Source organism: Callorhinchus milii, unplaced genomic scaffold, assembly GCF_018977255.1.
Source record: "Callorhinchus milii isolate IMCB2004 unplaced genomic scaffold, IMCB_Cmil_1.0 Scaffold12, whole genome shotgun sequence".
In the NCBI taxonomy this organism is placed as follows: Eukaryota; Metazoa; Chordata; class Chondrichthyes; order Chimaeriformes; family Callorhinchidae; genus Callorhinchus; species Callorhinchus milii.
Window position 1 is genome coordinate 15,907,307 of NW_024704753.1, and position 144,179 is coordinate 16,051,485.

General features: G+C 43.7%; 5 protein-coding genes across 8 annotated transcripts; 3 read left to right on the forward strand and 2 right to left on the reverse strand.

The window, feature by feature from the left end:
• Positions 1 to 693: 693 nt before the first annotated feature.
• Positions 694 to 19,465, forward strand: LOC103176802 (netrin-4-like). Its single transcript, XM_007890564.2, has 9 exons — positions 694 to 1,230; positions 5,598 to 5,873; positions 9,410 to 9,536; positions 11,408 to 11,596; positions 15,842 to 16,055; positions 16,378 to 16,511; positions 17,705 to 17,773; positions 18,403 to 18,573; positions 19,056 to 19,465. The coding sequence occupies exons 1-9, from the start codon at positions 694 to 696 to the stop codon at positions 19,190 to 19,192; spliced, it is 1,854 nt and encodes a 617-aa protein (XP_007888755.1). The 3' UTR covers positions 19,193 to 19,465.
• A 7,229-nt stretch (positions 19,466 to 26,694) lies between these two features.
• LOC103176686 (mitochondrial intermembrane space import and assembly protein 40-A) lies at positions 26,695 to 35,557 on the reverse strand. Its single transcript, XM_007890375.2, has 3 exons — positions 35,478 to 35,557; positions 34,178 to 34,276; positions 26,695 to 27,354 (listed from the first exon to the last, which is right to left on the reverse strand). Exons 1-3 carry the CDS (start codon positions 35,497 to 35,499, stop codon positions 27,065 to 27,067), a joined length of 411 nt encoding a protein of 136 aa, XP_007888566.1. The 5' UTR covers positions 35,500 to 35,557; the 3' UTR covers positions 26,695 to 27,064.
• Positions 35,558 to 37,652: 2,095 nt separating this feature from the next.
• On the forward strand, positions 37,653 to 45,973 carry tmem43 (transmembrane protein 43). 2 transcript variants are annotated; one of them, NM_001293002.1, is given in 12 exon segments: positions 37,653 to 37,734; positions 38,266 to 38,415; positions 39,165 to 39,299; positions 39,542 to 39,636; positions 40,067 to 40,116; positions 40,370 to 40,439; positions 41,019 to 41,089; positions 41,369 to 41,490; positions 42,524 to 42,598; positions 42,979 to 43,080; positions 44,276 to 44,393; positions 45,263 to 45,956. In NM_001293002.1, coding segments are annotated over 11 exon segments (1,095 nt in total). In that variant the 5' UTR covers positions 37,653 to 37,734; positions 38,266 to 38,358; the 3' UTR covers positions 45,463 to 45,956.
• Positions 45,974 to 46,182: 209 nt separating this feature from the next.
• Positions 46,183 to 59,405, reverse strand: xpc (xeroderma pigmentosum, complementation group C). 3 transcript variants are annotated; one of them, XM_042339816.1, is made up of 16 exons: positions 59,150 to 59,405; positions 57,494 to 57,713; positions 56,413 to 56,525; positions 54,659 to 54,779; positions 54,207 to 54,291; positions 53,780 to 53,937; positions 53,291 to 53,408; positions 52,987 to 53,076; positions 51,696 to 52,574; positions 50,885 to 51,045; positions 50,089 to 50,170; positions 49,506 to 49,640; positions 48,697 to 48,866; positions 48,517 to 48,610; positions 48,315 to 48,404; positions 46,183 to 48,076 (listed from the first exon to the last, which is right to left on the reverse strand). In XM_042339816.1, the coding sequence occupies exons 1-16, from the start codon at positions 59,289 to 59,291 to the stop codon at positions 47,867 to 47,869; spliced, it is 2,868 nt and encodes a 955-aa protein (XP_042195750.1). In that variant the 5' UTR covers positions 59,292 to 59,405; the 3' UTR covers positions 46,183 to 47,866. The 3 variants fall into 3 exon arrangements, with proteins under 3 accessions (XP_042195750.1, XP_042195752.1, XP_007888569.2); XM_042339818.1 differs by having other exon boundaries at positions 54,659 to 54,758; positions 57,494 to 57,716; XM_007890378.2 differs by having other exon boundaries at positions 57,494 to 57,716.
• Positions 59,406 to 59,950: 545 nt separating this feature from the next.
• Positions 59,951 to 65,141, forward strand: lsm3 (LSM3 homolog, U6 small nuclear RNA and mRNA degradation associated). The gene is given in 4 exon segments (NM_001292993.1): positions 59,951 to 60,005; positions 62,592 to 62,702; positions 63,790 to 63,885; positions 64,791 to 65,141. Coding segments are annotated over 4 exon segments (309 nt in total). The 5' UTR covers positions 59,951 to 59,984; the 3' UTR covers positions 64,872 to 65,141.
• Positions 65,142 to 144,179: the final 79,038 nt, after the last annotated feature.

Below are 144,179 nucleotides of genomic sequence, written 5' to 3' on the forward strand. Positions count from 1 at the left end.
ATTTGAGCATCATTAACCTTGACACTTTTCCCTTAGTTGTTCTCATATTCGATCTACTTATATGGTGGTCACTTTACTTTTAGATCATCCACTTCTCTGATCCATTACCTAGAACCAAGTCACGTGCTACCTGCTTCGTTGCTGTGCTGCTGAACTGCTGATTATGAAACAGTTCTGAATCCATCGTGAATCCAACATTGTCCCAATCGCAGTCTACCTTTGGATAACTTAAGCCTACCGTTATTATACGATTTGAAGGAGAATGACATTGAGTCACTGATTATTTTATGGTTAGCGCCTTGGGACGTCCTCCCGGACGTGGAAGGCACTACATAAATGCAGTATGTTTGCTGTTGTATTTGCTGTTAGAGATTAGGAGAGTTAAGTGTTTCATATTGCCTGAAAGGGTTGCGGAAACAGATTCAATAACTTTCAGAAGGGAATTCGATAGTTACTTGAAAAGGAACACATTTGCAGGGGTTTGGGGGAAAGAATGGGGGAAGTGGGACTCATTGAGTAGCTCTTCCAAAGATGGGCCAAATGGCCTCCTTCTGTGCTGTAATATTCTATGATCCTACATTACTGTTCTGGCCAGACACGAGGCTTTGTAAGATTCTCTTCCTACGCGGAAGGGAAGTCTTTATTGAAAGCGCTGATGTCTTGTACGTTTGACTGTCGTTGCTTGCAGACGGGATGAAGTTGCAGACCTCTCGCTGCGACGGACGGTCGTGCAATCCCCCGGTGGGGAACCTGGCAAGCGGAAGGACTGTGCGAACGCTGACCACGTGCGGGCACAACAGCACCGAGCTCTTCTGCTCCTACCTGTACGACGAGGGTCTCGACGAGCCCGCCGGCCCCTGCGGGCGCATCAAGTGCTCCAAGTGTAACTCCCAGCGGCCGGAATACAGTCACCTTCCCTCCGACATGACGGACGACTTCTTCCTGCACAGGAGCAGCTGGTGGCAGTCGGCGCAAGGCGCGCACAAAGAGGAGATCAGCCTGGCCTTGGAGACGGAGTTCTACCTGACTCACGCCATCCTGGTCTTCAAGACACCGCGGCCCGCGGCTATGCTGCTGGAGAGGTCGCAGGACTTTGGCCGGACCTGGAGGCCGTACAAATACTTTGCAGCAAACTGCACCGAGATGTTTGGGTTGCCGGACGACGTGGGGGAAGAGGGTTCGCTCTGTACGTCCCGCTACTCCGATCCTCTGCCTTGTTCCAAGGGGGAGGTAAGCACCTTAACCATTGCTGCCTTTCCTCCCCAGTGCAATCGCGTGGCTCCAAGTTCTCATGATTGTAGGCATATTAGCATAGTCTTTGAGACGTGATAATGCGCTATATAAATGCAAGGATTATTATTATTATTATTATTATTATTATATTGATACAGCCGCCCTATCACGTCGTTGAGACGTCTCATTGCGCTTCACAGAATGTACTGTCAAGTGAATTGACTGCGTATTTTGCGGGCGAAACTTTTTAAAGCTTAAACATTTTTAAGATCACGGTCTCACACGAGGACTTGGGCTAAGCAGCTGGCGCAGAAGAAGCCTGGGATCCGGCATTGGAACTGGACCCTCCAGAGCATCAAGGTGGCTGGCACCTCACAAGATGCCCTGAAAAAAAAGTCAGCCCACCGCACCGAAGACAGGTATTGTTGCAATAGCCGATGAGGAAATTCTGAGGCTTGGAATGACGGCTGGTGGAGAAGACGTTACCCGGGTCCATGACCACACGTGTCAGCCATGATGGGGCAGAATTTGGGAAAGTCTAAAATCCGGTCTTATTTTGGAAGTTGTCTTTTTTCTTTAGTTGTTAAGGAGGACTGTGAGTGACACGGCAAACACTGTCTCTTATATAGCGCCCTCCACGCAGTGTAACTAACGTCTCAGAGATCCTGCGAGTGACACAGCAAGTGGTGTCTCTGCGATTAATCTCTGTGAGCGACACAGTCTCTGTGACCGATTCTTCTTCAGCAGGGAAGCTTTCTCTAAAAGTCCTGAAGCTGAGCTTCTGACACTCAATCCTGTACTTTAAACAAGTTGAGTCAACAACATCAACCGCAATAAATTGCTGCATAAGTATACATTCACGGCGGGAGGACATCCCAATCCGCTGGGCAATGAAGGGTTCGCCCCTGAGCTGGGGGTTTGGAGTCATGGAGTGGAGGGTGAGGGGCTTGGGTAGATGACCGAAGGCACGGTCAAAGAGAAAGGATTTGAGATGGGTTTTGGAGGGGGCAAGATGGATGGAGTTGCAGAGTGGCTGAAATCGATAAAATTTCAACTTGTTAGTGATGCAGTATTCCGATGGGGGACATGTTAAATTCCCAAACAACCAGCACCCTCCCATCCCCTCCATGTTCAACAGCAACCAAGGATATAATATTGGCAGCAATTCAACAAAAACACATCGAGTAGATGTTGGGACTAAGGATAAAGAAACTTATTGAAGGTTGAAGGAGCCAATCACCACATCAGAGTTACAGTCCGAGCCAAGTATTTCTGTAGAGTTATTTTATATTTCCTGAGGGAGAACTGATGTCAGTCTCACGCAAACTTGTTTTGCTTCGGATCATTCCACAGAAGGGGAAAATAATCCCCATCAGATGGTCACTGAGCCGAAAATACCAGGGACTGGGAAAGTAAATATTTAGTGTTTGTTTTTTATTAATTGAGGAATGAGGAGGGGAGGGGGTGAGAGAAAAAGTGCAATGGAAGTGACGGTGGCTGACCCCCTCCATGGGCAGTTCAGGTGGACATAAGAACATAAAAATTTCCCAGGCGAACGAAGACCAAGATCCATCTAGTTCACCTTTCACCATCCTGGCGGTCGCTTGTCATGTCGTGTCCCAGATATTATTTTCCAGCAGAAATCTATCTACTTTGTTAAAGAAGTGATTCCGCTGCCTGGACCTGCTCAGGAGCCGATTCTGTTGCGATCCGGGTTTGAACAGCAATCCTCGATCATTTAAGCACCAGAAACATCCCACAAACAGAAATGAAGTGAAGGACAATCGATATGTTTTCTTTAGTGAATTTGGATGAGGTGACGAAAATGTGAGACTCAACTGAAGCGCTTTGAGACCTCTCGAAGACGTGTTAAGGCGCTATATCAAATGCAAGGATTATTATTATTACTACTATACTATCGGTCAGGACACCGGGAAAACCTGGCTCTTCCTTAAAATAGCGTTTTTTTGGACTTCTGATCCAAAGGATGATTCTTACAACTACAGCAACAACAACTCACACAGGGTAGCGTCCCAGAGCACTTGACAGTGGTGGAGCACTTACTCACTTACAGTGGTGGAGCACAGAACTGGTTCACTGTCCTGCTCATGTCCTGCAGTTGAGCCTCAACCCACAATCTTCTGAGATAGAGGCCAGAGTCCAGCTGCCTGAGCCAGACTGACACTCGTCATATACACAAGCGATGCCTTGATTGGGGTCCAGTGGTACGTTGACCAAGTCACGTGGGCGCAGTGAGGGGAGCTGCGCACACCATCCCAGCGTAGCGTGGAAAAACAAACAAGTCTCTGCTCGGTCGGTAATTAACTGTTACCGTCCTTATTTGAGGAAACCTATTTGCAATTACGTGACACAGTGCCGTGGATTGGGTTGAAAGGTGGTACCTCGTGTGCGCACACCGCTGGCTGTTTGGTTTGACCTCCCACTTCCGCACCCCTCTTCCCACTTCACACCCCGGGCACCACATTGCAAGTGGTGACGAATATCTTTGCCGTAGCCCTTTGGCTGAGGATGATGCCCCTTCAAGGAGCTCGCGTGTGAGTCAGTGACTTGGAGTGCCTGCCAAGGCGATGCAGGAGGCTGGGAAACGCTGGCGGTGGAGGACGGGCGCAATTTGATGGAATCCGCTGTGTCAGAAGAAGTTATTATGTTAGGCATTTGGCAGTGCATGTCGGACACTAGCGTGTTTCAGAACTCCGAATTCCATCTTACCGTCGGGAGATAGGAGGAAAAATACGAGCAGGCTGTGAACTCAAAGCACTTTTCCAGCAGAAAGAGAAGAATTTGTTAGTTACTGTGCTGTCTCCTCCACCCATGTATGTTGTGAAATAACTGGAAGCTCTTTGAGCACAAAAATTACTTACAGACATTACAGTTCGCATCATTATTTTCTCCTCTAATATTTGTTCAGAACAGGCCGAAGCCATGAGTAATATGGAGACGTCCTGTTGCCTATGTCGACCAGATTTACAGAGGTGTTTGTACAAAATGGACCTATCTCTTGAAGCTGCTGTTTAGAAGAATTTTAATTTTTTTTTAATAAATTTGTAGTTGAGTTACAGATCAGCCAATGATCTAATAGAATGGCAGGACAGGCCCGCGGGGCTGAATGGCCTATTCCTGTTCCTATGTTCCTATATAAGAATATTCTGATTATTCAATGTCTAAAAGGGTTGTAACTGAACTGGAAGTGCTTTATGGCCAGTGTAGATGGAGCTTTACTCTGTCTCTAACCCGAGCTGTTGCTGACTTTGGCTTCTCTGTTGGTTGCCTGAGAGTTGTGGTCTGAGATACCAGAAAGGAAGACAAAAAGTAGGGAAATAAATTCACGGGCGAAATACGACATTACCCTCAGAGCAAAGTAATAAAGATGTCGCCTTCACGTGGGAGCAAAAACGGCATTCATTGAGTAGCAAAGGGGTTAAACAGGGGAGAGCAAGTTGGCAGAGACACAGACCCAAGTTGGCCTGGTGCCTGAGCTCTTCATACCCTGATTATTACACAATGTAAACAGCAATTAGCTGTAATGTAACTTGCAAGCCCCTGTCTTGGATTTATACTGGTCCCTAAGTGGAGTTATTTACAGTGTCATGCTAGATCCACCTTGAGTGACAATGTACTTGGCAGGAGCTGACTGGCGGTTGCCCAGGTGAAGATTGGATACTACCGGAGATTAGAAACAGCCTCGGCTACACTTGTACCTTCATTCTTGCTCCTAAACCCCTTCCCTAACTCATTGTCTCTCTTGAAAGGCACCTGAATCTTCGGTAAATTGAACAATCTGAGGTACAGACTCTTGGATGTCAGCTGCTGCCTAGATGCTCATTCAAGTAGCCATGGGTCCCAATTGTCTAGATCCAGAGAATGACATCAACTGTTGGCGAGCGGTGGGTGCATCATAGCCAAAGCAAGTTCCGGTCTGCATTCAACATCCACTCGCTCCCCAGTAGCGATCACAGAGTAGCAGTCATAGGCACAGGGGCCCCTCAAGCCTATTCCGCCATTCTACCAGATCATGGCTGATCTGTACCTGAACTTAATTTACCCTCCTTTGCTTCATATTCCTTGATACTCTTACCTCACAAAAATGTATCGACCTCAATCTTGAAAACCTGAATAATTGATCCACTATCGGGAGAGCGATCTGGGAGTATCCTTAGCCCAGTCATGCTGAGGCCACCCTCAGTGCTGCCTTAGCTGTTATCATCTTGCTCAGTAACGAGCAGGATGGAGGGTTTTTCTTGTGTGTATACGTACGTGTACAAACCCAACATACCGACAGCGATAAATAGTGAGATTGCCTAACACCAGTCAAAACATATGTTAATTAATTGTTCTGATTCCAGGTTGTGTTCCGCTCTCTGACTGCAGCCAACAAGATTGAAGACCCTTACAGTGCGGAAGCACAAGACGTCTTGAAACTGACCAACCTGCGACTCCACTTGCTGAAGCGACAGGACTGTCCTTGTGAGGGTGCCGGGATGGTCGAGAAACCTCAGCGGTTTGCCCACTTTGCAATCTATGACTTGATTATTCGCGGGAGCTGCTTCTGCAACGGTCACGCTGAGCAGTGTGTGCCACTGGCCGATCACAAAGCATCCGGCAGGAATTCTGAACATGTGGTGAGTGACGCCTCATCTCAAATTCAAGCATTATGTGGGTGAGTGACACACGGCGTTTGATGCAGGAGTGTTAACACATAATGTGTTTTATGGGAGCATAGCACCTCTCTGTCAATGCAGTACTCCCAGCACTGCAATGGACTGTCAGCATGGACTAACTGTGAGCTCAAAGTTACAACTTAAACCCACAATCTTCTGACCCAGAGGCATGAGAGTGAGCGACTGAGTCAGCCTGACACACACACACACACACATACACACACAAAACTTCCTCTGATCACTGAACAAAAAAAAGCATTTTTGCTCAACTCTACTAACAGGAAACCCCATGACATCTGTCCAATGAGATGCTTTCTGATGGGAAATCCAATTCTAAAAAGGTAGTCCAAAAAAATCAGCCTAAAATAGCCTGAAATGTTTGTTTGGACAGGGTACAGAACATAATTATAATATAGCTTATAAATCGTCTGAGACAGAGGAATCCATTGGGATGATGAGTGGAATCCCAGTGTTTCAATCTCAGGCCGGAGCAAAAGCTCACGTTGTTTCTTTTCCGACTATTGCCTATATTTGGTACGTGCTCCTCCGTGCTCAGCTAAAGGGAATGTTTCAGGCTTCGGAAAGGGGTTGTGACTCCCGGTTTCATTTTGAAACAAATTGATGGACCTTTTTAGCAAAACCTCGTGTTTGCAGAACATTCCCAAATAGGAAGCGGAGCAAAAGAACGAGGAAAAATGCCATGGAGCTGAGAAGGATGGGATCTTTGGTAATGGATTGCGCAAGCCAGAAAATAGTAAGCCATTCCCACTCCACTCTCTGTTCGGGTTCACGTAAGAGGAATGATCACTTAAGTGAGGCTCCACAGTGAGGGCTCCGTCCTTGGTACTAAACTCAATGCCCGAAAGAAAGGAGAGAGAAAACTAACGGTGACGTGCCCTCTGAAACGTACTTGACTTCGCGGAAAGCAGTAAACATTACCCAGCTAAATCATAGAGGGAGGTTGCCAACGTTTTTTTTGGGATCAAAATTTATGTGAATATCAAACTAAAAACTGCCGGGTCCTTGGACTAAAGTCAATCTAACTAATTACTCAATGCTTCAAACACGACAGAGCAAATTAAAAGGGAAAATAAATTGCACTAAATTAGCACATGCTCCTGATTGTCATAACAGGAGCTTTCTCTACAATTACTGACATGTATCAGATTTTGGTATGTGGGAATCGCTTGTCCATATGCTCGCTATTCATTATAGCTTTGCCTCTTGGGGCTGAGTACCTGTCTACACCCCATTTGAGCCCCACTTGATAGATTTCCTCAGGGCTACTTCAACCCCAAGGGATCTCTTACCTACTAGACGCCGTTGTCATGCTACGCGTTTTTATTGACCTTGAAAGAATGATGGACCGAGTGGACCTGGCAGGATTTGAACTCATAACCTGTGCTCCCAATTCCAACACAGAACTGCTGAGTCGTGTGCTGTTAAGGGTGGGGGGTGAGGTGGGGGGGGTTGCGGGGGCTAGGCTGAAATCAACCGTAACAGCTTTTGTCCTGTTCCCAAACTTGTGAATAGAACTCATTATTGACGTGGCTCAGTTTATTATAAGAAGAAGAATCCTTGCATTTGATACAGCACCTCATCAAGTCGTTGAGACCTCTCAAAGCCCTTCGCAGGATACACTATAAAGTGAAGTTGACTGTGCGGGAACGCACCTCGACACAGCGTCACTTACCTGACGTTCCACCAGGAGGGCTTTACTCTTGGTACCTAACTCAACAACAACAGCAACAACTTTCATTTGTATCGGGCCCCTTCACGTGGGGTCCTGGAGGGCTTTGCAGAAGAAACAGAGGGGCGAGGAGCAACTATCTTCCTGTTCGGATCTTGCCCCAAAAGTCTTGGCGAACTGCTTGAAAGCCAATCCATCATTTGATATTTTCAATTCGCGACTTTTATTAAAGGAATAATGAAAGGCCTGACGGAAAAAGTTCCCACAATTGTTCGCAAGAGATACGCCTCCAAAAGCACACGGGCTGATTGTGTTTGAATCGAGGCTTGGTCGATCATGCTTGTCTCGCCCCAAGGTTACAGGCGGCAAGTCGATTGCTGAGACGAGCTGCCTGTGCTGATTAATTGTCTGCATCCATCGGAAAGTATGGAACAAGAAAAGGCCGTTCAGTCCCACAAGCTCCCCTCTTCCACCACACCGTGGTCCCAGCCTCCCTCCAGTCTCCTTGTTCCCGACGGAGGGTATTCCCTGCAAGGAAACGTACCTGGAGAAGAAACTCCGAACTGTGCCCTCGAGCCCCTAGAAAAGTCAAGAAAAAATGCCCGCAGCATCTCCCTTGGAGATGTGCACCTGGGGATCTTCGCTCTGTTTCTAACTCGTGCTGTAGCTGTACGTCTCTGGCCGGGAACAGAGAGCACGGGTTTGTGCTCATCTCTCCCATGTCTTGCTGCTCCATCCTCTGTTGACTTGCCAATTGACAACCACTTATTTCTAAATAGCTCGGGTGATTTAAGTGCGCTCTCACGATTACACTGGCACACCGCTCCCTTCTCAGACAATAAAACATTGGCAAAACATTTCAGATTTGTGCAGAGATGCCAGTTTAACCTCGGGGAGATGGGGAGGGGTGATGTCTTGGACTGTTGGAGGCATCACTTGAACCCCTCGATTGGAGTAGACACACTCAACGAAGAGAGCTAGCTTGTCTAGTCGTTGCTTGGGGGGTAATCCTTGTTGCTCTCCTCTGCACCACCTGTGGGACACAGGCAGCACCCACCCCCACCCCCCCTCACACCACCACACACCAGAACCGTACGCAAAGCACCGATAACAACAACAGCTTGCATTTTATATACCCAGAGCAGGCAAAAAAACAAAGCAGCTCCAAGTCAGTAGCCAGGGTTATAATTAAAGCCAATTCCCCAGAGGAACACGGAACTGCCAGGCTGTTAACCGGGAAAGTCTGTCAAATAGTTTTATTCGTAAAAAAAAAATGAGAACCTTATGTGAAAAGTCTCACGACCCAACAGGAGGTTGCACGGTGAGGCGTGTGACGGGGAATTGTTTTAAGGTTTCGGGTCATTTTTGCCACCGAACTTCTTAGTTATTTCATCTTTTATTTTTGTTGACGTGTTGAGTGCGATGTTTCTTGGTGCAGACGACACACTCACCATATTATTTGGCTGATTTCTAAGTGCCCTCCACACTGTCCACCCAGGACTCGACACTTAGATTAACTACAGCACAACTTAAGAGTCAGAGTAAAGCTCCCTCTATGCTGTCCGTCAAATACTGCCGGGTCTAAAAAAAAATTCATACGCAGGGTTTCGCCCACAAATATACAGTCAATTCACTTTACAGTCTATTCTGTGAAGCGCTTTGAGACGTCGAGAAGACGTGAAAAGTGCTATATCAAATGCAAGGCTTATTATTTATTATTATACATAAGAAGGAACAATTTAACGGTGAGTTGATTTCCTCAGGTCCAGTTGTCACCGTGATGTAAAGGTTTGATTCCGTTGTCTAGGTCCACGGTAAGTGCGTCTGCGAGCACAACACAGCTGGGCACCACTGTGAAAAATGCGCTCCTTTCCACGATGATCAACCATGGCTACCAGGGAATGGAAAGACAGGCGCCCCGAATGAATGCAAAAGTAAGCAATTTTTGTCTTGTTATTGAAGCGCGATATTATGAAAGTTAACTTGCCAAACCCAGTGTCTAAACCCACGCAACCATTAACCTGGGAGTGTTCGCCGGGCAGTGCAGAGAGAGCTTTTTCTGTCTTTAACCTGTGCTATCGTCGACCTGGGAGCTCTGCATGGACAGTGAGAGACAGAGAGAGAGCTTTACTCTGTCTCTAACCTGCAACTGCTGTTGATCTAGGAGTGCTGGATGGACAGTGTGTAGAAAGAGAGAGTCAGAGAGAGAGAGAGAGAGCTTTACTCTGTCTCTAATCTGTGTTGTCATTGCCCTGGGAGTGCAGTGGAAGCTCTACTTTGTGTCTGAGCCGTGGCTGTGCCTGACCTAGATATCGCCGTCCGTGTACAAAGCGGGTAAAGAACTGCTCCACGGCACCGACTTCCCTGAAACGAAATGTAAAAAAAAGGAGCCTGAATACCCCACGCGCGCATTTATTGCAGTTTCCGACTTGATCTATCACTTTACTGAAAACCCGAGCAATTTCACGTTTTAGATGATACGGGGAGTGAGAAAGGATTACTGAGTGTGTGTGCGCTGTGCTGTCTGAGCTCCTCCTCTGTTGCCTGCCCCAGTTGCCAACTGTTAATCCCACTTAATCTCCTAAACCTCTGAAACATTCCAGCTATAACTGTACGCCCAGAGAGTCGGTTGCAGAACGGAACAGAACAGAACAGAGAGAGAGAGAGAGAGAAAGCAGTTACTGGAGTCACATTTAAGAGAGTGTTTCTGACACAAAACAATATCCCGAACTCTTGTTACACGTGCTTTTCCAGCAAAATCAAGGTTTCTCCCGCCCCCCCACCCCCCTCGCCTTCCTCGCCCTCCCTGCACACATCTGTAACGCGTTAAGTTGTACACTGGGAGACAGAAATTGGGGACACTCATTCTCTCGGTGGCTTCTCTAACCCTCCAGATTGTTGTCGCTTCTCAAACGTGAAAGATCCCCAAAAGCAACCATTGCGGAAAGAAATTTAAGACGGAAAACAAACCTCGATTCCCAACAAAATTATCATTATTATTAAAAACACTTCCGAGTCAAGTGTATGTTTTTTTGTCGATCTAGCCGAATGTTTCCTAATAGCAAAAAAAACCGCGCTCTATTGCTCTGTAGAGTAAAGGACGCTGTTGCTGGCCTCAGTCTACATTTGCTGGGCTAGGAAGGGAAAGGATCGTGTTAAAGCAGTTTCCTGGTCTCTGTCCTGCAATCGCTGCTGGAAAGTGCTTGTGTTTGGGTGTCAGGTCAGGTCAGGATCAGGCATTGTCTCGGGGGACGTGATAAGGCGCTATATCAAATGCAAGGATTATCATTATAATTATTATTATTATCATCTCACATTGACCACCATTATGGACACTCTTCGTCTGGTCTCCAACACAGAGACTAGAGGATCTGCACCTCGGCATGAGTCAGAAACTTCATACAATAATAATAACCCTCGCTTTTGATACAGCGCCTTATCACGTCTTCGGAGATGTCTCAAAGCGCTTCACAGGATACACTGTATAGTGAATTGACTGCATATTTGTGGGCGAAACGCGGCAGCCAATTGCGCACAGCAGTGTCCCCACAACCAGTGGTGGAATTAGTAACCAAATTATTATTATTATATTTTTCAGGGGGTGGGGTGGAGAAACGTGCGGTATGTGAGTGTGTGTGTGAGTGAGTGTGTGTGTGTGAGTGTGTGAGTGTGTGTGTGTTAGTGTGAGAGTGTGTGAGTGTGTGGGGAGGGGGGGGGGTAGTGTTAGGGAGAGAACACTAACTTTGCAAACGAAGGACTGAGATAATGAGGCTCTCTGTTCTTTCCCCTCCCTCCCCTCCAAAAGAGTGCCATTGCCACGGACATGCAGACAGCTGTCACTTTGATCTCAGCACCTGGCTGGCGTCCAACAAGCGCAGTGGAGGGGTCTGCGACGGTTGCCGGCACAACACGGAGGGACGTCGGTGTCAACGCTGCAAGCCCGGCTTCCACCGCGACAGCAGAAAAGCCTCCTCATCGGCACACGTCTGCAAACGTAATTACCAGTCCCTCCAGTCTGGTTTGCTGAAACTGTCAGCAGCTCAGCAGTCGCTGGGGACTAATTTACCAACAACAACTTGCATTTACACAGCGCCCCTCGCGCAGGGTAGAGTGCCAGAGCGCTTGACAGTGGCGGAGCACGTCACTAAGCCGGGGGGGAAGGGGCGAGGTGACCATAGACCTGAAGATGGGCAAGGCGAACGGATAGTGGGAGAGCGTTCCAGACTTTCGCGGCGTAGTGGCTGAAAGCGCGGCCCCCGATGTTGGAACGGAAGGCACGGGGGGGAAGTGCCAGTCGAGCGGAGGCAGCGGGTAGTGGGTTGTGGGGTGGGGTAAGCAGGTCCGAGTGGTAGGGAGGTACCGGGGCACGAAGAGATTTGAAGATGAGTGAGAGGATCTTGAAATCGATCTTTAATTTACAACATTTTTTTCTAACAGATTTCTTAATAGGAAATGTGCACAGAGTGAATTTCTAAACCACGTGGCACGTTTGATGGTTTAGAAATTGGGTAATGGCACACTGCTTAGCGTGGGCAATGCCAGCACAGATTGGCTGCCGCATTTGTCCTCGTTCCTGTCGAGACACTTCAATGCAGCATTTATTTTTGTAGGTGTTATAAAGCGGTTCGAATATTACAGAGGTCAACTCAAGCTACCGCTGTGTAATAGGGTATTACTGTGTCGGTGATTTCAAACCCTGATGTATGAACTATGATTGAGCAGCGATCAGACAGGCTCGGGCTTTTCAGTCTTGAGAGAAGACGGCTCAAAGGGGACCACAACAACAACAACTTGCATTTATGGAGCGTTCTTCACGCCGGTTAGAGCCCTGGAGTGCTTCACGGTGGCGGAGTCTGACCTCGTGGAGACGCAAAAATGTTTTCAATTGAAAAAGGAAAACCCAAATCAGTACATCAGGATGCAACAAGAGAGTAGAACTAGGGGCCATAGATTCAGAGTTGTAAAGGGTAATTTCAGGACAGACGCCAAAAGTTTTTCTTTACTCAGAGAGTAATCGGGAACTGGAAGAGGTTGCCAGGGGAAGGTGGTTGAGGCCAGGACGCTTGCGATTTTGTGATGAGATGGAAGCAAAGCAAAAAAGTCAGCCCAGAGAGACGGGCGATTTTCTCGTTGAGTTGACCGCAACCCCAGTGAGGATTGTATCTTCTACAATTTTGCAAACCGATTTCCTTGTTAAAAATGAGTTAAAGTTTCCTCACTCCACACACCTCAGTTTGTTTACCCAGCAGTAAGTAGGAACCCGGTTGTTAGTCGATCGGCTGATTGCTTTTCCAGGAATAATAATCCCGTCAAATAAATAAATGAATAAATAAATGAATTAAAGATAAGAATTTGGTCACTCAATGCCCGACTGTTCGTGGGACTCTGCTGTGCTCAATTGGTGCCGTGTTTCGCCCGCAAAATATACAGTCAATTCACTTGACAGTGTATCCTGTGAAGCGCTTTGAGACGTCTCGAAGACGTGATCAGATCAGATGCAAGGATTATTATTGAAGTGGTCCACTTTTGCTGGAACTAAACTCCCGTCGGCACGTATTTAATTTTAAATTCTAAAGGGATTTTCCTCTTTAAAAGCAGCGTGGCTGTGTTCTGTTACGTGCTTCACAGATGGGTATGGAGGCTGCTGGAGTTGTGATGGACAGGTCTGAACACTCTCAGGGCAGGTTGACTGGCGTGGCTGCAGGGCACGGATTGAGGTGTCAGCGTGAATGGGCTGATTTGCAACATGCGCAGAGTCAGGGGCTGGGAATAGACTGGCTGATGAATTAGCCGATTAATCTGCCGTCCAGTGATTATCGGATTAATTGAATGTTTTCATACAAAAAAGCTTGGCACTGGAACACCTGTTTTAACAAGCGGGAGTTCTCATGGCGGAATAGGAACTGCGTGCTGGGATAACTGTACAGCGTAGGTTAGGAACTGTGTGCGTTGGGAACAACAACAACTTGCATTTATACCGCGCCCCTCACACGAGGTAGGGTCCCAGAGTGCTTGACGGTGGCCGAGCACGACACCGAGGCCAGGGGAAACAGGAAGGTCTTCAGGCGATCGGGAGCCAGTGGAGCCTGGCAAGAACTGGTGTGACAGGGGGCACGGAGGTTAGTGTAGGTGAGTACGTGGGCAGCAGAGCTTTGGAGTGACGACTTATCAGGAGTTTGACTGCATTTGTTAAGTCTGGAGCATGGTGACTGCTGGGGAGAAGCCTGAGACGAGAGTAGCCTGGGAGCTGGAAATTTAACCTTCAACCAAATGTGGAGGCTTTAAACTCTCCTACTGGAAATGTGAAACAGCAGTTGGTCAATAAATTGTTGGATAAAATCCAACATCCCAATAAACCCTAATAGATCGGCACTTAGGTTTAGAAACATGAGTGAAATGTTTAGCTGATTTCTGCTGGGGCAGGTATTAGGGCTATAACAGGCCCCATAGCCTTGGGTCAGGTCAGGAGAAAAAAAAATCAGCCAGTATTCTAGGGTGGGAGCGAGGGGTATTTTGGCAAATCTGCTGAAACCTAATGTGCTCTTGTTTGGGAGGAAAATGTCTGTGATAGTAACACACTAATGCAGGGCTGAATGATGTTTGCATCGCATCCTCCATTGAGACTTCAGACCCCAAAGATGCCTCAGCCCCAATCCGAGAAGAATTCCCTGTTACATTTCCTATTGTAATAGGAATATTACTCCCTGCCTCCCTTCCCTCCCCTCACGCTGACCATTTCCCCCCAATGCTCGGGTCCTGACCCAACTGTCCAGCGCCTTGGGACGTCCTCCCGACGTGAAAGGCGCTCTATAAATGAAATCTTGTTGTTGCTGTTGTTGTATTGCAGTTTCCTGAGCGCTCAGAGACGCTACTCTGCGTGAAGAACGCTATATAAATGCAAGTTGTCATCAGTGTAATTGTAATTGTGGTTGAAGAGATTGCCTTTGACAGCATCGAAAGTGATTGAGGGAGAAGAGCTCTACAGCTTGCCCTGTAGGATGGTGCTTCACGATGATGAAAGAGTTAACAGTCATTGTGTATTTTGGAATCGTCTGTGATTCCAGATCTGGTATATCTAAGCTCCTGCTTTTGATTGTATCAGCCCTGCGTGAGGAGCAATGATTTGTGCATTCCAGATTGATATAAAGGGCCTGAGGCTACTCGATGCTGATAGATTACAGAATGCCGAATGGCCTCACGATACAGCTGTGCGACACGTTCCGTCTACGAGAGTCTTACAGGGAAACGCTTTGTGAAGTACTGAGCTTGCGTTCCGAACCAAATGACCAAGACGAAAAAACTGCGCTTGTCAGTAATTACCGTGAAGCCCTTCGAGACGTTTCGTTGTATAAAGTGCTCTAAAATTCCTTGCTGTTTTTATTTCCATTGCCCCCGTGGCAGATCAGAGTATTGAACTCTACTTAAAGCCACTTACCATTTCAGAATAGTTTATATGGGTATGTTGGCGGATGAGTTTCATTAGGATACCTGCTTCCTGTTTAAGAGTCAACCCCGTTTGCCTTCTCTCCCGTTTTATCTCGAAAAAAAGAAGTTCTCTCTCCAAACACAAGAATTTCCTTGTAGTTCATATAATTTAAGTTGCCTTTTATGAATCAAATGTTCCTACTTCTCTACAATGGGCTCCCTTGCGCTGACGTTGAAAAAGGAACTGGATAAATACTTGAATGAAGAAGTAAAAGAGTGTGGGAAAAGAGAGGAATAGAGATTACTGTACTTGTTCATGGTAAGGAACTCGTATAGCACAGACATATTTGAGTTCCTCTCTACTGGAGTTTCTATAACGGCAACACGTGGACATGGCTAAAAATTGGAAGAAAGTAAGAAAACATTCCAGGCTTCCTTGAGAGATGGTGGAAGCAGAAAGTGTTGATTCTTTCGAAAGCAAATTAGATGGATCTATGCTAGGAAGTTGTATTGTGGGATACAATATATAGTTTGGGACATAACATGTGCAAGCGAGTGCCAGGACGGTGGAAGACAAACTGGATGGACCTTTTGTCTAGCAATTCTTACGTTCTTACGTTCATGTGTGTGACCTGCTCCCAGCTCAGAGAGGATTCACAATGGAGCATATGAAGCGCTTCGCAGGATATACTGTAGAGTGGGTTGACCGTATCTTGTGGGCGAAATGCGGCAGCCAATATAACGCACAGCACAGCGATTAATTAGTTGTTCGGTGACTCCTCTCTGACATGCTTTGCTGCCTGTCTCCCTGCAGCTTGCTCATGCCACCTCCTCGGCTCCACCAACGCCACCTTTAACCGAAACTGGAAGTGCAGCCCGAGGAGCGGGTACTGTTACTGCAAACGTGGTGTGGCCGGCCCTCACTGCGACAGGTGCCTGACCGGATACTGGGGTTTCGGAGATGAGGGGTGTCAGCCGTGCGACTGCTCCAGAGCCTGCAACCAGCAGACGGGCGAATGTCTAGACAGGTGAGGCCAACGAGAACCTCGTAATCTTTAGCCGATTCATCGGGACGGGGCAGTGTTCTCAACGATAACAAGAAAGGTGACCCAGGCAAAATGTTACAACACCAACTCGCATTTCTATAATGATAATAATAATAATAATAATGATAATCCTATTAGAATTATTTGAGCATTTTTCTACCAAATTAAACGGAAATTTAGACGGGAGTTTTATACATTTTTTTTTCTTTTGTTATGAAAAGTAATCGCGACATGTTCAGACGACAACTTGTCGACGTTCGAACGTTACGGCTGTTTTACTTGCGTCTTTACTCTTATTCCACAGCTCTGACAATGAGCAATTCTTCAGTATTCCCATGGGCAGTCGGATCCCCGAGCTCGTTCCCATTCTGGCTAACGAGAGCGGGGAAGACTGGAGCTGGGAGGACGGACAGGGATTCTCAGCTCTACGGCATTCCGGTAAGTCACCAGCAGAGAACGAAGAAGGAACGTTAACATAGTGAAGAAAACGCCCTCAAGTTCAGAAGTAAAGTGTCCTTGTATTTGGTACAGTGCACTTCATGTCGGGAGGACGTCTCAAAGTGCTTCACAGCATCTACTGTAAAGTGCAGTGACTGTGTAATTTGTAAGCGAACTCGGCAGGCAATTTGTGCACAGCAATGACAAACCCACAAGTAGCCATGAAATGAATGACTAACTTTATCTGGTGGGTAATTGGGCAGGTCACCGGGAGAAACTCCCTTCTCTTTTCGAACAGCGCCGTGGGATTCTTAAAATCCACCTGAACAGGCAGACGGGACCTCGGTTTAAGGTTTCATCCGAAGGTCGACATCTGTGGCATCTCAGTGTAACCCCCAACCCTGGATTGGAGCATCAGCCTAGACTATGAGTTCAAAAGTCCCGACACAGGACTTGAACCCACAGCCCTCTGACTTAAGCGCTGAGAGTGCTACCAGTTGGTAGCCATTGACTCCCTGTTTCATGAAGACTTGCCAGCAACAATTAGCTGATTAAATCAGCAACTGATCTCTTAAGGGGAGAAAAAGTTTTCCCCAGGAGTTGTCTTGGTTTGATCCATTGATATTTTGATATTACTGGTAGTGACGGGGTTGAGGGGTGGGGGGGGGGGGAGAAAAGGAGAGATGCAAGACAGCAGAGTCCAAACCTATCTCCCAATGTACACATACTCTTTCCAGCAGGAGTTAATAGATCGAGACAGAGGTGGAAACTGACCATTTTTTCCAGCCTCATCACGTTGAAGTCCTCAACTCAGCTGAGAATCTCAGCTAGCCCACAGAGCTGGTATCTGCTGGCTCCCTCTCGAGCTGGATAGAATGAGCCCAAACACAACTTATTATTAAGTAGAAAGGGCATCTCTAGTACAGACAGATGTTAATGAGAGGTGATATTATATGACTCATCCTCTCGATCCATTGCACCTCGACCCTGAACATGGTGCAAGACATCAATGGGAGCTGGGCAAGGCAAGAACGTTAAATTCCACCTGAACAGCTCGAGGGCAGCCACACATACCACAGTAATGTTAGCATTCATCGGTTGTCTGCTCTGGTATGATATTAACTGAACATTCTTTCCTCTCCTCTGACTTGTTGACCCCGCTTCGCCCTCACTCTCTGCTTCTGTCACGCTAGAGAAGTGCGTCTGCAGGGAGAAGGTGCTGGGAGATGCCGCCCACTTCTGTCAGATGAAGTATGCGTACGGTAAGTAGGAGAGAGAACTTGCATTGTTACAGCGCCTTATCACGACAGAATATCTCGAGCCCGTTTCACAGGTAATTACTGATGAGAGGGCTTTGGATTTGAACGTGATAGCCATTTACGTCAGCAATGACTTAGGTAGGTGGCCAATTAGTCTCTAGGGCTGGTGGCCAGAACACCAAAAGAAACTCCCTTCTCTTTTCAAGTAATGTCAGGGGAGCTTTAATGTCCACCAGACAGGACCTCAGTTTAACATCTCATGCAAAAGATGACAAGTGCTTCCCCCATTACTGCGCTGGAATGTCAGCCCGGACTGTGATCTCAACAAGAGATTTCTACCTGATAACTCTTGGCTTCATTTGCTAATCCATTGCACCAAACCCCATGGCACCCATCTCAAGATCTTCCTCTTCGACCGTGCCTTTGGTCACCCTCCTGCCCCTACCCTCACCGCCTTCCACCCCTCCTGATCCCAACCACCAGCTCGGGTGCAGATCCCTGACTGTCCAGCGCCTTTGGACGTCCTCCTGATGTCCAAGGCGCTATGCAAATGTAATTTGTTGTTGTTGTATTGTTCCCTTACTCAACTCGTGTGTTCTGCGTGTAAATGTTCCTTTTCCTTTGAGCGACAGTCATCAAAGCCAGAATCCTCTCGGCTCACGACAAAGGAACTCACGCAGAAGTCAACGTTAAAGTCAAAAAGGTCATGAAGATGAGGAAAGTGAAGATCACCCGTGGGAACAGGAGCATCTATCCTGAGTCCTGGACAAACCGCGGATGCACTTGTCCCATCCTTAACCCTGGTGAGTAACAGAGATGCCTGGCATTTACTGTGGGAGTTTGTGTCAGGACTGGGTTTATTTACATGAGCCACAAGGGATGGTGTTTAATGTCTCATCTAACGCAATGGTCCTCTCACTCTACCGGCCAGGCTCATGTAACTTAGAACAGGCTGGGGTCGCACTTTAGACCTTGCGCACATAATGTAATAATATTCCTTGCATTTGATACAGCGCCTTATCAAGTCGTTGAGACGTCTCAAAGCGCTACACAAATGAGTAATCACAGACAGTATTGTAAAGTAAATTGACTGTGTGTTTCGTGAGCGAAAAAATACACAGAGGTCACACAAGCGACAAAAGCTTTGCAAACCAAGCCATTGGGGGAAACCGAGAACCATCCCGTTTTGAGGAATAGAAGTTTGGTCCTTAAAATGCAAACATTGGACTTACATCAGTCATTATTATTCTCTTTTCTCCTCCCTCCCCCCCCCACCACCTGACAGGCACAGATTACCTGATTGCTGGCCACGAGGACAGCAGGACTGGCAAGCTCCTCGTCAACATGAACAGCTTCGTCAAGCCGTGGAAAGCGGCCACAGCCAAACAGGTCTCAGACGCTCTGCAGGCAGGCTGCAAATGATCCCGGTGGGAAGATCACCCAATAGCCTCCACACGAAACACACTGCAGTGTTAAACTCTCGGTGCCCTGTCTCTACCATCGCACTGGCACAGGACCTCAACCCAATACAGATGGGTCACTGAAGAACTTTTAAGAGTCAAGGAAACCATCTCATAGCTAACTATCCAGCGCTCGGAGATCATACTTCAATCCCATCACCACTGGGACTGTCCCTCAGACATTTAACGCTTTTCTTTTTTTTTAATAAGTTTATATTTTTGATGATGGAGATTCCAATGCTTTGAGAAAAAAGCGTTTTGTTTGAAGACTTAAACAGGTTAAAAAGATCCTACTTTGTGTGTTAACCAGTTACAACACAATCCTTTGGCGAGTCAGGTTCTGTTTTATCCTGTCCTGGTCAATCTTTAATGCCAGTGCTCTGTCTGTGTCGTTAGATAACAGTATTATATATAATATTGAGCGGTGAAGCTTACAGTTGGAATGGGTTCCAGAAAGACTGATTCAGGTCATGATTTATTTAAGAAACAGCTCGTTGCTGCAATGGGAAGATAAGGGGATGGGTGTTCTGGAAGGATGAGAGGAGATGAGTTGAAGGGCTTAATGTTTTAATCTGAACCGCTCTTGTAATCCTGTGTCTGTCATATTTCATCAGCTTTCTGCTCAGTTTAACTCTTAGAGAGGGAAAAAAAAACTCATGTAAAATAGAGATTTGACAACAACCAAGCATGTTGGAATCAGAAAAAGCAGGAGATAGATACAGGTGTCTGAGTGTCAGTAACAGACAGACGAGATCATTGTTTCGAGTGTGACCTGGGAAAAGGCACACAAATATTAACCTCTTTCTTGCTTTCAGGAGCTGATTCAGTTGATTGTCTCTTAAGAGCTCTCAGTTTTTATTACACTGAAGCAGAAATTTACCCAACAGAATTTTAACTCAAATTGAGATGTGTGCGGAGACTGGGTGATCCAGAGGGTTGGTCGCACTTGATACTCCTTCAGGTTAACGGGAGAGTCTATCCATACCCTTCTCGTTTCTAGACTTACTGGTGTCTCAAAGGGCCCAGTCTAGTGTGCAGACTGTTTTCTAGCTTTACGTACCTATTGCAGCGTGGAGCCACATGACATGGTGTGTTATGTTCCTCATATGAAGAGACATAGTACTTTATGGGAAGGGTGAAATGTCGCCTGCTCTGCGTTCAACCTCTGCTTCTCATCAGGGCTAAGGAAGGGTATGAATCACCTTCTCCCTGGTTTTCAGACTAGACCCAATTATCCCCTGTGGTTTGATGGAATACCATCACACAAAGTTTTATCGTCGGGATATCTCAGTGCGGCCGTTCACCAATATTATTTTTAACAATCTGAAAACAACAAATTGTAAGAACGTTTAACGCAATTTCTTTCAATGCAAAATATGATTCTTCTGGTCAGGGCTGATCGTCACGTCTCCGCTACTTAGACTGTAGGACTCCAGGGAGAAGCAAGAGAGTGGATTAGCTTTATCCCCCAAGTAGATAACTGAAGCCTCTACTCAGCAACTCCCACCTGATGTCACTTAGGTCAGGAGCCAAGCAGAGTATAGCACTGAACCGGAATCCTCCCAATCCGTGGCACTCAGTCCTATTGTAGTCCTAGTCCTCTTATCCTAACGTTCAGGCCAGTCTGCGACTCATTCAATATTTTACTGTTGGTTTCTTGTAGACACAGAAATGATGCAACGCAAACTGACTTCACATAGGACTCCAGGCAACAAGCAAAGGGGGCGATTCTCACCCCCATCAGCTGGGTTATTGCCCTCTGTGATTGATAAACAGAATGACTTAAATTATGACGTTGTTGATGATGTTACTCGGGACCTGTGACCTGGGTGATGCCCCTGTGCTGTTTGTTTGTAATGTAATGGATATTTTGTAACTAAAATGCAGGAATATTCAGCAGTTATTAAAAGCAGTTTTGCAGAGCTTTACTTCTTAACTGGTCTCTGATGAGACTTTATGACTGTTTGTGGGTCACTGCTATGAGCAATCGGCTGGCTGCCATGTTTCACCCACAAACATATACAGTCGATTCACTTTACAGTGTATCACAGAATCGTACAGCACACAAGGAGGCCATTCGGCCCACTGTGGCTGTGCCGGATATTCTGTAAAGCGCTTTGAGACGTCTCAACGACGTGATAAGGCGCTACATCAAATGCAAGGATTATTATTATTCTTACCCAGTTTGATATAACCCCCTACAAACACACAATCTAATATCGTGTACAGTTTAATTAAATGCATAGTCAACACATTTCGCAGTAAATCCCACTGATGTGAGTGATAACTAGGTGGCTCTAGGAACACCGACTGACACAAGACGGTGCTAGAACTGACAGCAAGACTTACTCAGAGGTCAGAGACTTTCATCAGCTGCTTATCCGTGATCTCCAAGTTAATAGATTAAATAAATGCTTGCCTTTTACTTCTGTTCCGATTTCTCCACTCTTAGTCAATCTGCAGCATCTATTCATCGTTGAGGTGTGATATAGATCACCCAGACCCTTATCTTGTTCCTGGGACTTTGTACCTCAATGTAGTATCACAGGAGATTGTCCCCTAAACACTTACTGCTCAATTTGCCTTGATGATAATAAGTTGTTCTTTTGTACCATTTGTTTATATAGAGGTCCTTCCTGTATGTTGGCCTCTTAAGCTTCACTGAGATCAACGCACTTTGTGTTACAGTGAGCGTCTGCTTAAATGTAAGAGATACGTCCCGTCCAGTATCCCATTGTCTTCATATTAATAACTGCACCTTATCACGTCATTGAGATGTTTCAATGCGCTTTGCAGAATTTACTGTAAAATGTGAATTGACCGTATATTTTGTGATTCATGGAGATTTGATCATTCACTTCGTGGATGTTCGTAGGACTTTGCTGGGCACGTATTGCCTGTTTCAGTTGTCTTCAAAATAAACACAGCCACTACACTTCACAGTAAATTCTGTGGGTAAATTACTTTGAGAGTGTGATATGGCGTCATATCAAACCAAGGATTAATATTATACAATACAAAATTACATTTGTATCTAGCGTCTTTCACGTCAGGAGGACGTCCCAATGTGCTGGACAGTCAGCGATTTGTACAATTCGTTTAATGGAATTGTGAAGTTTTCATTTAGACAACCTTCTCGACGTTTTATCAGGGAGCCTTTATTCTTGGTGAGTTTTGAGTTAGATACAAAAAGAATTAACATTATGCTCCAACAATGTGGTTAACCTCAAACCTCAGAATATGTTCTGTTCCATCAATACGACCCGTTCAATTTCCACACCAGCTATTCTCTTGAGCCTGCCAAATTGAGGAAACTGTATATGGGTTTGCCTTTGACGGCCAAGTTCTGTGGTCCAAATCCACAGATGTTGAGTTAAGACTCTTACAGCCAACAGCAAGAAAAGGTCTGGGAAAGATTTCAACAAACCACTCACAGCTGAAATGTTAAGAGTTGCAAGGGATCTCACAAACCAGCGATAGAGCTCTTCGTAGTTGTCAGGTCTACCCAGTGAAAGAGTGGAGGAGAGGTGTAGAGCACGTTGGTTTGGTCTGTTTTCTCCCCTTTCCTCGCACCCCCACCTCCCCACACACCAACCCTACATTTGGAGCACTCGAGCTCAGTGGTTAGAGCACTCGCCTCACAAGCGAGATACCTGGGTTCAATTCCCGGCAGGGCAAAACTTTGGGCAAATTTCCTTACTCCACACGCCTGTTTACCTAGCAGTAAAGAGGAACCCAGTTGTTAGTTGATTGGCAGATCATTTTCCTGGGGGTAATAATTCCTTTGAAAAAAAAGTGGTCACTCAATCCACGACTTGACTCCTATCCTCTTGTTTAAGATGCTTAGTTTACGAAGAGGAATAATGTCTTCAAATCCTTCAAAGATCCCTGGCTTTCAAATCACCGCGTTGCTCTATCTGTTATTATCACCCAACAGTTTGAATATTGAAGAGTCAATGAGGCTGGTTCAGAGTATTCACACGTTTGATTCTGGTGTTATTTGCTGAGCTGCACAAGTCCAGAAATCGATTTATACTTCAGTGCAAGAAAGTATCGCACGTAGAGGATGAGAGTCAGAGAACAAATGAAAGAGGGAAAATTAGAGAGTTAAAAATAAGATTTACTGTATATTAGATATTATGAGTCACACCCAAGGAACATGTTACTGTCTGTACAAAAATCAGATTGGGGTATAAAACAAGACACAACACATTCCGTGCAAGAAAGATACTATACAGGCTGATTCACAGACTGATACGCACATTATGCAAAGTTAACACAAAAAGATGATGATTGAATATACTGGAGTCGTGTTTGTTTACCTTTAGTGACTGTCCCGCTTCATGTCCTGACTTATCCACCCAGGCATTGGATGGGCTTTCAGCCATTCTACCCCCACTCCATTCCAAAGTCCCTCCGATTCCTTCACCTCATCTCAAAACGTACCTCCTTGACTTCGCTTTTGATCATCTTTCCCCTCCCCAACCCCCTTGGCTCCCACACCCGGTTCGGGTGCCCAGCCAGCATTAACCATTTTGAGGTGTCCTCCTGACATGAAAGGCACAATGTAAATATAAATACTGCACTGTATTTGCAGTGCCATCTAACTCTCAACCACTGCTGTTCCTGGCAATCAGATTTCTGACTTGGAGAACATTTGTTCGGGAAGGAGGGATGGTGAACGTCCTGAGAATGTGTCCTCAGCTTGTCAGGATTATGTTTAAATGAAACAACGCTTTCTTTCACTTTCATCTGAACCTTCTGAGTTTTAGTGCTACTCAGGATGCGCAACAAACTTACTGGAATCACTCTCACTGGCCTCTCTTAGTTTTTTTCCCCCTGTGAAGGATTGGAGTTCTGGATAAATGCATCGAAAGATATGAGACAGGGCAATAAACACACGTATATGATTCATAACTCCTAGCTAAGAGTCGCTTTGATTTTCAGCTTGGGGATGAACAGTAAGTAGCTCGAAGTTGAATGAAATTCCCCATTTCTGGCATCATTAAATGTCAGCTTAGTACCCTACAAAAAGTTGCATTGTAAATGACAAGGCTGAGCAACAGAGGGAATCAAGTTGCTCAACGTGCTTTTCACTCAATTGCTTACTGACAGTCCACAGAGTGTTGCTATCACAATGATTTTATCCTGGGTACTTAGAGGTAAGATTATGGCATGTAAACAGACCATTTTTTCCCCACCAGCAGCGATGATGCCAGGTGAAATGTTCCATCACTGAGAAAAGTGGCTCCCTCACTACAGCACATACTCGTTCTGGTTTGGTAATGAAGTTTCTAAACGGATTTTGGTTTATGTCGTGCAGGGCAATAGCTGATTCTGTCATAAGGCAGTAAGATTAAGGCAGTGAAAGTTGATTTGATATCTTTGGAACATGCTGTAGATCATGCGCTTTGCAAATATTTTTATTAACACAATAATCCTTTAATTCGATATAGCGCCTTATTATGCAGTCGAGACATCTCAAAGCGCTTCGCAAGATTTTATTGTGAAGTGCAGTGACTGTATTTTCAAGCAACTGAGGCAGCCAATTTGCCCACTGCAATGTCCCACAAACAGCCATTAAGTGAACGACTGAGTGAATGAATATTCCTAATGGTGACATCACCTGTTTATGGATAGAGATATCACTATGGCTACTGTAATGAACTGTAATGGTCACTAGCGAATGCCTTAAGCTGTTTGCGTGCTTCCCTCACAAGAGCTTTTAATCGCCCTGGGTCATAACATGCAACTATACTAAAAACTTTGCAACCATTTACTTTATCAAACACCTTGACGTACAAGTCATGTCTGAGCATAATCTACCTTGGCCACACAGGTTTATTGCTACCTAGCAGCAAACGTAAATAGAGTGGATGCCAACGAGAGAAGACAAAAAAAAACAGCAACAGACATGTTCGGAGAAGCAGTGATACAAGGATTACTTTGGTACAATTTGTCCTTCCAACATTCCATTTAGGTGGCACACACACTCTGTCCCACAGGTTCAAACCATGTTTGGTACGCAGTAGGGTTTTGGTGCGCAGTAAGGAGTTTCCATTGCACCCGATCTATATTAGTCCCACTTAAAAAGCTACCTCTTCGACTGTGATTAGTCACGTTCCACTTGACCACTTCTCCCTTGTTCATTGTTCGATCCCGTTCTTTCCTAAGAGCTCTGAGTTGTTATTCTCTTTGAAGGGAGCTATTTATATTGAAAGTTGTTGCATGGGACAGCAATGAGCAGCATTGTTCAGGCATCCAATATCCAGAAGGAAATTGGGAATCTTTACATGGGACAAGAAGATTAATTGTGTATCTCTATTTGTCTTGTGAAGGTGAGGGTGTCTTGACAGCAGAATTGCAGGGCTGTGTAGTCTTGAGTGGACCTGAGTGAGTACAATACTTTGGAGAGGGGGAAATGGAGGGCAAATGGATCATTTCACGAGCTGTTCTTGCACAGCTTAGAAAACATGTGAATCAATCAATCAATCAATCCATCAATCAATCAATCATTTTGGTTCATCGGTTATCAGAAAAAGTATCTACAACTGCGGTTGAATTTTTTTTTCCTTTAATTCAATCCTTTTTTTAACTGAGCCACAGTCACATGAACCATAGCAGGTAGTTAGGCGGAGAGAGTGCCGCAGAGAGAGTAAGAGAAACACAAGGGAAAGGGAGGGAGAAAGAGAGAGAGAGTGGCAGAGTGAGAGAATGAGAATGGTGCAGAGAGAGAGCGAGCAGGATCATTGTTCATCAAACGACAGTCAACACACAGCCTGGTCCAAATGTTTCATGTTAGTCGCTGATTCAATTGCACATTTAACAAGAGAAGCCAATACTCTGCCTTGACATAAACCAAGTACAAAATGGTTTAAGACCAAGGCGTGTGTGGTGGCGCAGCAAGTAAAAGCGGGGCTTGGTACAGAGCCAGGCAGCCCAAGAAATTCTCATGATCAATCCCTGGACTGCACCGAATTAACTGTGGGCAGAAAACAGCAGGTATCCAGCTCCCAAATGCCATCTACTGACTCCTGCTGGAAAGTACAACTGTGAGAACATGGAGATCAACTTCGCTGTACCAGCCTCTTACTCCGTGTCTGAATACTCACGTAATCCTCGTCACTCGCGCACACCCTCCCCCAATTTCAGAGTGGCAACCTGCACAAAGTGCGGACTGTACCACAGATCGCTTCATAATCCTTGCATTTGATACCGCGCCATCACGTCATTGAGACGTCTCAAAGAGCTTCACAGGATATATCGTAAAGTGGATTGACTGTATATTCTGTGGGAGAAAATCGGCCGTCAATTGCACACAGCGGTGTCCCATAAACAGTCGTGGGTTGAGTGACCATTTTTTCATGCGTGGAGGGATTATTAATTATTTTCATCCGAGGGAAGGGGAGGAAATAGAAAAATAACATATATAAAAATTAAAAAATATGAACAAATGCACTTCAATGAGGTAAAAAGGTGTTTTAATTTACTAGAATGTACCTTTTCTGCAATTGCCTCGCGATCGCTGTTACACCATTGACAGTTTCCAGCACGTCGAGAGATGGGGAACCTGACTGGATCTGGCAATTACAGTACTGTAGGAACACAGACTAGCCCGCATAGTCTGGGCTCTTGGTAGGCACTGCCGTAGTGCTGTTTATTGACAAATCACAATGACCCCGTCGCTGTGAAGCCAGGATGACGCGTGTATCAGCCAACATGGTCTAAAAGAAGGCCCAAATGCAGTTGATTACAACTTCACCACCTTGTGCTTGGAGATGCCAGGGAAGAGGGAGTGAGAGACAGAGGAGGGGTGATCTCCCTGGATTATATATTAACTGGACACTTGCTCCTGCACCGACGGCGATTCCTCTCCCGACGGAGGTTTGCTCATCTCCCGCTCTTCCTCCCCCTCCTCGTCCTCCTGCGGGTACAGCTCGGGAAACCGCTGCATGCATTCCTGCATTGTTCTAAATTGTTCCAGGCACTCGGCGCCTTTCACCTCCTCCTTGCTGTAATGGAAGCAGGAGAAGGCCGATCTGAACTGTTCCCCGCACGGCCCGCTCGCCATGCCCCCCAGGCACGGGCAGTTCCAGTTGATGTCGCCGTTTGGCAAAATGAGACCTGGAAGATATTCAGAAGTTTCATCTTAAGATATACGACACACAGCCAAGAAAGCAACCCACACCTCATCAAAAGAGACAAGACCTGCTGGTTCGGTGCAGAAGGGCAGCAGTGGATCAAAGTACAACTGGATCTGGAGGCTCAAAGGGTCATTTTACATGGCCAGCTTCAGTGATGGGATGGGTTGACTGGGAGGTACCTCAGAGACCAGTTTGTTGGAGGTTACATTCGGAAGAAATAACTTGTCTTTAATGACGCCTCTTAGGTTGAAATGTCCCAAAGTTCTTGAAAGCAATCATCAAGTGTTCAGTTTTTTTTTGTAGGCAAACGTGGCAACCATTACGCTCACCGCCAAGTCCCAGAAACAGCCATGAAGTGAATGATCAATTAATTTGAAGCAAAACATGAGAAATTCCCTTCTCTTTTCCAATACTGACGTGGATCGTTATTGTCTACCTTTGAGATTAAGTCCCATAAAAGTACATAACAATAATAATAATCCTTGCATTTGATATAGCGCTTTTCACGTCTTCTAGACGTCTCATGTACATAAATGACTTGGAAGTGGGAACTAAAACAAAATTATGCATGTTTGTGGACACCCCCAAACTGGGAGGTGTTTGCAGAAGCTGTGACCAAACGTAGAGAGACGTGGTTTGGGAGTTTAGGCCAGCAAGTGGCGGACGTTTGTGTGACAACTTGCTGAAATCATCAGTCTAAAGAATGGTATCAGAAATAAAACAATTAATGCCACTTGCCCGGCTCAGGTTCCCAGTCACCTGTGTGAAGTGCTTTGGGATGTCCCCCTGATTATCAATGGTGCTATAATTGTTATAATTTATGTATAGCGAGAGGGATAAGATGCAAGTCCCAGAACTTGGTACAAGCTTAGATCAAGCAGGATCTGGTCCCACCTATTCTGGCATCGAGACAACCAAACAGTCCCAATCTATACCTGACCTGGGGTTGAGTTAGCTGGTAATCTTAGCTGTGGGACAAAGGCTGGTGGTCTTCAAATGATCTAAAGCATTCGAGAGGGGAGGGGTGGGGGGAGGGAGAGAGACAAGGAAGAAAAAAANCCCAAGGTGGATTTCCACTCATGATCCTTAACCAGAGAGCCTGTTGGAATCTAGCAATGCGTAGGCAGCGGACAGGAGTATTAATACTCCTCCCCGATAGTCAACAAGAACACATTACACTTGTATAGCGCCCTTCACGTCGGAAAGACGTCCCAGGATGCTGATAGTCACACATCTCGACTCCCACCTTTAAAATGGTTGGTTGGGTGAGGGAGTGGAGTATGGTCAGTACCTGCAGAACTGTAACTCAGCACGAGTTGAGGAGATTGGGGTGGGGGAGTGGGGGGGGGGGGAAGGAAGGTGGGGGAAGAACTGCGATTGTGGTGTAATTGATCTGCCTATGGACAATTGCTGAGCATTGATGAATAGAACTTCTGTTTTCATTAGCGGGACTGTAGTTTGTTAATTATGGGTTGTGCCACCAGACCTCGCCAACGTCTCGCACGCATGTTACAGTTCGATTGGAACGTGCACAGACAGCAGCTTGAACTGGGGCCAAAGAGGACCCCGAAACTTTGAGGAGTGGAAACTAGCTTTGATGTCTGAGGGTGTAGCTGTTGCTGCGAGCTATAGGTCTGCAGCCGAGGCCATCTGGTTCTCTCTCTCTCTCTCTCTCTTTCTCTCTCCCCGCTCTCTCTCTCTCTCTCTTTCTCTCCAGCAGAGCTGGAGACCAGGAAACCAAACAAAGAGTGCGTTGCAGGTGAGTTACGGAGGACAACAACTGCTCAGAATTTGCACAGTTCACATCATTACAGGTTGGGAACAAAGCGTTCATTGGGACCCAGCACGAGACATCAATCAAACACAGCACATTCCAAGCAAATGGAAAAATCTCCAGGGCCGCCCCCTCCTAATGACAGCATGCAGGGTGTAATTTACAGTGACAACCAGGGCTGTACCTTTCTAACAGTATAATACAGCTCCACGTGTGCACAAGGGACAAGTGCTACATTGTAGGAAAACTCGCTGACTTCTCTCCCACAGGTTTATACCTCGTAACTCATCCAGAGTCCTGGAAAACTGGGCTGCTGTTTCTGGGATAAATACAAGCGAGCAAAGTAGCGCCAAAGGAGATAGAAGTTATCATAATGGGAAAATGCAATGTTATCTGACAAAGGCTCCAGTTTGTATGAGCTGCTCTCATAAAGCACACACTACAATGCAGTCCTGTAACTCAGTGGTTAGAGCCCTCGCCTCGCAAGTGAGAGACCTGGGTTCAACTCCCGGCAGAGCGATATGCTGGGCAAGTTTCCTTACTCCACATGCCTCTGTTTATCCAGCAGTGAGTAGGAACCCGGTCGTTAGTCAATTGGCGGATCGCTTTTCCGGGGGTAATAATTCCTTCAAAACAAATAATAGTAATTTGGTCACTCAATCCACACTGCTGTGCACAATTGGTCACTGCGTCTCGCCCACAAAATATACAGTCAATTCACTTTACAGTATATTCTGTGAAGCGCTTTGAGACGTCTCGAAGATGTGATAAAGCGCTATGTCAAATGCAAGGATTATTATTATTATTACTACAGTGTACATCTCAGTGTGGCTCACACTTACCAGGATCCACAGTTCCCACCCAGCACATTGATTTAAAGATCCTCACCCTCACATAGAAACCTTACACGCTTGCTCCCCTTTCTACCTCTGTGACCTTCTCCACGTCAATCTCCTGCCCGTCCCCTTCGCAAACTCAGGTAGCTGCCTGTCTCTCACCCACCATTAGCCAAGCTTCAGCCACTATGTGGAAGGGGGAAAGAAGGGGAAAACAGGGGGAGATCCACAGCCGAGCTCATTCCTGTCCCCAACTAACAACAACTTGCAGTTATATAATCGGCCTTGACTCGGGGTAGCGTCCCGGAGCATTTGACTGTGGCGGAGTCTGACCCCGAGCCAGTGGGAGATCAAAAAGGAATGCCTTTAGGTGGAATTTGAAAGTGGGGAGGGAGGGGGAAAGTCGGAGGGACTGAGTGAGAGAGTTCCACAGCTTCGGGGCGTAGTAAGAACTAACATCCACACATATACTGTTGCCTTCCCATCAGGAGTCTCTGGATAGTAATCAGGAGCAGTGGAAATTTTGACTAATTTCCCCCCTCAGCTCAGCTCTGTGGCCAGTTTGCTTCAAACTAACTTCAAATGTCAAATGAAACATTTCGACATTTCGAAGCAATAAGCTATTCCATGCAATGGAATATTATTGAATCAGCATCAGACACTGTATTCAGGATAAGGGAACATTTCCTGGTTTGCTGCCCAGTGCAGATACTACAATACAACGAGCCCAGATAATGTGAGCAACAAATTAGATACTGCGATTAATCTCCAGCAAAAAAAAGGGTATTAAACTGAACTGAACAGTTTGCACATGAATACAATGGGCAGATAAAATATGGTTAGAGATTGTCCCATCTTTGCATCGTTAATGGAAATTCAGATTCAAACTGAATTGGAAATCAAAAAGAAATTGCAGGAAATGAGGGCTTTGTGCACAATAAAAGCATCAGCTTCGTTTTGCAGCATTCATATTCCCTCGGGTGCGAATTCTCTAGCCTGTAGGTTAATCCAGTTAATCCATTCGCTGACCTGAACACACCTGGATGCCATTCATACCTGGCACCTTCTGTTCAGCATTTCTCTCATACACACCTGGTCATCACCTGTTGCAGAAGTTGTCCTTACTGTATACACACACACACAGCTCTCATTTTCTTTTCTCTCTCCTCTCCACTTCCCCACGCCCCCCACCCGTCTATTTCAGATCTCGATCTAATTCAGCAGTGTAAGCGGACTTGGCATCTGGATGAGCTAATAAGCAGCTACTTTGAGTCAGTAGTGAAAAAAGCAGCACAAGGCAAGATTTGGAACAGCATCAATTCACTCCTCCGACCTGAAATTATAGCCTTTAATAATGGAAGTATAGGTTTCATATCATTCTTCCTCCCCACTGTTGACCAATGTCAAAATAATCATCAGTAATAATCATGGTTTAGGGTCAAAGTAACGAAGCATGAAGAGCGAGGGAAACTCACACACATGCACACAGACCAACAACAACAAACTGCATTTATATGGCGCCGATTCACGTCGGAAAAATGCAGACACAGACCGACACTCGAGACATGCATCCACACAAACAGTGTCCTTCTCAGATTGATATATTTTGTGTCTGTTAATCTGTTGCAGTCTGATCTATGAAGAGTTCATTGACAATCCCTCCCCGTTTCATTAATGACAGATTTAAAAAAATGTATTACTCAAGATAAATAAACTGATAGAACGTGTGGACCATACGTTACTGGTAAATACAGTAGCACTGCACATTACACCAGAGGACAAAGTCAGTCAGTCAGCCAAACAGAGGAGTCAGTCAAGTCAGTCAGTCAAAGGAGATACAGTCAACCAAACAAACAGAGGAGACGGTCAAAAACAACACAACACAATTTGCACTTCGATAAGACAAAGATAGAAAATAAGAGGGAAAAGAAAGGCAAATGTGCTGGAAAAAAACTAGGGGAAACAACTTGATATTTGGGATGCAATTTCATTAGCTACTAAACTAGCTGTTGTTCGAAAGGCATTCATTCTCCTTCCCTGCTAATGGAGCAGGCAAGCACACTCCGGTAATATTTCCGGTCATAAAAAAGTACTTATAAAACAGCACTTTTAGGCATCTGTAACGCAGGCATTCTTACAATCCGTTTTAATGAGGTAATAGTGATGGACAACATAACTCCAACATAAAATCCCAACCATGTGAGGACAATTATGTGGCAATATGTCATAATTAGGTCTCTGAGGGAGCTTTGAAGCCCCTCCAGCCCCGAGTTCTAAATATATTAATAAACAGTAGCCTATCACTCGGCTGTGAGCTATTGGTAAATTTACAAGTTAATCTCCCAAAGATTCTGGCTGTTCAGAAATGCAGTACCTTTCTCAAAGCAATGGCCTGTCCAGCTAGAACCACCCAGCCTGTTGGACTATGGCTTTGCAGAGTTGAGGACATGTCAATATCTTCAAGTCTGAACGATGAGCCACACAGGCTCCTTTAAGTACCATGGAGCTGCCAGGCTTTACCGGGTGTCACTGTGCAGTCAAGAGATTCTATTTACCTCCCAGCATCAGAAGGTGAGTTGGTGATGCTTTTGCACATCATTGGAGGTGGGTCTCGTATATTGTACATTCTCTCTCTCTCTCTCTCTCTCTCTCTCTCTTCTCCCTCCCCTCCTTGGAATCCTTACTATTCCAGCTATATTTACACCAACAGTCGTTGCTGATAGCAGCGGTGAAATATTGAAGAACAGGGCAACCTCACTGCAATACACTTCACTGGAGCACAAGTCTGCTTTATAACACAGGTGTCTAAACACAGCATTATAATGGGGTCTTCTACTTATCTCTTAAATGAACTGCAATGCAGAACTGGTTCCAGAAGTCACAGTGTTCCATCTAGTGGCCGAATTTAATACAATGTTGGTTCAAACTCAGGACCCGAAAGGCTGAATACCTTGAGGTTAGGAGACCCTATAAAAAGCACTCTTTTAACCAATCTAACTTTTCTTTACAAAGACCTTTTTTTGGCAACCAGACATTTACGGAACGGATATCTAAATCAGTTGCAACAGAACTAAGGGAAAACACTGCTTGGAATCACGTAGTCTTAAGTTGACACTCCAATACAGTACTGGACGGGGGGTGACATTGTTGGGAGGTGGCAACCATCAGATGAGACATTAAACCGAGGTCCTGTCTGTCCGTACAGGTGGACGTTAAAGGTCCCCTGGAGCTATTCGAAAAAAGGGAGATTCTCTCTCCCAATGTCCAGGCCAACAATCCTCCAAACAAAATTGGTCATTCACTTCATAGCTGTTTGTGGGATAATGCTGTGCGCAAAGTGGCTGCCACGTTCACCGACAAAACACAGTCACTGCACTTTACAGTATATCCTGTGAATTGCTTTGAGACATCTCTCGACATGATAGGATGCTATATTTATTATCATTATAACTGTATTATTAACTCTGAATTCTGCATTCTCACCACCTGCTGGTCAACTATGCTTCTGTTCTACAAGTATCCATTCACTGAATCGTGGTATTTTGCTTACGAACAGTTTTGAGTATGAGAAGTACAATGGTGAGCACGAGAGCCTCTCCGGATCATTTTAAATTTGTGTAACACCATTAATAAAATCAGCCTGATATCACACCCACAGCATTATGGAGACAATTTACCTGATCCCATGTGCAAGAGTTTCCACAGCTTCCCCAAATAGTTTAAGAAGTTTATAGAAAATACCCCATCCATCCCTTTTACACACACACACACACACACAGCCTGGATGGGATGATCCAACAAGGTCTAAGGTTTGATATCAAACGAAACAACAGAAGCTGTAGGGGAGTACAGCAATGAGCAACTGGATAGCTGGAATTAAGCACCTAAATTTTTGAGGACGGGTGATATTTGTATTACTGCTGTTTGTCACATGCGGAAACCCGTCACCAGGCTTAAGAGTATCCAAACCAGAGAATTCCACACATGTAAGCCGCCTACACGTGGAAATTGCTGTTTACCACCCCACCCCCTTCCCACAGAGTTCTCAGGATTAACAGGTTCCGATTCCCTTATAATGACGACAGAACTTCAAGCCGCCAGGCTGTGCAGACATTCTCTTTTCTTAACACAGAGGGGATTACATCAGGATTCTCGGGCTTCCCCTTTACCTCCCCCTCGAGCCAGAAACCCACCTTGGTCTTCGTAAGGGTCATTGGGATCGTCAGCAATCAGCTCTGCACTGCTCGGGGCTTCATGGTCCTCTTTGGTCACGAAAATGACCTTGTCTTTGCCTGAAACACAAGAACACATTGCTGTCAATACATCAGCTTAGTGGCCCCACGAAACACACAGCCGCGACGCTTGACAGTATATCTTGACTCCCGACGTGAAAGACTCGGTCAGTGTCAGCCTGGCGCAGTGGTAGCATTGTCGCCTCTAGGTCCGAAGGTCGGTGGTGCACCCGCCCCACGTTGGGACATGGAATCACACCGTCTAAGATGACAACTCCAATGCAGTGTGGGGGATTGTTGCATTGTCGGGAGGCGGCGTCCTTCAGGCTGCGACGCTAATCTGAGGGTCTAATTGTTCGGGTGGACGCTCAAGATCCCGCGGCATTAACTCGCGAAAAAAAAAAAGGGGAGATTTCTCCTCGCGTCCTGTCAACAACCCCTTCAACGGTCGCTCACTTTGCGGCTGTCTGTGGGACATAGTTACGTGCGGACAAAACAACAACAACGACAAATTACACCTGCACAGCACCCGTCACGTCCCGAACTGGCCGCCGCCTTTCGCCCACAAAAGCCGACCCCCTTCACAGTCGCTTTGAGACGTCTCGACCGCGTGACGAGGCGGCGTATCGTACGCAGGAGTTATTATTCATTATTATTATAATCATTATTATTATTATGCGGCGCAAGGAATTTGTTTGCTTCCCGTGGAGGGAGGGAGGGAGGGGGGAGAGTGGGGGGGGGTTGGGGGGGGTCACGGCGACCTCTTCAAGGTCGCGCAACCGACATCGGTCCCGTCTCAAGATGATCACCGTCGCGCTCCGCCGACCGTCTCCTCCTCGGCCGGAACCCTCCGACCACAACGTGCGTTGAATCGGTCAGTCATTACACACCGGAGATCCTTTGTCCATCGGGTATTACCTCTCCCCCCCCCTCTCCCCCTCTCCCCCTCTCTCTCTCTCTCTCTCTCTGTGTCCCGGTGGGTGGGTACCTGCTGGAGCTGTGGGGGTGTGGGTGGGGGTTACAGTGACCCAGAGGCCCGGACACGCACTCTCTCCCCGGAGGTGGAGGTGAGCGGGAAGGGAGAGAGAGGGGGAGAGCAGAGCGCGGGAGGCCTTGTTTGGGGCCTCGGTACACGGTGATGCATTGAGCCGGCGAGGGGCGGGCAGGGGCGGGCGGGTCCTCCCTCTCTCCCTCCCCGGGTGGCTGGGGGGGAGGCCCTCCCGAAGCCGCGGCCTCCCCTCAGGCCCCCCCCCCCCGTTACCTTGCTGCCGGCAGTAGGACATGACTCCCCGGCGCTCCGTCACCCCTGACCCCTGACCCCGCGCTGCGCAGTCGCGCACTGCGCCGGTTGGCCACTGACCCCCAACCCCCCCCTCCCACTCCCCCCCCACACTCCCCCACACTCCCCCCACCCCCACACTCCCCCACATCCCCCCACACTCCCCCACCCCCCCCACACTCCCCACCACTCCCCCCCCCCCCCCACTCCCCCCCACATCCCCCCCACATTCCCCTCCCCCCACACTCCCCCCCACACTCCCCCCAATTGGGGGAACCGACAAAAAAGAAGGGCCACGACCGACCCTCGCGTTTCGGGCGGTGGATCGCCCCGTTCGGACGCCCCTCTGGACTCTCCGCCCCCTCTCCTCGCTCCCTCCCTCCCTCCCCTCCCCCCCCCCCGCGACGTGAAAAGGCGCTCTATCAGCGCCATCTTGTTGTTGTTGTTGTCGTCGTGGTGGCCCCCCCCCACCCCCCACCCGTCGTCGTGCCGTTCGCGACGCCTTGAACGCGCCGATGTCTTTTGCTCGCAAAGGTGCGGCCGAGTAAACGAGACCCGCGCGATCACGAACGCGCGGTTCGACAGCCGTTCGCCGGTTTAAGCGTTGGTTGGATGTTATCTTCGTGCGACTTGAATCGCCGTAAACCGCGTTATTAAACGATAAGGAAAGCAAAACGCCCTCTTGGCTCCCGCCCCCGGCTCGGGTGTTCATTCCCTATGTAAAGGCGCAATTTGTCGTAGTCACTGAAGGTTAGCGAACATGTTATGAGTGTAACTGCATATTATTAATCTTACTAGATGTTATGAATCATGTTATTGCGTCTCGCTAAAGATGTTATTGAGCACGTTAGTACATGTTGCTAAAATATTACAAAATATTATTAAATGTTTTTAAAATATTACTAAAAGTTGGCAGGAATGAAGGCTTGGGTGGGGTGGGGGGGGGATCCCAGAGTTGGGGTACTAACCAGGTAAAACTGCACAGCTTGCCATTGAAAGCAGTGTCTGGTTGTGTCCTGGGGTACTGCGTGTTCAATGCTAATTTAATTAATCTTTAAGAATATATATTTGAAATGATTTTGAACCGGATAGTTCCAGTGAGCTCGATTCCCAGGATCCCATGGAACCAGCAAAAGCCGCCCACTGAAGTAGGGATTCTTCCCACTGCCGGCCGGAGCCCTAAACGGACAGGGCGGTTATACCCGGGGAAGCGACGGAAAGCTTGCCAGACAGCGCTTTCGATGGCAAAACTACCTCGCTACGGTTTTAGCCGGTTCAAGCTCCAGCCGCAAAAAACCCAATGTCCATTCAGTGTGGGGTCGTTCCCAAGTCTTGGGACCTTGGAAACCTGCACCTTCGTACTCTCCGGAATTAGTAAAGCTGGGGTACGTGCTTTCGGGTGGGGCGGGCGGGGGGGAGGGGGGGGGTTGCAAAGTGGTGTGCATACATCATTGGAACTGGCCCCCCTCAGGTTGCCTTGGAGACCTCTCATGCAGCATTTGGAGTCCTGTGGCTCAGTGGTTAGAGCACTCGCTTTGCAAGCGAGAGACCTGAGTTCAATTCCAGGCAGAGGGCGAAACCTCGGGCAAGTTTCCTTACTCCACACAGAGCCTAATAATAATCCCTCCAAAACCAAAAACAATAATAAATTGGTCATTTCAATCCACGACTGTTTGTGGGACATTGCTGTGCGCAATTGGCTGCCGCGTTCGCCCACAAATATACAGTCAATTCACTTTACAGTGTGTTCTGTGAAGCGCTTTGGGACGTTCTCCCGACGTGAAAAGCGCTATATCAAATGCAAGGATTATTATTATTATTATTATTATCGCCGCTGCGCGCAATTGGCTGCCGCCTTCGCCCACAAATATACAATCAGTTCACTTTGCAGTGTGTTCCGTGAAGCGCTTCGGGACGTCCTCCCGACGTGAAAAGCGCAATATCAAAAAAATGCGAGGATTATTATTATTATTATTATTATCATTATCATGTGGATGGCTTGGCTGCCCATGGGTCAGAGCCCGAACTACAATTCCCGGCAGGCGTAGCGGCGGCGAGACTACATTTCCCAGAGTGCACCGCCGAAGGGGGCCAGGAAACACGCAGGCGCAGTACCCAGAGCGCCAGTGCGCATGCGTCCAATGTATCCCCATTTCCCCCCCATGAGTTGGACAGGAAGAAGGTGGTGGTGTGGACACTCTCAGCACCAGAGAGAGAGGAGGAGATGGCGAGGCCCACTGTGAGCTCAGGCACTGGGATTCATTGCCATTACAATTTCCTTTCTGTCAGCTGTTGGGAGATGATTATCATTTTTATTGATGGGGGTTTTTTTTTAAAAAAAATTTTTTAAATTTAATTTAGGGGTTTTAATAAAAAATTGGGGGTTAAAAATACATTGGGGTTGGAAAAAAATTGGGGTTCAAAAAAAAATGTTACCCCTCGGATGGTGGGACAGTGGGAGATGTTTCAAGTGGTTTTCACCTCCGCATCTTGATGCAGTAAACGTGTCAGAAGGATGTGATGATTGTTGTTATTATTATTATTATTATTGTTATTGGAAGTAATGCTGTTTTCTGCCTCTGGAGTAATAGGTTTTTTTTTTTAATTTCGCTGTTCCTCAGGACGAATGCGAGACAGCAGAGGGAAAGCCGACCGCTCTCTCGCTCTCTCTGGTTTCCCCTCGTGTGAAATAAGGCTGCAAGGGTTACGGTTTTTCTTTTCGAAAGAAAACTTTCAATTGCAGTGGTCTTTTTTCTTTTAAAAAAAAAAGGAATCGGATAAGAGCGGAAAGGACGAGCACGTAAAGACCACGAGCCACAAGAAGCCTGGGTTCCTGGAGCGTCTCGGGGAGACGTCGGGAGGGATGCTGGGCGGATTACTTCTCTTCCTGTTCTCCTTCTATGTCCTCTTCTCTAATGAGGTAAGTGATGGGAGACCCCGATCCACTGTAATTTCTACCTTTCGTGTGGTCAGCTGTTCATTATCCCACCCCCTCCCCCCCAAAAACAAATCCCCTGCGTTTTTATTACTGTAAATATTTATTGCCGTAAATCGAAAAGCATTCAATCAAGAAAAAAAACTGAAATCGCAGATGGACTTATCGAGACGTACGAATGTTCCAGGAGCCGCTCCTTGACGATGGTCTAGGCTGACACTTCACTGCATTGCTGGTTTGTTAGAGGTGTCGTCCTTGAAAATAAGATTTTTTTTTTTAACCCGAGGTCCCGTCTGTCTATTCAGGTGGGCGTTAAAAATGCCATGACACCATTCGAAAAGAAAGAGAAGGGGATTTCTCCTGATGTGCTGGCAAACAATCCACCATAACATTTTTCACTTCCTGCATTACTCTTTGTCAGACATTACTGTCGCAAATTGGCTGCCATGTTCATCTAAAAAAGTACACAGTCACTAGAATTTATAGAAAAACTCTCTGAAGCGCTTTTAAGATGTTCTGAAGCTATAGCCGCTATATAACAATAATAATCCTTGCATTTGATACAGCGCCTTATCACGTCTTCGAGACGTCTCAAAGCACTTCACAGAATATACTGTAAAGTGAATTGATTGTATATTTTGTGGGTGAACTGCAGCTATTCCACCATATCAAATACAAGGATTATATTGTTATCCCTCTCTAGCCAACTGTAATACTACTTTCCTTGACTGCAGGGCCGAACTCTCAAGACACAGAAATCCCTGGACGAGGGCCTTTCTCTGGTGGTGCCGCTGAATGACTTCTACTCCATTCAACCTCAGCACGAGGGGAAACTAGTGCACTTGTCAGGATATCTTGCAACCCTGCAGGTAGGTGAAGGCGGTGTAATTTTATTTTGTAAACTATTAATTACATTTGGTTACTCACCTTGTGGATATTTGTGGGAAATATAGTCACTGCACTTCACAGTAAATTCCCTTGAAGCACTTTTAAGACTCTTGGATGATGCGATGAAGCTCTAAATCAAAGACAATTATTATTATAGTAATAATTATGATTATTGCATCAGTCTGCTTCCTGGTTGACTGTTCTTGTGCTTTTTGGATTGCAGGCACTTCATGACCCAAACTATGGGATCTCCATCTTTGCAGTCAGACTCCAGCGACGAGCTGAAATGTACCAGTGGGTGGAGTATGAAGACACAAGGTCAGTAATCCTGTAAAAAGAACCTTTTTAGCCAGTATTACTTGTGTCAATTCGATCTCAAATATTAAGTTAGTGTTGCAGAAAATATACTGGGGAAAAGGCAGCAGATTGTCTTCTACCTGCAGTCTGATGGAATGGGCAGGATTCTTTCGTTATTTCTTGAACCCTTCAATTGCCTCTATCGTCAATATTCTATTTTGGTTCCCTTTTGAGTTTGTTGATACCCCATATCCCACAACCCCATGGCAGCCTGTTCCATTCCATAGAATGCTGATCAGTAGAACTAATCTTCAGGACAGGAGAGAATCGAGGATGGAATAAAAACCCTTGACCCAGTGCTTTGCATATTTCGCATATTTGCATCTATAATGGAAGCAAATGTGGATCTTGCGGCATTATACCGGAATTAATTGCAACAAATCTTCTTCAGGGAGTACGAGGAAGATGGTGAAAAGAAGAAAGAAACCAAGTATTCGTACAGTGAGTCCCATCTACTCGTATATTAATATTGTAGTGGTGAAAATTTGCCTAAGAAATCTGGATAGGAGTCTTCCCTTTAATATTTCCTTGATCTACGACTTGTTAATACTGTGGGGAAATGTAAAGAAAATGTATAAAATAGTTTTGCATGTTACCGAGAATCGAGACTTGCATTATTATGATAGCCATGTGCAATAAAGAGACTTGAGTTCCACCCCAACCCCCACTTTCCCCGGTCTTCTGTTACACTTAGGTACAGAGTGGAGATCGGATGTTGTCAACAGCAGGAACTTTGATCGTGAAATTGGCCACCAGAATCCAAGGTGAGAATGGAGCCCATTCACCATAGTGGCCTTGATTTAGAATAGGTGAGTGTAGTTGTGACAGGGTGGGAAGGAAAAGTGAGAGGGAGGCTTGAGGTGAGTGGTTTTTTTTAATCTAAAGGCTTTCTGTATACCTGAAATGTTATCCCAAGTGCTATCCAAGTCAGACCGTTCTGTTACACAGTCACTGTACCACGTGTACAGTAAATTATTTTCTTTCAGTGTTTTGGCAAATATTCCTCCCTCATCCAAATAATAGTACTAATATTTTGCGCACAAAATACACAGTTGCTCCACTTTACAGTATATCCTGTGAAGTGTTTTGAGATTTCTCAATGACGTGATAAGTTGCCATATCAAATGCAAAGATTATTATTAATTATTATTATTATTAAATCCGCACAAAAACAATTGATTAATCTTTCACCTTGCTGCTGGTTATTGTTGCAGATTAGCTGCTGTGTTTGCACCAGTCCATATACTTCAAAGTAACTTGTGTGGAATACTATAAGATGTTTTGATGTGATGAGCTGCTGTGCCAAATGTGGATCCAATGAGAAAGTATTTGTTCTCTTGCAGCTCAATGGGCGTGGAATCGTTCACTGCTGTGGCTCCCGTTGTTAAGGTGCAGGAATTTTCTCTTTCTAGAGGTAAGAATGCAAAACGATGGCGTTGAACTGTTGATGGGTGAGCACAATAAAGTTTTGGGTAATGTTCTGCTTAGGATGTAAGAAATTAGTTTTTTCTAACGATTATAGCTGCTACAATGGTCAACAATGATTTCTTTTTGTGAGTTGTGAGTGTAAAGCAGAGTTACTGATGATTTGCCCATAACATAACTGAGTAAATGGAAGTCCGTGATCCACGCAAAATTATTGCGTAATAATGTTCCAAGATGTCAATTGGTTGTATTTTGTTTTCCTTTTAAGGTCTTACGGACAAGATCATGAATTTTAAGAGGATAAGACTCACTAGGTTTGTGGGGCCTCACATGGATATAATGGTACAAGATGATTACTTTTACCAGAGTAACAATCCCAAGTACCCAGAGGTGAGAAACCTTTGTCAAGTGGTTTATGAGTTGGTGTTGATCTGTGTTCGATTGTGAAAGGGTCATCTCATTTAAAAACTTCAAGGGGAATGAATGACTGACTGGCACAAGGGATTCGCACAAGGTCCCCTCACCTCTAGGAATCCAGTTTGTGCAACTCAGTTTTCAGCAAGTCACTACATTTGGTAGAGTAAAACGATCTGTAGTCTGCTTCCAGCTCCTCTTTGTAGCCTTTCACAATTTGTGTCATTCTCACTCCGGTTCCACAGGGGGAAGAGTTTAAACCTGTCTCATGTTTGGTAACTATAAGCTCCTGTTGAAAGAGCAAACAATATTTCTGTGTTTTATACAGAGCCCTTGATTACAAAAGTAAGGCACTGATAATGAATCCATATGACATAATTTAGGCTGTAGGTAGAATAGTGTGCAGTTTTGGGTGCGAAAGAAGGTTAAGAGAAGGTATGGGGAAAGAGCAGGGAATTAGGATGCATAGCTTCCTGAAGGAGCATAAAATGGCACGATAAAATGGACCAAATGGCCTCCTACAGTGTTTATGGTTCTTATTGTACCACACGTATATTTGACATTTTAAGGATACGTGATTCAGGTAGAGTGTGAGGTGCATCTCACTGTATCTGACAAGCATGTTTGAGACAAAGTCCAAAAAAGCAATCCATTTGTTTACCTAACGGTAAGTAGGAACCCGGTTGATAGTCGATTGGCAGATCGCTTTTCCAGGATAATAATACCGTCAAAAATAAATATATCAAAAAAAATTGTGGTCACTCAATCCACAACTGCTTGTGGGACACTGCTGTGCGCAATTGGCTGCTGCGTTTCACCCACAAAATATACAGTCAATTCACTTCACGGTGTATTCTGTTAAGCGCTTTTGAGACGTCTCGAAGACGTGATCAGGCGCTATATCAAATGCAAGGATTATTATTATTGTGATGGGACACTTGCAAACATAAGGAATGATCTAACATCTAGTAAAGTGTTCTCACCAACAATGTCTCTCCTTGCTTCATAGGTTGGTGACCTTCGAGTTGCTTTCTATTATGCCGGGCTGAGTGGTGAGAGCTCCTTCTTAGGACAACCTGATCTGGTAGGTTCTATTTTCCTTCAAGGTTACCTGTTGTAGGTAATGCCTGCCCCTGAACACTGACCACGGGATTTCATTTTTTTGGCTTCAGGAGGAACAGCCCAATAGCTGGAAGAATGATGTTATTGAAAAAACACATCACCTGCAACCTGGAGCAGTGTCGCATTTATTTAAGCAAAGAATAACCTGGTCATTTTAATGTGTGTACCCATCTTTCTCCCTTGTCTTCATTTGTTTCTTCTCACTGGTAACCTCTATGGCTCTGCACTTACCTGGTCTCACTCTTACCTGTCCCAGTGTCTTCATTGTATCTCCTCTAACAACCTCTCCTTCTGCCCTGTATAGCCATGTCTGCTCAAACCTCTCCTTTTCTTTATCTGCAGGTCACCATTGTGGCTCAACAGGAGGGAGATCGTCTGGTTCCTTACAAGACGCAATCTGGGGACATCCTTGAACTCTTGTACGAGGAACAACTCTCAGCAAAGGTCAGTGTTGGAAATAATTCATTTATTAAAAATAACTGAGAACGTTCTTGTTCATATTTAATGTTAGCTAGCGCTGTTCAGTTTGCCCCAGGTGCACTTTAAATGAAGACATTTCAGCATATGAGGAGGCTTCTATAACTGTCTAATCTCATTTCCCATATAACAATAATAATCCTTGCATTTGATATAGCGCTTTTCACATCTTCTAGACGTCCCACAGAATATACTGTAAAGTGAATTGACTATATTTGTGGGCGAACGCGGCAGCTAATTGCGCACAGCAGTGTCCCACAAACAGCCGTGGATTGAAAATGACCAATTTATTACTGTTTTTGGAGGGATTATTATTAGGCTGTGTGTGGAGTAAGGAAACTTGCCCAAGGTTTCGCCCTCTGCCTGGAATTGAACTCAGGTCTCTCGCTTGCAAAGCGAGTGCTCTAACCACTGAGCTACAGGACTCCGATCTACACACTTCAGTGGGTTATGCAATTCCCTTTTAATTGGTTGTGTTTCAACAGCCACTTGTGCTTCAGTGAGATTCATATTCTACTAAACTTGGTGCAAAAATAAGCAGGGCACTCACTTAGCCCGAAAATACTATTTTTCACAAATATCTGAACATAACATTTTCTTGTTTGGGGTTAAATTCACAGACCGGGAGGCTGTTGCCATGTATTTATTTTCTTCGGAGCTCAGTGTGTTTGCACCGAGTCACACCATCAGGAAGGGTATGGGTTCCATCCACAGATTGTGCTGTTAGTTGGTTTCAGCTGCGCCAGCAGTTAAGGTGCCTGCCAGAGCTAGTCTCAACAGCCTGGGTTTAGGAAGAGGATTATCAGCTGGGGATATTGACTCAGGACAGGATCAGCTTGCGATGGGTCCCATGGTCACATCCTGCTGACATTTTCTGGACTCTCTGCCCAGCTCAATCTGAAGCTGCAAAGAAAGGCCAGTCATTTGAGATTCTGCTGATTTGTGAGGACGGAGTGGGGGAAAGCCAAAAAGTAGTTACCGGTGGCTGCAGGAGAGAAGAAAACAGCCAAAAAAATGTTTCGGAAAATGTACCAACTGCCCGCGAGGGTATCAGAACTTTAAACAGACACGCTCTCTCGTGAGCGGACTATGAAATCACAAGTGCAAAACAAATAAATCAATGCAGACGCAGGAATGATTTCTTTGGAATTTCTAATCGTAGGAAGTGTTTGAAAAAGAGCACGCAGCAAATACTGTGCTGACCTGGAGCCTGCGATTCGGGGGGTGGCTCCTCATGTTTGTGGGCATCAACCTCATGACCAAAATCTTCCACACATTGGGTAAGTTTGGTTGGAAGTTTATTCGCACTATGAACAGACTCAACTCGGTGGCTTGTTGTTTGTTCCTGGTATTGTTCTAACCTGGAAGTAGTACAACTGTTCCTGTGAAGGAGGAATTGGAGGTGTGGAAAGATATCTTCATCCTTTCCTCTCCTGGACGGAGAAGGGTTTGCACACAAGCTGGAGGTTGGAATCAAGAGGGATGGAAGTGACAGGATGGCACGGTCAAAGAGAGTCTTGAGTTGGGCCTCGAAGAAGCCCAAGGGAGGGAGCGAAGCAAAGGGACTCTGGGATGGAATGCCGGAGGTTGGGGGCATAAAGGCTGAAGGCCTGACTGCCGAGAGTGGACAGGTCAGGGGGACATGGAGCAGGCCTGTGCCCACCGAGCAGAGGGAACAGACAGGTTGGTAATATTTTAGTGAGTTGCAGAGGCAGGGAGGAGCAAGACTGAGGAAGGCTTTAAAAATGAGGGGGTGGTGTCAGCTGCATTTCTACAGACTGCTGTTTTAATTTGTTGTGCAAAAGCAAATAAACTTTGCATTCAATAACAAATAGAAATGCGTGGATGCATTGCTCTCAAGCGCCAACCATGCCCCCATTTCATCTATGCCCGTGACTGACCCACACAATGAAACTTAAGATGGACACTTGCTGACTGTGGCAAGTTGATTACAGTAAAGTTACATGGGTTTGTCTTTGACCTTGGCTCCAGATTAATGTTAATGGTGAGGTCCCAGCTGCACTTGTTGTAACGGAGATCTGCAATAGCAATCGAGGCTAGAGTGTGAAGCGGTGGTAATGGAAATTACGTTCGGTGTTTAAATCGATCCTTTGCATTTTTCAATAACCCAACATTTCCTTCTTTACAGTTGACTGGTTTCCAATTGTCCGAGACTTGGTTGATCTTGGCCTGACTGTTTTTGCCGTATGCGTTGCCACGACACTGACCCTTCTGACCATTGCTGCAGGTTGGCTTTTCTATCGGCCGTTCATGGCCGTGCTGATAGCCGCCTTGGCTGCTTTACCCATCTTTCTTGCTAAATCCCAGGATCGACCCAAGATGCTCTAAGTGGATGCTGACATTTTCCAGCTTGTGGCAATCAAATACTATCCCAGTAAATCTGCTCTATTGGTCACGTTTCGTTCAGACACTTCACACGCCGAATGTAAACTAGGAGTTGATTGACCACACTCCACTGTTGCTAAAGCCGTGAGATCGAAGTTATTAATATCTGGTGTTCACACTATTACTTCTGAATCTATGTCAGTGGGACCAGAAGGTGGAGACCTACTCGATTCTGTCATAGGGAGGGCTTCATAAGTGACTCACAGTATCAAATGGAAGGCAAATGTACTCAAGACTAAAACAATTAATAACTGTAAAGAAAGTAATGAAGGAAGGTCTCTGCAACATAAAGATGATTGTAACATACTGCATCTATGGTTTTTGCTTCAACATGTAATGGTGTTATTTTTCCTCATGTAAGATGGTAACACTATCAACGTACTGTATGTGCAAATCATTGACTGCTCACATTGCTGAGAAATAAAAAGCATTTTTGTAAGTTTTTTTAAAAAAATGAAACGCCAATGGAGTGAATCCAAAGTTGAACCTAAGCACAAACATCTGACCGAGGGAACCAATCCACAAAACCCAAAGGTTAACTGATTGTTCAAAGAAGGATGCTAATGTCACGGATTATTATTAGGACTGAGACCGGCAGAATTCCAATATAGCATCTGAAAATGACCAAATATTCATGTGGGAGAAAATTGTACAAATCTGAAATATTTATAATAAAGTATTTATTAATAAAAGTACAAAAATCAAAATGCAGCATAACAGAATTTTAAATCTTACTGCAAACAAATACCTCAACACAGCATGGAGTCCACTGTGATCAAGGGGCAGAAATTGGATGTTTCACTGCTTTAGGTCAGTACAAGCCATTGCCTGTGAATGGAAAAATCCTAATACAATATGCAATATACCTGCATTGTGTCCACCCTATTACACCGCTTTTGTGTTATTGTTCATTCTTTCACGTAACTTAACCAACCACCGGTTTCTGTAGACTTCTCTTGACAAGACATTTACATACTTATCGATACAATGACAATAACAATTACAATGTTAAAAGACTGCTCCTCCCAGCTTGTATGTTTTATACACAAGACACCATGGCGAGTGTTAAGGTCCTCAACAACAAACTAACTCTACACACTGGATTACATCGTTGTTTATTCAGGATTTTGCTGCTGCTTCCTCCAATGTTTATTACTAATTTCACATGGACAAGCAAAGAACCCATGATTTGGCAAAGTTTTACAAAGCACTAGTTCAGTAAAAGACTTACAGGTACATACCTATATCCAGTGTGTAGATTTAAGCAAACCCCGAGATGCTTTCAAGCAGCTGTATTGGAAGGAAAGCTATTGAAAAATTGTGATCAACAACAACTTGTATATGTATTTATATATGTGTACCCTATAACAGGAGAGGGTCCCAGAGTGCACAGGAAGAGTTTAAGCAGATCTAGACTAATTGTTTTCTATTGATCAGTGATATATTCTAGTTATTGTGGTCTTATCCAATGCAAAATATGCTTTGATTTTCATCATAGTCAACAAAAATATTACAACAAACAGGAATATCACCAATTCTTTTAACTGAATTCAGTTGTACAATCTTAAAAATTTATTTCTGCCTGTTATTCATAACAGCTTCTGCTATTATCACTTATTTCATTTAAATTCCACTAGAAAATAATGTTTATCTGATGCTTATCTGTAATGCTGGTGGGAAATGGTAAACACAGTGGTTTGATGGGTTGAACATTATGGTATTCCTGAAAATTCGGAAAAACACACATTGGAATTTTCAATCATTTCAATCGGGTCATTTTAAAATGTATTTAGGATGTTCTATCTCTCCTATATATTTTCCTCCTCCCTCTATTTCTAGGGCTTTCAGGATCAAGCATCATTCTTCAGCTGTGAACGAAGCTGAACTCTTGGCTAATCCGCTCTCATTGATATTCCCTGAGTGACAGTGAAAGAATTTCTGCATAGATAGGTCTAACGAGTCCTGATAGGTTTAATTTCTTCCTCCACTGTCAACGTAGCTCTTTCCTTGCACTATGGACAAGTGATAAAACTCACCCAGGAAGAGAAGCTGAACCCATGGCTAATCTACTCAATGATTTGCAGATTGAATAATGGAGAAACAAATTGAAAGCTGAGGTCTGTGAGTTGGCAGTTCATTGCTCCACCATCAGAACGAAGGGACCACCAGCAAACAAGAGACACCAGCCACAGGAATTTAACCAATTTTGTGTTGAACAACTACAAAGATACTGTAGTCTTTACACTTGAAACACAAGCAGTTCTGCAATCTGCAAATTCTAGTTCACTGAACTTCACTAAATCGCAAAAGAAGGGCCAAACTTGGCAATAAAATGCCCTGAAAGTCATCACTTCTCAAACGGGAATAGGTGTTTTTCCTCCCCCTTTTTCTGCCGTTTGGTCTTTCTGTTCATCTTCTCTGGTTGTTCCTTAGCATTCTGTCGGTTCAAAGGCCACGAATGGCTGGCATCAGTGACGGGTGTTTGGGAAGCAGGACCTTCTTCATCGGAGGAAAAGCCTCTTCCGGTCTCTTGACTCAAACTCGAGGAAGTGTTGTTCTGAAAAATAAAATAAACTGAAATGGTGAATCTGGTGTCTTCTTTTTGGCCTCTTCATCAACACTGGGAAGTTGCTTATCCACCACTCAGTGTCTCACCTACACAAGATGGCTGAATCAAGGAAAATCACTGTCGGAAAACCGGTCACAATCCTACCCCAGAACCACAAAGAAACATACCAGCTAAATAGTTATATCTGGAATAAAGAGTTGGGGGGCAGATTGTTTGCAACTATTACCTCCGTACTGTACCGCTGCTTCAATCTTTCCCTTATGAGCAGTCCTTTCACCAGCAACTTCCAGTTTGTAATGACTCGCTTTTCACGTTTCTAAATAATAAAATAAACACCAAAAGTATTAAGTTTTTTTTAAAAAAAAGATGAAATCGTGGGCATTCTAACAATGCGATGGCCGATTTTTCCCAGTACTGCAATTGCTCACCTCTCGAGCTTTTTTCTCAATTTCGATTTGCTCTGAGTGCCAAGCATCCAACAGAACCTCTTTGTATTCTTCGCACACAACATACCCATCGACTCTGTCGGGAGCAAAGAGCAGGATTAAGTGAGTGGGCTTTTCTGCCATCGAGAACCGAATGTGGTGAAGAATTATGGGCACACATACACAGCGTGTGAACAGCCACTGTGCGTATCAAATCCCGTCACTGCCGGTACACAGTCGATGTTCAGTTTCCTTGCGACTCGGCTGAGATTGGGCACTCGCAAGTGGCTACATCCAATTGGAAGCATGCACGGCTTGAAGAGGTTCACATTCCCAAACTCATTCCGGGGCACCTTATAAAGGAAGAAAATACAATAATAAGTATAAAGGATTTAGTCGTCCGTACATACCAGACACTACTATTCTGGGTATAGTCTGTGGAGAATTGAAACTACAGAACCTCCCCTCAAGAGAATGGATTCATTACTGGATTTACACTCTAACATTAGCCTGGCTCCGTTGGTGCTAATTTCACCTCTGTGTTGGAGGGTTATGGGTTCAAGCCCCACATTGGAACTTTGAATGCATAGTTTAGGCTGACAATCCAGTGCAATAATTATTATTTAACAGAAGGCATCCCCATGGCCACTTGGACTGATATGCCCATAGGAATATTTGTAGATCCAGCCCTGTTCTCTCTTATGTTGCTCTGCACTATTCTTAGAGGATTAAATACACTATTGTTTTCTCCCCACCCTCTCACCATCCAACAAACACCAGGACAGTGACCCACTTCCAAACTTCCCACAGGGCGGTTCTGAAATTAATTGTAGTTTAATTTCCAATAAGTGGCCCAGAGTGACCCAATGTCCTCTCCCTCTCAGCAACACTAAACAGGATCTCTAGTGTGGGAGAAATCGAGAGATTGAAACCTATAACCCCCAGTTGGTATCGCATTGAAATCCCAGCCCTTCTTTGAACAACGACCATACCTTTCCGTCAATGGCGATGGGTGGCTGGTATTCCTCCGTCTGCCAATATCCAAACAGTCCCAGGTCATCTTTATCTTTATTCTCAGCACTAGCCAATCGTACTCGCCTTGCAAAGTTTGAGAGGCTTTTCACCATCTACAAAAAGGAAGTGAACTCTTACTTGCCTGAGCTTGAGCTATAGCAATGGCTATAAAACACTGGCTGCAGCCACTGCAGCTTCACTTGCAACCAATATGGAATGTAGATTGACACACAGACAGTTATTTTGTCTTATCTATACTCAGCTGGGAGGACTCCTGTGGGAGGACTCCTTTAATATATTTTGTCTCCGTCTCTGTCTCCCGCCCTCTCCGTCTCCCACCTCCCTCCCCTTTCCCAGGTGGGTGCATAGTATTCCAGGGCACTGCTGATCTTACGAGTGAGATAACTCAGAACAGATTGGAAATCAATCCCAGAATCTTGATCATTTTCTCCACTACAAGAGCCTTTCTAAACTAATTGTAGGTAGTGGGCACGGATCTACAGCTGGTGCGTATTTGCTTCTCCCAGTAGTGACAGAAATTAAACAACAGGCAGTAAGTACCTTGCATGGCACCTCTCCATTTGTCACAGCACGGGCTTCCTTCAGCCAAGTATTTTTGGAATGGAGTGTATGCACGCAGTCCCTGAAAGGGTAAGATTAATATTAAGTAGGCAAAGGAGACAAACCACTCACACATGTTCAGTGGAAATGAGATTCAGTGTTGTCATTACCAACTGAGCTACGAGAGAAAACTTTACTTTCTCATTTATAATCTCCCTCTAATAACCTCTCAACTCTCCGATTCATGCCAAGATTGCCAATGCCCCTTTATAACCAAACCCTACGACGTCTATGATCCAACCCTCCTTTCTTCGAAGTGCAGCAAGGCTGAGATCAGGAATGATGTGCAAGTGTCCTCAACCAGCTCTGCATAGTCATCGACCCTGCAACCTCTGTGTTCTTGAGCAATTGACCCTGAAAATGCATAAACCTACAGAAGGATCAAACACCTCCAAAACACAAACGTGCAGGAAAACAATACATGCTTGCAGTTCTGCATTATTACCAGCATTCTTGCAGCCACTGTACACCACGTATAGGACAGGAAGTTGAAATTATTCTACAAATTAAAGATGCTATTATACTCTGCACTCAGCATCACCCAGCATCACTTGTATGACCGGTGTCATACAACTCTGCAACAGCACCTATAGAGAGCTGCAAACTGCTATCCCAAAACCTCTTACATTGAAAGCACGTGCAGTATTGAGGTAAGATAAAATCCATTTAATCAGGATTTCCTCATAGGCTTTAAGAGTGTCACAACCTTCCTTTGCTCATATTGTTCGGTCCTCACCTTGAATATACCGCCTCGCTTCTCCAATAACCCAATATCGCTGCTGTGGATGGATGGATGATCTCGTACTTTAACAGATGTCTTTTTAGAACGTAAAGGGGATGATTCTTGTACTCCGCAACAGACGTGGGCAAGGGTTGATCGAGCAGCTTACTTTTAAGCTGGAAAAGAAAAACAAGTTCAATCTAGCTATCCTAAGTTCTGAACTTGCCAATATCAATGTGACTGTACAACATGCTTCTTTTCCTTGCAATCAATGGGAAACGCTTAAATACTGCTCTAATGCTCAAGGGAAAAGAGGCTCTTCTTTACAGTACAAAATTACATTTGTATCGCACCTTTCACCTCGGGAGGATGCCCTATAGCCTCAGTTCTCGAAGTGGAATCAACAGGGTTGTTTAAAAGAAAGATAGACAGGTACTATACTTGGGTAGCCGAGCAATTAAGAGGCATGGCAAAAGGGTGGGGCAACGAGATTAAAGGATCTGTCAAGATCTAATAAACTGATGGAATAGGCTTGGTGACTGAATGGCCTCCTCCTGTTCCTATTTTCTTACGTTCCTATGACATCCTGCACACACACACTTTCCCACTAAAATCATCTGATAATCAGGAAAGTAAACCCCAGCTGACTTTTCCCTCTGTATTTTTGGCACACTGTGACTAACTGTTTCTCCCCTTAACAGGTGAGAGTAGCTAACTCAGCTCAGACCAGTGATCAAACTTGTGAACTCCTGGACTATATCATTCATACGTGATGCATTTACCCATAAAGGGAGCTATCAATCATATGTTCTTAACTGGAACGTACCTCCAAGTCTTCTTCTTTCTCTCGCTCTATACAGTCACTCTTGTACAGTTCCAAAGTTTCATCCCACCAGCCAGGATCAACCCGTTGTTTCCTTGTGTAAGTCATCCAAGCTGGGTCATACCTCTGGGTGACATCCTTCACACAGCAGTCATTGTCAAAGGCGACAATGTACCACAGGGGTTTTGTAACATACTTCACAAAGAGCTCAGGACGATTTACAAAGTTGTGCACACAGTCAACTGAAACCCATTTCTTTTCTTTTTCTACGTACACCTCAATCCACTGGTCTGATCCCTTTGGCAAAGAAGATATTTTATCCTCTACTGTTGCACTTTCACCGTCACAGTCTGTTAACAATTTGCTGAATTTTGACGAGGTTTTAGTTCCTGAATTTCTTCTTTCTTGCATAGTCTCAGAGTTCTCGAGCACTTTCTTGCCTTTCGTTACTCCACCTGCTGCACTCGTTTCCCAAAGTATTTGCTTTTTCTCCTTGCTGCTCTTCGCTTTCGAAGAGTTCCTCTTGCCTCTGAAATTCCCGCTGCTACTTTCGTCTGAGTAGTTGCTGCAATCATCAGAACTTTCAGCTTCAAAATCAGAGTCACTGTTGGTTTCTTCTTCTGTATCTTCCTTGTAGAATACCTTTGAAGCCACCGAACGCCGGCGAGCATTCTTTGGTCTTCGAGATATTTCATTGTCTCCATGTTCAAAGCCTTGTGTCTTTTCCCTCCGCAATATCTCTTGCGACTTTCCCTCATTGTCACATGGTTGGGTCTTCTCCTGTCTGACTTGTGATTTTGTTGTTCCTGTCCCCGCTCTGGACTTGGATCTGTTGGTGGATATACTCTTTTTGGATTCCCTTCTCCTTGAAGGCTTCTTGCTCTGATGATGATGAAATGGAAAGTTTGAACCTGGCAGCAGTACTCAGCAGAATTTCAGGAGTGTAATTCAGAAGTAATGCATTGGCGAGTCAAGTCAGTATTGGTGGATTTTGTGCTTTCAAACATTTGAGCAATTTCATGATTAATGGCATGACAAATAAGTATAGAATTTTACTAAATATATCTTCCATTAAGGGGAAAAAATGGACAAAAAGTCATCTTGTCTCACTTAGTCCGTACTGAACTAATATGAATTGAGAATTTATTTGCGATTTGTTATTTATAAATTGCAAACCTTGCTGATAAACTAAGGCTCCTGCTCATAATATAGCATAAATCAAACACCTTTAGGAAAGAATGGGAGTGAAGAAATTTGCGCAGAAATTACAATTCTTTAAGGTTGACTTCCTTACCTTTTCCAAACTTTCTTTGTAAGGAATGGGTTGAAGAGAGAGAACCAAACGACAAACTAATTTCAAAGATCGTAGAATGATTAAGAAGAGCTGTTATGAATAAACAGAGATTATTTCAGAATGCATCAATATAATAGAATTCATTATGTAACAATATGTAAATAACTAAAATACACATTTAGTTAGACATATGATACCATCAGTTTTCACTATCATTCTGATATATTCCATCTCCTACAGCTAGTGAGATTGATCATTTTGGTTCATTGTCAAATTCTGTAACGAAGAAAGATGAAATACATACATAAACCAATTCTTCTTTATTCCTCGCAGAACCACTAGCCATCCTCTTCTCCAGTGCTGAAGAGAGATTACTCTCATTGTCTTTAGGAGAAGGATCAATCATAAAGGAAGATAGAAACCTGTAAATGGAAAGATATGGTGGTAATGATGAACTGAGCGGTACAGATTTTAGTCAAAGTTATGATCGTTAAAGCAGGTGGCTGGCAAATTGTACTGCCAGATAAGTCACACCCATCAAGTTTGCAGGTAGCACTGTATAGAAAGGAGCAATTCATACTCAATATTTTTGGTAAATATTAAAAGACATCTTCCTGTAGTGGGCCAGAAAGCTGAGAATAAGTGGCTGATCTGAAAGATGAAGAAGCACGACTTTTGAATCCTATTTATGAACATTCGCCCCTGAATCTTTATTCGGGTTAGTAGGAAGATTTCCCTGTCAATCTATGCTGGCAAATGTATCTGCGATTAAGCTAATGAATTATCTTCTTACCACTTCAGCAGGTTTGAAACACACGGAATGTCCAAATAGTGAGCAGTAACATTGGCAAAGTCAGCAGGTACAAGGGACATCCCGAGGGCATGAAGCTCAGACTTGTTGCAGATTTGATTCCTAAAGATACCGTTCGCTAACAGGCAAAGAAGGTGCACCTATATAAGAACGATACAAAATCAGACTTTGATTTTATATGGCATGTTTCACATATATATTTTCTGGGCAAGATCCAATTTGAGAAAACAGACTAAATTAAGAACTATTTAACCATATTGGTTTCCTCAACTGTGTGATGTTACTCTTCAGAGCAATCTCTCGAGTTCTTTTACAAGAATGTCATGCCTAGTGAATGCTGACTGTATGTATGTATCTTTGTATGAATCTACTCTTTCAAAGAGTCAGTCACCGGGTGCTTTGTACACACCTTGTGAGTGTCTGTGCGCACTTGTGTGTTGAAGCGCTTTATCATCCTCCGAAGATACATCTCAAATTCAGCTTTTCTATTCTCGCTGAAAAACAAAAGTGTTCATTCGCAAGGCATTTGATAGCATGATACATTGATAACAAAGAATTTCAGAAAAAATAATAATAAGTTGGTCACTTCAATCCACGGCTGTTTGTGGGACCCTGCTGTGCGCAATTGGCTGCCGTGTATCGCCCACAAAATATAAAGTAAATTCACTTTTCAGTATTTTCTGTGAAGAGCTTTGAAACGTCTTGAAGACTTGATAAGGCGCTATATCAAATGCAAGGAAAATTATTATTTATTATTGTAGAACTCTACAGAAAAATCTCTGTATCCTGGCAATTTAGATTGCTGATTTTATACTTGTGCATTGAAAAATCATATGAATAAAGAACACAAAAACAGCCTACCTTCTCCGTCTTTTCTTAGCCTGCCCTGGAATTTCGATTTCAATCTCCACAGATTTTGTAGGAAGGGATGGCTCTGGGAAGGTCAAGGCTGATGCGTCTTCTGAAATACGATTATGAAGTTCTGTAAGAAATATAAAGAAGGTGTTGCACTGTGGCGTGTTTCATAACTCAGGCTGCACAGTTCAGGAACACTTTTACTCTGATGCAAAAGGTGTTGTTTTGGTATAAAGCTCCTGATTTTACACTTCAAATTATTCTTTTGATATATCTTTCATCCTCTTTTCTGAAGGCATTGCCCCATATTGAATTATGGTTTTGTTTCGCCAACAAAATATACATTCAATTCACTTTACAGTATATTCTGTGAAGCACTTTGAGACGTCTCGAAGACGTGATAAGGCACCAAATCAAATGCAAGGATTATTATGGTACTATGGGTATTAACTGATATAAAATACAAGATAACCCCTTTATTGCACAGCTTCAGGCCCCAAGGCATAAAGAGGCATGATAAAATGGCTGAACCTCAGGCAGACAGATCACCACTGATGCCCATTTTTTTGCGTGTTACGCTATCGTTGCTTCCACCATGCTGGGCTTGCACGCTACACACAAATGCCACTCGCAGCTCTTTGCAAAGAAATTGATATCAGTTGCATTGCCTGTACAAGTGCACATGTGTGGCACGTAAGAAATAATATTAGCGGTAACCTGACAACCAGAATGTCAGCTATTTTATCGCGATGATGGGATTCAGATGGTGCAATTTTGATTTTAGGTAAGATTTTTTTTGGTAAGATTTTTCAGAATCCACAACCCAACTGTGTTATGAGCCAACTCACTTTATAGCAACGCATGTTATAATGGAGTTGTCCTGAATCTCACCCAAATGGTTACTGCTAACATATTAGCTTTGGCAATGCGTTTCAACCATGGATAACATTGCAGCTGAAGATGATCTTAGCGAAACAGACTTTGCAGTATAAAACCTGTACCCCGACCCTTTCATCTTATTTTTTTAACCAAAGGAAGTTAGCGGTTTAGCCACGTGGTCAGGCTAGGGCTGCAGAGTCCCTGAGCTCTTTCCTTGTGACTGCACAAGGCACAGCTGTTGAGCTTGGCGAAAGTGAGACTAAGAGACCAAGGAGGTGCGGGTGTCGAGGGAGAGGGGAATGAAACCCTGCCTGGGCTTGTTAAAATAAAGGCAGTGAGTGTTGACTGTCTGTTAACAAGCTGCTAATTGGTAAACAAAGTTTATCTCTGTTTGGTAACTGTCTGACTCAACAACAACAAAATTATATTTGTAGAGGGCCTTTCACGTTGGGAGGACGTCCCAAGGCACTATACAAGAATCAAGTTGACACTTATCCTGATTCCCCCAAGCATTTTCTTTTTTGCAGAGGTCAATGTTCAGCAATCAGAACTTGGAAACTGTGTCAGAGTCAGGCACTCTCAACTCAGGGACAGCACAGTTAAATGCAAAATAAATCTACATTCTTACTTAAACATTCCCAAGTCAGGACAACATAAGATAAATACAGAACAAAATCTTTCCTAATAAGTGTTCTATTCCAATCTAAGAATGCACCCCAATTACGCCAATGCTATCTATACAAATTTAATTTTGTTGTTGTTGTCACATTTCTATTTCCCACACCAGCTTTATGGAGTGAGATTTTCAATTAGTGTCATATTAAGACTATTTTATATCTTGGATCCAGACCAGCTAGAATTGATTTTAGTTAATAATGTACCTTCCACATCCTCCCATTCAACTTCACTGTCTTCAGTTGTGTCATCTTCCTCCTGTTTCACTTTGGGTTCATCTAAGCCTTTTTCTTCTTTCTTTTTCAATCTCTTTGATGATCTGATGGAAAGAGAACATTTTCAAGAACATAGAGTGACTGAATCAATAAGGTCTTGCACACAGATTTCACACTAATAACTGAGGACAGCAGAGCTGAGTGAGATGCTGGAATATTGCAGATTGTTTTTATAAAGGAAACAGACGACAGACGTGCAGAGATACAGACTACCTTCATGGATGAGATGGGGGAAAACTTATGTTATTCTTGGTTGTATACCCATCTGAATTTCATCCTCTTCGTTCAGCTGGCCCACGCAATCACTGACACTTCCGTGGCACCACCGTTGGATGATCCTTCAGGCACTACGCCGTGAGCCTCTGCAACTCCCCGTCTCAATGCATCTGCCTCTCCCTCTATTTATCTACCTTTAAATCACACATTAAGACTAACCACCTCTAACCATGCCTATGGTCACCTCTGCTTCTCCCTTGCTCTGGCCACCTCGCCACTGTGCAGCGCTCCGAGATACTATCCTATGTGAAGGGCATTACATAAATGCACGTATTGTACACGTGGAGTCCTGTAGCTCAATGGTTACAGCACTCGCCTCACAAGCTCTCGTGAGGACCTGGGTTTGATTCCCGGAGCAAGGCGAAATGTTGGGCAAGTTTTTTTACTCCATGAGCAGTAAGTAGGAACCCGGTTGTTAGTCGATTGGTGGATCTCTTTTCCAGGGGTAATAATTCCTTCAAAAAAAAATAATAAATTGGTCACTCAATCCGACTGCTTGTGGGACATTGCTGTGTGCAATCGGCTGCCGTGTTTCGCCCACAAAATATGCAGTCAATTCACTTTACCGTATATTCTATGAAGCGCTTTGAGATATCTCGAAGAGTGATAATCAAATGCAAAGATTATTATTTTTGTTGTAGTGCAGTCAGAGAGAGGGGGAGAGAGAGAGATAAAACAGTCTTATCACAGGTGAAACTGTAGGAATTATGTGGGGAGCACATTATCAACAAGATACCTTGTGTGAATAGCCAGTCTGAATTTACTATCGTTATTTTCATCTTCTTCCTTGATTGTAACTTTTCTTCCTTTTCCTTTCGGCGCTGGCTGTTTCTTTCTTTGTGTATTATTGACCTGAGGAATTTGACTACAGTCCTGCTGCACTGCTCTTTTATGGACCTTGGACCGTTTCTTCCTCAACAGTGGCTTTTCAGGTTCAAAGTCATCGCTATCAACATCTGCTAATTGCAGAAAAAAAGCACAAGAACATCACATCACTTTAGAGAAAAACACCATTGCTTTGGCACCCATTCATTTTTTATTTTTTTTAAAAAGACACATGAGTATTCTGGTAATTTCAACCTGCCTCTCTCCCCTCTCCTTCTCTAATGGAACTGTATGAGGATTTTGAGAGATAATGTAATGTGCAATATTTTTGTCCAGGTCAACAATTCCCAAATAAAATTGGTCATTCACTCCATGGCTGTTTGCGGGATATTGCTGTGCGTAACCGGCTGCTGCGATTCACTAACAAAACAGTCATTCCACTTTACAGTATAATCCTGTGAAATGCTTTGAGACATCTCAACAACATGATCAGACACGACATCAAATGCAACGATTATTATTATATGTGGTGTAAAATATGTAGTCCAGAACTTTCCCTGGAGTCAGAATAACAGCTTCAAACCACCAGTACAATCTCATATAATGGCTGTAACTCATGTTATTGATAACCAAGTAAAGTCTGGTGCAGGTGTTTCAACAGAAAATGTGTGTACAAAATCCACAGAGGTAGTTTTTAAAATGGGCCAAACATCTGCTCTCGACACACATAAACAAACCCTTTGCTGCACTGTATGCAAATCATGAGCGCTAACAGTCATGTAACATTACGCACCAGCGTCTCCTTTGCTTCTCATTCATAACAATTATCATTAGTAAATGGGTTTCTCCAGTCGTATATTTGAAGCAATACGGAGAGATACGACAATGGAAAAAACATCACTGGCTGTAATTCACTGCCTTCTGATTCTCTTGCGTTGTGCACAGCTTTTCTTTCTACTTAACCTTTCTTGGCTTCCTCTGTGTTATTTGTAGCCACGATTCCTGCTGCATCTCCTAAACATCATTTGGAGGATGTAAACTGAGGAAAATTGCAATCCTTAAAATTCAGCTTAAGGTCCAGCTTCCCCCTCCCACCCCACCCCCCGCACCCCACCCCACCCGGCTCTGGAACTCCACCCCCCCAGTGCCTTCGCCGCTTCCTCCCTTTCCTCCTTCAAGGCCGGTCTCAAAACCTTTCTCTTCGACTGTGCCTTCAGCTCCCCCCTCGACTCTCTACCCCCTCCTCGCTTCCTCCCTCCCTCCCCTCCCCTCACCCTGACCATTTCCCCCCCAACGCTCGGGTCCCGACCCAACTGCCCAGCGCCTTGGGACGTCCTCCCGGCGTGAAAGGCGCTCGATCAATGCAATCTTGTTGTTGTTGTCGCTGTTTTAAACGAGCAACATTTATTTCAGCAAACTCCACCCCCCCCCCCACCCCACCCCGGCAGCTTCGGTTAAGGCCCTCGGGACGAGCCGAGCCGAGCCGAGCGTCGCTCTCAGCTCCGAACCTCTTAAAAACGAAAGGCAAAAAAAAAAAAAGAGAGCGGGTCGCGTCGGCCCCGTCTACCTGAGGCCCGTCGCTTGGCGGAGGTCGCCCCGTCTCCCCGGGAGCTTCTCGCCCGCTTGGCTTTGGCGGGGCCCCCCTTCGACTCGCCAGCCTGCCTCGGGGCCGGGGCCGGAGCCTCGCTTGACCCTTTCCTCTTGACCATGGCGCGGGGCGAAGGGGCCGCGGCGCCGGACGACTCCTCGAGCCGCGTCTCGCGCCCTCTCCGCACGCGCACCCCCTTCCCCCCACACACACAGACAGTTCCCTTTACAGTATATCCCGTGAAGACCTTTGAGACGTCTCGAAGACGCGAGGAGGGAGGGAGGGAGACGCTTAAATCGCGCGCAGGAGAGACCGTTGGCGTTGCATAACGCGCCGCCATATAAATAGGTGTCACCGACCCGCGCGTGCGCAGTAAAACGGCCGACCGGCCGGGTGGTCGGTCCTCCGAGTCGGTCCTCCAGGGCGGCAGAGGGCGCCGCGGGGCCTCGGAGGACCGAAGTCCCGGGCGAATTGCGAGAGCTCCCGCCGAGAGAGAGAGAGAGAGAGAGGGGGAGAGGGAGAGAGACAGACGGAGAGAAAAAAAAACCCCATTCAAAAGAGCGGCGTTCACCGGCGCGAGGGGACGCTCTCTGTCCGCCAACCCCTCCCCCTCTTCTCCTCCTCCTCCTCGTTAGTTAGTTAGTTAGTTAGTTTAGTTAGTGAGCGTGGTCAGTCGGTTCGTGGGCAACCGTTAAGTTGGTGGGCGGGGCTGACGTCGCGCACGCGCGCTGGTCGGAGGGAGGGAGGGAGTGAGTGCGCAGGCGCGGCCAACCGTCCGCTGTGTGGCGCGCGAACGGGTTCGGTCGGCATCAACATGGCGGACGAAGGGGACCAGGTGAGCCGTTTGAGAGGCCCGGGGGACTCGGGGCGGCCCGGGCGGGCGGCGGTAGCAGCAGCAGCAGTTGCTGCTGGCGGTTGTCGTCTCGAGTGTGCGTGAGCCGCCCTGGGCCTACAGGTCAGCGCCCCGGGCCCCGGGCTTCACTGTACAGTTCAGTGACTGTGTGCGTCGTTGTCGTCGTTGTTGTTGGGCAAACGCGGCAGCTTCCCCACAGACTCCCCGCAGACCAGTCCTGAGGTCAACCACCCAAGGTTTAATAATAATAACAATCCTCGCATCTGATACAGCGCTTTTCACGTCGGGAGGACGTCCCGAAGCGCTTCACAGAACACACTGTAAAGTGAATTGACTGTATATTTGTGGGCGAATGTGGCAGCCAATTGCGCACAGTAATGTCCCACAAACAGTCGTGGATTGAAAATGACCAATTTATTATTGTTTTTGGTTTTGGAGGGATTATTATTAGGCTCTGTGTGGAGTAAGGAAACTTGCCCAAGGTTTCGCCCTCTGCCTGGAATTGAACTCAGGTCTCTCACTTGCAAAGCGAGTGCTCTAACCACTGAGCTACAGGACTCCACTTTTATTATTGTTATTGGTATTAATTATCAGTTAATGAATGAATGAATTAATAATGATTCTTGCATTCGATAAAGCGGCTTGTCAGGTCTTTTCGTAGACGCCTCAAAAGCACTTCACGAGATACGGCGTCAAGTGGAGTGACTGTGTGTTTTATCTGGTTTGTTAGACCAGGACACCGGAAGGTACCCCTTAAACCGAAGTAATAGATGGAAAGACCTCAACTCCTCCCTATTCTTCCCCCCCCTCCCCCCATCCTCTCACCTCCCTCTCTCATATCTGTTTTTAAATCCCTCCTTAAAAACCTACAGCTTCTACGTTGCATACGATGGACTTCACGCTCTTCCCCTGTTCGGCAACGAGCCCTCGTCTTTGTAAAAGTGCTCCAAAGTCGTTATCCCACATAAAGTGGTGCTATACGAATGCAAGCAGTCGGTTGTACGTATTAATAGTAGTGTACACAAGGGGTATTGAAAACAAAACTAGTAACCTCCTTAAATCACACTTGTGTTGTTTGTGTTAACAATGTAAGAATGAAGTACAACTAAGTATTTTTTTATTTGGGGTGAGGTTAGGTCTGCTCACCCCCATTAACTGAATTAGACCGAAACATTCCACTCAGCGAATGAGGATTGACACCGCAGACAAGCCCCAATCTCCCCCAAACTCTTCTAGGCCCCAAAGTTGTGTTGTTGAATCTTGCCCCATTCTTCGCTTCTTTCAAAGTCCATCTCAGGACCTTCCTCTTTGATGGTGCCTTTGGTTGTCTTTCTACACTTGGCCCCCCACCCCTTTTGAATCCAACCCCCAGCTACCCGGTGCAAACCCTTGACTGTCCTGCACTTTGGGACGTCCTCCCGAGGTGAAAGGCGCTATATAAATGCATGTTGTTGAATTTGCTTTTTTCTTGTATCGTGGTAGAGATCTGCTACATTTGATCCCCAATTTTACAATTATATATCACTTTTCATGTCAGGAAGATGGTCAAAACTCTTCAGAGAGTCAACTTGGTGTCTGAGCTGGGCATGGAGTTTGGGGAGGGTGGGGGCCGGTGAAGGTGACCTAAAGTGCAGTCGAAAGAAAGGACTTAGCAATTTTAAATGTGAAGAGGGAGGGGTTAGGCTGAGGGACCGAGTTCCAAAGAACGGGGCAGAATAGTTGAAGGAGGATGCGGCGAAAGGGTGAGGCAAGGCTGTAGATTTAGATGTAAGAACAGGGATCTTGAATTTTGTATTTGGTCCTTAAGTTAACTTGTATGCTGAGCCAAGGAAGGTGATTATTCATTGAAGAGAACTTTCACTTAGAGTTTTCTACTGGGTGATGAGGGATTGAAAAATAAAAATACTTTTAATATGTGAATTACATTAATGCAAGTGATTGTACTATGATTTTTGTAACTTGGTGTGCATTTTGATTTCAGTTGTGATATTTTCATATATATTTTTGCATCTTATGGTAATGCTGTTGTATGCAATATATTTGAAGCCTTGACTACAAGACCTTTATTACAGCTGTAATACGGAAATGCAAGGTTATGCCTATCAGGAAACTGAACAAGCTTGGACTCTTTTGAAAAGAGAAGGGTGGGGGGGGTGACCTAATAGAGGTCTTTAAAATGATGGAAGGGTTTGATAGGGTAGACTTAGAGAAGATATTTCCACTTGTGGCGGAGATCAAAACCAGGGACCATAAATATAAAATAGTCTCCAATAAACCAAATAGGGAAGTCAGAAGAAACTTCTTTACCCAGAGTGGTGGGAATGTGGAACTTGGAGTTGAGGCGAATAGCATAGATGCATTTGAGGGGAAGTTATATAAGTACATAGGGATGAAAGAAATAGAAGGTTATGCTGATGGGCTTAGTTGAGGAAGGACAGGAGGAGATTCAGTGGAGCATAAACACTAGCCCGTTTTGTGCTGTATATTCTATGTAAAAATCTTAATACCAGTTTTTGTTGAGCACATTTTTAAGATTTTGCTTCTTTTTACTCTTCCCTGTCTTATTAGCCCCAAACTACTAACACTGTAGAAGAACCTCTTGATCTGATCAGGCTTAGTCTCGATGAACGGATTTATGTGAAAATGAGAAATGATCGAGAGCTTCGAGGGAGACTACATGTGGGTAATTTGTGAAATTATTTTAGTATATTTATGATTTGCACAATCGGGTGAGTGCAATTTTGAAACCAATGAAAAGCTTACATTATTTTAAAATTAATGTGCAAATGTATTCTGTTGATGAATAGACTGCTATACCGCAATTTGATGCTATATACATTACCCCATTTATGACGAGGTGCATGATTTAACCACCTACAAATGCAATTTTTTTTGTGTTTGGGATAAAATGCACACACTCCCTGAAGGGACGGCCTGCTTGTCTATTTCAAAAGAGTAGTGGGCATGTTTTGGCAAGAACCAAAGTTTCCAGACCCCAGAGTGTTCCTTGAAGGTACTGATGGAGTTTAACCAGCTGAAACCTCATCGTCTGCGTTTGATCATATCACACTGGTGAAGTCTCAAAGTGCTTCACGGGATATACTGTAAAGTGATTGACTGCATTTTGTTAGAGAAATGTGACAGCCAATTGTGCACAACCCACAAACAGCCATGGAGTGAGTGATCAAATTTTATTTTGGTGATTGTTGACAAGGACACCGGGAGAGTGAAATTCCCTTTTCTTTCTGAAAGGTGGTATGGGATCTCATCTGTAGGACGGCACCTCCGATAATGCAACCCCCCCCACACACTGCGTTGGAATGTCAGCTGAGACTGATTCCAAGTCCCGATGTGGGGCTTGAACCTACAACCTTCTGACTCGGTGCTATTACTGCACCAAGTACCGGCAAGCTTCCCGCTGCTTGTCCAACCAGGTCCATCCAACCTATTAAATCTTTGGCTTGCAGGGTTACTGAGAGCTGAATGTGAAAACCCCTTTTTTCATCAAGTTCTTTCAATGGACTTGGTATATGAATATATATAATATGTGTGTATAGTTATATTATGCAGTATAATCATAGAGTTCTTGTTGCAAAATTCTACTTCATGGAAAGATACATTTTTATAAGTGCAATTTATTTATTCAGCTCTTAATAGTTTTTAAAACTGTTAATGTTAAAATCATTGCCTTTGATACCAAAATACAAAATTTTAGGATTATTAGAGTTATAAATTTTAAAACTGCAAATTTGTTCATGTAAAACAGGCTTATGATCAGCATTTGAACATGATTTTGGGAGATGTAGAAGAAACAGTAACTACAGTAGAAATTGATGAAGAAACTTATGAAGAGATATATAAAGTAAGTTTCTGTGTGTCTCGTTTTTTCTCTCTTACACATTCAATGAAAAATGTTTTTCTTTCTATTCTCAGTTTTGTTTAATATTGTTATCAAATGTGATAAATGTGTTATTTATTTTGCACTTGCTTTTGCACTCTGCAGTTTGGCTTATGGTGTTTGATGAAAAGTGAAACAAGATTGGGAGTTCATATTTCTTGTATACAGTAAACTGATAACTTGTCACTCCAAGGATAAATGGCTCAGTGATGAGTTATCTGGAGTGGCGAGTCAGACATATGTATAAATACAGCTGGGATATTAACAGCATGATGACTTCGGTAGTGGCAAGTTAAGCCAAGATCGAGTTATCGGGCGTTTACTGTATATTTAAATGTTGTGTATTGATTACACCTTCCTCCAGTATCCAACGCTGCAAGGAGCTAACCTAATGTAATTAGGAAATTTTTCTCAGGTAATTTGCCTTTTACATAATGATGGTTTAAAAGATTGATTACAAATTAAATTAGGCTCGGCAACTCTTTCAACTCAATGTGACTCTTATTTAAGAAAGGCAGGTGCTTGTTTTAATAAGCGGATTATGATTTATTTGACTTTTAAAAGTAAACCACTTAATACCTGGGAAAACTTCAAACAAATGTTGCCCAACTTGTTTGCAATAGCGGAGAATCAATTGGCAGAACACGCAGTGCAGCAATTTTGATATAACATTTGTAAACATGCCCTCTGACTCTTCTTTGGCTTTGATGATATGTGACCGGTCAGTCTCCTGATCCTATTGGAATTTAGATTAACATGTGCTGGAAATGAGATATGTGACCAGCAGCTGGCACCTGTTTGCAAATGATTATCTTAAGAAAATATCAAGTTAATTTTTTTCAATATTCTTCATTTCCTTTTCTCCACAGTCCACCAAGAGAAATATCCCAATGCTGTTTGTTCGAGGTGACGGTGTGGTACTTGTGGCTCCCCCTCTGAGAGTTGTTTAAACCACAAGCTAAACTTTAAGGACTGAACTGCAACTTGCAGTAACATTTTCAGTTACAATATTTTCTGAATGGGAGACCGATCAGCTTTTATAGACAATACTTTAAAAAACAATTGGGATAGGTCCTGATAATCTTTTGTCCTTTTTTATCGTTTATTTTTTTAAGAAGCCGGGCAAGGTTTGTTACTTGTTTAACGGCAGAATTTGAGAAGCAAATGAGGATTTCATTTGACATAATAAAGTCCAGCCCTGAACGGCTATGTATACCCTCATCACTTTTATTGAGTAATTGAATACCCCTTCCATTGTCTGGTTCTTTGTCAGAAACAAAATGAGAGCAAATCTTTATTTGTTTTGTGGTAACATTTAGAACTGATCTTGTGGAGCTGGGGCAAAGATTTCATGGCACATCACTGCAATCAACCTGTACAATTCAATTTAAAATTATACTGATTCCCACATCAATATATGACCAGAAAAACAATGCATGTGCCCAGTAAAGTCTCCAACAACAACAACTTACATTTTTACAATATATAACACCCTTCACGTGCGGCAGCGTCTTGGAACTTGATTACAACAACGCCCTGCTTGCTGAAATCCCCAGCTTCTCTCTGCACAAGCTGCAGACCAGCCATATTCAGAACTGTGCAGCTGTATTCGAAAGTCACGAACAATTTGGGTTGTGCACTACTGTGCAGGGTCCAGGAATGTAATTTTGAACGGAGCGAAAACCAGTAGCATAGATCCCATCCAGCAAGTAAGATAAGTTACACTGCACAGTGACCTTCAACTGAAGTAGTGCCAGAAGTGGGATAAGAGGAGACTGAAAAATTATTCCAATGGTTGACTCAACATCACTGCCTCTGAAATCCACAGAAACAGACAGTGAGGCAGAGAGAGAGATAAACGCCTTACTCCACCAAGTTTTCCATATTGTTTTAAAATCTGCAATGGCAGAAGCCGATTTGCTTGCAGCAGTGTCCCACAGACGACAAGCAGAACTGATTAGGATTCCTGCAGTTTGGGTTTGAGATTTTCATTCAGCAAATTGTAAAGACCCCTGCGTTTATCGGGATATTGGTGTAGTCTGGGGTACTTCCACCCTTACACGTACTCAATAGAGGGCGTCTGACCAGAAGCAAGGTGGGAACTGCTTTGCGCTGGTTTGGGCTGAGGTAAACTTGCTGTGTGATTCCTTGTCCCATTAACAATTCTTTCAGTCTCAAACAGTCTTTCTGTCTATCTTTCTGACAATCTCTCTTTTTCTAACTTCGTGTCTCCATCACACTGAAGTGTTACAATCAAGTGGGTAACATGATATTTCAAAAACATAACTAGTATGTTTAAAATGATGGGAGGACTATGTAACAGTCCTTGGATTTGATGTAGTACCTCATCACATTATCAAAGTGTCTTGTAGCATCTCACAGGAGAGTAATGACTATCTGTAGGAGAATGTGGCAGCTAATTTGTAGCAGAGCAAGGTCCACAAACAGCCATGATGTGAATGACCAATTTTATCTGGTGGATTGTTTGCCAGGACACCAGGAGAAACTTTGTTCTCTTTTCAACAACAGCAAAATTACATTTGTATAGAGTCTTTCATGTCGGGAAGATACGTCACAAGGCGCTGGAAAAAAAGTCAATGATCCTTGCATTTGGTAGAGTGCTTTTCACGTCTTCTAGACGTCTCTAAGGGCTTCACAGAATATACTGTAAAGTGAATTGACTGTATATTTGTGGGCGAAACGAGGCAGCCAATTGCGCACAGCAATGCCCCACAAACAGTCGTGGATTGAAGTGACCAATTTTAATGTTTTTTTCTTGAATTATTATCAGGTGTGGGGAGTAAAGAAACTTGCGCATGGTTTCACCCTGCCAGGAATCAAACCCAGGTCTCTCGCTTGCGAGGCGATTACTCTAACCACTGACTTCCTGGATTTAAATAGTGCCATCTGAGCAGGTAGAGAGGATTTTAGTTTAACATCTCCGAAGTACGCACCACTGACAATGAAGGACTCTCGGTTCTTAGAGAGGTGGGAACGATGCCAGTGAACAGGGAGAGGTTTATGATGTCTGTCAGTAGGGGGGGGGTGCAAGGAGAGGGGTAACGATGGGATCGAGGGAGCAGGGGGTCGGTTGTGAGAGGAAGAAGTCAGCGGAGTTAGAACAGGAGGGTATGAAGTGCACGTTGAAGTCGCCTAGGATGAGGAGGCAATTTGGAGCCGAGAAAGAGGGAAGATAGGAGAGTGGAGATATCCGAGAGGAAGGTGGGGGAGGGCTGGGGATGATAGTCGAGGAGGATTTTGAGGGAAAGATTGGAGGGATGGTAGAGGAGAAGGTGCTCAAATGAGGGGAAGGTTCCGTAAGGGGATAGGCCGAGTGCGGACCGGGAGATGAGGGCACGGTAGTTAGGTCTGGTGGGGTATGGTGGAAGGTATAGCAGGTGGTGGGGAAAGGTGTCATCTTTGGTCACGACAATGACAATCTTTTCGTTGACAATGAGGCCTTGGATGGTGAGCGTTTTGCTGGAGAGGGAGCGGACATTTTGTACGTCGATACGGAGGGGACAGCTGGTGGTGGAGGAATGGGCGGGACAAGTGGGGGGTGGGTGAGAGGGAGGATTGATAGGGAGGATGGGGATGTGGATAACAGGAGACTTTGGCCCCCGGGGTCAGGCACCGATGGGCTTTGTGCTGGAGGTGGGGGATGGGGCAGTCAGGGTGGCTGTGTTGGACAGCCAACGGCATCTGCCACGGTGGTTACGACAGAGGATTCGCAGGTTGGAGCAGCTGGAGCTTGAGGAAGAGTCGAGCAGGGATAGGTGGCGGGGAGGGTGGTGGGAGAGAAGGGATGAGCGGGAGTAGTGGAGGGTCGGGGACGGTTGGGAGCATTTTTTGGGGAGAAGCAGCTCAGGTCTATGGCAGCAGGACAGCATGGTCAATCTGCTGGCGTGGGTCATGGGGAAGTCATCGGGAGGCCAGGCTCGGATTTGTGGAGTCCTGCGGCTCAGTGCTTGGAGCACTCTCCTCGCAAGCGAGAGGACCTGGCCTCGATTCCCAGCAGGGTGAAATGTTGGGCAAATTGCAGCTTTAGGTGATTACATCTATACAGAGTATAAATAAATGCAAATTCTTCCTCTTAACTAAGATTGCGTGAATCTTCCACTTCTCTACCATTAGATGGCACTGTTACGTCGCAATTGCGTAGCGGATAGTAACAATAGTGTCCCCTGTTGGTCAAAATATGTATTGCACAACAATGTGGAATCTAATTTGGGGCAACAGTTTCCTTTTGAGTGAATTTCCTCTCTTTCCTTTGCTGAAAAAGGTTCTCATCTTGAATCACAACTAGTGCTGTTGAGTTCTTCCTCTGTGGGCCCAGCCTTGACCTCTGGCTGTCTCGCTTCCACTGTCAAAACCCTCATCCCCATGAAATTCGTGACCGTATTCCATCCTTGTAGACGAAACTGGCGAAGCAGTCACCCTCTGCCCCCTTACATTTCAAGCACATTTGCCGAATGCGCATAGCTCAAAGCCTCCCTAATGGGGCCATCTCCGAATCTGGCATTAGTATAAAAAGCTTTTTAAGCTTACAGTCCCATTGGCCCGATTTGAACCTTACGTTGTCTTTGTATTGTACGTTGGCCAGCCATAACCATTAGTGGATTTGTTTACCAATGGTTCAATCGTTTCCCCTGCTAAACCAGGTCTGTATAAATCCCAATTATTACTTGGAGTTGACATCTTAGCTCCCCATCTGGTTGATTCAAATCATCCTTCCTGTATAAACTTCATTAAAAAGGAGAACTTTGCAAGCAGGAGGTGTTAACATTCTCATTGATTCTTGACTCTGTTTCTGGATGGAAACCAAATCGGGTTGATTTGGGGTAAATTGTTGGGAATTAAAAGATTTACAAAGGAGGATTGCAAATAGATACAATTGGAATTGTATTTTTATTCCCTTGCAGAATGTTTTTTCCCCCCCCCCCCACAAAATTCCTTTGCCTGCCTTCCCATCATTAGAGCTCCAGACTCGCAAGCAAACGTACCCGGGTTTGGTTCCCGGGCTGGGCGAAACCTTAGGCAAGTTTCCTTACTCGGTAAGAAGGAACCTAGTTAGTCGATTGGCGAATTGCTTTCTGGGAGCAATGATCCCTTCAAAAACAAATAATAATTTGTTTACTCAGTCCACGACTGCTGTGCGCAATTTCGCTGCCGCGTTTTGCCCATAAAATACACGGTCAATTCACTTTACAGTATATTGTGTGAAGCGCTTTGAGATGTCTCCACCATGTGATAAAGCGCTATATCAAATGCAAAGATTATTATTTCATGGACACCCACTTAGTGGCACCAGAGGACAATAAACCCATCTGCACAGATGGTTTGAACTGGCAGGGTCGAGTTGAAGCCAGAAGTACTTAAAATGTTTATTGATTGAGTTGTGTGCTGTTGTGGTTATTAAACCTCCAATGATCATCTGAACAAGATGAACTGCTGAATCTCAACTTTCTCCTTACAATGTCAGGCCGACATAGTTATCATTTTAAACTTCACAAAACTAACAATGGCACTGGGGGCAATTTCAACAAAAATGTTCCCAAAATGGTTCAAATATAAAATAAAAAAATTGGAGGAGCCAAAAGGGACCTGGAAAGGGACATAGTGAAACGTGATGCCGATATTATAATGACATGAGGGCGTTGAAAAGAGAGGTGAACATATTAAACAACTACTTCCTGGAGGTTTTTAACAGGTAGGAAGAAAACTAAAACCCTGCCACTCACATCCAGCAAACAAGTCCTGGACTTCAGTGAGGTTGAAGCTCCAGATAAACTTGAGGGATTGAAAACTAATTAATCCCTCAGACCAGATGAACTGCCCTCCAGGACACTTAGTGAGACAAGGGTGGAGATTTGTCTGGCACTACAAACACTATGAGGGAGTCATTCACCATCAGGATGAGGTTCTAACTAACTGGAAGCAAGCAGAATGTTTTCTCATCTTCAAGAACAGTGAGAGAATTGTATCTGTCAAACACCACCCTATTAACTTGACCTTCCTCAATACCTGGAAAACTAATTGAGTCAATCATCAGATCGAAAATGGAAGATTACTGGCATAAAAATAATAACAGACAACAGGGGTTCAGAAAGGGCTGGATCTTGTCTGACCAGCCTCACGTTCTTTTATAAGGAGGTGACATCTAATTAACTGTGGAAACCACATGACATGTGCACCTGGACTCCCAAAAGTCATTTGACAAAGTAACATATGAAAGACTTTACATATTGATATCAATGTGTATCAAGGGTAAGACATAATAGGATATGTGCATGGATTAATGACTGGCAAATAAAGTTTAATATAGATAATTGCAAGGTACTGTATATGGGAAGTAATAGAAGGCATGACTACAGTACATTATTACACGTTGCCTCTCACTTCCAGAGAACATCCCAAAGCGTATTCAGAGTTATGGAGTCCTGTAGTTTAGGGGTGAGAACACTCGCCTCGCACGCAAGAAGACCTGGGTTCAATTCCTGGCAGGGCAAAACCATGGGTAAATTTCCTTACTCCACGCACACGCCTCTGTTTATCTAACAGTAAGTAGGGACCCAGTTAGTAAATTGGCGGATCACTTTTCCGGGGATAATAATTCCTTCAAAATAAATAAAAACAATTTGGGCGCTCAATCCACGGCTGTTTGTGGGACACTGCCGTGCGCAATTGGCCGTGTTTCGCCCACAAAATATACAGTCCATTCATTTTACAGTATATTAAGTGCAGGGATTATTATTATGAGCTGAGTGGGGGCGGGGAGATGACTGAAAAATGCATTAAAGAGGTACGTTTGGAGATGTGCCTGGATAAAAGGGAGGGAGGGGATGGGATCGACCTTGGCAACTGTGAAACCTGAAGCAGTGAGGGCATTTAATTGACTTGTTATTCATCATGTTAATGCATTGTGAGACAGCAGTAAAAACAAGGCAAACAGGATGCTGGACTCCTTGCCAAATCATATGAGTTCTGATCACTAGAAGTCGTACACGAGCTGAATAGTGCTCTGGTTGGCCTGCACTCAGAGCAATGTTTGCAAGTCTGGTTGCCACAACATAAGAAGGATGCCCAGACAGTACAAAGGATTTTTAGAGATTACAAAGAATACACAGAATGGAAACAAGACATTCAGCCCATCAGTCTGTGACTGTTTATTTTCCACGAGTCTCCACCCAATCCTTTACACCCTCCCATATCCTTCTATTACCCTCTCACTAACGTGAACGTCCAAAACCTCCTTGACTGTCCAGTGCCCTGGCATGCCTTTCCGACGTAAGGGTGCTATACGAGTGTAATTTGTTGTTGTCTAATTTCCTCTTGAGTGCATCTACACTATCTGATTGAACCACGGCTTCAGGCAGCAAGTTCCACAGTCTCACTACCCTCTGCATGAAGTAGTTCCTCCTGAACTCTCTTTTGGATCCCCAAGTCGCTGCTTTATATTTGTGTCCCCTGATCACCGACTTCCTCAACCAGTGGAAACAGCCTGTTTATGTTAATCTTATTTAAACCTTTTTTTATCATTTTAAACAATTCCATTAGGTTCCCTCTTAAGCAATCTAACCTATCTAGTCTATTGCTAATAACAGTAACCTGCCAGCAATCTGGTATCATTCTCATAAAACTATGCTATAGCCTTTCCATCGCTGTTATATCCTTCCAGCGCGGAGACTAGAATTGGACGCAATACTCTAAATGTGGTCTATCCAAGGTTTTGTATAAATTCAAGATCACCTCTTCACTTTTATATTCTAAAGAGAGCAGTGAGGATGATTCCAATATTAGAGAAACAGACTATAACCAATTATTATGCAAACTGGAGCTCACTCTCAAAAATAAATATCTCTAAATTGACTTTATCTTAGAGATTTCAAATAGGATTGAAAAAGTAAATAATACTTACAGATACACCTAGACAGCAGAACGAGCAAGTGCTAATTCAGAGTTTCAAAGGTCAATTTCAGGACAGAACTTCACAGAGTATTTCTTTACACAGAGGATAGTTCACAACTGCAATGTGTTATCAGGAAGCGTCGTTGAGGTCAGGCATGCTGGATGAATAACAGATGGTTGGATGGATACTGAAGAGATCAAATGATCTCAGTCTTAGTCAGTTTGTAGCACTCTCATTTCTGATTAAGATTCTCACATAGTAATCTTGAGCTTTTAGTCTAACCTGACGCACCAATACAGTCTTGGTGGTTAATGCATTGTCAGTTGAAGCATTAAACTGGGGACTCATTTGCCTATCAACATGTAACAGTCACTATATTTTACGGTGGAATCCAGTGAAGTACCCAGAGACATTTGAATGCCATGATCAGGAGCTATATCAAACGTAAGGATTGGTGTTATTGAATAGGTCGAGGGTTTTCTTCTTCCGAATCTCTCGTGATCTTATGAACTCATTGTCATCATTTGACATGTACTGTAGAGGGTGACAACATTGGATGTGCCCTTTCTTTTCTCAGCAAATGTTGAAGTCAAACATTTTTATTAGCATCTGATTTCTTATTACTTAACCTGATTAACAGAAACTGATGGTAATTTCTAGTGAGGAAAAGTGGATAGTTACTGCAATTGTTTGAGAGGAAAGATGATCGATCGACCAGGAGAATGGGTGGTGTCACGGGCTGGGACATTTGCCAATGTCAAATTGCCAATATTGAATTGAGAATTGGAGCCCTAGGAAACTAGGGCAGTTGTCTTGCCAGAACCTCAGTCATCATGACAAGAGTGGACACTGAAAGGTAGCCTGTTAACATTAAAATGAATAACAATCAGTTTAATTTAAGGCTTAACGAGTTGAACCATTTTTTGAGATCAGTTGGATTTGCAGTTGTACCGCTGGGTGAAATGTTATTCCATTAGGAGAGTCTTGAGTGTTTTTTTGCAAATATTTTGTGATTTTTATCGTGTTGCAAAGCTGAATATATAAATAGCAAACCTTTGAAAAACAGTTTGTCAAATACCAATCACCGAATTGTATCGTACGACTCGAATACTTTCAATCCAAGTGGTTGCAATGGAAAACAAGAGGTGTGTCACCCTTTTATTTCAAGTGGAAGCTGTTTAAAGTACGATAACGCCCCTCTCTTCAAGCCCCGCAACTTGACAACTGGTGAAACAAAGTTTTAATTTGTGACTTCGGAATGCAATGCATCACGTGACACAGCTCGGAAGTCTGATGACTTCTTTGAACCGAACAAGTAGGAAGAGAAATACAGTATTTACTGATTTTATTAAGAAGGGATTTGTGGATTTCCAGAATGTTTATCACCCACATAACAGTAGTTGGGGGGCAGGGGCAGTACGGAAATGAGCCTACCATACAGGTCAGGGGCTAATCTGTTCTACTTAGCGCCTATAATAAGTGTTTGGTATGCAATGATGGAAAACTGCACAATGACATCTGTTTCTGGAATAAAGCCTTTAACGTTGAATCAGAAACTGCGCTGATCTCAGTCACCAGGCTTGACCTGAATTTTTTCATATTTTCGTTTGCTTTCTTTGGGCTCATACTAATTAAAATGGGAATAACAACACCGAGCAATAGAAGGATTCCCAGCCCCCTTCCCCCCTCTTCAGTGGTGTCTTAGAACTATTAAGCTACACAACCAGAACAATTTGGAGTTATATAGTGCTCTCCGTGCAGGGCAGCGTGTACTCAGGGCGCTTAATGGTGTCTGACTCCGAGCCGGGATGGTTGTGGCCGTAAGCACGGTCGAAGAGGAAGGCTTTCAAGGCGGGACTTGAAAAAGGGGAGAGAGGGGGCAATCTTGAGGGATTGAGGGAAAGTGTTTCAGAGTTTTGGGGCGTAGTGGCTGAAAGCACGACCTCTGATGGTGAGGGCGGAGGGTGTGAGGGACGAGCAGGAGGCCAGTGCCAACCGAGTGTAGGCACCGGGTGGTGGATTGAGGAGTGAGGAGGTCGGAGAGGTAGGGAAGTGCCAGAGAGTGAAGGGATTTGAACAAAAAGCTACACTAGTGTGAATGCAGAATTCTAACCCACATGACTAAACAACTGTAGCTTATCTTTTCAGGTCCAAAGGCTGTCTCTTCCTCCTCCATGAAGTCTCATTGGTCGTACACAAAATAAATCCCAATATATCGATAGTGATTATCGCTTTGTTTAATGATAACAGTAAAAATCGGCTGTGATTTTGGGATAGGTACATCTCAAATTGAGATTGAGATGGACAGGCAGCACAATGGGATGAGGTTGGCTGCCGATTAGATTCATGCACGTATAGTAGATGGCGATAACAATAATAATATTAATGTAGCTCCTCGTCATGTTGTTGAGACATCTCAAAGCGCTTCACAGAACATATTATTATAAAGTGGATTGACTGGTTATTTCGTGGCCAATACGCGGCAGCCAATTGCGCACAGCGGTGTCCCACAAACAGTTGAGGATTGAGTGACCACATTTTTTTTTGTAGAGATTATTACTCCACCAATCGACTAACAATACGGATCCTACAAACTTCCTGGACAGGTGTTGAGAAGGGAGGATTTTCAGATGTAGCTTTGGAATGTACTTTGATTAATGACCAGCCTCTGGGATTGGGAGTTAACTTGGCACATCTATTTGCTGGAGCACCGTACATGGGGACCTGGATTAAGCAGTTGATGTTGAGTAAAGCCTTGGATCTGCTACTCTATATTATCAAGATAGTTGGCATTTCACAATCTGTCCTGTAAAGGTTCTCCCACCATGCTGAACGCAGATGCCCATCAAATAATTGATGACGAAACTCACTGCAGGGCGCTCCAGCCTGGATCATCAACAGGACTTGGAGCGGAGCAAACCAGGAGCAAGGATTCTTCCCACGCAACTCCTTTTACCGTGCAAACCAAAGCCCTAATGGGGAGGGTGGTCCTAGTTGGATAAGTAGTGGGAAGCTTGCCAGACAGTGTTCTCAATGACAAGCTACAACAACAACAACAACTTGCATAAATATAACACCCTTCATGCCGGATGACGTCTCAGAGTGCTTATGCTGCTGGTGAGACTCTAGCAGTTACCCCAACGCACACTGTGGGGTCCCCGAGTCTTGGCTCTTGCCAACCTAAATCTCATATACTCCGGAATCGGTAAGGCAGGGCGCGTTCCTCTAGGGAGAGAGTGCACATCCCATTCCAGACACAGGGAAATTTCCACGTTTAAGTGACATACATATGGGGAACTCTCAGTCTGGTTTGGGTACTCTTAAGAATGGTGAAGGGTTTCTGCCTGACCGATAGACACCACTGACCCAAACGAAAATACTGAGGAAATTGTGCGTGTATGTTTTTAATATTTCCAACCTATTATTAAAGTATTCTTTTGTAGCTTCATAACCATGCTCAGAAACGGTGTGATTTCCACCCTTCGAACCTGAGATATTGGATACACAGTCAATTCACTCTACAGCAGATTCCGTGAAGCGCTTTGAGATGTCTCGAAGACGAAATAAGGTCAATTATGCAAGGATTATTATTATTATTAGCATCTGAAAGTGAATTGAATTTAAATCCCTTTGTGCCCTGGCATCCCTCTATCTCTCCAACCTGCTCTCTCCCTACACCATGACCCACTGCCTCCGCTCGACTTATGTGATACAATAATCCAGGCATTTTTTCTAAACAAACAGCTGAGATCACAAATGTTGTTTATTAAGATCATGTGCGATTAGCTCATGCACCGTATGAACATTCATGATCACATAGCTGACGCTGGCTGTCACAAAATATACGTATGCAATTAAGTCAAACAAGCGAATGCTTAGACTGTGTTAAGATCAAAAATATAGGCCCAAGATCCTCCCCAAAGTAATAACAAGCCCAGTATTATTTGAGTCAGTATTGCCTCGTTTCAACTCCTGTCCATATAATACTTGAAAAGATAATGACAGCAACTTGCATTCATATAGCACCCCTCTCACTCTGGACAGCATCTCGGAGCGCTTAACAGTGGCGGAGATGCTGAGCCAGGGGAAAGGGGAAGGTGACAGTATGCATGGTCGAAGAGGATGATCTTCAAGGGTGACCTGAAATTGGGGAGGCGAAGGGCTTGAGGGAGAGAGTTCCACAGCTTCGGGGCGCAGTGGCTGAAAGCACGGCCGATGATGGTGGGCCGGAGGCGGCTCGAGGACAAGGAGGAAGCCAGTCGAGTGGGTGGTGGTGTAGGGTGAGAGCAAGTTTGGAGAGATGAGGGGAGGGGGGGTGTCAGGGCGAGAAGGGATTTAAATACAAGCGTGAGGATCTTGAAATCGATCCGCTCTGTGATAGGGAGCCAGTAGAGTTTGACAAGGACTGGGGTAATGGAGGTATGGAGTTTACTGGGGGTAAGAATGAGGATGACAGAGTTTTGAATTAGTTGAATTTTGTGAATAGTAGAGCCGGGGAGATCAGTGAGAACGGCGTTCGAGTCGTCGAGGAGGGAGGTGACGACAATGTGTTGACAACCAAAATTAAAAAGCGTTAAAAAACACAAAGCTAAATTGGGTTATGATTACACTTGTCAATTCTAAAAGAGCTAAAGACTTAAAGATCCCATGACACAATTTGAAAGGAGAAGGGCCAAGAAAAAAAAACAGGTTATTTGGTCATTCAATTTTGTGGCAGTTTGCGGGACTTTGCTCGGATAAATAGATGCTGTATTTGTTTGCAAAGACAGTCTGCACCGGGAAGGAGTGAAGGGCACTGTGGTTGTTCTCATCTCTTCAATGACAACAGCATCTCAGTGGAGTCCTGTAGCTCAGTGGTTAGAGCACTCACCTCGCAAGCGAGAGGACCTGGCTTCGATACCCGGCAGGGTGAAAAGATGGGCAGGTTTCCTTGCTCCGCACGCCTCTGTTTACCGAGCAGTAAGTTGGAACCTGGTTGTTAGTCGATTGGCGGATCACGTTTCCGGGGATAATCATTCGTTCAAAATAAAAATAAAAACTATTTGGTCACTCAATCCACGACTGTTTGTGGGACACTGCTGTGTGCGATTGGCTGCCGGGTTTCGCACACACAAAATATAGTCAATTCGCTTTACCGTATATTCTGTGAAGCGCTTTTGAGATGTCTCAAATAAGTGATAAGGCCCTATATCAAATGAGAGGATTATTATTATTGTTATTATTAATAATGCAGATGAAGTTTGTGATGTGAAAGAATTTGAGCTTCACATCTTTACGCCGGGCGTGTCTATTTGCCAAAGCTGCCCCCTCTGCCCACGCCCCCCACGTACACATGATGACCTGCTGGATTAAGCAGTTGTTGCTGGGGTAAACCCAATACATGGCATTGGACATGGACAGTAAGAATATCAACATGCTGGCGCATAGCAAGCTGGTCTGTTAAGATCCTTTCATGACACTGAAGGCAGATATCCATCAAATAGCTGATGAGAGAACTCTGAGGCTTGGGACAGTAGCTGGAAGACACTGTCTTCCAGGCCTTTAAATGTCTCCCCTTCCCTAAACTCTTACTTTTCCTGACCCTCTGGTAATCTCATTCTCCTTTTCTACTGAAGGACATCGGTGTTCTCACCAGACAGAGCAGAGAACTGGTCTGAATGTTACTGTTTGCTTTTTAGAGGGAAAGCCAAGCAGGAGAGCTTGTCTTGTTGACATTGAACTGTAGGAAGTTTGGAATCATCCAGGACTTGATGTCTGACAGATACCAGTTCAGATTTACATTGATATCGAGGGCAGAGATGGAGTTGGATGCCAACCATGTAGATGTGAAAGTAGATATCATGCCTATGGATGATGTTTCCAAGGGAGCACATACAGATGGTGAACATGAGTGGTCCGAGGATAGAACCATGGAGCAGGGGTTGGGCTTCATGCAGGAGATGAGGGAGGAGAGCGACGAGGGAGCAACAGGGTTAAAGGTGAGCCAATTTTTGTGGTATCCCCTGTCTGTGGTTTACACTATTGCATATGAACGGTACTTATATCGCTGTAGAAATGACATAGTTTCAAACATTAAGAAAATCACCCCAAGACAGATGGAAACTTGAGGCCTTTTCCATGGGTTAGATAGACCTTTCTGCATACAAAAAAAACATGTACAAAGAGCCCACAGGAATTTGGCATGTAAATTCATGCATCCCCCATCTTAATGCACTGTCCAAATAATGTGGCCAATCTAAATGTTATGTTTCCTATCTAGTGCATGGAGTGATGAACTCCCTGTTTTGCGATGGTAGAACAGCAACTCTTTACATTCATTTCACACTACCCCTGCCAGTCCAACCTTTAAATACTCTCTCTCTCTCCCATCTCCTTACTATAAAAAGTAATTTCTGAATTATTGCCAGGGGTAATGTGAAATTAAATATTCAAGACAAACTCTAAAATGTCACTGGCAAACACCCCTAATTAACTGTTCATGGTAGGTTCTACAGTTTGAACCGTGAGTGCGTTTAAATGATAAGAATTTGCTTTAAGGTATTTGCCAAAATGTCACTAACAGCAACACAGAAACGTTCATCTCTCTCCTCCCTCATCTCCTGCATGAAGCCCATCCCCTGCTCCAAGGGCCTGACGAAAGGTCATTGACCTGAACCGTCAACTCTCCATAGATGCTGCCTGACCTGCTGAGCGTTCCCAGCGACTTCTGTTCTTATTCCAGAAACTTTCATGCCTTCCAGTGGTTAGCAGCCAAACCCATAATTGCAGGGAGATATTCCACTCTAGCCAGTGAGATGTCAACAACTACTTGTAACCATTACATCATGTCCAGTGCTTCCAGAATAAATTGAGCTATATTTTATACATTTTGTCTTAAAATAGGGATCAACCGCAACTGTAATCCAGGACTATGCTGGATAGTCTCTCTCCTTTCGACGGAACTGTAACCATTTTGTATTAATCCCCATTTTAAAACGATAATCAACACGATTTAAATGGATTTCAGTTGATCTCTTTTTTTCTGCACACACAACAATCCCTGTGTTCCCAATTGTGGAACAAAGTTGGCAAGCTGCTAGCACACTCGTTTGATGGAATTTTTTAGCAACTGGGGAGCCAGGTGACACAACGACGACAGCAAATTGCATTTGCACAGTGCCGGTCACGTCGGGAGGACGTCCCAAGGGGCAGGACAGTCAGGGATCCCCACCCGAGCTGGTGGTTGGGGTCAGGAGGGGTGGAGGGCGGGGAGGGTAGGGGTAGGAGAGAGGCCGAAGGCGAGGTCGAAGAGGAGGGTCTGGAGACGTGCCCTGAAGGAGGCAAGGGATGGTAGGACGGAATTTCAAATCATAGAATTCTGGAATTATATAGCACGGAAGGAGGCCATTCGGCCCATCCTGTCTGCGTTGGCTCTTTGAAAAGAGCTAGCCAAAGCAATCTCACTCCCCAGCTCTCTCTCCCCAGATCCCTGCAAACTTGTCCTCCCCAAATAATTATTCTTAGTCGAGCTGGGAGTGGGAGCCAAGGGTTAGTTGGGGAGGGGAGGTGAGCGGAGGTGGTAGATGTGAATTCACTTGTCTGTTACAGAAAAATGTGAAAAAAATGCGATGCATTTTACATCCAACGGTTGAAGGTGAATCGTGAATGAATTAAACTGCTGGCCCATTGGACAACACCTTACACACCTCCTGCTCACTGAACTGAACAGTCTGATAGGTCAGTGACAGATTGCTGACATCCAAGTTCCCACCAGTTTTAGGTGGCGCTGCATGTTGATGACATTCCCGAGACATTCCAAACCTTGGGACGAATAACAACCGAAGGGAAAAACACCTCCCTCTCTTGGAATCAAGTTCCTGGAGAAAGAAAAACACCGGTTGCAGTGCCAGCTGTTACACTGAGTTACATAAAGTGAGATGGCACAGAAATAGGCCATTCACCTCCCCTGCTCGGCCCAGCCCACCATCGGCGGTCGGGTCGTCTGCTCCCACCCTTTGAACCCCAGCCCACATTTCCTGCGCCTCGCTCCCACCCTTGCCTCCTTCAAGGCACGACTCCAAGAATCCCTCTTCGACTGCGCCTTCAGGCGCCCTCCTACTCTCCCTGCTCTCCACCTTCCCTGATCTCCCCCCCCGCCCCCCGCCTCCCACCCCTCTATAATCCTTGCATTTGATATAGCAACTTATCACGTCTTTGAGACGTCTCAAAGCGCTTCACAGAATATACTCTAAAGTGAATTGACTGTATATTTTTAAGGTCTCACTTAATTCCTGGAGCCTTGTTAACACTGATCAATATTTTTCAGCACAAAAAGGGCAAAACGTTAAAAAAAACAATCCTTGCATTTGATGTGGCGCTTTTCAAGTTGGGAGGACATCTCAAAGCATTTCACGGGAGGTTGGGGGAAAATATAGCGAATGCGCTTTGTAGTACAGAAATTGTTGGGGGCGGTGGGGGAATATGAATGTCCAGATCTCCTTTCTTTCACTTATAGAAACAGGAGTAGGCCATTCAGCCCCTCGAGCCTGTTCCGCCATTCTATAAGATCTTGGCTGATCTGTACCTCAAGTCCAATTACCCGGCCTTGCCCCATATTCCTTGTAGTCAATCAAATAAAGTGTGCATTTACCTGCACTAACAGTCCCCACCTTAATAGTCAAGTCACTTTACAGTATATCCTATGAAGCGCTTTGAGACGTCTAGAAGACGTGATAAGGCGCTATATCAAATACGTGGATTATTATTATTATATTATATCCCCCAAACAATCTGTTCACCAACAGAGACTTTTATCCTTGAAAGAAATGAATCATCTTCTACTTTGCTTCCTATTGATTTGATATCTTTACTCACAATTATTGTTCCGAATTAATAATCGCCGGTATAAAGGTGTTTTTCATCAATGTGGGAAAATGCTTGTCACTTGGCGAAATGCAAAGGGTCAGCAACCGTGGAACAAAATCCCAAATGCATTCAAATAAATATGGTCCGTATCGCAGTGAAATATGAAGCTTTGGAAATTGTAAGCAGTTTCAGTTTGTTTCATATTTCACTGTGCAATCATCTTATCTATTTAAAGGCATGTGTTGTCATTTTCTATCTCCTTCAATTTCAGGAATAGCCACAAGACCTCAAGCCAAAACTCTGCCAAGTCAATTATTTGAGGCAAGTTGCACTTCAGCAGATGTCTCTTTGGATGCTGTGTTTGGGAGAAATCAGGCTTTATTTACTTAAAATATTTTTAGCGCTGCACATATCTGAGGGTTTTGGTTTCAATCTGATGATAAGGTGGCTCTGGGAACATGAATATCTGAGAGGATGACAGCATTCTCCAGCATCGTGCAAAGACTCATAGTTTTTCTTTATGTTTCTCAAATGTTCAAAGTTTCAGGTCAGTAGCCAAAATGCCATCTTACACTCTCTTTCGCTGCCCGATCTCTGAACCGGGATAATCCTCCTTGGGAGCGAGAGGCAAATAGGAGTCACCTTGGAGCGGAGCTGAATCCAAGGTGATACGCTTGGCAATGGATGTCGGAATCGAGTCAATCCTCTGTTGCTATCTCAGTGGTTTAGTTCCTGAGCCAAGCAAGAATGCAATTACTCCAGGGCGCTGCTGACGACAGACCAGCCAGTCTCGCTCGTCAGCAGGTCTTGGAGGACCCGCAGAGAGCAGGGATTCTGCTTCTTATGAGAGAGATATGTTCGGAGAGTATCATCCGTCCTTACGCTGATCCTGAAGCTGGAATACACCAGCCTTTAAGGGCAGCTTGAGGCAAGTTGGCAGTTCCTGGTGATGGAGTTTGTGGAGTCCTGTAGCTCAGTGGTTAAAGCACTCACCTCGCAAGCGAGAGGACCTGGGTTTGATTCCAGGAAGAGCGAAACGTTGGGCAAGTTTCCTTACTCTACACGCCTCTGTTTACCTAGCAGTAAGTAGGAACCTGGTAGATAGTCAATTAGCGGATCGCTTTTCTGGGGGTAATAATTACTTCAAAAATAATAATAATTTGGCTACTCAATCCACAACTGTTCGTGGGACACTGCTGTGCGCAATTGGCTGCAGCGATTCGCCCACAAAATATACAGTCAATTCACTTTACAGTGTATACTGTGAAGCGGTTTGAGACGTCTCGAAGACGTGATAAGGCGCTGTATCAAATGCAAAGGTTATTATTATTATTAGTGATTCATAAGGTCCTTGTCATTCCCACCACCTTCCCCGGAGTAGCTTTTAGGAACTTGGCAGCTACCCCTTCAACTTCTGCTCAGGTCCAATCAATCTTAGCTGTCTCCTTAGATCCTGGGTGCGTCACAAACATGAAATCCGAGACCTGTGATGAGAGGTTGAGTGGACTGCAGTTATATTCATTAGAGTAGAGGACGTTAAAAGGTAATTTGAATGATTTAGGATTATTAATATATAAAATAATGGTAGGAATTGACAGGTTAGATGGTGGACAACACTTTCCTTTGCTTCAAGATTGACAGGCAGATATCTGGATAGTAGAGATATTAAGAGATATTAAGGGATCTGCCAAGATCTAATAAATTGGTGGTACAAGATTTATGGCTTTCTTGTTTTCCTATGATCCTATGACTTCTGGATCTCTCCCTTGATCTGGACTTTGACCCAAAGTGGAAATACACCGAACACTTGAGACATCCAGGTACACCGGTAGGATATTTGGGGACCCTATACATGAAAAGTTGTAATGTTCACGTTAGATTCCTATGGCCCTTAATATCCTGAGGCTTCCTCTAACTCTCTCTCTCTCTCTCTCTATTGATGAATTTTTCTCCCGGTTCTCACACAGTTTTCCTACAGTTGAGTGCTCCGAGATTCTACCACGTGTGAATATACATGCACAATATAAATGCACGTTTCGTTGTTGTCACTGCTGTTCCGACTCTATCAATCTTCTAGCTCGCTCCTTGCCTCGCACCAACCCTCGACTCAGTCACTAGGTTCCCTCTCCGGGTATCAAGATCGCCGGGTCGAGCTAAGCAGTAGCTTGTGGCCCTTTTCTTAAACAACCTGATCCACAAGATTCCCAGAAAGAGAATCACGCACTGCTGTGAATCGGCATTGCACCTTAATGTGCGGGTGTGTAAAAAAAGAAAAGACAGTCAACCGGTTGCAAGGCAGCCAAGAGGCAACCCGTCTCATCTCAATGTGAGCACTCCTGCTGAATTGCATTTTCTTTGCAACCTAAGCATGGCTTAGAGGGGGGTGGAGCTCCCTGCAGCCTTTTGACTAAAAGCCAAGTGGGGAAACAGACCAATAACACCAAAGTCCTTGTAGAATTCAGCAACACTTTTAACACTGGAAGTGTATTTCAATTGAATCATAAAACGACATGCCCCAACCATTGAACGGCTTAAACGTACCGTAATACTCGCTTACATTTTTTGGTGTATTATTCAGCTGATAAGATCAGCAATCAGCCAGTCCCTGATTTCATTCTTTGCTGAGTAATTTGTCTGATTACAGGTTGTTATATTGAGCTCAGAGAGCAGTTGTTTAAAGTGCTCAAAACAATACTTTTGTAAAGAGTTTACGGTTGTAAAGGGCAGTTTTATTACAGATACCGGGAAATATTCCTCCAAAGGTAATTAATGACTGAACACAGTACCAGGAAGGCTAGGGGAGGACACTGGACTAATTTTTTTTAAAAAAGTTTGATGCTAAGATGAGAGGGTGGGTAATCTGGAAGGATGTGATTAATTGGATCGAAGGACCTTCTTCATCCAAACCTTTCTTGTGATTTGGGGGTGATGGAAGGTCATTAGAAGGACATCTCAAAGCGCTTCATATGAATTACTGAGACCAATTTTTTTATTTGGAGGATTGTTACCCAGGACAACTCCCTTCTCTTTTCAAATAGAGCCATGGGATCTTTAACGTCCACCTGTTGAGATGGCTCAGAGATGAGAGTGCTCCACTGAGCCAAGCTGACACTGGAGAGACTATGAGCTCAATACTCAATTTCGGTTTGTCCACAACTCATAACTCAAAGGAGAGAGAGCACTAAGCTAAGCTGAACTGTGACATGTACCTAGGTCTCTCAATGTAAAAAATAATGATTGATTTCTGTGCTTCCAATAAAGGAGTGATATCTGCATAAAGAGTGAGTCATTTGGAAACATGTGATGTTTTGTTAGCAATGCACAATGTATATGATAAAGAAAATCATTTTAATTGACTCCTGTTTCGCTTAACAACGATATCAAAGAATGGGTATTAGATTTTAGTTCCAATTTTCAGTGGCGTAACACCACCATATTCAATCAAATCTATATATGCTTAGTTGCAAGTTGCAGAGCTGATATCTAGGGGTCAGAAAACTCTATAAAGTCAAGCTAGGCAAGCAATAAATGCAAGGGTATTCATTTTTGAGTAGAGTGTTAAGGTTGTGCTTCCTTCTGAGAGTTGGTATGTAATAAAGCTACAAATTTCCATCTAAGCTCCATGATCAATTGCTCAGAATGAATAAATTCGATATATGCCGGGTCTAACTTACTGCTACGTTTATATATTAAGTAAATCTTCGCTTCACAGTTCTTGTGTGGTTGAGAGTATTATTCTACGGTGTATGCTAAGTTTCCTGTGGTTCTGGCAGCTCAGTGGTACAGAAAATTAGACCACAATCATACAGCACAATGGCAGTGGTAGGATTTAGGCCTAATTCTGCACATGGTTGAATTCACAATTTTAGCCAGATTGACGGGTTGGTGGGGGTGGTGGGGGAGGTGGGGGATGAAGTGGAAGCCTCTCAATGTGGGAATGGGAAATCAGAGCATTTCAATCACTTTTAAATCCCTCCTCAATCTCCCCGTACCCTACCTCTGCAACCTCCTCAAATCCTACAGATTCCTAAACTCAGCCTGCTTCCTGTCCCCTGCCCCATCATTGGTGGCCGGGCTTTCAGCCTCTCTGCCCCCACTCTCTGGGACTCCATCCTGGAGTCCCTCCAACTTACACCTTCCTTCACCTCGTTCACGGACCATCTCAAGACCTCCTTGACCACTCTTTCGATCATCTTTGTCCCTTGGCTCCCACGCCTCAGCTCAGGTGCCAAACCAGGATTGTTATGTGCCTTGGGACGTCCGACACGAGGAATGAATAAATGCAAATTTGTATTGTCGTGGGTTAATCTTGTACTAGTAACTGCACGAAAGCAGTGTGGGAGATGGACGGAAAGGCTATCCGTTTACCCTCTTGACTACAACTCATCAAATTGCTTGGAAGGGCTAGAATAAAATTCCATGTGATACCAAAAGACATTAAGTTAGTCATTTAATGTAATAACAAACAGATTGATCAACATTGATTAATTATTGAAAGCTTTTCCTGCTGAGTCACACTCTTGAATCATAAGCACATCTATCCTTATTCTTTGTGGTTCAACACCCAATGTGAAATTTAGACATACTGTGACGGCTTTTGTATAAGTTGTGAAATTGATGGTTGTATTCTTTTGATAATGGCATTAGCTTTTCCAAATTCACCCAGTCTCAACACTTCTAAATGGATGAAGCTTTCTAATGAGAAAAGAGGTTTTAATTACAGTTGTGAAATAACTCAGGGTTAAGGAATGACTCACTCGTACGCTCACAGTGGGTTCAACTTGACGTGATTACGGTAGGTATTTGTTAGACATTGATTACCATGTCCTTGTCAAGTGTGTTCTTAACCCACCGTTTTTTGTCACAGATCTTGGCCTAACACCAGATCAGCATGCTTTAACACATTCAACTCCAAGATAGCTTGCTACTTGTAGCTCAGTGGTTAGAGCGCTCCCATCACAAGCGAGAGACCTGCGTTTGATTCCTGGCAAAACCTTGGGCAAGTTTCCTTACTCCACACGCCTGATAATAATCCCTCAAGAAAAAAAAAAGATTAGTTGGTCACTCAATCCACAACTGCTCGTGGGACACTCCTGTGTGCAATTGGCTGCCACGTTTCGCCCACAAATATACAGTCCCATTCATTTTACAGTATATTCTGTGAAGCGCTTTGAAACGTCTCGAAGATGTGAAAAGTGCTATCTCAAATGCAAGGGTTGATACTGCTTTAATACATCTAACAAACAATTGTCTCCTATTTGCTGTACTCTACATGGCCCCTCTTTCTAGGGATGTGTTGTGAGAAATAGTTGTTTGTTCTGCTACCATTTATCCAGCTACATTGCAGCCTACAGATGGTATTTTTCTCCATTCTGCTTCAATTTTCCTGTGGCCCCAGCCAGCCCGTTTCACTTTGACAGGAAGAATAAAGAAGTTGACTACACGCTGGATGGTAGGAAGCTGAGAGAGGGGGCGAGGAGCAAAGGGATGTAGGGATTCAGATCCATCTGAACTCTTGCAAATAGTAGCTCAGGTGTACAAAGCCATAAAGAATGCAAATAGGATCCCTGGTTTTACACCCAGAGGAGCAGAGTATAAAAGTAGGGGTCACGTTACATTTGAAGCACTTTGAGACGTCTTGAAGATGTGATAAGGCGCTATATCAAATGGAAGGATTATTATTATTTGTATAAAAACCTGGTTACACCAGATTTGAAACACTGAGTCAACATATTGCAGACAGGATATTGTAGCATTGGAGAGACTCCAGCATAGGTTTACAAGGAGGTTACCAGGAACGGGTGGATACAGATATCAAAAAAAGACTGGACAGGTTACTTTTGTTCTCTCTAGAGTTGAGACAGTTCAGGGGGAACTGATAGAGGTGTAAGATCATGAAAGGATTTGATAAGGTTGATAGGCTATTTCCACTTAAGTCCAGAGAAGTGTGTATTTAAGATAGCCGGTGGTAAATCCAATAGGAAGTTTAGGAGGAACTGCTTCATGCAGACGATGGTGACAATGTGGATTCTCACTGCAAGTAGCTGTGGATGAAGCAGAAAGCATCAATATGTTTAAGCGATACCTTGATGCTCACATGAAGCACAAATGAAGGGGATGGGTAGGGAATCTTAACAATGATGTGGACAAGTTGGGTCGAATGGCCTATTTCCATTTGGTATCATTCTATGTATTCTGTATGACTTTTCCAGTACAGGTGCAATGTTAGGTGGGTGTAAGCGTGCTAAGTTAATACCGATTAAGTATAGCCACAGTGTGAGTACACTGTGTCCATAATAACATACCTACTGAGCACAAGTGCAAAACTGAATGTCCAACATGTAGACAGACAGGGTGTGGGGCTGCTACTGACCTGAGGCGGGTCAGAAAATCCCTGATGATCAACACACGTTCAAAAGCATCTCACGTGGCAACAAGTGGAATAGATGCCCAGCCGTTTCCTTAGGTTCACTCTCCTGAAATGACTTTCTGATTAAAATGAAGACCTGAATTTTGGCGTTGCAACTTCTGACGTCCGTCAAAATTCTATCGTGGTTCGTAAAGCTGATGAATGCTCACTGCTGATGCGTAAAATTCCTCTGTGACTCAGTTAATAACTGAATCTCACTCTCCTCCATTCAAAGCTATTAACGGTTCTAATAAAAGCAGGAGATCATCACAAAGGAACAATTGCTGCTCCAATAATCATTTTTCACAACACATCAATGATGACTGAACATTGGCTTAATGAACTGAAACATGGCTTTGAGTCTTTCCAGAAATCACAGTGCTCACATTCATGTTGTTACTTATAATTGGAGTGTCCAAACTGTGCTGGCCTTTCACTGTTGCTTGGACCAGGGAAGCAGGGTGTTGGTTAGGTTTATAGGGAAATGCATCTCTGATTTGGTATTTATTATAATGTCACTTTGAGGATGGTTGCCACAAAGGATGTTTGGTGTGGAAAATGTGCAGTAGGGATGCTGTTCTATGATTCAGAGCTAGGGGCAGCTTCTAGAGCTTTACTCAGCCAATTTAATATTAATAGTTAATATTTGTTGTAACTGACCTGGGGGGAGACTGTCAGCTATAGATGAGCCTGTCACCTCCCACACTCTAGTTTAGAAGATTGTAGGTTCAAGCCTCGCGATGACATCGCGGCGTAGAACCGGGAAGAGCTGCATTGTTCGAAGAGTTATCTGACCAGAGGTGGGAGAGATGGCATGAGATGTGCAGGATGAGTCAGTCCCCACTGGGGAGGTTCAAATGGATTGGAAACACCGCAAATGATGTTCCCGTATTCAAGAAAGGTGACATAATGTTCTGGGCAAATGCAGAATGAATCAGCCTGAAGTCAATAAAAACCCATTAGCCTGACCTTAATAATTGGAAACAAATATGGAGTCAATTATCAGAAAGGAAATGCAATTCAGAGAAACAGGCCACCACAACTATTATTCAAACTTAACTCATTTTATTACTGGACGGCAATTGTAGCTGCACATCCTATCAAGCTCGAGGAACTGTGTGTAGCAGTAATCCTGAGAGTGGCTTTTGACTCAGCCTCCAGTAGATTTGTGACCCTTTACACAAGATTCATTAACGTTTGTTTAAGTCTTGTGGTCGTCTAACACGGCTCCAGGACACTAGCCGCATTAAGGACTCTGCAAGTTGTTGTTGTTATCATTTTTCTGTGTGTGGTGGGGGGAAATCGGAAAGGAGACTTTAACTGTAACCCGGACCACCTGGTACTGATGAAGGTGCGGAAATGGGCCTTATTGTTCAGCTCTGGCACGTAAAGCAAAGGAAAGATGGAGACTGGGGTGGGGGGAAACGAGAGCGAGTGCAAAAAATGTGGAATTCGTCAAATATTTTGATTTCCTGTTACCAATAGGTCAACGCCGATACAGACAGGACGTCGCCAAGAAAATATCTGACACAGAAACGAAATCCCTAGATTTTTCCGTGTGCTCTGCCAATTTTCAACTAAGGAAAGATGATTTTTTAAAAACTTCTGTGTGCAACAGCTGCATCCATATGACGTTTTCAAGGACACTGTTGTGAATTAGATTTAGCAGCATGTTATCTGATGGATTTTCCATTCTTGGTGCCATGATATAAAGACATTGTATGCCTCCATGTGCCCCCAGTTCTGAATAGTACAAATACCAAATGGTTGCTTCTGTTGTACGTACAAGAAGTTACAACTATCAATTGGGTATCAGCTGTCAGTACTGACTTGGCAACTGGAATAGAAGTTATAAAGAACTTGGCAAAAGATCTGAACGCTCACAGTATATGAAACGTTGGATCATCACATGTTGGTAATAAATAAAGCTTCGGGATTAACATCGCTCTTATTTTCAATAAGATTTTGTACAATTGATCTGTACAATGTGCACTTAGGGAGCTTTTATAATTGATCATAAAATAAGTGGGTGACAACATATATGTTCAGCTTTATTTGCCAATATATAATTTTGAGTATGAGTCCGTTTGTGACATACATCTTTATTTGAGGAAAATGTTCGAGAAGAAGGGATAGTTGAAGACTGTACTAATAACAATACTAATCTTTGCATATTAAATAGCACCTTTCATGTTGTCCACACATTTCAATGGATTTAGTGCAGTGTATAGTGACTGTGCATTTTGTAGGCAAAAACTGTCCCATAAGCAACCATCAAGTAAATGACCAAATTATCTAGTTTCCTGGGAGAACTTCCCTTTTTTGAACTGTGCCAGGGGATCTGTAACGTCCACCTGAACAGGGAGAAGGGACCTTGATTTAACCAGAATGTCTCTCTGATAATGCAGCTCTCCAAAGGTGTGAACAAGGGTTTCAAGGACATTTGGTGAGAGACAGAGATGGAGGAGGCAGAGTCGTTATGGCAAAGAATGAGGTCTTGGTCAGGGACCAAATCTGAGGTAAGGAGAAAGAACTGAGGATTAAACCAAACGCCATGATTGCGCACTGGTTGTGTGAGTTTGAGAGAGAAGCCAGGAAGGTTGAGAAGGTCAGAGAGATAAGTGAGAAAAAACTGGTTGGATGGCTTGTCCATGTCAAGTTTCAAGACATTAATGTTCATCCAGAACTTCATATCTGATGGATAAGCAGACAGGACATCATTAGACCTGAAATCAAGAGTAGAGGTAGTGAAGTAGATTCTGGCATCATCTGCATATATGTGGAACTTGACCCCATGTCTGTGGACAACATTGCCACAGAAGGAGCAAGAAAGGGGAAAATGAGGTGCCTTAAGATACTTGCAGGTGACAGCATGAGGACAAAGAAGGCAGGTTTGGCTTTGATACCTTTGAGGGTTCAAAGAACATTTACTTTCCCTGGGAGATGGAGATTGACGGGGCTTGATGCACAATTGATTTTACAATGCAACCTTTTCTGATTCTCTGTCTTATTAATTATTAATGTAATATTGATCAATGCCTTTACCCAATTAAGCCATCAGAGGAGTCTTGCAATCACGTATTGTTAAATGTTTTGCTTGTTTTGGGCAAATACCTTGAGTCTATGAGAAGCACCAAATGTAGTGTTAGCAATGTAGTCTTTTCATTTGGCTCTATCTTTGGCATAATTATAGACCTCAACACAGATTGTGGAAGACAGTGGATAATATGTGAACTGTTAGGAATTTGGAAGTTAGATAAGCCTTTGTACAGGACACAATGGACCCAATGCTGCCCAGCTAGTAATTGAAGTCCTCTGGGACGCTGTATAAATGCAAGGTGTTGCCTTTGACGGGTAGCAAGTGTGGGTTGGACAGTGACGATGTGTGGATGGATGAAAGTTTTCATGATAATCTTTGGGGATCAGAAAATATTAATGCTGAACATTCCTCCAGGAGATTAAATGGGTGAGCCGAGCCTCAATATGAAAGCAGGTTTGACAAGCTTTATGGAAGAAGCAGCTTGATAGACTCTCATCCCACGCTTTATTTCTGATTGTGGTAACCCATGGAATAGATTTATAGATTAATACGTATTACATTGATGGTAGAAGTCTGTATTTGCTCGCTGGAATGTCATTTGTAAATACAATTCAGCGATGTTGAAAGCTGGTTAGATTCAAAGGGGAAATAACGTTTTACATTGACGCTGTTGTACTGTTTCAACATACAGCGGTTCATTTTTTTCAGAAAATATTTACGTGGGATCAAATCGTTGTAGTTGTTGGTACTTCTCTATCTCTACTCTTGATTTTAGGTACATCGATGAACTGTCTGCTTGTCCATCTGACGTCAAGGTTTGGATGAGTCTCAATTTCTTCTCTAAAGCTCTATGTTTATCCTACACCATCCTCTTGCGACGTGCATCCTAATCTCCCTGTAATGGATGTTGCTCATTCCCACTATAAATTATTTGCCAGGCCAATTACTTATCGTGTGAATTGCACAACACCTCCTCTCTCCTGACCTTACCTTTCTCCTAAAAGATTCACTTAAGCACCACTTCAGTTTGGACTCTTATTCTTCAAACCCTAGCGGTGACCCAAAGCTTAGATTTTGGCCTTTTACCAACGTTTCTCATTAAAGTGTAGGCTAGGAACTGGCAACACTGCCCATATATGGTGACTAAAGGAGGTTAAACTCAAGTCATATGAGCAAGAGTCCAACAATGGAGTACCACCAGTGCCTTTGGACTGCTCATGTTCTACAATGAGAAAAAAATGTTCGATCACCAAAAATATAGATGACACTGTCCAAAGAAAATTCAAAATCATTTACGAAATTGCAACACAGATGCTGGTCCATGTTTCGATATGTTGCTCACACACAAAACCCAGAATCAACCTCATTAACTTAAAAGTATAGTACACAGTTGGGTCTCTCAACCTCACCATTTGATAAGCTTTTCTTACCACAGTAGTACTTAATGGCTTAGCTGAGTTCCAGGTACTGAAAAAGAATCAGCAGTAGTTGTGAGGTTAAAAGTTCATTTTGTGGAATGGGAAGGTTCAATTCGGAAATGAGAGTTTCTTACTGTGAAAGAAAACATTCCATTGTATGCACTTTTACATGATCTGACTGTTGCCTTTTTCTGCTTCAACCCAAAAGGAAACAATTTTTTTAACGCAACTCTTACCGATAACCATGTAATTCCCCCTTGTCCCTGTGGTGTTAATTTCAATAACAACAACTTGCTTTTATATAGCGCCCTTCACACGGGGCAGGGCCCCGCAATGCTCTGATCTGGTGCTTAATGGCTCAAACCAAGAGCCGGTTAAAATTCTTAAACTATTTAAATTTGGATTGACAACAATTCTAGTCTGGACAATGTTCTATATTTTGTTTTTTTTTAGCTATGCAGTGATTGTGGATCCACCATTTTCCACTTCAGCATGGCATTTCTGGTGGAAAGAATATGGGATGAAATTGGACATCACTTGCTTGACTAAAATGATGCACCCTGGATCATGCATTGTGATAATAAATGTTAGGGTTGTACAAGCCAACCGCAGTTCAGAGAGACAGAACAGGAACATGCAATTATTCTTGTTTAATATGATCAACCAACACTCCTGTCTTGTTTATAAACTGAGCTTGATTGTGTGGTTAAAAAACAATCTAAAGGATGGGTTATTAAATTCAAAAAATTGCTCTCCACTGCTTGTTTATTGGATGATTAGGGACACCTGTGTTTTTCTCTCTTTGCATGTTTTAAACAGGATTTGCATGTGATGGGGAATACATGTAGATTTTTATATGGTTTGCACGTAGACCCCGCGCCCCACTGTTGTGGTTGATGTTGTTGGATGTTGATGTTGTTAGCGGTAAATTTAATAAATGATAGGAGAGTTGGAGTTCGAACAAGACAAAGTAGCTCTATGAGGTGAAGGGAACAACCGTGCAAATCAATGCAATCAGCATCTTGGATGAGATGATGAGAGCCAAGCAGAAAAGCCTCAGTCTTGTCAACATCTAACTTCCTTCCGTGGGAAGTTAGAACTCATGCAGGAGAGCATTGCTTCCATCTTCCTGCCCACAGCTTGGACACATGTCCTTAACCATTGAGGGATGGTTCCTTCCACCAGTTGGAGGTGTAACAGCTGCTTAGCTCTTCGCACACCAATCAAGTTACATATCAAGCCCTGCATATATGAGTGTGTGTACCCCTCCCTAATTCTCAGAATACTGGTGCCAATCTGGACTCCCTACATGCCAATATCAGCTGTGATGAACACTCTCAGCACACATTGGGCTTTGAAGTGAGCTCCTGCTTCGTAAGTCGTAGCTCAGTCTGCTTTACCATTGGGGCTGCCTTACACTGAATGTTTTCAACCCCAGCCATAGGAGCATCTTGTTAGACTCTGACCTCAAGTTAATTAGCGTGGAAAATGGACAGAGTTTAACATGTTCAAGTAAGGGACTTCTTCACTTCAAACTGTGCTGATGTCTAGGACATTGGGACATTGACTTCAAACTTGGACATTGAAAGTGGAATGGATAGCTCCAGTGGAGGGTGCTCACACTCACATAGAAATGTTCCAACGAACAGAGAAAACTGAGAAGCATGGTTGGCTCTATTGCATTGCTTTCTGGAATCTGAGTTTGAATCCAAGTTGGAACAGTGGGATGAAAGGCCCCTCTGTCTGCCAACTGTCTTCTGTTAAATGGGTTTGCTCAGTGTCAGCCTAGCTTACCATGAGCATTGGTATACAACATGAAATGGTGATAATGTGCTGGTAATTGGAGTTCAGTTGGCATTTCTATTGGTGACTGACAAATTGAAATGTCACACTGTAGGGAAACTCCTTTGAAGGTTGGAGGAAGGCATCTTGTAGGAGTAGAGCGACTTTTACTATGTTTCCAACATAGTAAATAACATAGGTGATATACCAAACCAGGAATGTTTCTGGAGCAGTATGGAAGGAAAATTTTACCTAACTTATGTTGTGCGTTTCCTGGAAGTGCTTATGTAGAAGGAGCTTTACTCTACATCTAACATCTATTATTTGCCAGGAAAGATAGTTGAGATGAGGACACTGGATTCATTTAAAAAGCAGCTTTAATGCTGTGATGGGAGCTTGGTAAGGCGGGTATTCAGGAGGGATGAGATGAAAGGACTTCTTCATCGAACCAAACCAGGAATACTTTACCAGGAAGTGGAGTATTGACAATGTAAAACACTTTCGGTGCATTTAATCCATCGCACTTAGGAGTGCTTAATGCTAACAGTGGAGCGTCCCTCATTCATAGGCTGTAAGACTTTCAGTCTAAGCAATACCGTCTGGCGTCAAATCTGAGTCACAAATCCTGGAAATGAAAAGTCAAGGTCCAAACTCGCTGAACCAATGCGTTACAAAGGCTTTCAAAACCACGTTTGCCCTTAACTCACCACTTTATACTCAAGTTAGATGGGCCTTGTCCTTCATTTAGTATTTTCACAAAAAATCTGATAATTGTCTTGGGTAAATTATATACTTATCACCGGATTTTGCACTCGTAAAGATGAGGCATATTCGTAACCGAACCCATAAAAATTTACAGCACAGAAGAAAGACATTTGTTTCTGTCCTGGCTCTTTGAAAGAGCAATCCATGCAATATCATTTACCTGATGTTTCCCCATACTCTTGCAAATTACTTCTTTTTAGATAGCTATCAAGTTCCCTCTTGAAACCTAATATGGAATACTTTTCCACTTTCATTAGCAGTAGAAAAATCTGCTACAGTAAAGTTATTGAACCTGTTAGTTATTGAACTTGCTCTTATAATGGAGAAATCTTACGCTACACAATTAGCGCTTAATATAATAATAATAATCCTTGCATTTGATATAGCGCTTTTCACGTCTCAAAGCGCTGTAAAGTGAATTGACTGTATATTTGTTGGCGAAACACTGCAGCCAATTGCACGCAGCAGTGTCCCACAAACAGTCGTTGATTGAAGTGACCAATTTATTATTATTTTTTATATCAGTATAGTCTGACATTAACAGTGAGAACCTCTATATAGTCTGATATTAACAGTGAGAACCTCTGTATAGTCTGACATTAACAGTGAGAACCTCTATATAGTTTGATATTAACAGTGAGAACCTCTGTATAGTCTGATATTAAGTGAGAACCTCTATATAGTCTGACATTAACAGTGAGAACCTCTATATAGTCTGATATTAACAGTGAGAACCTCTATATAGTCTGATATTAACAGTGAGAACCTCTATATAGTCTGACATTAACAGTGAAAACCTCTATATAGTCTGACATTAACAGTGAAAACCTCTATATAGTCTGATATTAACAGTGAGAACCTCTATATAGTCTGATATTAACAGTGAGAACCTCTATATAGTCTGATATTAACAGTGAGAACCTCTATATAGTCTGATATTAACAGTGAGAACCTCTATATAGTCTGATATTAACAGTGAAAACCTCTATATAGTCTGATATTAACAGTGAGAACTTCTATATAGTCTGACATTAACAGTGAGAACCTCTATATAGTCTGACATTAACAGTGAAAACCTCTATATAGTCTGATATTAACAGTGAGAACCTCTATATAGTCTGATATTAACAGTGAGAACCTCTATATAGTCTGATATTAACAGTGAGAACCTCTATATAGTCTGATATTAACAGTGAAAACCTCTATATAGTCTGATATTAACAGTGAGAACCTCTATATAGTAGTGACACCTCTGTAGTCTGATGTGAAGTGACACCTCTCTCCTGACCTGCTCCAAACCAGCATGTGTCAGTGGATTACAGTGGACATTGGGGGAGGGGGGCACAGGGGGGAGGCATGTGTACAGTCCCACACTCTTTCTCTCTTTCCCCCCATTTTTTTTCTTTCCCCCACCCACCACCTAGAAAGTGACACAGAAACACACGCACACAGGTAAAACTGGTCCAAAGTTTGTCACGATTCCGACTCAGTTAAATTCACTTGACAATAAATATATTGTAAAGTGAATTTAACTGAGTCTGCGAAGCGTTTTGAGAAGTATCGAAGACGTGATAAGGCGCTAACTCAAATGCAAGGATTAGTATTATTAAGGGTAATAAAGGTTAAAACAACTTCAGGAAATTGGTTACACAGGAAACAAAACATTCAATTTACATAGAGTGATATGGCATGGAAACAGGCCATTTGCCTCAAATAGTCCATTCCGTTGTTTATATTGCACATGAGCGCATACCCTTCCTGCTTATCTCTCCTTTCTCCCAGCGCCTTGGGACGTCCTCCTGATGTGAAAGGCGCTTTATAAATGGAATCTTGTTGTTGTTGTTGTTGTATGCATCAAGTTTTCGCTTCATCCACATCTTCTGCTAGTGGTGACGCAGAAGGGAATCACAGCATTCCTATTCCCTCTGCCTAATGTGGACATATCACTGCCCCACATTTTCTTATCTGGCGGATTCTAGGCCAGGACACCGGGACAAACTGCCTACTCTTTGCGAATAGTGCCATGGGATCTTTAATGTCCATCTGAACAAGCTGTCGGGGGCACAGTTGATTATTTCATCTGATGGACAGCACCTCCAACAATATGGTGTTTCCTCCCAAAACCTCAGTGAAATGATAGCCTGGACCATATATACCCTGTCATTTTTTTAAAACTGGTGTAAATGTGCAGTGTGGAGGAGATACATTTTGTTTACCTATCTTTTGGGCAGACATAGACATGGGTGATTGTAGATTGGTAACCAAGAATACATCCTAAGAGGGTGAGAGCTGTATGATAACCTACGTGCAGGTTCTTGGGATCCATTGATAACCTGCAATCTTGTTCCCCGTCACTGCATTGGGGTGTCAGCCCACAGTCCGGATGCCTGGATTGAATCAGTTATTATTTGTGGGGTTTGATACGATTATTTTTAATCCCTTTTCCCTTCCCGTGCAGATGCTTCACTTTGAATTTATATAATTCTTGCATTTGATAATAATCCTTGCATTTGATATAACGGCTTATCACATCTTTGAGACATCTCAAGGTGTTTCACAGAATAAATTGTGAAATGAATTGACTGTATTTTTGGGGTGACAAGATTTCTGTTCACACCAAGGATCTCCTTTGCTGACCTTAGTAAGAAAGGCTGAACTGGAGCCAATCCTATGTCTGGTTGAGAGGAGAGTTTATGAGCTCAGTGCCATCCCGTGAGGAAGTGTTTCAATGATTATTACTTAATATTGTTAACTATGGTTGTACTTTATACTTGAATGTGCTCCCATTCATGGTAACATTCCTTTGAACAAGATTGAGCTGGAGTGATACTCCGGGTGGTTGATAGGATCATTCAAACTTTTTGCTTGTTAGAAATGTCCGCTTCCGGGGAATTGGGTGATGCAATGGATTCTTGTGGAATTCAATCCAGGCGAGACTGATGGAGAAAGGAAAGTGGATCAACGTTTCGAGTCCGTGATGAAAGATCCTAATGCTTTAACTAAGGGAGGAGGGTTTGGTGTGAAATTTGGAAAATGATGGAACAGACTTTGAATGCATCTGACAACAGTGTTTTAGCCCCCCCCACACACACACACACACACGCAGAATCATGCTGAAACTTTCAGATGTCTGCACTTTCTTTGCAGAGGAAGATCCTGCAAACTAGGAGTAAGCACAGATGAAGGTACAGATTGGCCTCTGTTTGATGATTATTTTTTTTTCCGGCCAGCTGGGTGTCTGACACGTGCGGAAACCCATCACCGTGTTTAAGAGTGTCTAAATTCCATGCATCCCACCTACTACTGGAGTCTAACCAGCTAAAGCCGCACAGCTTGCCCTTGATATTGCCACTGTTTGATGGTGACACTGGCTGTAACCAGCCAGGGAGCAGCAGGTAACTTGTTAATGAACAGCACATAACTGTAACTGATTCAATGCAGATTGTTGCGCTCTTGACTAATTCGGTTCAATAGGTGATGTGTGCTTTTGTTGCTCAATTCTGCACCTGTTCTTGTCCTTTAATTTCTTACAGTCTCTCTGCCAGAAGTCCCCTCTGCCTGTCCTCCCGTACCCGAGTACAATGAGCAGCAGCTTGAGTAGCTTCAAGGAAATCTTCGCTGAGAACTTGTGTCTATCATTTGCCTCCAAGGTTATCTTGGAGGCAAAGGACAACCCCAGGCTTCTCTTTTCCACCACAGACCGTCTCCTCCATCCACCTTCCCATGCCTCGTCCATCCTCTCCTCAAACTCCAACTGTCCGGGGATGCTAGACTTCCTCGAATCCAAAATCAAGGGGATAGATTCAGCCATCTCTGCCCCATCCACAGCCACCCCCATATCACCTCTCCCCCACCCATTCATCCCCCCTATACTCCTTCGACACTATCTCTCCCTCCTCTCTCACCACGACTGTCCGCAAACTCAAACCCACCACCTGCTCCCTTGATCCCATTTCCCAGCTCCACCTTCTGGCCCCTCTCCTGTCTGATGTCATCAACCTCTCCTTGTCAAATGGTTCAGTTCCCACCTCCCTAAAAACAGCCACCATCACCCCCGTCTTGAAAAAAACCTTCCCTGGACCCATCCCTCCTCTCCAGCTACCGTCTCATCTCTAACCCCCCATTCCTCTCCAAGGTCCTGGAATGAGTCGTCACGTCCCAGCTCCGCTCCTTTCTTTTTCGCCATTCCCTCTTTGAACCCCTCCAATCCGGTTTCCGCGCTGCCCACAGCAACAGCCCTGGTCAAAGTCACTGATGGCGTTCTGAACATCTGTGATCAGGGCTCCCTCTGCCTCCTTGTCCTCCTCGGCCCCGCTGCTGCCTTCAACCCTGTCGACCACTCCATCCTCATACACTGCCTCTCCTATTCACTTAATCTTCATGAACCTTCCCTTGCCTGGTTTGATTCCTATCTCTCACACGGTCTCACTTTGTTGCCTCTAACGGTTTTTGCTCCAGACCCACATTGTCACATCTTGTGTCTCCCAGGGCTCCCTCCTTGGCCCTCTCCTCTTTAATGTCTACATGCTCCCCCTTGGTGACATCATCCGCAGACATGGGGTCAACTTCCATATGTATGCGTATGACACCCAACTCTATATTTCTGCCACTATCCTCAACTTCTGTACACTGTCCAGCGCCTTGGGACGTCCTCCCAACATGAAAGGCGCTATACAAATGTAATCTTGTTGTTGTTGTATCTCTTCCATTCTGCCCCTAGTCTCCTTTCTCCTCGCAGCATTCTCCTTGATCAACTACCTCAACTTGCTTTGGTGTAATCCAAGCGGGAGGGGACAAACGCATGCAAGAGGGTTTTGGCTGCATTTGGGGTAAGGTACAGTCAGAAGGGGGCAATGTGGCGGAGGTGGAAGAAGGCGGTCCTGGTCAGGGACCGGATGTGGGGGGGAGGCAGGACAGCTGGGGGTCGAACCGGACACCGAGATTGCACACTGGTTCGGTGAGTCTGAGGGAGAGTCCAGCGATGTTGAGGAGTTTCGACGTCTCAAAGCTCTTCACAGAATATACTGTAAAGTGAATTGACCGTGTATTTTATGGGCAAAACGCGGCAGCCAAATTGCGCACAGCAGTGTCCCACACACAGTCGTGGACGAAAAGCAGGCACCTTGTTAAGGATGTGAATTTTTGGACATACTTTGTTTATTCATTTATTTTAGTACAATTAATTTTGAAATCTTTTCTTTGTTCTGGGCATTTATATTTCCCGCATCGGTGTCATTTTCCAAAACACTAGGCAGTACAACAACATGCATATCTGTGTTGTTCCAAAGAGATATATAAACATATATGTGGGGTTGATGCCAAAAGATAAAATAATGCAATATCCAACTGAAAAGAAAACACCCCAAGCGCATGACAATCTCTGGATGGCTCCCATGACAATGAAAATGCTTAACAGGAATTTTCCATGTTAAATTAACCTATTCTTTTTCCCTTACTCCCCCTAATTCATAGAATGATAGAACTATACAGCACAGAAGGAAGGCCATTTGGCCCATCGTGTCTGTGCCAGGTCCTTGAAAAGAGCTATCCAATTCAATCCCACTCCCCGCAGCCCTGCAAACTTGTCCTCCTTGTCTTTACTGAACTGAATGACACTGGGGAACTGTTGAAGAATTTACGTACATAACAGAACAACTGGGGAGAAATCCCACCTGGGTCTCAAACGTTTCAGAGTCGAGAATTTGAACAAATTCTTAAATACAGCTTTAATTTTGATGCGGTTTCTCAGTACGTTTTGCCCACAACATATACAGTCAATTCACTTGACGCTATATTCTGTGAATCGCTTTGAGAGGTCTCGAAGATAAGGCGCTATACCAAATGCAAGAAAACTCTATTTCAAATTTGGCACTGAATTCAACAAATTTTCCAAATTCTGAAAGGCTTCGTAATACAGAGAAATACATAGGCAGATGGAGTTTAGCTTTGCATTTGCTGGGATTATGTAATGGGCCAGTTCAGAATATCTGTTCCTCGTGAAGGTTGAACAAGATGCAGTTTGGGACAGATACTTATGGTATTATTTTTTTGTTGTGACAGCTCCTTAACATCCACACGTATTATCCTGAGGCTCAGCTATCTGCGGAATCCGCTTTAGTGTAACGCAGTAACGTACTTACTTGAACCGGATACAAACCTGGTGCGAAGCAATCCACCTTGACATTTCACGGTTAAGAAAGTTGTCGTTCCCAGCTGTCCTGACCCATTTCTTTTCAAGGACTAGATGAGTGGGTCATTTGCATCAGAGTGCAAGTGAGATGGATTTCAATGCAGCCTGCACCCATCCATGAAAATTTACAAAAGATTTGCCAAGAAGCATTCTCTAACTAAATTGTCCTGTTGTACTACTGTCTTATTGTTACCGTTTTATGCTGGTCAGAACTACTGGTCAAGGGCAACTTAAACAGTGCCACTGACCACAGCTTACTATGATTTAAGATCATAACAATTATAATAATCCTTGCATTCGATATAGTGCCTTATCACGTCTCAAAGACTCCTCCAAAGCACTTGACAGAATACATCGTAAATTGAATTGGCTGTGTGTTTTGTGGGCGAAACTTATGGTGATGATAAAAAATGGTGTCAGTACTTTGGGTGTGAGCCAGAGTGAGACAAGGGCGCTTATTTCTGAAAAGTCCTTTCGGGCATTGATCCGTCTCCTGTGCAACGCCCAAACATTTACTGTTTTTTTTGGCTGTGAGAGACAAGCAAGATAATAATATAACAATCCTTGCATTTGATATGGCGCCTGATCACATCTTCGAGATGTCTCAAAGAGCTTCACAGAGCTTCACTCTGTAAAAAGTGAATTGACTGCATATTTTGTGGGCGAAACACAGCAGCTAATTGTCTACATTGGGTACATTATGTGATATATTTTGCAAGAGACAGCGAATAGGTGACTGATTGTGTGTGATGTTGACCTGCAGGAAGTCTGCACCAACTTGACCTATTTTTGGTGGTGTTTCAAGCAGAGTCTCTTAGAATACTGATACTCTTGGAATAGCTCAGCAATGTCGGAAGTGCTGTCTTTTGGGATAGGATGAGATGTTAAACTCACAGCCACCTGGCAGCAGGAGTCACTATTTGTTCGCCCACGAAAACACACAGTCAATACATTTTACAGTATATTCCGCGAATCATTTCGAGATATTCATAATAATCACATTGTTGAGATGCCTCGAAGCGCTTCACACGATACACTGAAAACTGGATTGGTTTTATTTCATGGATGAAACTCGGAAACCGATATGTGCACAGCAGTCTCCCACAAACAGCCATGAAGTGAATGACCAATTTTCTTCGAGGACACCTCAGATATCATCCTGACGTAAAAGGTGCTATACTAAATGTAACTATTGGTACAATTTTTTTCTTAACTTCACAAACTGAGGTAAAGGCCTATCATACTGAACACTAACAAGCTTTCAAAAAAAAACTTCAACGATTTATTGGACTCTACATCAATGCAAGTTATTGTTGTGTGAGTCTTTGGTGGTTGCAAAAAATAATAAATTGGTCATTCAATCCACGACTGTTTGTGGGACCCTGCTGTGTGTAATTGGCTGCCACGTTTCGCCCCCAAAATATACAGTCAATTACTTTACAGTATATTCTGTAAAACGCCTTGAGATGTCTCAACGGTGTGATAAGGCGCTATATCAAATGCAAGGATTATTATTTTTATCATTATTATTATTGCATTCAAGGTTAAACATCTCTCCCCATCCGAAAGATAGCCCTTCTGACATGGTAGTGCTATTCCGAGAGTATCAGCCTCTTAGACTATGAGCTCAAGAGCCAAAATAGTGGGACTTCTGACCCGGGGGTGGGAATGCCGACAAAGGAGTGGAGGAAATTCCAGCCACGTATTGAGTTTCCGGATTGATTGACCAGGTTATTGATGGTGACAACTCTTTCCAAGAAAGATACAGATGTAAATGATCCTTGGCTAAGGTTAGCAAACATTAGCTTTCACTTCCAGAATGAGATACAGCCTTGTAATTCATTTTTTTCTTTTGGGGAAAACTCTCGATATCTAACCTTGTTTCTGCAGATGTTAAAGAAAGAGCAAGTGCAACTGAAGACTCGGAAACATAGTTGTGTTTTCGTTTCACCTGATATTTCAGGCTCTTAAACTTTTGGTGAAACGTAGCTGTTTTACTTTGTATTTATTAATCGTCAGTATAAAAGTAAAAGGGTTGGCCCAGGTCCCGTGAAGATTATATTCTCGAGAGTATTCAGTACTTATCCTTGCAATCTTTTCAAAAACAAAAGTTAATTGAGTTAATAATTAAAAATTAATTGAGAATGAATTGCTTTCGATGACCGTATGCTCCACATATCATTGCTCTGTGGGGAAAACTACACGGTTTTCCACTTCACATTGCTTCCAGTGTCAGATCTTGCCTGAATTAGTTTAATTCTGTGGGTTTCCGTGAACCCGCCAAATGCTGCATTCGTTTGCACTTATCTATCAAGTCACAAATTAATCCACTTGACTCTCCATCAAACATTTATTATAAATTGGAACTGAACCAACGCATATGTGCTGGTGCCTGATAGCCGGGTGCTTGTCTGGCCTGGTGGCTGGCACTCTTACCAGTGAGTCAGAAAGATGTGGGTTCAAAACACTGGACTTTAAACTCAGATAATCCAGACTGATACATTGAGGCCTGAAGCATAGTGGTTAGAGCACTCGCCTTGCAAGCGAGAGGGCCCAGGTTCAATTCCCGGGTAGGGCAAAACCTTAGGCAAGTTTCCTTACTCGACACACCTCTGTTTACCAAGCAGTAAGTAGGAGCTTGGTTGTAAGTCGATTGGCGGATTGCTTCCCGGGGTTAATAATCCCTCAAAAAATACACAACTGTTTGTGGGACGCTGCTGTGCGCAATTAGCTGCTGCATTTCACCCTCAAAATATACAGTCAACTCACTTTGCAGTATATTCTGCGAAGCGCTTTGAGACGTCTTGAAGGCATGATAAGGCGCTATATCAAATGCAAGGATATATTATTATTAACTAGTTACTTCAGTAATGTCAGCTCACAATGTTATGTTGACGAGGCTGGTTCAGAGAATACGAGATAATGTTTATGGAATCTCTGGCTGCCTGTTTAATTTAACTGGGGCAGATGACCGCCTTATCATCATACAACTGCAAAGCGATTGAGCAGCATTTATGATCTTGCACTGGGTGCATGAATGCCAGCCATAGCTTCTCGAATCCACTATCGATGAGTCAAATTAGTCAGCATTCTTGGTATCTATTATATTCGTCTTCATCGTTCATTTTTTTGTGCAACAATTTCAACTGCAGCCGACTTCTGGGGTAAGCACGTACATACGTACCCAATGAGAGTCTTAAAATTCGCCAAGAGTGATAGCACCACACCTCAAACAGTTCTGGGTACATTAATAACCATTTGAGTTATTAATAACTCTTTGAGACGTGATAAGGCGCTACGCCAACTGCAAGGATTATTTTTACAACTCCTTATCCAGGTTGGATGCAGTTTCTGGGAATGGAACACGGATAATATACGGCTGCAGGACGCTCACTCCGTGATGCCTGAAGTATACAGTATTTACACTTGCTGGTGGCTCCCACAGCACTGCAGACAAACACCACAACCTGGGAAGGAAGAGTGTCATTGTGGGCACAGTGATGTACCCAGGCCTGGCGCGGGCGTTGCCACACACAGCCACAGCGGGCGTTGCCACACACAGACGACTGAATTTCAGGGCCTAGGATGTGTCAGAGCAGATCCGCGAGCATTGAGCCACCTCAACAACCATGGAGCTAGGCATTGTTTTCAGCTATCTCCTATGTCAGGGGGTCTCCACCTTGAGGCACTGTATTGCACGCCTTCACACAGCTCTTTCGGAATTTCTCCAATCGCAAGAACACCGTTTCCGAAACGGAAAGAGATTCATATCCTCCAGACTGTAACAGAGGCTGTTGCAGTGGTTTGCAGATATAATGCTGTTCGTAAAGAGGCTTGGACTTTCAGGAAAAAACACAGAGCACTCGGCTGTCTCCCAAAGAGTTAAGGGACTCAGTCATTTCAATTATTTGCAAAGCTTTCAACACTTGAACAAATCCAGACTAATGTGGGAAACTGTAAAAACCTCTGGAATATTGTCAAATCACTCATTCCCAGCAGGGCTAACAGAAAGCTTTTTCTTCACTATTCAAGGGAGAGTAAGCATTCGAGTCCCATCTATAAAACCAATTAATTCAATTGCTTCTTTGTTGGGACACAAATATTTGGTAAACTTGTACTTTGCTCTCAGGGCAAAACACATCCACAATCTAGGTTTTAATTGAAGAATTATTATCCTTTTGTCTGTAATTGGTTTGAAAAAATCTTTCAATGTTCACGTTTCCAGAGCACGTGTTTTCTGCATGTGGTAGTTGGTTATTCTCCTCCATTTTTTCTTTTGAGTCTCTACACCAGGATGATCCAGGGCCGCACCCAGCCCCCCTCCAATCCCCCCTCTCCATCTGGCCCATCCGCTCCCTTCATAGTGCGTAAGTGTTATGTTATATTTCCAGAAGGGAAACTTAAAAATATTGGCTTATGCAAACCTGTGGACATTTCTCAAATAGGGCATCCGGCCCTCGGCAGCCAAAAGGTTGCTCTTCCCCCATCGATCTTTTACTGAAGTTGGGTATGACTTCTAAAGTGATAACACTTTCCGATACATCAATCAACTGGTTCTTCATGAATCAGCGTGGGTGGTGATCCATATGGATCACAAGAGTAATCTTTTTACTACATCAAGATCAAATTTGGCTCCCACCAACACTCTGTTCAGACTCACGTCACAGGAATGGCCACTTGAAGAAGCTAATGGAGAGTGGTCAGTGCCTGCAAGTCACTGCCTTCTAGAGAGAAAATTGAGTGAATAAAGTGAATAATTTTGAGTCTCTACATTGCAAGAAGAGAGAGTTAAGACAGGACTACTTTGGGGAGCCTCTCTCACCGATAAACTAGGAGAGAACGTTGCTTCCAGAACTTTCCTGTTCCTCGAAGCGCAACATTTGCTTTCACTTCACCCACATCGAGAGAGGACTTTCTCGACCATGGTTGTTTGGAACCACCTCCCTCTCCAATTATTATTTATTTTGGTGGTGGTTTTTTTCTACATCCATTCAATGGGCATGCAATACAATACAAAATTACATTTGTGTGTGGGTTTGAGTGGGTCCTGGTGCTCGTGCAATGGAAGGTTCTGGCCTTGCCTTTTGTTAATTGGCCCGAGCCTCCCCACAGTTCCATGTGGATAGGGTTGTATTGAGTTGGAAGACAACCCACGATACTTGATGCTCTCCTGCCTCCAGTTCTGATGCATTATCCTAGCCTTTTCTCTGCACTGTATTTCTTACTGCTCAAGTACCTATCTGTCCCTCCAATACATTTATCAATTGATTCTGCATCCGAAGCCTTCCTGGGCAGTGCATTCCACATGCAGTTTTTGTTCAGAACGTTTCATGGCTTAGGGATTAATATGTTTCTTGTGCTACCATTGGCCAGAGCACCACAGCAACACAGCCGACAGAGTGCGTTCCCAGTATAGGCTAATTCCCTCTTATCCAGCAGAATGGCTGAGTATTTTCTGATTACTGAAAAGCACTTGTACGTGTGCTAAGTCCGCTCCCCTGTTTCAGGTTGGCCACTTAAAGGAAGCAGCACGGATTGTACAGGGTATTTGCGAAATCTGCTGGAGTACAGTATAAAGGACACACTCAAGGGAGGATGTCACATGAATTCCCTTGTGTGCTGTCAATTAAGATCCGCTAGACTCCAGACAGGACATCACATGCATTGGCATGTGTTCTCTGAGTGGAAACCAATTAAACTCAACTGGCAGATATTATTAAAAAGCAATTAGAGTGACTGGGTCCCAGCAAGGAGCTGAGTCCAGACAATTTTCCTGTACTTGCTAAAGCTGCCCAACTCTTGTTTTTATTAGATTTCGTTTTTGCAGTTGTTCGGAAGTGATTAAATGAATCATTGTTGGCTTGCTGGGAGATTGTGCCTGCTGCGAATAAGTGGAGTTTGCACGGAAACAAAACAAGGATAGAGGTTCCCTCCTGCGGATTAAGCAAGTTTGGGAATTCTGCGTCCCGGCTCACAGCAATAAAATAAACTTTTCCAGGCTCTCCCAGTGACCTAGTTAATAAAGCTTCAGCCCGTTGCAGAGATGAATCATGCAAACCCACCCAGAAGGTCCCAGGTTTCTGATGTGTACTGTGTTAGCTGATCTCATCCATGGTGATTGGGTGGAGTACAATAATTCTCAGTGGTCCAGTGATCTGGAGGTGGAAAAATCAGCCAAAGGTCCTCCTAATCACAACCCACAGGCATTTCCGAATACATTGGCTTCGCAAACTCACTCTAGTGGTCTACCCCCTACACAGCACCCAGGGTACAAAATGATTTCCTCCAGGAAATCACACAGCGCCACGAAAGCGCAGCTCCAATTAATAAAATGATCCTTGCACTTTACCACGTCAAACTGCTCAAAGAGTAATTGCTGTTAAGTGTCAAGACTGGGTACTTGTAGGCGGACACAGCAGCTGATGTGTCCATAGCAATATCTCACAAATAGCAGGAAGAAAATGAGCAATTTAACTGGAGTGTTGTTGGCCAGGAGAGCAGGAGAAACTCTCCTCACTTTTCATATAGTTCCCATGGGATCTTTAACGTCCACCTGAACAGCTTGTTAAAGATCCTATGGGCACTACAATAATTGGGTCAGTATTAAGTGCTCCGATACACCATCCAGCGTGAAGGGCGCCATATAAATGGATAAATTCAGAACACAGAAGGTTTTCTTCATAGGGTCAAAATCCCTCTACATCATCAGAGCTGTAAGTCAGAAAATAAACACAGGGAAAATACTAAGAGTCCTTGTTTTCATATCGAAACCCTACAAGGATTTGTACAAACGTTTCCCTTTTTTAGTGATGCTTCAGTGCACAAGAAATACTTATACATGCGTGCGAGAGTAGGAGTATTGTCTCAGTGGCCTATTTCACTTAAAGAATGATGCAAAATGGTCAACTCCAAAGTGACTTTCTTCTCTAGGTTTAGAAGGCTTGTTTATGCACATTGTACTGCAGACAATTGCAGACAATTACGTTATTGTACATTCATCTCATGGGTGGATGCCAATTTACTGCTTGCAGATAAGGTCAATTCTAGTCAATTCATCTGGGAAAATCCCCTGTGCAGCCAGTCCAATGCCCGTCACTGTATTATCCTACAAGTTATAAATTAGAGTTCCTTGGGAAATTGGATGTGCGTAGGTATGTAAACTGTACTTTGAGGTCTCAGCATGCAATATCCTTCCAGTTATTACCATGTTTGTTGATTTATGCTTGTGCCCCATTTAATTAGGTTACTCCTCTGAGTTATTTTGTGGTAAACTGGAAATTTCTACTGCTTGTACAGCTCACATTGAACTAGTACACTCAACCAAAAATAATGGTGTGGTAATTTTCCACTGGAAATACTTGCAGTGGGTTTAGGGAATTGGGATTACAATGGTTCACTCCAGTGAATGATTTTAAGCCATTTTAGGCTTAGGACCCTATGCGGTCATTTCACTAATGATTCTGTGAAAATACTGCACTCCACCACAAGAATGCTTCAGAAGAAGAAGCAAGCGGGGAATTATTCCAGTCTTCAAAATAAGTGGGGTGGTGGGGGCACACTCTGTTTTGAATCCCGAAATCTATTCAGTGATTCATACACTTTTCAATAAGCCACAAAGAGGTAATTAACGGTAGCTATGCAACAGGTTTGATATGTTTTATATACTACTTTGGTCATAAGAATATTCTTGCCGCCAATTACCAGAAAAAACATTTGTTATTGGAAAAACCGCAGGTCACTGAAGCCATGAGGGAAGCCATGGGTTCACCTTAATAATCTAATTGTAGCAATACAGAAACAGAGAGACATTCATTGACATTTGTGGGGAGTGAAGTTCTGAGTCAGAATTTGAGTTAAAAGATAAAAAGCCTGATTATTAGATCAGTTGATTTTCCTCGCACACCTTGGAGAAACTCATAACCAGTGAATGACAATATAGATCATGACAGTCTGGTTCAACTAGTCCAGAATAGTAAAACCAGAGGCCACGGCCTGCGATTGAAGGGGGTAAATTCAGAACAAATCTACGCAAACACGATTTCAGTGAAAGAATAGCAAACCTGTGGAACAGGCTCCCTAGGGAGACGGTTGAAGCAAGAAGTGTTGATTCTTTCATACACAGGTTAGTCGTCTTCGTTTAGGAAATAACATTGTGGGATATAGTCCATAGGTAGTTCAGGACATATGTACATGAAACCGTCAGGGAGGTGGAAGGCGAACTGGATGGATTTAATATGCTTCTGTTGCAGGGTCAACTTTTAAAGCAGATTTATAAGTTGTGATGATATTTCAAGTATACACAGGGAGATCAAAACTATTACAATGTCTAATAAGTCTTAAAGAAATGATGATTTTTTTCAGATAATCCGGTAGATATCAAGACTTTTTGGTCACCCTGTATTTATACTAGTTACTGTACACAACGTATGGTCGGATAAAGCCTTGGATTCCAGTATAGGAAAATACATTTCCATTGTCAGGATGAGATCAGGTTAACAAATTGACAAGAGAACTGTCTGCACATTGAGAGGGTACCAATCTTGATTATTGCCAGTTTATGCCAATTACTGAGATGCAGATGAGCGCTGTCTGATCTTCAATTGTGGGCAACATTCCTGCAGGTTCATAATTGCCGGCGTTTGCTTCGTGTCAAATCATTCACATCGCCAGTGAACTAAATATGTCAATTAAAATAATTACTTGCTTAGGGAAGGAAATCCAATTAACTTTAGAAACACTTGCCCAACATGTGGCTTACACCTGAAGACGCAGCTTTGTGAAGATTGCGCGTCAGCCCGGAGCAGTGGTAGCGCTCTCGCCTCTGAGTCAGAAGGTTGTGGGTTCGAGCTCCCAGATCAGAACATGGAATCACATCATCTAAGCTGATGTTCCATTGCAGTGCTGGGGGGTTGGGAGGGGGGGGGGGGCGATGTGTGCAATGTCGGAGTGCTGTCCTTCAGATGAGAGTTAAACCGATATCCCGTCTGCCTGTTCAGGTGAATGTTAAAGATCCCATGGCACTGTTCCAAAAGAGAACGGACTTTCTCCCGGTGTCCTGGCCAACAATCCTCCAAATAAAATTGGTCACTCACTCCATGACTGTTTAATGAGACATTACCGTGCGCAACTGACTGCTGCTTATGATCTTTCCACCCATCCCGTGGAGTCCTGTAGCTCAGTGGTTAGAGCACTCGCTTTGCAAGCGAGAGACCTGAGTTCAATTCCAGGCAGAGGGCGAAACCTTGGGCAAGTTTCCTTACTCCACATAGAGCCTAATAATAATCCCTCCAAAAAAAAAACAATAATTAAATTGGTCATTTTCAATCTATGACTGTTTGTGGAACATTGCTGTGCGCAATTGGCTGCCGTGTTCGCCCACAAATATACAGTCAACTCACTTTACAGTATATTCTGTGAAGCGGTTTGGGACGTCCTCCCGACGTGAAAAGCGCTATATCAAATGCAAGGATTATTATTATTATTATTATTATTAATATTATTATCCCCCTGCTTTCAACCCACAGCTCGGGTGCCCAGCCGGCAGTGTTAAGCATCCTCCTGATGTGAAAAGCGCTCTGTAAATATAAATGATGGTGAAAGATAAAGGTGTAACAGTGCTTTACCACAGACAATGAGACCGGTTAGGCTTAGCTCAGAGAGAGAGAAAAAATAATCTTAAGTTATCCTTAGCAGCATCAAGTGCATTTAAGAAGGCTGTTTCTTTTCACTCACAGGTAATGGGAGAATTAGCTTTGACGTCTCTCTTAAGGACACTGGTGGGGGCTCGTGGGGGGAGGGAAGCATTTTTTTTAACTGACTTTTGCTACGAGATTTTGTTTTGAAAAAAAAGATTTTACACAGGGGGACAAATAGTTGACATGACAGCGAATGGAAAAAATATTCAAAGTAAAACAGTTGTTAAGTAGAGTCTCATTCGAATCCGGTTAAAGTCTGAACAGCTTTCCTTGACCTCGTCTTTCAAAGTATTAATTCATCGACTCCAAAAGGATTAAAGACAGAGAGTGATGACTCACCGTGGCTGTCAAGACCCATAAAGGTAACTAAACTCAAGATCATCTCAGATTGGGCTAGAGGATACAGCTAAACAAAGCAACTGTTTGGATGAAAATTGCTGCAGTTACCCTACATTCGCTGTCTGTAAACGTCGGTCTCACATTTGACATTTCAGGAGTTTTTCTTAATAATACATTCTTAATATTTACAAACTCCCCAGAACCATGAAATGTGCTAAATCTCGGCTCTGGCCTCTGCTCGAATCGCGCAGCCCTCTGCGAAATCATATGGTTCCATCACATGGGCCCGCTTTCTGTGGCAGCCAATTGTTCTTAACGCATGCCTTCTTGTTGATGCCTTCATCACCTCCAGGCTCGACTATGCATTCGATAATATCAGCCATCCCCTTTCCCCCCTCCCCCCGACTCCAGCTCGGGTCTGAAATGCTGTTCTCTGTCCAGCTCCTTGGGACGTCCTCCTGACGTGAAAGGCACTTTACAAATGTAATCTTGTTGTTGTTGTACAATACGAAATGACATTTGCACAGTGCCTTAAAGGAGGCAAGGTGCCTTCAACTCAGAAGCGAGCGGATTGCAGGAGAAAGGAGGTGAAGGAAGGTGAGCCGTACCTTGTCTCTGGGAACGAACAAGCTGCAGCAGGAGCATGCAAGGATTGAATGAAAATGTGGGTAGGACCCCAACATGTAAGAACATATTCGGATTTCTGGCACAACAGGAAATTCAATGGAGGTAATCACTATATTCGTGTCATCCAAACCGAGGGAAACAAAGAGGTGATGGCAGCAAGCCAAGCAGAGAACCTGAAAGTCGATTGTGACAGAATCATCACCTGTTGAATGATTGCGACAGAGTAACAAACACATGCTGAATGGAAAAACATATATGAAACCACATAATGTTGACATTGTCCATTTTATGGACAATAACTATGAAGCAATAATATAAGAATTTTGCCCCCACAAAACATACAGTCAAATGACTTTACAGTATATCCTGCGAAGCGCTTTGATGTTTCGAAGACGTGATAAGGCGCTATATCAAATGCAAGGATTATTATTACTGTACCTTGGGGTTCAGCTGATTTTCATAAGCTTACTGCTTGTTTTTAATGTCCATTGAACTCTTTGGTATGTCAATAGACCACATACTATGGTTCCCTCTGTATATAACCCACAGTGAAACAAAACTACCAACTACTGTTGTTCCATATAGCACTCCGAGACGCTATCGCACGTGAAAGGGGCTTTATAAATCCAAACCGTTGTTGTTCTCGTTCATCCTGAAATCCTGAAGACTTGTAAGGCTGGAAATTCTGGAAAACAAACATTGAAAGAGCTTCTGGTTATTTTGCGCCCGTTCAGTAGGCCTAAAATATTCCGTGATCCACAGATATTTTTCCTAGAAACTTCCAGGAAGCGGGAAATGACAGAGCCAATCACCACCTCTGACTGCCCAGCTACGCAGATTAATTAACTAACTCCTGACACTTAGTAACAAGGTAAAGGTGAACTGCAATGGGCCAAATCAGACCGTATATGCCACTACTTCAGTCAGCGGGTAGTAAATCTATGCAACAGGTGCCGCAGGCCGACATTGAAAGCAGAAAGTGTTTGATTCTTTCAAAAGCAAATTAGATGGATTTCTTTGAGGAAGTAGTACCTTGGGGCACAGTGTATAGTTTGGGACATGATAACGTGTGCATGCGACCTCCAGCATGGTGGAAGGCGAACTGGATGGACTTCGGTCTTCGTTCGCCTGGGAAATTCTTATGCTCTTACTGTGAAATGCAGTGACTGTGTACTTTGGGGGTGGAACACGGTATGATTTTTTAGGTATTTCTCTTTTGAAAGCTATACATAGATTCTGCCGCAAGCATTGAGCCATTTCACCATCCAACTATCCTGTCTGCAAAAACAACAATCTCCCCATTTGCCTGCTTGCCACTAACTCAACCCAAACTCGGTTGAGCCCAATGGCTGAAAGGAATCTGCTGAGCCAAAAAACACAAGAAGTTGGTGTAACCGTCATAATAATAATAATAATAATAATAATCCTTGCATTTGATACAGCGCCTTATTACATCTTCGAGACGTCACAAAGCTCTTCACAGAATATACTGTAAAGTGAATTGACTGTATATTTTATGGGCAAAAGGCAGCAGACGATGTGAACACCGCCTCGTTGAAGCAGCTTTCAGGCGGCCAGTCACTCTCCTGCTGTCAGTACTTCCCTTCTCTTCGCTCTTCTAAATTGTCTGGGTTCACCAAGTTTTCCTTTACCAAATCAGCATCAATCTGCCCTGTATAATATTGAACGTTCCTGAGATCCACAGTGACCTTGTGACCATTTCATTTCCAGCCATCGTTGTGGGTGTTTCACGAGCTTCAATCTGATTGGTTTCTCTGTCCAAACCCTACTTGAGACTTCACACTTGAATTGATCAGGTTTAAGATTCCTATCTCAACATTTTCATTCATTTAACTTTAACACCCTTTGACACTTTCAAGGTAAATGCACTGGAATTTAGCCCCTATAAATACTTTACATTTCATGGGGGTGATGTCTTTTTTTTGCAACTGTTATCTGACAGTGTTTTGTAAACTGCTATACAGCAACTTTTTAGGACTCGTTCATAGAATAATCCAGTTTTGTGATTTTTTTAATTTAGTTTTTATCTGACAGTGTTTTGTAAACAGCAACTTTTTAGGACTTGTTCATAGAATAATCTAGTTTTGTGATTTTTTAATTTAGTTTTTAGACTATATGAGACTACCTAACTGGGTTATTCAGTGAGTAGCTGAGCAATATGGATAGACAATGTTTTGTATTCAGTGTTCATGTTTGAGATGATTTAATTCATCTCAGCTAGGTTGACATGAGAGCCACTACAACTGGCCCGAGGTTAGGTCCCTCAATATGAACCAGATAACTCAGCGTCTTTGTGTGAGTCCATGGAAAGCAAAACTCAATGGGTCTCTTTTATACAACGGGATTTCTGAGTTCATAATGTGAAACGGAACTCTTTTTATTCTATAAATCATAAGCACAATAATGTACTCTCTCCCACAATCCGTCCACCTTGCCCCCTCACTCTCCACCTTTAAATCCCGCCTAAAGACCTCCCTTTTTGATTGTGCTTACGGTCACCTCTACCCTCCCTCTCTCCCTGGCTCGTTGTCAGACTACACCGCTGCGAAGAGCTCCGGGACCCTGCCCCACGGGAAGGACCCTATATAAATGCAAATTGTTGTTGTTGCTGTTGCCCGATTCAATTGGCTCCCTATCCTTCAGAGGATCCAGTTCAAAATCCTGGTCCTCACCTACAAAGCCCGCAATGGCCTTGCCCCACCCTACCTCTATGACCTCCTAACCCCCTACCAACCCGCCCGCTCCCTCCGCTCAGCCGGCTCTGGCTGCTCCACGTCCCCAGACCCACCCGCCCCACCATTGGTGGGAGAGCCTTCAGCCACTCTGCCCCCAACCTCTGGAACTCCATCTCCCAATCACTCCGCCTCGCCCCCTCCTTAGCCTCCTTCAAGTTCCGCCTCAAAACCCTCCGTTTCGACCATGCCATCGGTCACACCCCCTTCGCCTCCCCTCCCTTCTCCCCCCCTGACCCCAGCTCGGTTCTGAAATGCTGTACACTGTCCAGCGCCTTGGGACATCCTCCCGACATGAAAGGCGCTATACAAATGTGATCTTGCTGTTGTTATTGTTGTTGCTGTGGGCATCGCAAGTTGCTGTTGTTGTGTCAGAATGGACGATGAGGGATGTGCCAGTAAAGGTATTGAATACATCTTGGAGACTGGAGAGGGCTCCATCATGAAATGGACGTCTTCTGCAATACTTGCGTGTTAGTTTGGCTTAGTGGTAGCACTCTCGCCTCTCAGACAGAAGCTTGGGAATACATATCCCATGCCGGGACTTCAACTCACATAGGAGGAGTGGCGGGAGGAGAGGGGTGGCGTTGTCGGAGGTGCCATCATTTGGGTGAGACGGTAAACCGAGGTCTCATTTACCTGTTCACGTAGATGTTAAAGATCCCATGGCACTGTTCAAAAAAAAAGGGAGTTTCTCCCGGGGTCCAAACCAACAATTCCTCCCCAAATAAAATTGGTTATTCATTTCATGGCTGTTTGTGAGACATTGCTGTGCAAAATTGTGCTGCTGCATTTGCCTACAAATACACAGTCACTCAATTTCACAGTAAATCGTGTGAAGCGTTTTGAGACATCGTTCTGACGTGATAAGAAGCTCTACCAAATGCAAGGATTATTAGGGTTAATACACAAAAAAAGTGATATGTTGAACCTTGAGATTGCCACAAATTCTTCTTCGGCGCCAACCTCTTAGGGAAAAGGGAGTACAGTGGAGAAGCCAAGGTGAGTAATAAGAGCCCTCTGTCTCCTTGTCAAAGAACAAAAGCCTCCAAACATCAAAAGTATTTGTGGTTTGGTAAAGCTTTTAGAGGTCGAGTCAATCAAATACTTTATGAGTCATGATAGTTCTTATGGTGCTTTGAAGAACCATCATTTGTGGTGGGCAACTAACCCGGACGGAACAGTGCAAATGAATATTTTAAAAGTTTTGAATTATCGTAATTGAGAACAGAGAACCTTTATGTAGTGCTGTTTTCAGTTTCATCGTAGAGATGTAACGACATGCAACACCCCCCCCAGCACTGTATTGGAATGTCAGCACAGACGCAATCCAGACATGGTTATTTATGTGTGATGTGTGACACGGTTGGGCTTGCGAGGCCAAATGGGCCCATTATATTCTATGCTTTCGGTTTGAAGGAGTTATGAGCTTTACGACTCCCATCAAATCTTGTGATTACAGAGTTTTTGCGAAATGCCTGAAAATGAGTCAGGATTGCCTCTCTCTGTCAAGCATTAACGACAGAAGATTCGGGATACTGTAAACGGGTCAGTTGTCGGGCTGGCTCAGTCAGTAGCGCTCTCACCTCTGAGATATAAGGTTGGGTGGGGGGGTTAAATCCCATGTCAGGACGTATAGTTCATAGTCCAGTCCCCAACATATTGCTGGGGGAGTGCTGCTTATCATTCAGAGTGAGTACAGTCATTCCATCTAGCTGTTCAGGTGATGAAAGAGAAGGGAGTGGGTCGTGGCCAAACCATCCCCCAATAAAGCTGGCGATGAAATCCACGGCTGTTTGTGGGACATTGTAGGAGCACAACTTTGCCCACAAAACACACAGTCTCTCCGCTTTACAGTCATTTCTGTGAAACTCTTTGAGATGTGTCAATGAAGTGATCAGGCAGTATACCAAATACAAAGATTATTATTTTATTATAAACGAGCTATTCTTTGTTTGGTTGGGCGATAGATTTACCAGCACCATGGGATGCAGATGAAGAGATTGCTGCTTGCCTCACACGTTTACATACAAGTTTAATTCTTGTGCTCAGAGCATTAAAGATCGATGGAAAATCCAGCTGATTTTCCCTGTCTCTCTCCCTATGTCCACTGGACTATTCTGAATGCAACATTGTGTGCTTTGCGAATCTGGGTCTCGGGTTGAAATAGTCAAACTACATCAGCTCTAATTTGTTATTGTGATTCATACAGGGATCGAGTGTCAATCACCTGTCACTTTAGTTTCCGCTTGAACCAAATCCAGACTCCACTAGCATGAGTGTGGTGAAAGGGAACAGTTGTTGTAATGTCATGCCTCACTTTCTGACTACTGAAATTCTGATGTTTGTGTGACTATTGATCTAAATGGGTGATGCACAGTGATCTATTATTAGTCTGAGGTAGACTTGGGCTGTGGCCTTGTTAGGACGGTTGAATATTATCACCCCATTTTAAAGTCACGTAAAATTCCATAAATCTTTATCCCGGGAGAGTCTGTAACTTGATCCCCATTGATGCAGTCTTGTCATTGCTGTCAGAATCATGCATTAATAGTAATTAGGCAGCATATTATTTATTTAGCTAGGCCGCCTACCTGCCTTCTAGATGTTTTATTTGGTGAGGAGAACATGTATGGCCTCCAAATCTGCATTGCATTCCTGTGGGTTATTTTCAATCCACGACTGTTTGTGGGACGCCGCTGTGCGCAATTGGCTGCCGCGTTTCGCCCACAAATATACGGTCAATTCACTTTACAGCGGATTCTGTGAAGCGCTTTGAGAAGTCGAGAAGATGTGAAAAGCACTATATCAAATGCAAATTATTATAATTATTATTATTTTTGAATAGCGAGTTGAAATGCGCCGTGTAGACTCCCACGTGAAGAATGGTCAGCTGCATCCTCAGGAGGATTCAATACCTTTATCGCAGGAGGACGAGGAGAAAAGTCTCTGGGTAACTTGTTCGACTCTTCCAGCTTAAACGGCACACAGCACTGCTCAGCAGCTAACTCAGCTCAAACTCCGCTAGGGAACTCAAAGCTAAGGAATCTATACCAATTTCTGCTCATACCAGTTGGTTTCTCTGATAGATGTTTTGGAATTGATATCTTGAGTGTTGCAAATACAAATAAGGCTCATGTGCCATGTTGCCCGTACTGTATTCTAGCTGCAATATTGTGATAATATTAATCATAATCACCCTCGCATTTGATATAGCGCCTTATCACGTCGCTGAGATGTCTCAAAGCGCTTCACAGAATATATTGTAAAGTGGATTGACTGTGTATTTTGTGGATGAAACATGGCCACAAACAGCCATGGAGTGAGTGACCAATTTTATTTGGAGGTTTGCTGGCCAGGACACCAGGAGAGAGAAATTCCCTTCTCTTTTCGAATAGTGCCTCAGCATCTTTAACATCCACCTGAAAAGGCAGATGGGAACTGGGTTTAACATCTCATCTGAAGGAAGGCACCTCTGACAATGCAACACCCCCCCAGCACTGCATTGGAATGCCAGGGTAGACGATGTGATTCCAAGTGCCAACGTGGGGCTTGAACCTACAACCTTCTGACTCAGAGGCGAGAGCGCTACCACTGCGCCAGGTGATAACCAGGAAGCCAAGATAACCGGAGAAAAAACTCGACCTTCATTTAAAATAGCGAAGGGGATTGTGGATAGGATTAAGCGATCAACGCAAATGGCCGGGCAGATGAGCGCTGAAGATTGATTCAATCAAATAAAGGGATGTTGATTGAATAATAAAACTAAATAATCGATGTAGGCGTAAAAATAGAACAGTGCTACTGTAACAAACAGGGCAGCCAATCTGCACCTGGAACGTCTCACTCTGACAGCAATGAGATGAATAGTCAAATTAATTTGAATTTTCCTGCATCGATTCGGATGGAGGAGGAACGGGGGGGGGGGGGGGGGGAAAGAAGGCAAAACACCATTGCATGTAAATTTATATGGAAACGAAAGGAAATGTCAAAATTTGGAAAGGGATGAAAACGAAAGGCAAGAAAGTGCGGACGTGGGTGGGTGGGGTTAGGGATAGTAAAGTGACAAACAATAAAACGGAAGCCACAAGGTAGAGACTTGTGTCCAGAGCAATAGCTGTTACACGTGGAGGAAGTGAGGTGAGGACCTACGTTGAGGACATTCCTGCCCCAACTTCTGTTTCTCTATTTCTGACCTTGGTAGGTAAAATGTGGGATCAGTGTCTCCAATCGAATTATAGTGTGTGATCTCCGTGCAGCTCAATCTGTTGTAGTCCAACTAAGGTCAAAATTTAAAACTAACTTCTGAAGGGGTTGGATGTCATCATTGTATTTAGTGCTCGATTTGAAAGCTGGACGAGCTATCGTTTACAGAAGAACCTGCGGAGAATTTTCCACCTGTGCCACTTTTGTTTCTTCCTCCGTGCTCTGCTCTTCCTTTCCCCCCAGCATTCTGGTTAAGATCAAGCCTTCGGAGGCAAGCAGACAGCCTTCGCTTCAGATATCATGGTTTAAATAATTATAATAATAATTAATAACAATAGCAATAATTCATCCTTGCATTTGCATTACGCCTTATCAAGTCGGAAGGACATCTCAAAGCGCTTTGCGAAATTTACTGTGAAATGGAGTGACTATGTGTTTATAGGCGAACACAGCAGCCCAATTGGGCCCAGTGTTGTCACGTAGACAGCCATAAAACAAATGGCCAGTATTTAATTCGGGGGATTGTTGGCCAGGACGCTGGAAGAAACTCCCTTCTCTTTTCCAATAGTGCCCAGGGATCTTTAAACGAACACCTGAACAGGCAATTGGGACCTCGGTTTAACATCTCATCCGAAGGACAGGACTTCTGATAATGCAGCACACGTTGGAGTGTCAACTTAGACCAAGTGCGTTCAAGTTCCGACTTGGGATGGATTAGTCACGGACCCACTACTTGAAGTATTGAACTCTCTTAAAACTTAGGTTATTGCTAACTCAAGTAGTTTTTTTTTCCAAGTAAATGCTGACAGTGAAACAATTCTTGCTGGATTAAATTAGGACAAGTATTTAAAAGTGTTTATGCAACACCACTAGTCACAAGCGTGACTTTAATGTCAGTATTCATGTGACATGGGTTAATTTTAATTGTGTTACAAAGTACCACAATGGTAAGCTTTGCACTTATTAAAGGTCACGCATTTCAAGAAGTCTATGCACGAAATTCACTCTCAACATTGTTTTAAAGTCAATTTATAACTTGTGACGCACCCTCCAATGTAATGTCATTTAATTAGTTTTGTCATCTGAAACCATGTTTCTTGTGGTATGTTATTGTTTTCTTAAGTGTTTAAAGTTTTACTCTGGGAAAATTCTTACAACGCTCAAGCAAAGAAATCCAGTCAATCATCTTTAATTTGATTTGACTACCTCTTACTCGTAGGACAAGAATTGATTGACAGGAAAGTTATCCGGAATCTCATGATATGTCACAGAATATATCATCTGATCTGAAATATTTTCAAAGATCATATTATAGCGCACCCCTGAAACAATTAACAACTCACGTAAGTCTGATCTGTATAAATCGTATAATCGCCAAAGACATACCCATCTTCCCAATCCCATTCAAGAGTTTATATTCTATGCAATTTTGACATAACTCATACTTTGCATAAGTCATATTAAATGTATGGTCCCAATTGATACAACTTATGTGAGATTTACTGTGGTTTGTCTACAGCAGGTCTTTATGATTACATACTCCCTGCAATGGAAGCCTTTGTTATATTTGGAAATCCTGTCTTTGCTGTCTCTAGTCTCCCGTAACTATATTTTTACGTTATAGTTCTGTCGATGTCCTGTTTAGAACTGTAGCCTTTGGGCAACAGATTTTGTCACGTGAGCTTCAGATGAAGAAGGCTCTTCAGTCTTATCTTTCCAGTATTCGGTGTCAACCTGTGTCAGTTGCTCCTCAGGATTGGTGGTGGCCAATCTTTACGGTCGGCCAGCAAAATAAATGTCCTTGATTGAAATATTTCTTGATTTACGGCATAAGTCAAGAAATATTTCTATCAAGAAAAACCATCAACACCCCAACGATTGAACGCGGACTTACCTGGACTTACCTGTGCGGGTGTAAAGTGTAGTGACTGTGCATCATGTGGGCAGCGCAACGTGGCAGCCAATTGTGCACAGTACTGTTCCACAAACAGTCGTGAATTGACTATACAGTGTTCACACTTTATAGTAAAATCCTGTGAATCACTTTGAGTAATTCTTCTGATGCGAAAGGTATTCTATCAGATGTAAGGATTATTATTATTTATTAACGTGTTTGTAACTGTGCCAAGTGTCATGAAGTTGAGGTAATTGCCTTTGACAGTGTGCAAACAAGTGTAACATGTTCAGAAGTAAACTATTATGTAACTCGTCAAACAGAGGTGGAATAGAGGATAGGTTGAGCGTGGATGTTGTAAGCGTTTCTCTGAAGGATATATATAAATGTTTCTAAAGAAAGTTCCGTGGGATGTTTACAAGGCTGCTCATCAGATGATCCCTTGAACGCTTACAAGTCTTTAAACAGTGTTTTATGTAAAGTGGTTGCAATTACAACGTAACTCTTCGAGTGTTGGATTTCAACTTGGCTCCCTTCTACAAAACCTTGTTGGTTTGAATCCGTGATGTGGGAGGAATATGATCACTTATCTCCATGTACGGTTGATAGAAAAAGCAAGGACCTTTATAGCTATGAGCCTGCATTAATGGAAGGTTTCACTGTAAACTCTTGAATATACTTGACCTGCACACTGGGTTGGCAGTGCAGACGCCACTTGTTACTTGTTACTTGATGTTATGAGCACTCCTTTCATCTCTGACCTTTTTTTTGTGTACTCGGTATGTGCAGATTTGACCAGAAAGTTTCCCAATGTAAGGTTGACGAGACCTGTTCACCTACTGACTATTGTCTCTATTAGTGATAAACAATGCATCTTCTTTCTCCTCAAGCCCGGCAAATACAAGTGCACATGGAGATTTTCGCAACAACGCAGATTTAATCTAAACTGGGATGTAGGGGGGGGGGGGTTTGGGAGAGGAACACAGAACAGTAACAGCAACACGACGGCTGCAAAGAATTGCTGGCACACAAACCCCCAGATTTGCAATCATCTGCTTCCCCCACTCCTCACTCTAACCAATAAACCAGTTCGGGGGGGGGAACCCAAGTTGCAATTCATAATAAATATAAATACAGTGCCCTTTCACGCCTTCAAGACGTCTCAAAGCACTTCACAGAATATACGGTAAAGTGAATTAACTGTATATTTTGTATACCATGAAACAACAGTGCATGTAAGTGAATGACAGAACCAATACAGCCACAGGTCCTATAAGTGTAATCAAACTCTTTCACTTCCTTTGTGGATGCTGTTAATCATGGCTTCCAACAGCATTTCTTTGCTTTTGCTCAATGCACAAACAGAATTCCAGCTCTGGTAGCAATTCAGGGCCGGGCACATTGGGAATAAATCTAAAAAGAGTAAAAATAGTCCTTGCATTTGACACCTCAGTGCGCTTCACAGGATTTACAGTAAAGTGCAGTGACTGTGTATCTTTTTTTTGTGGCAAATGCAGAAGCCCAACAAAACCGCCATGAAGTGACTGACCAATTTTATTTGGGGAATCTTTGGCCAGGACACCAAGAGAAACTCGCTTCTCTTTTTATGAATGTCATGGGATCTTTAACGTTCACCTGAACGAGGTCTTGATTTAGTGTCTCGTCTGAAGTACATCACCCCCAACAATGCAGAACTCCCCCCAGCGCAGCATTTGAGTGTCAGCCCAGATCATGTGAGTTCCAAGTCCTGAAGTCAGACTTGGAGTCAGGCCCAACCTTCAGACTTGGAGGCGAGAGAGCTACAAACTGAGCCGAGTGACAATAACCAGCTTTGCAGCTTTGTATTAGCTTTACTGAGGGTCATAGAATGAGGACGGTAGGTGAGACACAAATGGCACACACCTACGTAAGTAATACTACTCATTCAGATTTATTGAATAGATAATCCTCACCCACATTGTTGTCACCTCAAGGCTTCTTCAATGCTTTTCTTTCTTACCAGCAAGTCCCCAATTGACACAGGTCTTTGCATCCTGCATTGCATCCCACGTGAGTGGCACCATGAGTCTACCACTGACAGACTTGTCAAACTCCAATGACTCCCTATTTTGTCCCTATCTGTGGAGTCCTGTAATTTAGTGCTTAAAGCACTCGCACTCGCCTCGCAAGCGAGAAGACCTGGGTTTAATTCCCTGACAGGGTGAAACCTTACGCAAGTTTCCTTTCTCCACACCGCTGTTTCCTAGCAGTAAGTAGGAACTCTTAGCTGATTAGCGTGTCCCTTTTCCGGGATAATAATCCGTTCAAAAATAAATAGAGAAATAATAATAATAATTTGGTCACTCAATCCACGACTGTTTGTGGGACGCTGCTGTTCGCAATTGATTGCTGTGTTTCTGCCACAAAGTATACAGTCAATTCGCTTTACAGTATATTCTGTGAAGCGCTTTGAGACCTCTCGAAGATGTGAAAGAGCTATATCAAATGCAAGGGTTGTTATTATCGTACCTAATGGCTGCGATTTGTATTGCCTTATAAATAGTCCTTGCATTTGGAACAAAGCATAATGTATGCTTTGTTTCAAACGCAAGGATTATTTATGACGCAATTCATTATGCTTTGTTACTGCTGTCCACCACTCCCATGGAAAGATCTTTGCCAAACCCATTGGATTTCCTGATTTATCACACCTTCTAAGAAAATCTAAAAGGATTAGAAATGTTCTTCCGAGGCTATTCTACTGACGGATGGCGTTAATGTAATTCAGCATTATCTTATTAAATGATTGAAGTGGGTCATCTGTTTGTACTGCTCAGAGGACAAAGTGCAACATGTGACTGATATTTCCCTAAGGATCCCAACAATCACTGGTGCATAGTGCCTGTTATTTTGTGTCTTGAGTAATAAGCAGAAGCCTTCAGTCTTTGTAAATTAACTAGCGTGTCTTCTGGGTAATTTTGCCCCTCGCCGCAAGTTTGTAAAGAAGACAGCTCAGTTCTCCTTAAGTGTCGTATCCAATCAATAGATATGGCCAATGATATCCATAACCCATTTAACTCTCTAAGCACAGGGAAACTGAAATTCGTCATTGCGTTAGTGGCATTCATGGCGAATGGATAGTAAAATAACACACGGCTCAAAATCCTTGCAAAATTCCTGTAGCTCAGTGGTTAGAGCACTCGCTTTGCAAGCGAGAGACCTGAGTTCAATTCCAGGCAGAGGGCGAAACCTTGGGCAAGTTTCCTTACTCCACACAGAGCCTAATAATAATCCCTCCAAAAAAACCAAAAACAATAATAAATTGGTCATTTTCAATCTACGACTGTTTGTGGGACATTGCTGTGCGCATTTGGCTGCCGCGTTCGCCCACAAATATACAGTCAATTCACTTTACAGTGTGTTCTGTGAAGCGCTTTGGGACGTCCTCCCGACGTGAAAAGCCGCTATATCAAATGCAAGGATTATTATTATTATTACCACCTTTTTTGTGTGTGTGGCATTCAAAAAAAATTGTTGCTATCACTATGAACCCTTAATTGCCCCCTCGTTGACAGGTGAGGTTCAACACCCCTGCCTCCCAGCCAACCCGTCACCCCACCCATTTTGTAATTTACGTCATTTAAGTCGAGTGCTGATGTATAGTTGGCGCATGTTGGCACACATAAGGTTGTTAGATTGTTCCAATAATGTGCACTGAATCTGAAACCCAACGCTGTATTTAGTTGCAGAGTCAAAGAGTGGACCCACGCTTAAGCTACCGGCTTCAAGGACTGCATACAGTTTCTCTGTGTGTTTCTCTGTGTGCCTCTAATATAATATAATTAGATATTGTGTATCTAACATAATCTATAAATGGAATCTTGTTGTTGTTGTTGTAATTATGCAGTGGTTTATGGGAGCCATTTTACACAATCAATGCAATGAATGCATTCAATTCAGTAATACATGATTGTACATAATTAATCTCGCGATTAATTGAATGTAAAGCAAATTAAAATACAACCACGGACAAATTGGTTAGAATGGCAAAACGTAAGTGCCATGTTAATTTAATTTTTGCTCTCCAGTGCAAAGACGAAACCAGCTTAAGAAAAAACAGAGCAGACCACAGGATGAGAAAACTCGTGAAGCAAAACGGTGAAAATAAAAACTGTGGTTCGTTTCAAATCTTTTGAGGCCATCTGTTTAAAAGGTGTCAGCCTAGCTTAGTTGGCAGAACTCTTGTCTTTGAGTCGGTAAGATTGTGGGTTCAAACCCCACGTTGGGACTTTGAGCGGATGAGATGTTAAACTGAGGACCCATCTGTCTATTCAAGGGGACGTTAAAGATGGCGCTATTTTGAAAGAAGGATGTTTCTCTCTGGTGTCCTGGTCAACAATCCTCCAGATAAAAATGATTATTCACCTGATGGCATTTTCCAGACACCTTCCTGTGTACAAATTGTATTTGCCTACAGAATACAGCCACTACCTATTTTTTACATTGTGTGAAGCACTTTGAGATATATTGATGAGACACTCCACCAAATACAGTGCTTATTATTTTATCTGAAAGACTGAAAAGTCCCAACTTGTCTCATCGTTGGTCATAATCCTTTAATGCTGGGGATCATCCTTGATGCTGCATTCTGCTTTACCTCAAGGGTTGAGGTGAGCTCCTTGTGTTGCAATGACCAAAATGCACACCCAACTCATTGTACAACCCAATCAGCTCTACAGCTCGAGTGTGACTTCTGGAAATCTGAACTCGATTGATTTGGCAATATAGCCTGGTTTCCCTTGTTTATTGCTGCCTCTTGCTGTGTTTTGACTTGATGAACAATAAGTTAACTTACTTACACCCCATGTTCTCAAAGGGCAAAATACTGCAGATGCTGTGAATCTGAAATAAAAACAGAAGTCGCTGGGAACGCTCAACAGGTCAGGCAGCATCTGTGGAGAGAGGAAAGTGAGTTAACGTTTCAGGTCGATGGTCTTTCATCAGAACCCCATATTCTCTTTCAGTTTCCCCCTTGGCAAGTTCTGTTCCATCCATGGAAGATGCGTGCCTCCTATTTTTGCTTCCTATACGCAGCACCTCGCCTGTTCTGTATTTGCCAGTCATCAGCCCAATGCCCTACGATCCTCTCTGCAGATACAGACACAGCTTTGCATTTCCTCTTGGCTTTGTTCAAGGAAACTTTTTTTTTAAAAAAGAAATTAAACTTTTATCTGAATTTCTCAGAATCGGTTGATAATATCCAGCCTGAGAAATTTCAGATATTGCGGTTTGCTCACAATTCCCAGTTTCCTCGCAATTCACTGCTCTGGATCACAATGTCACAGGAGGCACTTTTAAGTATTTTCCTCTGACCTGCAATTTCAAGTATAACACAGAATATACCAGTGATTGAGAGATACTGATTAATGTGCAGATAATTCCTTTCTTTACACCTTGGATTTCTGGCAAGAGGACAGAATGCACAATAGAAATTGCGGTAATAATAATCCTTACATTTGGTACAGCGCCTTTCACATCGGGAGGATGTCCCAAAGGCTTTCACAGTTTGCAAGGTGTAGTGACTGTGTTTTTGTGGGTGAATGCAGCAGCCAATTTGCATACAGCACAAATCCCCAGCACTGCATTGGAGCGTCATCTTAGACTTCATAAGTTCCATGTCCCGACGTGGGGCTTGAACCCACAATCTTCTGACTCAAACTTGAGAGTCCTACCAACTGAGCCAAACTGACACATAATACAATCTAAATGCAAGTATCGCACATCTTTTGCATAGAGTGTGAGGGGACTGGGGCAAATCTCCCTTCCTCATTGCTCTCTTATAATAATAATATATAATAATCCTTGCATTTGACATAGCGCCTTATCACATGTTCGAGACGTCTCAAAGCGCTTCTGTACTGTAAAGTAAATTGACTGTATATTTTGTGGGCGAAACGCAGCAGCCAATTGCGCACAGCAGCGTCCCACAAACAGTCGTGGATTGAGTCACCCAAAAATATTTTTGAATTGATTTATTTTATTGTTCTTTTAAGCGATTATTCTTGCTGCCTACGGAGATTTTGACTGTAAAAGCACTGTTCTGGAATTATAATCGTGACGCATCAGAGATTATTACTGTGTTGGAGAAATGGATGGACGGATGGATGAATGCATGAAGGCACATGCTGGCAAAGCATCAGTTATTCACTGCATGTTATTAGGTGTAGGTAAGACTGATCGGAGGCAGGGGTTTGTTTTTCTCCCTGTCCCCCCAAAAAAATATTGTGAAATAAACTAGCTCTTTAGCTCTTTTGGAAAGAATGCAATCAACACCCACGTTGTTATTCCCACCATCTTTTGTTCGCCTGAAGAGGCACAACAAAGATATTTTTATCTCCCACTGAACCAGTCCCTGCAGGCCAGAATTATTGTGACTCACTCACAAGTTGCACAAGACGGGGATTTTTTAGTTATTGCGGTCCGATGGCATGCCACCAATACCAGTTTCCCATCAGGGCAAGCAAAGGAAGTTATAAGTCAGGCACTTGTGTTGAGATGAATAAATCCAGCTCTATCTTGGCCCGGCGAAGGGGAGACAGAGGCCTTTGGCATTTTGACCCCACCAGCAAAGGAAAAAAAAACATACTGTGTGGTGCCAGGGATTTCTAAAGGGGGGGAAAAAAAGGCATGTGAAAATACAAGGGAAAGAGTTCCACATGCATTGAGACAGGAAGCGGTGAGTGAGCCAGTGTTTGATTGCTCAGGAATCTGAGAATGCCCGGTGCAAACTGGAAATTGATCACTTTGTGATCCCGAGAACAGAAAGCGCATTTATTAAAGTCGGGGAAAGGAGAGTTAATTACGCAGGTAATTGGTGCTGGTTTTAATTTGTTTCGTTTGTTCCTCATTTCTTCCTTTTAATACTACTAATAATAATCCTTGCATTTGATATAGTCCCTTATCAAGTCTTCGAGACGTCTCAAAGCACTTCACAGTAATTCACTGTAAAGTGAATTGAGTGTATGTTTTGTGGGCGAAACGCAGCACAGCAGTGTCCCACAAACAGTCGTGGGTTGAGTGACCAATTTATTATTTTTTTGGAAGGAATTATTACCCCCAGATAAAGCAATCCGCCAATCGATTAATAACCAGGTTGCTATTTGCTGCTATTTGCTGTAAACAGAGGCGTGTGGAGTAAGGAAACATGCCCAACCTTTCGCCTGGGAATTGAACCCTGGTCCTCTCGTTTGTAAGGCGAGTGCTCTAACCACTGAGCTACAGGACTCCACAGTCTAATCCCATTACCATTGCTGCTCTGATGGTTCGCACCCAAAATGTTAAGCCATGAAGGGTTTTCTCTCTCAATATAATGATTGACCTGCTTTGTTATTCACTGAAGTCGAGTGCCTGACCACTTTCTCAAGGGAATCGTTACATATTTTATCAATCCGTTAAAACATTTTCCTAAATGATCTATAGACGAGGCAAGTCTCTACTTAATAAACTCCCTTCACAGATATTTCCCATATCATTCCTTTCGACAAATGTCTCATATGACCAACCTCCTTTGTTTGAAAGACTCTTTCCTTTCAGCTGAAAGACATTCCATTGATTTAAATTGACCTCGTAACCTTTTGTCCTGTTGCTGTCGCTGTCCATGACACGATTCAACCATTAATCAGGTAACAAAGGGTTTCAGAAAACTAAGGACCTATTCATGAAAGTGAGAAACTGGTGTGTAACTTCACAGCAATCACACACATTATTTGGGCCTAATTTCCCAAATGAAATGTTTAATTACCAGCTATCTCTTTAACAAATCTCAGCCTCTTTTTTATATAACTTTATATTGGAAACAAAAAGGGGAAAATAAAGAAGAACAATGATCATCAAAGCAAGAAACTTCTACCAATGTGGAGAAGTTGGAGGTTGGAGGTAAGACAAGGAGCACCCATCAAACAACTAGTGATAACACACTAATATAATTGTTGATGTTCTTGGAAGGCATTAAGACTCTTAAATACTCCATTCTGGAGTGGAGTAATACGGAGGTACAAACTGAGCAGGGACATTGCCGTTGTCCTGCGTGGAAGCCTTTAGCTCAGTGCTTAGACCACTCGCTTCGCAAGCGAGAGGACCCGGGCAGGGTGAAACGTTGGGCAAGTTCCCTTATTGCACACGCCTCTGTTTACATAGCAGTGAGTAGGAACCCGGTTATTAGTCGATTGGCGGATTACTTTTCCGGGTGTAATAATTCCTTCAAAATAAATACATAAAGGGATTGAGTGAGAGAGTTCCAGAGTTTCGGGGCGTAATGGCTGAAGGCACGGCCACCGATGATGGAATGGGGGAGTGACACGTGCAGATTGAACACCATCAGAAAGATCGAGCACCTGTTGCCACCACCAGTTTAGTTTGCTCAGTGAGGTAAACAAAGTCAACCGCTGGCCAATTTTTCTTTTACGCTGCATTTAGTACTTGGAGAACTAAAATGTCAGAAACTCGTATTGTGCCACCAGCACCTCCGTGCAAAACGATAACCGGCTGCACTTATGTGTAATCAAGTGGAACTCTCTCCTTCAACTCTGGAACTCACTCTCTCAACCCCTCCACCTTGCCTCCCCCCCATCCACTTTCAAATCCCGCCTAACCTGCCACACAATTTAATAATACCGTAATAAGGAAGGAACGCATCATGGTAAAGGCTTCCAAGGCACTTGCAAAGCACCACCACATCAACCAAGTACAATCTGAAGCAAAGAGCTCATTGGTATAAATGCTACAACTATGAATTATTGTTCCAGTTTAGGGAAATACTCACGGAAGATCTCAAACAAGCAGTTAGTGAGAAATTGTAATATGATGATAAAATAATAATCCTTACATCCGATGTAACGCCTTTCACGTCAGGAGGACATCTCAAAGCGCTTCAGAGGATTGACTGTAAAGTGTAGTGACTGTATTTTGTAGGCAAACGCAAAAGTAAGGCAATCAGTTTGCACTCATGATTCAACTTCAGGATAGACATTAGGAAGTTTTTCTTTCTTCAGAGGGTAATTAACAAGTGAGACAGGATGCCAGGAAGGATGGTTGAGGCCATGACACTGGACTCGTTTAAAAAAAAGCAGCTTGATGCTGCGATGAGAGGATGGTAGGGTGGGTGTTGTGGAGGAATGAGATCAGATGGGCTTTTTCCAACCAAGCCAATCTTATGAACACGCGTTGATTGAACTTGCCTGCAATAACAATAATGTTATTTATGTCCCCCACGTGTTTTGTTGTGCTCTCAAGCTCTTATATCCTCACGCTGAGTCATCAAAACATTACTCGAAGATTTCTTGAATGTCAGGTCAGATGAGACAAGCTCCTAATCATACCATGCAACAGGTAAGCAAGGTGTGCACTGCCTTGCCTGATAAACATTTAATAATCAACTCCCAGACTGGTCTAGCATTGCTCGCTGTGAGATCTATTATTTCTATTTTATTGTATCATGTTGTAAAAGCATCAATGTAGATAATAATCTCGTGGAGTCCTGTAGCTTAGTGGTTAGAGCACTCGCCTCGCAAGCGAGAGGACCTGTGTTTGATTCCCGACAGGGCAAGTTTCCTTACTGCACACTCCTCTGTTTAAAAGCAGTAAGTAGGAACCTGGTTGTTAGTCGATTGGCGGATCGCTTTTCCGGGGGTAATAATCCCTTCTCAAAAGAAAATAATAATAATAATTTGGTCACTCAATCTACAACTGTTTGTGGGACACTGCTGTGCGCAATTGGCTGTCCACAAAACATACAGTGAATTCACTTTAGAGTATACTCTGTGAAACTCTTTGAGACGTCTCAAAGATGTGATGAGGCGCTGTATCAAATGCAAAGATATTATTATTATTATTAAGCCTTTTGAAGGTGATCGGCTAAAGAGTTAAATACATGGATAGCTTTGTCAAAGTTCCAAAGGAGTGATTACCTCCTGGCATTAAATGCTATCATGTGACTGCCCTAACATCGCCAGATCTCAGCGAGGGATAAACACTGTGCCTGAGTGTCATCATATAATCTATACCCAGACTCAATGAGGCAAAAAAGTAAAATACAAAGCATGTTTACAGTACGTTTAACCTAACAAACCAGCCCGGGTGAATAGATTACAAATGAACAAACAGAATGGTCCAATTCATGTTCATGAATGGACTCTGCGTCTTTTGTGAGTTCCTCTTTGTCGAAGGATTCAGGTCCATTTTACAACCAGACTGGAACAATTTTCAGTTAATCTCTTCTTTGGCTTCCGACTGAGTCAGATGGTTGGCTCTTAAATCTCACATGACAAGAGCTGAGCCCTCTAATATGGGATTATGTGTGTACATGGACATGAATGACATCTGGACACCCTCGCCACTGGGTCACTATTTAAAGTAACACAATTGTTGTGTTCATCTGGGTGCGACACAAGAGAAAGGTTACCGGCTGATTTTAGGAGAGAGTGAATGCTTTCCTTATCCTCGCCTGACGTGTTCTGACAAGGTGCTTATTAAGAGTGCGTCACAAATCGATGAACAACAGAATATTCAAAACTACATCTTTTGTGTTGAGAAACAAAGGTGTCAGCCCAAAGCAGAGTGCCACAAAGCTTGTTACCAACAAAGCTGCAAAGAGCAGGAGAGAGTACAATATAGATCTAGAGGTTGTCAATGCTAAACTTGAGGTTTTATAAGACTGTATTTTGCAGGGTGAAGTGAAACTCAGGGAGGTCAGGAGTTCCAAAGTCTCGAGTCCTGAGAAGAATGACGTGTTTGATTTCACTTAGAATTAAGGAGAAGTAAAAAACAAATGGGGCTGGCCAATTGTAGCTTTGGGAGGACCACAAAAGAATCGTTCAGTAAATAGAGTAAGAGAAGAAATTACAACATTTGGAGACTTGAGGTGAGAGATTGACCTACTCTCTTTGGTGATTGCCTGGTTAGTCCCTGATGGGTTTGATCGAAGAGAGCTGCTTTCTGCTGTTTGGTTCCTGAACTACTGGCACCATGAAACATTTTTTTGAGGGCTTTGAGACTTCCTCCCAACATGAAAGACACTGTATATCAATATAAATTGTATTGTAAAACTATATATCTATATATCTATGGAAAGTGAAAGGAAGAAAAAAACTTTTGCAGAACTTTTCTTCGGGGGATGAAGTAGATTGAGATGCCGAGTGAGACAAGAGTGGGCTGGACTATATATGGTCTGGGAAGGAAAGGACTTAAAGGACAAAATTCCTTTGTTGTGCCACACTTTCTTCCCTTGCAAATTATTTCAGTTGTTTGATATAATAGGTCTGAGCTATATTCAAACCCTGGCTCCACAGATGAGAATGTAATACCTGTTCTTCTAAAACTAGGAACCATTTTTGCACGGTTCTGGAATGCATTGCCTGAAAGTTAAAACAACTTTTAAGAGAGAAATAGACAATTATTTCGGGAGGACAAGTTTGCAGGGCTATGGGTAGAGAGCGGGGAATGGGATTGATTTGGATAGCTCTTTTTTCAAAGAGTCGGCACAGACACGATGGGCCAAATATTTTACAGAATATGTTAATAGGAGTCCCTCTGACTCTCCTCCTCCCTCTCTGGCTTCTACCTTCCATCTCTTGTTCAAGGCACATCTCAAAACATACCTCTTTGACATACTTTCGGTCATCTTTTACCCTCCCACCATTAGCTGAGGTGTCCACCGAGCATTGTTAAGTGCTTGGAGACGTCCTCCCAGCATGAAAATGAAAATAGTATTGTATAATACTAATACCTTTTTGAGAAAGGGTTTTTTGAAAACCTTCCTTTTCGACCGTACTTACGGTCACCTCTCCCCCACCCGCACCCCGGCTCAGAGTCAGGCTCCGTCATTGTTTTCTGAAATTACATTTCTCAAATGATTTTACCAAACAGACCAGTGCTTTCCCCCCTCCCTTTATCGTTGAATAAGCCTCATATCTCCCGGTGTCCAGGCTCACAAATAAAGAACTGCCAACTAACTAAAGGAGTGCCGTCTCCTGTGAAACTGCATTCCAGTCTGTGTCCTCGGGCTGAGGGCAAGAGAGGAGAAAACTTGACGGAATATCGTGTGGAATTAAATGACTAAAATGTGGAGTAGATTACGGCTCAAGTTTCCATGAGTCCAGAGGCTGAGGCTTCTAAACCTACATTCTTTTTATTATTATTATGTGCGTCAGCCTGGCCCAGTTGGTAGAACTCTTGGCCCACAAAAGTCACACTGACTGCAGGTTACGGTATATCCTGTGAAGAGCTGTGAGATGTCCCCCCCACCGAGGTGCTGGACAGTCAGGGATTTGGACCCGAGCTGGGGAGAGTAGGAGGGTGGCCGAAGGCGAGGTCGAAGAGGAAGGTTTTGAGAATAACTAATTTAAAGATCATTATTGTCACTATTTATCATTGTTGGGAGGATTGGTGCTTCGAGACGCGATCCTGAGCAAAAGCACTATACAAATGCAAGTTGTTGAGTATGATTTTCTTTGACCTTGGTAAGAGGCCAAAGGGTATATCCGCTATTGGCGAATTTTTGTTTTGTTTTAAAACACAAGAGAGACAAAAATCAGGGGATAAGTTTTAGCTCTTTCACGCTGCGAAAATCCTAAAAGTAAAGCCGTGTGTGTGTAAAACTTTCTTTTTGTTAAAAAAAAATGTCTCACTTTCACGGAATTCACTGTCAGCAAGATTCCTCTCCATGCTATACCAGTAAAAGTTGGTGTCGTTTTATTCTGTACCATTAATGCTATTCTGTGATTTACTGGGACGCAATAACGTAAACCAAGACTGAGTTGTGTTGTGCCTCTCTGGGCGGAGGCTGTACTTTCTCTTTCACACTTTCACAGCTCAGCTGAGAAGTGATAAAACTCATCCAACTCAGTAATAGGCAGCACTGCAAATTAAATTTCTGTAGTCCTGTGGAGTGGAGTCCTGTAGCTCAGTGATTACAGCACTCGCCTCGTCAGCGAGAGGACCTGGGTTCAATTCCTGGGCGGAACAAATCCTTAGGCAAGTTCCCTTACTGCACATGGCTCTGTTTACCAAACAGTATGTAAAACCCAGTTGTTAGTTGATTGGCAAATCGCTTTCTGGGAGTAATAATCCCTTCAAAGATAAGTAAATAAATAATTTGGTCACTCAATCCACGACTGTTTGTGGGACACTTCTTTGTGCAATTGGCTGCCGCGTTTTGCCCACAAAACGTACAGTCAATTCACTTTACGGTATATTCTGTGAAGCGTTATGTGATGTGATAAGGCGCTATCAAATGCAATGATTATTGCTGCGAATCCAACACCAATGACTTTCGTTTGCTGGATGCAGAAGACTGAAATGAACACATTCTCCTCGGCACATAATGACTCTGATGTTGCTGGAATAAGGAGAAAGGAAACTTTCCCAAGGTTTCGCCCTGCTGGGAATCGAACCCAGGTCTCGCGCTTGCGAAGTGATTGCTATAACCATTGAGCTACAGGACTCTTGTCTGTGAAGTGAACGGAGGTCAGGTTGAATCGTAGAGGGTGCAGAGGTTGACTGCACTGGATCTGTCGACTGAGAGCAGTCGCTCTCTCGTCAGGTTCCTAAGCCAGGCGGGTCCATAGTATACACCAGGGCATTACTGATCACAGAGCAGCCAATTTATCTCTTTGGTCAGGACTTGGAGGGGCAGATTGGGACAAGGCTCTTCCCAGTCGGCTTCTGTAAGCCAAAGCCCTATCTGTTGGTATAGCCCTACCTGGAAATAACAGTGGGAAGCTGGCCAGACAATAGCAAGCTGCGTGGTTTTAGTTGGTTATATTCCATGACTACCCATATTCTCCGGAACTGGGTAAGCAGAGTGCATCCCTATCAGGAGAGAACCTGCATTTTATTCCAGCCAGATGGAAATTTCCATAATATGGAATAATACATAATATGGAATTATATCTGGTTTGGATACATTTAAGCATGATGGGTTTTGGCAAGTGTCCGGCACTTGGCTGAGCAAAAAATAATCTAGGTCCCTTTATGTCACAGTGATCAGAACTATTTGCAACAGTCTAGATGTAATCCGACCATAACACCTTACACTTTGAGTATGACTTCTGGGGGATACGAATTCAACTGAGTTGCTGATATAGCCAAACAGCATCCTGCTTGCCTTGTTTTTGCTGCTTCACACTGTTGTGTCAGGATGAGCGATGAGTCAACTAACACCCTTAGTTCTCTTGGCAAATTCTATCCAAATGCTCGTCTCAGTGTTCACTCTTGGGAATGGTTTATAATAATAATCCAATAATAATCCTTGCATTTGATATAGCACCTTATCATATCCTGGAGACATCTCAAATCTCTTCAGAAATACGTTGTAAAGTGAATTGATTGTGGGCGAAACACGGCAGCCAAATTGCTATACATCTTGGTGTCTCCAATGTAATGGACCGGTTGGGAACAAAACTCAGTGTCGGGAGACTAATCCATCCAATGCAGATTCTCTTTGCAATCACACATTGCAGGAAGCGATGGGAACCAGTTGAATCGTGGCTGAAGGTTTAATCTCGGTATTCTTTAGGAACTGTGTGAGCAGAGAGATTCTCAAGGAGATTGAGAGGCGTAGTCCACGTACATTTCACATGGGCTTTGGAAGAAGCAAGCTGGATGGAAAATTAAGTTAGATGTCATCTGTAGGAGGGCATGGGTTGTGCAAGGAAACAAAACTTTGCACCAAGGTTTTAACAATAAAGCAAAGGTTTATTTCGATAAGGAAGTTTTTTTTTCACAGCTGTCTTCTCCAGACTCCCCCTACTTCTCATTAACACCCAGCTTTATACTGGTGCTCATTAGCAGGTTGCTTGAACTCCATACAAATAAAAATGATTGGAAATAAAAACACAAGTCGCTGGGAGTACTCAGCAGGTCAGGCAGTATTTATGGAGAGAGGAGAGAGGAACATTTCAGGTCAATGAACTCTCGTCAGAACAGGAGTCCAAACCCCATTAGCTCCCTTGACTGAAGACACTTTTTTTTAAAAAGGAGTCAGTCACACAAAAAGAAACAAGATCCTTTACACACAAGTTGAGCGCCAATAACCGTAGAAAACAAGGACAGAGTTTATCCCTCTATCACACATCCCTCCTCTACATATTTCTAAAAAAAAATATGCAGTATATACAGCTCTATGTGATGACAAGGAGAAATGATGACTCTTAGAAGAACCAGTTGTTGGTATTAAGTGACGTTATGTAATAAAATAATAATTCTTGTATTTGCTATAGCACCTTATCACATCTTCGAGACGTCTCAAAGCGCTTCACAGAATATACTGTAAAGTGAATTGGCTGTGTATTTTGCGGGTAAAAGCGCCAGCCAATTGCACACAGCAGCGTCCCACAAACAGTCGTGGATTGAGTGACCAAATTATTATTATTTATGTTACAGTAAATAACAGAAGGTTAGTGGATTACCTTCAAAGTCGAGATGTCTCAAGGAAGCCAACCATGAAAGACGAAACCAGCAACACTTGCTGTGAGAGGAGACACCCCCTTGTCCTTCTCCCTCCACACCCCCCCCCCCCCCCCCCCCCCAACTACTCCCCCGCTAAGCTCTGCTGGAAAACAGCTGTTGGTCTTCTGTATTTGTTACCTTCAAGAACAGATGGTTAGAAAATTATCTGCAAGTTCACGCTGTCTGAAGAAATCTGAGCTCGAATCAATCTCTTTCCAAACTTTGGACAAAAGTATTTTGAGGAGCAGCTCAAAGCGTAATTATTGCCCGAGGAGATGAATCGGTACAAATTCATCACAGCGCAATCCTTCCCATGAATCATTCGGAAAACGAAGGGAGTTTTGCTCTGTGTCCGAACCACGTGGAACCTTGACTGTTGGTGGGATTTAGCTGGCACAAACAGCTGGTTTGTTGGGCTCCAAAAACAGTTACTACACTTGATATCAATTACCTTGAGGTATTTTACATGCTAAAGAGCTGGAATTTTTTTTAAAAATTCCCTCCCTTGCCCCGCACCCTTTCTGCTTTCTCTCTCAGGCATCTCCGCGCCAATTACCAGCACAAAAGAACCATGGGGTAGAAAATTCCACCTGGGTCTCGAATTGCTCGATTCGCCCTCTGCACATTCAGAAAATTGTTGAATTCAGTTTGGAGTGTTTTCTGTTGTTACAATACAATACAAAATTATATTTGGATAGCGCCTTTCAGGTCAGAAGGACGTCCCAAGGTGCTGGACAGACAGGGCTTTGGACCCAAGAAGGGGCGGGCGGTAGGGATCAGGAGGGTAGGAGGGTGGCCAAAGGCACGGAGGAGGGTCTTGAAACGTGCCTTGAAGAAGGCAAGGGAGGGAGCAATGCCAGTGGAATGTGGGATGGAGTTCTGTGTCTCCAAACCCCTGGATCCCAGCTGAGGATGCTGCTCTTCATTATCTTTCTAGTTTTCACCATAATTTTCCGTTGCACATTGCAAGGCCAACAGTGACCTCGCTGTGGTTGACTCTGACCATGTAGTAGGTGGTTATCCGACCTGCTTACCTCCCACTCCATCCACCCGCTGCCTCCCCTCGACTGACTCCGGCCTCCTAATTGTCCCTCGTGCCCTCCGCTCCACCATCGGTGGCCATGTCTTCAGCCACTACCCCGAAACTCTAGAACTCTCTCCCTCGATCCCTCCCTTCAAATCCCACCTAAAAACTTTCCTGATCGGCATTAACATTCGCCTGTAATATTGTTAAGAATCACTCTTTTAACATCAAAACCCTTTAACTCTTTTTTTCAGGGATAATAATAATAATAATAGCATTTGATATAGCGAAGCTTGTTTTAGTCGAACCATGAATATAGAGGCACAATGTAGCAGAAGAGAGAGCGAGTGCTTCACGTGGCATCTAATCTGTGTTGCACATGACACAAGTCAATGCTTGATTCAAAACAGTACCCAGCAGAGAGAGCTTTCCTCTGCATCTAACCTCAGCTGAAAGTCCTGCCTTCTGCAGCGAGTGCACGAGAGTGCAAAATGTTCCACTCACAGCAACAGAAACTTCCTGAAAAAAAAATGCTTTGGAGTGTGTGCACGTATGCACAAGGAAATGGGGGGTGAAACACCACTCGGTAACTTAACTGCCATCAGTGGTCGGAGCGTATAATGGGAAGTTGCTATTGTAAGCTCAGTTGACGTGCTCAGTGATTGATGAGAAAATAAGATATGCATATATATTTCTCCCGCCTCCCCCCCCCCAATAATCTCAACGAGTTAATGGCCATGTAGGAGAGGGATCAGCCTTTATTTAACATACAAAATCACTCTTTGCAAAAAGGGAAGCAGTCAGTAGAAACTGTTCACACAGAGCAGCTGATTGTTTCAAGAGACAGAAACTGTAAACAGACATTACGTGTATCTTACAAGATAATGCAAATAAAGGGAACTTCATGAGGAAAAGAGCTTCCAGCACTGTAATATTTTACATGTGCTTTTAGGATAGAACTGGAGGGTATCGATTCAAACTTCAACCACAAAATAGTCAGTCAATCCACTTTATGGGTTTATCTTCAGAAGCACTTTGAGATATCTCAAAGACGCGATGAGGTGCTATCTCAAATGCAAGGATTATTATTATTTTATCATCTTCATATGTGAAACAGACTCTACAAAAGCAGCTGACCCCGTGTTGATAAACTCCATCACAAAGTACAGAAATAAATTTGTGCTTGAGACAATATTTTGTTGGCACTCTATGTGTACACAGTCTTAATGTCTGACAGTGGGATATGTAAACACTGACTGACTGAGATGAGTGGACGGTCTGGCTCAGTTGATAACATTTCTAGCCTCAGAGTCGGAAGGCTGCACTCAGAGTCTAGGAGAGTGTTAGGTGCCTGTTGGCAAGAGCCAAGGCTTGGGGACCCCAGAATGTCTGATAAGCTTCCCGCTGCTTGGCCAGCTAGGACCACCCAATCCAATCCGAATTTACTGTAAAGTGGATTTGTTGTGTATCTGTAGGCAAAGGCGACAGCCAGTTGCGCACAACAGTGTCCCAAAACTGCCATGGAGTTGGTGACCAATTTTTCATTTTGGGGGGATTGCTGGCCATGGTAGAAAAACTCCCTTCCCTTTTCGAATAGTCACCATGGGATCGTTAACGTCCACCTGAACAGGCAGGTGGGACCACGGTTTAACGACGTCAGGGATGCATTTCACCTCCTCCCTCCATCATGTTACGGAAGATGTCACACCAAACATGGCCGCGTATCTGCCGTGAACATAATGGCACTCACACGCACCCATCCTCTGGAGAATGCCCAATCTGGAGCAGAGGGAGGTAATGGTGGGGAGGGCGGTGGGAGAGCAGGACAGAGTGGGAGTAGCGCAAGAGGTGGGATAGCAGTCATGGCTTAGGTGCCAGAGAGCGGGAGGGAAAGGAGGACAAGGTAGCAGAAGGGTAATTGAGTGTACTTACCCTACCCTGGTGGATTTGAAACTCAAACACTTGTACTCAATATACTTAAGTACTTCTATATACAATTATCATCATTCTTCCACATTTCTGTTGTTGGTCAGTGCACTATAGGAAAAAAACATGGACTTTGTGGACATTCTGTACAATGGTCAATGGCTGGGTTACCTCAGTGTAGGTCCGAATGGTTTTAATAGATTCGGTGACTTTACAGTGTGCAGAGGGGACTTTATCCTCCTTTCAATGATTGAAATAAATATTTGTTGACCTCAGTGTGGTTCATGGAAATGCACCATGCCAAATTTGGAGTTTTCTGACTCAATGCATTCTCTGAAATTCATCCAATAACAATCGTAAATTTCAAATAATCCAGATAAATGCGGGTCTGGAAGTAATTATTTGTTTATTATGGCAAACATTTCAGCAAAGGTGGCTCTGGGAGATGCTTAACATCCCATAAACAATGCTGCTTTATTAACAAGGATATACGTCAGATATCAATGGGTATTTATGTAACTCCAACCTTCGTTCATAGGATACTTCATTTAGGATAATGTCTCAGAACACATCACAAAATACAACAAAAACGACAAACTTACACTTATATAGTGCCTTTCACGTTGGAAGGACGTCCCAAGGCGCTGGACAGTTAAGGGTTTGCTGGGGGTTTGGAATCAAGAGGGTTGGAGGGTAGGGAGTGGAAGGGTATCTGAAGGCACAGTTAAAGAGGAAGGTCTTGACACGGGCTTTGAAGGAGGCAAGGGGGAAGATCGCAGAGTTCGGGAGGTGCTGGAACATAAAGGCTTTAACAAGGTCTGAAATTTCAAACTGTAATTCATCCAAAAGGATATTCTCTTTTTCCTACTCGTGCCTTACCATGTTCCAAAAAGATATTTTAAGGATGGAGACAATGACGGAAATGATGGGGAAAAAAATCGTTATATTCTGAGCCCAACAAATTTTCCACTGTCACATTCTTCCAACTGAATTCTTGCCGTCTTTATTTTGGACCGTTCCCTGTGGACTGCAATATTTTTAATGCTGTGTTATTGTTCAGTGTGTAAAACATAGGAATGCTAGAGCCAAGTGCGCGGAGCTAAGTAATGTGGGATTGCAGTCAGTTTGGCCTTGTAATAATGAATGCTCGCCTGCCTATCTGATTACTTCACTGTGGCTGGCTCAAAGGCTAGGACACTTCATCCACCCACAATCAGCGGCTGCCCAGGAATGAACACTAAAAACAAAGGGAAATAGTTTCTTCTTCTATTGTCACGAGAGCATACATTAAAAATAATTTTCTCCAAAACTTACTTCCACTCCCTTTCCTCAAAGCTTCTGATAATAAAAATAATCCTTGCGTTTGATATGGAGCCTTATCGACGTCGTTGAGACATCTCAAAGCGCTTCACAGAGTAAACCGCGAAGTGGATCGACTGTATATTTTGTGGGAGAAACACGGCAGCCAATTGCGCACAGTGGCGTCCCACAAACAGTCGTGGATTGAAAAGCAGAATTAGGAAACGTGGGGGTTTGCAGTTAGAAGCTGCAGATTGATGTTTAACGTCTGAGGAAGTCTGACTTAGAATGACTGGATGAAATTCAGTCATCCAGATTGGTGGAATGAAACTCTTGACTCTTTTTGGTAGCGGCAAGTTTCCTGTAGAACACGAAGTTGAGCAGTAATCCTAGTTGCCAGAAGACATGAGCTGATACTACAAAGGTGTTCCTAATTGAACGGTATTAAAATTGACAATGTCACTCAGAAAGGCCTCAAGTATAGCTTGTGTCCCAAAGAGAAACATTAGATTTCTGCGTTAAGGGCTCGGAATCGACACATATTGTCGGTGAGGTTTTGCTCCACATATCTGGAGCTGACTGACATTCAGTGCCTGGAATGAGAAGCGGTCCCATTTCCCGTAGCCACATATGACCTTTCATTTGTGGAATCTCTTCTGTTGTACTGGTCATCTGTGAGTTGCATAAATTTTCTTTTGATCTTGATTCCTTTCATCCAAGCCTCGCTGACACTCTTACTGTGGAAAAGTACTACTCGTGATCCTTATCTGTGCTCAGTTAGCTAATCCTCGGTTAGAACCGCTGTAAGAACAATTGGTTCCACAATTATTATGTAAGAGGTCCTGCTCCTGATTACTATCTGCTGGGTCCTGCTGGGAAAGATGCATGGGTGGATAGCATTAAACGTGGCAATGATAGCCATCACGATTATGTAACCTGCTGATACCGACTGTCCGAGCTCACAGGTGAGCCTCAGTCTTATGAAACAGACACCAGCTAGCAGTTGGCGCACATCTCTACTCAATGGTTAGCGCACTCGCTTCGCAAGAGAGACCTGTGTTCGATTCCGAGCAGGGCGAAAAGTTGGGAGAGTTTCCTTACTCCACACACCTCTGTTTACCTAGCAGTAAGTAGGAAACCGGTCATTAATCGATTGGCGGATTGCTTTTCCGGGGGTAATAATTCCTTCAGAAAAATAAATAAATTGGTCACTCAATCCACGACTGTTTGTGGGACACTGCTGTGCGCAAGTGGCTGCTGTGTTTCGCCCACAAAATATGCAGTCAATTCACTCTACAGTATATTCTGTGAAGCGCTTTGAGAAGTCGCTGAGAGGTGATAAGGCACTATATCAAATGCAAGGATTATTATTTATTTATTAATATTATAATAACCCCACCTTCAGCTGATTTAAAACCAAACCAAGTATCGATTTGCAACTGATAAATATATACTTTGGCTTACACCAAGATGTCCTCGGCCAGACACTTGACCAATTAGAGATGCTGTTATCATGGTAAACAGTCGTGGGCTATGCCAGTGAACTCTTGCCTCGGAGTGAACTATGTGAGGTCTGAGTGAGAGATTGGGGAACTGAATGTGTAACCAACTGCACCTTTATTGTATATTGTGCTTTATTCCAAGCAGTCAATGTCCTTAGGCTATTTCAAGTAATTGAACTTTCTCCTTCCACACCCATCTTAAAAATCTACCGTGATTACAAGCTACGCCCAGACATTATATATCGTGGGAAACACCGTGTCTATAAAATTCTATGATCTCCAAAGGAAATCGATGGGAAAGGGGGTTTAGAGGGGAGGGGAGTCTAGCATATTAATGCATCCTTGAAACTCTGCTGTTCAACACCAGACAATCCATTGGGGAGGACAAGTTTGCAGGGCTATGGGGAGAGCGCGGGGGAGTGAGATTGAACTGGATAGCTTTCTTCAAAAAGCCGGCACAGACACAATGGGCCGAATGGCCTCCTTCTGTGCTATGCACTTCTATGGTTCCATGAAATACAGAAATATGCTGCACTTATATGATGGGTGAATTGACATTTGAACAACGTTACCACCGGAAAAAAAAGTTTCAGCACTGTGAGCAAGGTTGGTGGTGGGTTTCCGCATGTGTCAGATACGCAGCTGACCAAACGTTAATATACTAAAAACACAACATTGTCTGCAAACAGAAGCACCACGATTTTACCAGAAATACCCTTGGTATCATCCACCGTAACTGTTGCATTCATCAAAAAGAGTGCAGAACAGCAGACAACCCTGCTTTACCTTTCTTTCAAGAGGGATGAGCTTGGTAAATCTCCAATCAACTTTTACAAGGATCCTGGAGTGAGAATACACATCTCGGATCACATTAAAAATTTGGCATTGTGCTTCCAGCTTCTTTATGACAAGGTTGAAAGCCTTGTGAAAATCGATGAAAGCAACGAAGGTTGGTTTACCCTGAGCTACACAGAGTCGTGATTTTATATTGAGTCACAACCTAATTTGTGGAGTCCTGTAGCTCAGTGGTTAGAGCACTCGCTTTGCAAGTGAGAGACCTGAGTTCAATTCCAGGCAGAGGGCGAAACCTTGGGCAAGTTTCCTTACTCCACACAGAGCCTAATAATAATCCCTCCAAAACCAAAAACAATAATAAATTGGTCATTTTCAATCTACGACTGTTTGTGGGACATTGCTGTGCGCAATTGGCTGCCGCGTTCGCCCACAAATATACAGTCAATTCACTTTACAGTGTGTTCTGTGAAGCGCTTTGGGACGTCCTCCCGACGTGAAAAGCGCTATATCAAATGCAAGGATTATTATTATTATTATTATTATTACTCCCACATACACTTCACCATAATTAAATCGAGCCTGTTCCTTCCTGATTACACCCTGGGCCTCGAATGAACCTGATATATGTGCGTTGACCATCCAAAGCACTGTCTTTAAAGCCACTGACATCAGTGACATTTCTTGCTAGCTCTCGGACTCACTTGGGTTGCCTTTTGTGGATCATCTCAATTGTATTGGTCAAACAGACAGTGTGTATTCCGTGGACAGAATCTAATTGATTATCCTGAACTGGCAACTCCCAGGCAAGTTGTCAATTGCTGAAATTTATCAGCAAACTTTACCACATTCCCTTCCTATAGGTCTTACTTGTGCTTTTAGGGGTTGTGCAAGAGAATGTTATCCGTATAAGCATTGTGAAAATTTAACTGGCAAATCAACCTCAAAGAAACAAATGTGTTCAGCCAAAGATACCGGCAGCAAATTCAAAAGAATAGCTTTCATCTGGAAATGAAGTGTTTGCATGTGTGTACATATATGTAAATTAGCATGGGACTTCCGTGTATATGGGCGTGAACCAAGGCATCAGCACCCACGAGGCTGGCGTGTTGATTCTCTAACACCACTCCCCCCCCCACCCAACTCTGTGCTACTAAATCCGTGCTTCCTGAACCATTTATGGTATATTCTGTGAAGCGCTTTGAGGCATCTCGAACACATGACGAGGCGCTGTATCAAATGCCAGGATTATTTTCATTATTAGAAGCGTCGAAGTACCGAATTGTGTACGAACAAATTTCACAAAAATGAGAAAGATACACATGGCAGAGATCTATTGGGTAGAATAAATTAGCAGATAAAATGGCAAATCAGCATTATTTATGAATAATCCCTGCATTTGATACAGCACCTTATCATGTCAAATAGCTTCACAGTATTTTACTGCCGGTGTTTATCCTTCACATACCTCTCTCCTATATTGGTTCTATTCCCTCTCCCACGGCCTTGCATCATGTTCTCTTAAACACATTGCTTTTTCTTCAACCAGATGTTTTGCCAGGAATGAGTTCCATATTCTCATCACCCTCTATTTGGTTAAGATCTACCACAAGCTAGCTGATGTTTACGCCCTCCAATTTTAAATACAATATTAAGATAATATACTTGACTTTGGAACAGGAACAGAACAAAAATAGGCCATTCAGTCTGTTGATTCTGTTCCACCAGTTGATTGAATCTTGGCAGATCTTTTAATTTCAACGCCATTTCCTTTTGCCATGCCCCTTAATGTCTCTGCTACTCAGGTATCTGTTAATCTCTCGTAAACACCTCTATTGATTATGTCTATTTTGCCCATCTACTCTTTGACTAATGTTGCACCACCTATTTAAGAAACGTGCTGTGAGCCAAGTGTAACTGCTTTAATGGGGTGGGAAAACCACATCCTGAACAGTGTCTTCTTGGTTGAAGCCAAGATGTTGTCTGGATCTTTGGAGAGGGAGAGGGATATCTGTGCAAGGTACGTATTAACTTCTTGCTTGAGATCATTCCAATTGGCTCAATCCTGCTCCTGATCCATTGACTATTCCACAAAACACAAACTAATGAGCTTCACTTTGCACGTCTCACTCTGAATTTGCCGCGTTTCGCCCACAAAATATACAGTCAATTCACTTCACGGTATATTCTGTGAAATGCTTTGAGACGTCTAGAAGTCGTGTAAAGCGCTATATCAAATGCAAGGATTATTATTATTACTCTCTGGAACTCCATCCTGCAGTCCCTCCGTCTCGCCCCCTCCCTTGCCTCCTTCAAGACCCATCTCAAGACGCTCCACTTCGACCATGCTTTCGATCACCC

Coding starts and splice junctions, on each gene's coding strand:
- LOC103176686 (XM_007890375.2), bottom strand. CDS start 35,499: ATGTCCTACTGCCGGCAGCAAG. Junction 34,277..35,477: donor GTCCTACTGCCGGCAGCAAG/GTAACGGGGGGG, acceptor CTTGTGTTTCAG/GCAAAGACAAGGTCATTTTC. Junction 27,355..34,177: donor TGACCCTTACGAAGACCAAG/GTGGGTTTCTGG, acceptor AATATCTTCCAG/GTCTCATTTTGCCAAACGGC.
- xpc (XM_007890378.2), bottom strand. CDS start 59,291: ATGGTCAAGAGGAAAGGGTCAAGCGAGGCTCCGGCCCCGGCCCCGAGG. Junction 54,780..56,412: donor TGAATGGGAGGATGTGGAAG/GTACATTATTAA, acceptor TATTTCTTACAG/AACTTCATAATCGTATTTCA. Junction 54,292..54,658: donor GCTAAGAAAAGACGGAGAAG/GTAGGCTGTTTT, acceptor TTTGTTTTTCAG/CGAGAATAGAAAAGCTGAAT.
- tmem43 (XM_042339402.1), top strand. CDS start 38,359: ATGCTGGGCGGATTACTTCTCTTCCTGTTCTCCTTCTATGTCCTCTTC. Junction 43,081..44,275: donor AGGAACAACTCTCAGCAAAG/GTCAGTGTTGGA, acceptor TTCTAATCGTAG/GAAGTGTTTGAAAAAGAGCA. Junction 44,394..45,262: donor CAAAATCTTCCACACATTGG/GTAAGTTTGGTT, acceptor CCTTCTTTACAG/TTGACTGGTTTCCAATTGTC.
- LOC103176802 (XM_007890564.2), top strand. CDS start 694: ATGAAGTTGCAGACCTCTCGCTGCGACGGACGGTCGTGCAATCCCCCG. Junction 5,874..9,409: donor GCAGGAATTCTGAACATGTG/GTGAGTGACGCC, acceptor TCCGTTGTCTAG/GTCCACGGTAAGTGCGTCTG. Junction 11,597..15,841: donor ATCGGCACACGTCTGCAAAC/GTAATTACCAGT, acceptor GTCTCCCTGCAG/CTTGCTCATGCCACCTCCTC.